The sequence below is a fragment of the Pleurodeles waltl genome, chromosome 1_2 (genome assembly GCF_031143425.1).
Source record: "Pleurodeles waltl isolate 20211129_DDA chromosome 1_2, aPleWal1.hap1.20221129, whole genome shotgun sequence".
Lineage (NCBI taxonomy): Eukaryota > Metazoa > Chordata > Amphibia > Caudata > Salamandridae > Pleurodeles > Pleurodeles waltl.
In genome coordinates, this window is record NC_090437.1 from 588,617,055 (window position 1) to 588,761,233 (window position 144,179).

Genomic DNA, 144,179 nt, shown 5'->3' on the forward strand with positions numbered 1-144,179 from the left:
TAATGGATGTGCATAGTAGGTTGTGGGAAGATATTATACCCTACTCACAATTCTTGCAAAGCCGATGGACGTAAATAGTACACTCTGACAAATATAATCTCATTAATACTGCTTCCTACAGTATCAAGTGTGTATACTACAGTCTACTCAAAGATGACCTACTCCTATCTACAATTCATGATCCTGCGAGAGTCTTGCAATGACACATGCCTGCAGCTAATCCAGATATTCATGTGAAGACTGATGTGCAGGTGTATGGCCTAGGTAGGAAAGGGTTTGCAATTACCTACAATGGTTGGTTTGTGTCAGCAAGGTAACCCAGTATAGTGTGTATGATACCATCACACACCACATAAAAAAACACCGCTTACTGACACTCACATGCCTGACCAAGAGAAAGTTATCTATTGGTATAAAATACCTAAAATGTCTAGGTCTTCAACATGCCAATCCGGTTTGGGATGTGCATGTAAGTCTAGCAATGTCCAGACATGTCACAGACTGATCCTAAATTGTATGGGTGAAGGAGACAGATATGTGGCATGTGGCAAATCAAAAATCCAGAGCTGATTTTACACACTAACAAGATACACTAATGGTGACAGTGACATAGGTTCTGGAATGCAGATGTGAGTGCATCCTCATGTACACCAAAGGATGTAGATAAACAGCTGAGGGACTCTCACAGACACTTGGAAATACTACATTGGGATGTCACTTGGACAACACACAAGTGCTGTGGCTGGTGTACTGTGATGTGTGTGTGTGGAAGTCATGTAATTTCGCAAAGCCAGGAAATGTGAGGGAAACTATCACATAGCCAGTAGTAGAAGATGTATACATCTTCAAATAACACAAGTTACACATCGCATCCTATCCATGTATGACCGGACAAGGCTGCAGTAGAAGATATGCTGTTAATGTTGGAGAAGGTACACACATAGACCAATACTGACTGCAATGCAACAATGTTCCCATGTGATCACCCGACCTATGTTCACAGAGAATGTCTAGGTCAGTACATAACCCATTCGTGTTTGCTACAACAACAAAGTTGTAGGTGCCCATTGCATCTTATTCTGACAGAAGGCAGTGACAGATGACATCATCTGTCTCCTGGGTTGTAAAACATAAACAAGTTACACTAGAGATACATGCCCTAACCAAGTTGCATATAGACAATACTAACAATGTATAACCATTTCTGTCAGACCATGCCAAATAATGAAATGTCCTACACGTACAAGCAGCCAGTCCCCAAAACATGGTAGTGCAAGCCTGACACCAAGTATCCCAAAGGAAATTGAAAATCCCAGGCCATGTGATCACATTTGTGCAGGTGTATGTATGCGGGGGACAGTGCATTGTTCTGCTGAACAGCTATCATGATGAGGGTAGATCCCCACCCAACACCCCCTAACTCCCATGCAGAGGCTACATTGACTCACGGCACAGTCAGGGGCCTGATGCATATGCACAGTGGACTGAGCTCAGTGGAGCACCATCAACCTGTGTCAGAACATGCAACCATGGGTCTATATGGGCACAAAAAGTCCCACAGAAGCAATGATAACTTGGGTGCCATCATTGCCTGACTGCAACCCTGTTACACAGTTGTATGCTATTGTATGTGACAGTCATAACAAAGATGTTATGGTTGATTTTGTGTACCTACTTTGTGCCTTACACATATATGTCTGATTTCTCAGCACACATATACCACTTCAATGCAATGGTAACGGCCTGATATTGTGTATTGGAATCTACACAAAAGTCAACTTTCCACTAATGACAATTCACTTGTATCACATGATCATTGATAGACTTAAATGCCCTTCAGATGTGTTCCCACATACGGAAACATAGGAGGCACTGATATGACTACACAGCTATTTAATAAAGTCCAACATATGTCCATGCAGGAAGATAGATTTGTGAGGTTTCATATCCCATGAACACACCGCTGTGACATTCTTTACGCATATGACACTACATATGTGTTTCAAAACACATACCAATCTTCATTGACACACATGAGTACACCATCTCCTGCATCATAGATGCATGGGGAACCATATGTTACACGTGTAGCATAGCATCATGAATCCTGAACCATACAACACACCACAGTGCAGACACACATGCACTCACATAGCCATGGGTTACTTGAAAACGACCCAGCTGTAGTCCACTGCATCCTCTGAGTACGATATGTCAAGGGTATCACATGCCTGACTATGTATTGGACATAACCCATCATATCTATTGTGTTGGTGTCAAACGTACATATAGAAATCAGCCATGACAATGTGGTAGACCCACAGATATCACATATGAACTCTTCTAGTACACATGTGGTAACATATGTGGACAAAGTCTACCAACACATGCACATATGCAAACTCTATCAGTCCGTGCATGCATCACACACACATACAAATATATGGTACCACATTCTGATGTTACGGTTACAATAAGAATGCACATGCACACACAGGTAGCCATACCATACTGACTACATACATTCATAGCCCCTGTGACATGGTATGTGAATCTGGCTGCACTGTCAGTTTTTCCAACAAAATCCACACATTCCTGTTATAAGTCAAAAATGTTGACGCAAACAGCAATATTCCATACTATGTTAGCCCAAAAAATGACACACCTGGCCCCTGTGTGTCAATCCCAAGTCCAAGGGCCTTGTTAGCCTTTATGGGAAGGAATACAATGCATGACCGTAATGTGTCAAATCTTTTGATGCAAATGGCAATACCTATACTTAGCTAATAAAAAAATGACGCCTGGCCCCTGTGTGTCAATCACATGTCGACAAGCCTTGTCAGCCTCAATGGGAATAAATTGACGCATGACTGCCATGCATCAAAAAAATGACGCATATCAGAAAATGTTACGGACACGCCCTGGAAGTGATGAAACAGGACTTCCTTGCTGCATACATGGTACAGTGATTTCACTTTCACTTATACTTTACAGTCTATTTGTCTGTGACAGTGAGAGGGTGAATGGAGCTGTTGCTGGTCGAGGAGTGGTGGTTTTGGAGAGTTTTGTGCTGTGTCCTGTTGCTGTTCTGTGCTTTTTCTCTTTTTCCTTTGTCTTGTGTAGTGTTTTTGTCCTGTTATTGTTATTGGATTGTAGGGTGTTTGTCTTGGGGTAGCGTAGTCTGTTGGGGTATGTGGGGTTAGGTGGGGTAGTTTATTATAATTTTTGGGGCTCTTTCATTTGCAGTTAAGTGATGCTGGAAAATGTCAGGAAAAGGGGGAGAAACGAAGATAAGTGGAGATGAACTGGAGGGTTCATCTGGCTGGTGAGATGTTAACTTTGGGTGGCCGGGTCATACAGGGCTACCTAACAGAGACATGGAAGCTGTGGTGGGGCAAGGTGCTCTACCACCTATGCAGTATTTTCAAAGTTATGTGCACCGACCGCAGGATTAAACACTATTGGTCAGACCTCATTGCACAGGAGCAAGATCTACTCGATCACCTTGGGATTCAGATTGGTGGACCAGTTGATTAGTACCCCATTTACATTACAACAGCCTCATTTGCATGTGCATGACAAGGGTCAGGAAAGGAAGTTTTGGGGCTGATTTAAGAGCCCTAGCGCCACCCTAGAGCCACCATTTTTTATGCTAAGGCAGAGCTAAAGTGGCAATTTCCCTGTATAATATTTACAAAGTGGTGCAATGCATGCATAGCACCACTTTGTTACCCTTTGCGCAACATTATGCCTGAGCCAGGCATGATGTATGCAAGGGGGGCATTTCCCCGTTAGGGAGGCAAAAAATGGCACAGGGAAATCTTAAAGATTTCCTTGCACCATTTTTTTCGGCATTTTTAATGCCTGCCCAGAGCAGGTGTTAAAAGAGGGCATACCATTATATATTATTGGCCCCTATGTACTCTGCAGGAGGTGCACCAACATTTTGATGCTACTCCTGCAAAGTACATCAATAGCGTCAAAAAAGAATGACGATATTGCCACCTACCCTGCGCCATGCTGCACCATATTTTAAATATGGCACACATGGGGGGGGTAGAGGGGTACTAAGGGGTGCATGGAAAGTGCCACTGCACTAAGTGCAGCACCACTTTTCTTAAATCTGCCCCTTTGTGTCTTTAGGCAACAGGATTTAAGGGAGCTTAGCTATGCACCAGGTCCAGACTACTTGCACATTCCTCTTTGTGTACATTGTGTATCATGTTCACCCCATAAAGTATCAAATATCTGACACACATGTGCTGATTTTGTACCACAGGCTTGCCCTGTATTACCAAGAGTATGGGGCAGGTCTGCATCTGTGCCAGCACCAGCACATTACTCATCAGCCTTCGTCAACGCAGGCACACTTGGACCACAGTGCAAGTGTTTCTGTGTTGAGGGGAGTTTCCATGTGCAGGTTGGTATCCCTTCCTGACATGAACATTCTACAATGGCGACAATGGCTAACCACATATTAGTAACAAGACATCTGTAATGTTATTCTGTTATGGCACAGGAAGGGACAACTCAGTGCATTTAAGGAAACACTCGTGGCATTTTAGCTCTACTGCCTCCAAATGGCACACACATATCAGAAGCAGGAAACAAGGGTGTATCAATGCATTCCTCAACACTTTGCTATGCTCGCACCACCCCTGGGCAGTTGTTAGTCTTTTGGTGCTGATAATGATTATATGTCTTCAACATCTGGGGCAGCATGAAAAGCAATGAGTGTTACAATGTGATAGCCACTGCAACAACCATTGCATGCCCCTCTGATGCAGAAGACTGTGTCATGCTGCCCCATATGTACATAGAGGTGTAACGCTACAAAAAGCTGCATAAAAAATCCATATACATATGGTGTAGTGAAATGCACCACAGGAACGTCAGGGAAAGTGATGCTTTGGTGGAGCTAGGGCCTCCATTATCTCGCCCTTTGTCATGCAGACTGATTTTTATGTTTGGCAGTTGTTCTGTCCTACCACTAAGTTGACTTGCTTACTCAGCTTAACAAGTTAAATGTGTAACTGTTGTCCATGCACTGAAAAGTTCACAAATCACTAAGCTATGTGTTCCTGTCATGTCTTGCAGATGAATCTCCACCCTATACCATTGGAGATGTGTCTCTATTTGAAAACGCCGATGCAGCCAGTAAGTGTCACCTTGTGTGTCACATGCATCATTCCTGGGTTCTGTTTGAGAGGGTATGATGTGCGCAGTGCAATGATGAAATGTAATGTGTGACTAATGAGCTGACGTTATCTGAGTTAAGATATGGACATCATGTCTGATGCTATGTTGAGGATGGAGAATGAGTTGATTTTTGCACTAGTGCCAATGTGTGCTGCTATTGAATTGTGGGTGTTACGAAAAGGAAAGCATGCCCGCATACACAGTGATGTCAGTCAAGATATGTGCCAGAGGTGCTGTTTATCTGGATAGCATGCCTGTTGCCAACATATTTGTCACAGCACTTTTTACAGCACTGTGTGCCACATGTAGCTTTCAGTTACTCAGGAAATGGTACAGATGATGTACATGTGTTGAGGTCTCTACAGGGTAGAGTACACAATGAGTACACAACGAGAATACAACTCTGCTCCAGATGGATGTGGAACATGTCCATGAATTGTAGCAAACTAGATGTGTGCAGCTCTACCAACATAATCTACCCATCATTATATTTGTGAGTGATCTTGAGAACATCACGTGTGCATAGAATGTAAATGCTGAGTGTATACCTGTTACTCAAGAGACGTTTGACATGCATGTGCAAAGGTAGTTGAATAAGTAAGAATACTGTAGCTGCACCCAGTGCAGTGCCAATCTTACTGTGCCTCTTAGGGCACCCATACAGCCACCCTGTGCGCACCGCATTACACATTTACACACCATACAACAGGGTCTGCGGCAATAGGTACAAAATCTGTAGAAAATACGGATGGCTTAGGTCAAACTGTATAGGCACTAATCCTGAACTGTACATAGGAGTCCATGTAAGCAATGGTGTGCCACCTTGTAACAAGTGCTCTAAGCAGGTGTTAACCCAAGGGCACATGAATGTTGCATTGGCAAACCTTAGAAATGCCAGTGCCAATTTTCCTGTCCCCCTACCAGATGACCCCCACCTTGCATCTATGATGCCTGGACAAGGCTTGATGTAGCACTAGGGGTGGCACAGTGGTGGATTGCATACATTGTGCTGCTTATTGACTATGGTACAGGGATTTGGGACTTGTTGGGCTACTTGATCCTAACTAGTATGATGACACAAATGTTGTGCAAGGACACAGTAGTCCACTTACCTCTGGGCCGTGATGGTCAACAATGGATAGCTGTTAACCCAGTGACATGTACATGATACCGTAGATTGGCTGGTAGAAAGTTTAGTCTTGATTTGGAGATTGACATTGCTGTGTCATCTGAGGACGCTGCGTACATTGCATGTTTGTTCTACCTCTACTCAATGCTGTATTTGATGCCATGTTCTTCCTATGTTTCTGCTGCCACTATGACCACAGCACAGAAATGTGCATTTGAAAAGGGGGCAGAATGTTACTGTCACATCATGGAGGTAAAGGCCGGGTACCAAAGGATGGCCAAGAAGTATCGGCGAGAGAAATCTGGGGCTTGGCTTGCCTTTCCACATGGGGGAACCTCTGCTACAGGCTACAACATTGCAGGCCATATCGGACACAACATCTGGGGTCAGAGGGGCCTCCACTGGTCCTACCCCCTCCACATCATCTGCACCTTTCCGCATTCAGGCACCGCAACAGCCACCTGCAGCAGCCACATCCTCAACCTTTGAGGCAGACAGGAGAAGGGGCATGGCAGCCATGTTGGCAAAGTTCGACCATATGGAGAAGGACGATGCCAGGAACTACAAGTTATTAAAGTACTGCAAGAAAAAGCTAAAGAAGATGTAGACATGTTGTTGAAGAGCCTCCTAGTTGCTTCTCTTCTCCCATTTTCTATTGCTATCTGTTTTAGTGCGCTTTAGGTGGGTAGTGATAGGTTAGTTGTAGTTTAGTGTAATCAATCGATCAATCAGGAATTTGTAAATTGCACTACTCACCCGTGAGAGTCTCAAGGTGCTGAGGAGGGGGGCGGAGAAGGGGGGAGAGGTTCTGCTACTGCTCGAACAGCCAGGTCTTGAGAAGTTTCCTGAAGGTAAGGAGGTCTTTAGTCTGGCACATCTGGGTAGGAAGAGTGTTCCACGTTTTGGCGGCGAGTTGCGAAAATGATCTACCGCTGGTTGTAGTTCTGCGGATGCGTGGGACTGTTGCAAGGCCGGGGTCCGCGGAGCAGAGATGTCAGGTCGGGGTGTAGAAGGAGAGCCGTCTGTTGAGGTATTCTGGTCCGGTGTTATGCTGTGCTTTGTGAGCATTGGTGAGGAGTTTGAATGTGATCTCTTGCTGACTGGGAGCCAGTGCAGGTTTCTCAGGTGGTCCGTGATGTGGCAGTGGTGGAGGATGTCCAGGATGAGTCTTGCAGAGGTGTTCTGGATGAATTGCAGCCTCTTCTGGAGTTTGGATGTGGTTCCTGCATAGAGGGCATTGCCTTAGTGCAGTTTGCTACTTACGAGGGCTTGGGTGACTGTTCTTCTGGTTTCAATGGGTATCCATTTGTACATCTTTTGGAGCATGCGGAGGGTGTTGAAGCAGGAGGAGGAGATGGCGTTGTATTACTGGGTCATGGATAATGAGGAGTCCAAGATGAATCCTAGGTTGCGAGCGTGGTCGGTGGGAGTCGAAGTGGCTCCGAGAGTGGCAGACCACCAGGAGTCATCCCATGCGGAGGGGGTGGAGCCGAAGATGAGGACTTCCATCTTGTCGGAATTAAGTTTGGAGCAGCTGCTCTTTATCCATTCGGCGATGGCCTTTATTCCTTCATGGAGGTTGGTCTTGGTGGAGTCCTTGGTGAGGGAGAGGATCGGCTGGGTGTCGTTGGCGTATGAGAAGATGTTGAGGATGTGGGATCAGGCGAAGTTAGCGAGCTGGGCCATGTAGACGTTGAAGACGGTCGGGCTGAGGGATGAACTCTGGGGTTCAGCGAGGATGATTTTGGTGGTCTCCGAGCAGAATGGGGGGAGGCGGACTCTCTGGGTTCTGCAGGTGGGATAGGAGGTGACCCAGTCCAGGGCTCTGTTGCGGATTCCTGCATTGCTGATGTGTGAGCGTAGTTTGTGGTGGCGGACAGTGTCGAACGTGGCCAATAGGTCCAGGAGGATGAGGGCCACGGTTTCGCCATTGTCCAGTATGGTTCTGATGTCGTCGGTGACAGCGATGAGGGTAGTTTCGGTACTGTGGTTGCTGCAGAATCCAGATTGGGAAGGGTCCAGGGTGCAGTTCTTCTCGAGGAAGCGGGTTAGTTGTATGTTGACAGCCTTCTCAATGACTTCTGCCAAGAAGGGGAGCAGGGAGAAGGGCCAGAACTTCTTGAGGTCCGTGGGTCTCCCTTGGGTTTTTTGAGGAGGGCATTGATCTTGGCATGCTTCCAGCTCTCTGGGAAGGTGGTGGACTCAAAGGAGCTGTTGATGATCTTCCGTAGTTGGGGTGCGATGACGGAGCTTGCTTTGTTGAGGATGTGGTGAGGGCAGGGGTCAGATGGAGAGCCGGAGTGGATGGTGTTCATGATTTCGATGGTGTTGTTGTTGTTGACCGGGGTCCAGGAGGGCAGGAGGTTGGTCGGAGGTGAATCTGTGGTGTTGGTGGTTGCTGGGGGAGTCTGGGTGCTGAAGCTCTTGTGGATGTCTGCAATCTTGCTGTGGAAGTAGTAGGCTAGTGAGTCACAGAGATCTTGGGATGGCAGGATGTCATTGGAGCTGGGATTGGAGAGTTCCTTCATGACATTGAAGAGCTCCTTGTGGCTTTGTGCTTTGCTGTTGGTCGGTCTTTGAAGGTGGTTCTCTTGGTGGCTCGGATGAGTTGATATTGTCTGCGGATGGTGTTTTTGAAGACTGTGTGGTTGTACAGAGTCTGATCTTGGTGCCACTTTCTTTTGAGTCTTCGGCAGGTTTGCTTAGATTTGTGGAGGTTGGTGGTAAACCAGAAGGCCTTTCTGTTGGTGCGTCTGTTGGAGGGATTCTTGATTGGGGTGAGAGTGTTGGCACAGGTGTCGACCCATTCCTGAAGTTGCAGGCAGCTGCATCAGTGTGAATGGTGTTGATGGGTGGGTTCCTGGAGACGGTCGCAATAAGTTGGTCTTCGGTGACCATGTTGCAACTGTGGGGGGGATCCGTTGTGGGTGGTGTGTGTTGTGGGTTTCTAGAAGGAGAAGTGGATGCAGCGGTGGTCTGTCCAGTGGAGTTCGGTGGTGTGGCTGGAGGTGACGTGATTGCTGGCAAAAAAAATAGGGTTAAGTATGTGTCCTGCGGAGTGGGTCGGTGTCGTGATGAGCTGTTTGAGGCTGAGGTTGGAGAGGTTGTCGAGTAGGGTGGTGGTGTTGTTGTCGTTGGTGTTCTCGAGGTGGAAGTTTAAGTCCCCCAGGAGTATGTAGTCAGTGGATGCGAGAGCGTGCGTGCTGATGACGTCGGTGATGGAGTTGCTGAACTGCTGTTGGGGGCAGGGGGGCCAGTAGATGAGGGTCCCTTGGAGGGTGGTGTTTGGGTCAGTGTTGATCTGGAAGTGCAGGTGTTCAGTGGTGCTGAGGGTGTCTTCGCACTGGTCGTGATCCTGAGGGTGTTCCTGGGGACGATGGTGATGCCTCCTCCTGGTCTGTTGGAGCAGTCCCAGCGGGTGATCTTTTATCCGTCCGGGATGGCTATGGTGATGTCAGGCATTGAGAAGGGGTTCATTCAGGTCTCGGTCAGGAAGGCGACATCTGGGGAGGCTGAGTCGAGTAGATTTCATAGCTCTACTGCATGCTTGTGGACGGAGCGGGTGTTGAGGAGGATTCATCTGAGATGGTTGCGTCCTGCCTTAGTGGAAGAAGAGCAGAAAGCAAAGGAGGGAAAGGAGGAGAAAAGGAGGAGAGAGGCAGCAGGTAGCCTAGTAGGAAAGCACTAGACACCAGGGATGAGGCACAGGCAGAAGCCTGCAGGTTGAGGAGGGCCTCGAACTCCTGATAGGGGTCAGGAGTTCAGAGGAGCCAGGGAAAGGGCTCTACTTATCAGGTGGAGCCACGGGAGGCAGAGTAGTACACTGACCAGGTCAGTGGTATGGATCAGCCTACCATGCAGCGGCCGCCATTAAGTAGGAAGGTGGGGGGAGGACAGGACAGCTGGGAGGCAGGAGCAGGGGTGAAAAACAGTACGGAAAATGGGACGGGCTGCAAAAGGGTGGCGGGTCGCGGGGGCAGCAGCAGTAGGGGAGGGAGAGAGGAGGAAGAGTGAAAGTGAGAGAGAGCAGAGTGAGAGAAAAACAAAGAAGAGAGTAGGGAAGCAAAAGGAGCAAAAAGGGACCGAAGAGCAGAGAGCAAAGCAGAGAAAAGAGGAGAAAAGGAGGAGATAGGCAGAAGGTAGCCTAATAGGAAAGCTGAGCTCTCCCACTAGACACAAGAGATGAGGCACAGGTAGAAGCCTGCGGGTAGAGGAGGGCCTCAAACTCCTGAGAGGGTGAGGAGTTCCGAGGAGCCAGGGAAAGGTCTCTACTTACCAGGTGGAGCCATGGGATGCAGAAAAGTGCAATGACCTGGTCCAGGTGTAAGTATAGTTGGGGGATGGCGTTTTGTTTTTGGTGGGTTGGGTGGGGGTTATGTATGGGTTTCTATGTTTATAAAAAATACATAAGTAAATTAAAAATTAAAAAATTTATTATAAATATATATTTAGATATACATTTGTATAGGATATAGCTTAGGTTAGTATATGTGTAGCCTTAGTTTATGTTGTCTTACTTGTATCTTGTCTCTTAAGGTAGGGGTGGACAATGTTTAGTGTGTGGTCATTAAATGTTTAAGATAAGTTTAGATTAGGATAAATAGCTGTAGGGGTAAGTTAAGACAAGTTAGTAGATCTTAATAAGATGTTCTTTAATGTTTAAATAAATCCAGTAAGTTTTAGACAATTATGTCTCCATGTTGATTGAATGTCTGGGTGTTCTCATATGTGTACTGGCCAAGTTAGAGGAATGCCTTAGGGTATCATTTATGTATTGATTTACATGTATGACAATGTGTATCACCTGTGACCAAGGAGCTATCAAATTGGCTACAATATTCAAGCTACTCAAAACATTTGTCATCCCCCGTTCTAGACATTCACAGTGTATATAAAAATTGAATCTTTGACAGGTAAGAATGGAACTTCAACTGTCATCACAGAGGACTGTCAGAAATAATGTTGGAAAATGTGGCACATATTACATCAACTAATTTAGGCTATGTATCCTGGCACACTGACAGCTGCCCATCACTGATGAAATGTACCTCTACTGTTCCACACATAATAGTCGTACTGGTGCTCTCATCTGGGAAAATTCCTCACTGTTGGTTTTGACCCATAGATGCCATATGTCAACTTGCATGAATATATGTTCAATACATGGTTTAAAGGCTCTGTAAGTTGGTAGTAGCCAACAACACCATCAGTCACCTTTCTCATGATTCTGTCCGACAGTAAGCCACACATGTAAATAGGTTCTGTTCTCATTGACATAGCTTCACACAATGCATACATTTAGATTAGTTAATGGATCACAGTAAAATTGACATGATACGTTTGATTATAGTGATTTATTTACTTGTGCAAGTGTTTATTCCTATGCAATTCAATGTCCAGTTCACAGACCCCATGAGAGACCCTGAACCATTTGTTGTACATTGAGAGTTAAAGGGTGAGGGATATGCCATGAGACATGGGTAGGAGAAGTGTGCATTAGTATGGAGGTGTCCAAATTGTAAATAGGTACGAATTGAGACAATGACAGTCCAAAGCAGAGAAGTCAACAGTGGTTGAGTGAATAGGGTGCCTTGCCAGCTGTCACAACACTGGCATGATCGTAACTTAAGCACAGAACTAAGGAGATACTGTCCATGTGGCACAGACTGGTACTACCAGGTGTTTTTTCATATGAATGTTGTTCTTTCCACATCTTCATCCTCTGATTTGTGTGGTGCCTCCTATGTCATGGGTGGTGCTGTTGTTGAGGTTGAGGAGGCCACACACACTTCAGGGGATAGAGATGTGGAGTCAAAGGCCCCGGAAGCTGTCATTTGTGGGAACACTCAAGGCATCACACCAGCAAAGAGGAACTGCTGATTTCTCAACACCGCAGCAGCATCACTTGGTCGACAGCCATGTTTTCCCTGAGGGAGTCCACTTCCCGCTGTATGGACTCCATCTGTAAAATCCAGGACAGGCAGGTCGGTAGAAGGTAAGGCATCATCCTCTGAAATTAGATAGTGAAATGTCAATCTTTGACTGTAGCGGCTGTTGACATGGCTCATCATTTACTTGCTATTGGAAGCTCAGTGACACGTTAAAGACCCCAGGTTATAGTTGTAAATTATGTGTTGCATTGTGCATCACACATAGGGCAACCTTTCAAGGTATTTCCACACCACCAGCTTCCTTGCAGGCTCCTTGCCCCTGCCACTAACACCATGGTGGCATTCCACTTACCTTCCTATTCACCATGGTGGACATTTCCACAGTAGTGTAATCTGTGCTGTAACACTTGTGGTGCTATAATGTATTGGCACCATGAATGATGGCACTAGTGCAGCAAAGCACAGGAAGGTCTGTTACTTACAATGCTTTTGTTACTTTGTCATCTGCCTTTATCAGGTCCCACACATGCACTAATTGGATGGGACAGTGCAAGCATTATGGATTGTCTGCCCCATTAGTTTGTCCCTCTCTATATTTGGGGCATGTCCTTGCATACAGCACATCTGCCACAGGCATATGTTGGTGCAAGGATGTAAATGTAGAATGTGGATCAATGCATGCATTTTGAGACTTTGTTGATGTGGCAAAAGGGAAATGTGTAGCTTGGATCCACACAGGCAACTATTTGTATGATGGTACAGTTGCATTTTGGGCTAGTGATATTGTGCCGGTAGTGCAACTTTGATGCCACTTGTGCCAGTTCTTACGCTTGTAGATGTTGCATTATGTAGAACACCAACCATTCACACAACGCAGACAACCTTGTTACATCGTGCAATTGAAGCTACTTGTACAGCAACACAAATGATGGTCACAGACATGCCACATGTGTTGTATGAGTTCACTTTTGTGGCCATTCCCAAATGGCACATGCAGGTGTGTGAGAGTTGTTGTTTGGCCACCCTGTGTGGTTTGCGTTCCACAGATTGCACACTTAGCCCCTGATATTTACTCAAGTAGCACAGCTCTGTGCAGCTGCAATATTAGTAGCAGAGAGCTGCACCACTTTTGAAATGCAGGGATGAGCCATGTTTACTGGAATATGGCACACCCCTGATTTCCCCTAGCACCTGCGCAGATTTGTTCTCCCTGCTCCGACACAGGCATCCTTGCACCATAGTGAAGAGGTGTATGCATTCTCTTCTTCTGCATTAAAGCTACAACACACTTCTGCCTCCCTTACCAGACAAGTTCAGCCATGTACCAAAGACAAATATTCTGAGAAGAATGCAGATGCACCACTCAATTCAGAAGTTTTAGACAGTATCATGTTTTGTTTCTTAACAATCATCATTTTTTAGAACTATGTTAGTCCACTTATCCCTAATCTGAATTTTTCAAACCTAGGTGACAGAACAATTAGATAATAACTTAGGTCTCTGGGACTGGAGAAGTGTTTACAATGCATTTATTAACTGAACTGTGCCATTCCTTCATTTCTTCTGACAACTGATTTGATGATGATGTGCTTTTTATCTATCAGATGAATACTATTGTTGCATTTGCCTTTGTCCCTCATTTCCTCAACTTCCCATTCCCATCCATTCATCAAACCTTCAACCCTCTTTTCCCAGTTTGTGTGATATAGTGACATGTGACTTACGAATTTACACCATAAATGGATCACACACTTGGTTGGGCGGATGTTACTTTTTGTAAACTTACACTGCAAGATTAAACTAACACCCAAAGTATAACATACCTTACCTTTCTGAGTTACACTTTGTGCTGCTTAAAATGATTAACCTTCTTATGAGTCCTGACTCCTGATTCGAAGATTTCATAAGTTTAGCTTTAATTGTTTAAATAAATTAAATAGGTCCTCATTGCTTAAAAGTTACTATTGCTCGTTTTTACAATATGAGTTTTTTGTCATGGTGTTGGTCTGATTTCAGTCTTTCATAAATTCTGATTATAAGCTACTAACTCTATGTTTCTTTCAGTCTAGATGCCTGTGATTGATAATCCTTCTAAATGGTCCTACAGTTGGAGTTGTGATTGATATTCCTCCTAAATAGTCCTACAGTTGGAGTTCACTAGGAGTGTGCAATAATATCTGCTCTTACTGTGGAATTGGAGGTGGGTTGGACACTACATGTTACACATGTAACATAGCGTTCTAGCCAAATTCTGCCAAATGCCTCATGTGTCAAGATTGGCATTCTCTAGTGTGATTTTCAGGCTCTAGAAAGACACTGGGCAAGATGTCCCCAAAGTGGACAGTCACAACCATTTGCGGTTAGAAAGCTGCTGCTCTAGTAGAAAATCTACTTGAGTGACAGCAAAATCAACTCGAAAAGCAGTGCCCTTTGGTTCACGACATGCTGCTGTTTGAGATGAATTTTCAGTGTGGAAGAAGCTCCAGGCACTAATAATCAGCGCAAGCAGTGCAGCAAGCCTAATTTCGCACATTTGCGGACTTCTGCACAATATTGAGTCTATTTCATTTAACTTCATGGAATTACACAGACTTAAACTCTGCAAGTTGACCCATTCAGAATAGGTGGGAGTGGGACCTCGCTTGTGATTTCTTCCCTGTTAGCGCTAACCCACTACTAATATCACCATTAAGAAGACCCTTTGGTAAACTCTGCAATAAGGTTTTGGAAGATTGGGAGGGGAGCAGCCATCACTTCATCTATTCATGTAAATAAGCAGAGATAGATAAGTATAATTACGTTTTTGTGTATGTTGTAGGCATAAGCAGAGCCACCTTGTAGTCAGTAGTTACACGGGTATTCATGTTAACTAATTTGTGTACACTTTGATGAGTGACTGGGTGCTGCAAAAGTGGCAAAACTCTGATATTGTGTATACTGGACTGCAGGAAGAGGACGTAATAAAGTAATCCAGCACAGAAGACAGTTTTTTGTCAGTAAAACTCCCCATAATGTTGTGCTAAAAAGCAGTGCAAAGACAAATGACAGATTTCAAATTATATGCATTTTTTTTCCCAAAGGAAACCCACACCCCTACCTACAACAGGCCCACCCCTCCCCCCCAAGCAAATACTCCAGATGTCCCGTAATATCCAACACTTTCACCAATTTTCCTTCCCAATTACTACCCTCTCCACCTACAACAACATAGTCCCTCCTACCAAATCTACTAATTTTAAAAAAGGTGCTCAGAGGACATTGATGTGGGTATGTCGGCAGGTCGCTACCTGAGCTAGGTCTGCTTGCCATGCTGGACCCGCACCAGCTCGTGGAGGGCACAGCAGGAGGGGTGGTCTGTCATTGATGTTGATGATGAGGAGGGGTGGCACTGGGGTTTGTGTGGCTGGGATAGTGGTGGGCCAGGATGGTCAGAGGAACTGAAGCCACATACTTCCTCCTCCTCAAAGGCCATCAGCCAGCAGTATTTAGACATGATAGCCTCCATCCTCTGGTGCCACAGCCTCCTGACTATCTCCTGCCTGGATGGGTGACCTCCAGGAGCAGGAGTAGCTGTATCATGCTCAGTGCAAACTCTTGTTTATATTTGCAAAGTAGCATAATGATGCTGGTACCCTAGGGCCATTGGAATTTTTGATGTGATTAGTTACAGGGTCAGGTTTTTCACACACGTGCATAACAATAGCACTGACAGCAATGAATTAAGCTAAAATATTACCATTATAAAAAAGTGTTTTTTTCATTTAAAGAACTTCATAGTGACACTAAACAGACACTGAGCATGGTATATATGCTGCACAATTAATAGTATACTTGGTAGTATATATGCAACATTAACGAAGACATACTACTGGGTCTGCTATTCTGCAGCATGTTTTTGGGGTAACTGTAATTGATAATTTATTAACTTATTATAATGAATTCCAATGGCCCTGCTCATCTCTGACGGCTTTTTATGGTCAAGCTTGCGCATATGTCTCGCTTGCGAGACGCTGTAGTAGTTAGAAAAGGGCTCAGAGCCCCGTCCATGTCATGTCAGTGTCTTTCATTGGTTTGTGAGCTTCCCTTTTAAAATCTGCTTGCTTCCATTAGTGGAATGCATGCATACGTCATGCCTTTTCCGCTGGTTAGCCCTCCTCGAGCGTATCGACCAAGTACTGAAAACATGCAAGGCTTGCTGTTTTCCGTCCGGTTTATGGACTACTTTTTCTCTTTTTTCACAGCACGATCTCGCTTTGCAGAAGTCGAGCGCTTTGCATGACATTGACCCTGTTACACAGTTAATTGCACTTTTGCCGGTTACGTAGATAATTGCACTTTTGCTGATAGGTTTTACTACAAGTGAACTGTAGCAGCATGATCGTGCTCATTTTTTCCATTTAATGAGGCAAGAAAAGTCTGGTTGGAAGTTTACAACTGCTAATAGCTCTAACTCAGAGAAATGTGAGACCCTTTGCATTGCAAATGCTTGTTTAGTTTTACCCTGACTCTAAACTTAGAAGAGGCAGATCGAATACTCTGCCATACATGTGATGTAAAGTGGATATCCTGTCCACCGTAAGTAGAAAGTGCACACATTGTAAATGATACATTACATTACAGGGAAGGTAACAGTATGCATTTTATTTTATTTGGCTAGTTTGTTACAGAGTATCCAGTTTGCCAAACTCTAAATCAAGTACTTTCACCCATATTACACCCTGCCCTCTCCTCTCACCACAAATTATTTTAAACAAAGAACTTCACTTGGCAGTAGGGAAAGTTACTCTCCTAAAAGGTAAGTTGGATAGATTAAGCTGGTACAGGTTAAGTTATAGGATTGTTGGGTGTTACTGATTCTGTGCTACACTTTTGATTAGTCAGTCACTTTGGTTAATGAATGCCAAAGAGAAATAAATTGAAAAAGCATAAATCCATCATGGAAGCCTTGAAATATATCACTTGGGCAGAAAAAATGTGGCACATGCCGAGAATGAAATTTACATTTTTTGGGTAGGCTGGGACAGAAGGCGAGAATGATGAAATGAAGTACTAGTAGTAGGTGACTAAGTGGGCACTAGGAAAAACACTTGGGGGCATATTTATACTCTGTTTGCGCCGGAATTGCGTTGTTTTTTTTTACGCAATTCCGACACAAAACTAACTCCATATTTATACTTTGGCGTTAGACGCGTCTAGCGCCAAAGTCCATGGAGTTTGCGTCATTTTTTAGCGTGGACACCTACTTTGCATTAATGATATGCAAGGTAAGCGTTTCCGTCTAAAAAATTGACTCTGAGGCATGTGCGCCGTATTTACACTCCCGGGCAAAATTCACGCCCGGGAGTGGGCGGGTCAAAAAAAATGACGTACGGCCGCTTTTGCGCCGTTTTTTAGCGCATGGTCAGGGCAGGCGTTAAGGGACCTGTGGGCTCGGAAGGAGCCCAGAGGTGCCCTCCCATGCCCCCAGGGACCCCCCCTGTCACCGTTGCCCACCCCAGGAGGACGCCTAAGGATGGAGGGACCCATCCCAGGGACATTAAGGTAAGGTCAGGTAAGTGTTTTAAAAAAAAAAAAATTGTGGCATAGGGGGGCCTGATTTGTGCCCCCCTACATGCCACTATGCCACTATGACAGAAGTCCCCTGGGCATGGCCATTGGGCAAGGGGGCATAACTCCTGTCTTTGCTAAGACAGGAGTCATTTCTATGGTGGTTGGGAGTCGGAAAAAATGGCGCAAATCGGGTTGAGGCGAAAATTTTGCCTCAGCCTGACTTGCCCCATTTTTTGGCGCCCAAGCTCCAAATCCCCCTACGCCGGCGCTGCCTGGTGTACGTCGTTTTTTTTCACGCACACCAGGCAGCGCCGGCAGCTAACGCCGGCTAACGTCACTGAATAAATACGGCGCCCGCATGGCGCTTCAGAATGGCGTTAGCCGGCGCTAATTTTTTTTACGCAAAACTGCGTTAGCGCAGTTTTGCGTCAAAAAGTATAAATAGGGCCCTTGGTCTTCAGTTCATAATGTATTGCAAACTTCACAATGAAGCACTGTTAACTGAAGCAGACACACATTGCACAGTCTACACTGTAGCACTGAATTGAACCATGCTGCAGTTAGGTCACAAGTGGTAAAATACTGTGGGCAGTGAAGTGATGATGGGTGGGATAGCTGCCTCGCTTAACAAATACAGTATTGTCTATAAGAAAGCAAGGTGACTTACCACTTATCCGCGCCACCTCTTGCACTGTTTCCCTTCCACCCACCTGCGACTCCTCCATCCCACTCCCTGCCTGGCTGCAGGTACTGACTGCTACACTGGTGGTCTCTGTGGCTAAAAACCCCCCCATAAATTACCCATTTTAAATACCTGATTCACCACCTAAATAGTTACTTTAAAAAGTACATCATCAATACTTCACTACAGTTGGTTAGCACTAGCAGTATCTTTTATTGAAACTAGTTCTTTAAGAGGTTTGTTGGTTGGCAACATGTTAAGAATCAAGTCAACCAGAAACTTTTTTCTCCTACTGGAGGGACAAGGCTACAAAACGATTGGAGTGAAGCACAATGAAGGGGTGGAAGGGAATGGCTAATGAAGGACATATGATATTAGTTAGTAATGGGATCTCATTCATTTTCTGCCATGCTGCACTGACATGGAAACTGCTAGTATACTGTGTAAGAAGGACAACACTGGGGGTCCATGGCCACTCTATCTTTTTTTGATTGCTTTTTCAAGAAAGCCTTCTCAGCCAACATGTTTGGTGAATAATAGTTTATTTAAGCCTGCAATCTACTTCAAGATACCAAGATCTCTTAGTCTTACAGTACCACACAGTGCCACAAGACATAGAAAAGAGTGGCAAATGAAAGCTTACTAAAATGAAGAGCAGAAGAAAGCTACACACAGGAGAAAGGCAGCTTCAGAAACCGGAAAAATAGAATAACAGAATAATGCAGAGATAATAAACATTAGATAGGGGGTTGAAAAACGTTGATACTACCGTTGTAGTGTGAAAACAGGAATGCAACATACATTAATAAATATATTGCTTTTCTGTCCTATCCCTTCAATGCAGTGCATGAAGTTGTCTTACTACCCTCCGCTGTATGAAATACATTTCAATTACTCTGTGTCCTGAAGCACTCAGCAAAGTGTATAGATGATGAACCCTGGCATATTACTAAATCACTTGATGACTTGTTTCAGAAGAAAGACAAAGGACACACACATTGCCACCATTTTCTGATGATAATTGCATTTATTTAGGTGAGTGGCACACACTAACATTAGACAAACATTTGCAAGTATTCTCAGCATGGTAGCATGCTTATGAATAGAATGTCCTCTTGCACTGGGGGGCACATTTGCTCACAATAATTATTGCAAAGCTATATCTCTTCTATATATTTATAAATCTGTGATGTAATTTGTGATGTCTTCAGTGATGTCACTGAGCATGTCATGAGTGATATAACATGTGAAGTCATAAGTAGTGCATTGGAGGAGCATAAGTTATAGTGAACTCAGGCAGCTATAACTACTGAATGTATATGGTTTTGTGTGTGTAAAATCTGAACCTAACTATAACATCTCTGTTACCCTTGGCTTTTTCAGTGAAATTCTAAGGTTTTTTGTAGTTTTATTTCCTAACTACAGAGTTCCTGTAACCATTGTTTTTTTGTTTAGTTAATTTTATCTTTTTAATATAAATTATACTGCAATTTGGCCCATAAGTTTAATTCACTAATATATATATATATATATATATACATATATATATATATATATATATATATATATATATATATATATATATGATTCACCAGAAAGACCCGAATTTCCGAGGCTCAAAAAAAAGTGGCGGTCCGACAATGGCTTCGAGAAACACCATAAAAATACACAACAAATTCTTGTAATAACAAGAAAGGTCAGGACACTTCCAGTGTGATTAAAGCTTTTACTCTTCACAGATTATTCCTCCCAACGCGTTTCAGCCGTAGCCTTGAACAAGGCGGGATATAATCAGATAAAAAATATGTCATCCTGCAATTAGGAATGCATGTATGAAGGCCTATTGGGCCTTGCAATCCCCCATCTCTGCATTTACAATCATTCCGTAGAATTCACAAAATAGTTGCGCCTCTTTAGTCTTACTGAAGCAGGATTCCACAAATTCTAATGAATGGCCATTTCGAAGTACTATAATTTTGTATTTATGTTGCAGTGCAAAATCAAGTTGAGACCATGATGCATTTTGTCTGCAAAACCCTCTCACTGCTAAAGAATGCCATTTTGCTTCATCAGACCCATGGTTTGCTCAGTCCTTGTAAAAAATACAAGATATACAGATTTTTTCACTTTGAAATTATGCCTAAGGAATGGGCTCTGTGTTGAAGGGTTACATTTTTTAAGGATAGACATGGTATTGTATTTACACGAGTCTCCACAAACAGTGAATTAGATGTGCAAAGTATGGAGTTAATTTCTATACCTCTTCAAAAAAATTTGGAAAGCTTTGAAACCTCAAAAGGTTTTTGCTTGCCACATTCCTGTGAAAACTGTGATTTATGTGATAATTTATGCCTTTTATATTCTTATGAAAGACTAAAAATATTACCCTACACAAAATATACTGCACCGACAGTTGTGTTCTTCCCTGTGCATTGTAATTGAGCATAGAAAAACACTGCAAAAATTAAACATTCTACACAAATGTTAAGAATAAACAGTGGCAATTGTCTTGCTCCAGAGAACAAAGGTTTGTAAGAGCGAAGGAGAAGGTAAAAATAAACTATACAAGCTTCTTGAAGGAGCATTGTGAACTTTCATAACTTAGGGCCTGATTATGAACTTGGTGGATGAGATACTCCATCACAAACATGACAGATATCCTGCACACAGTTTTACAAGTTACATAGGGTATAATGGAATATGTGATATGGCGGATGGGATATCCGTCCTGTTTGTGGCAGAGTATCCCATCTGCCAAGGTCGTAATCAGGGCCTTAGCTGTTGAACACATTCTTTGCTTTTACCTTGCTTAATTAATTTTATTGCAGACAATAAGTTGGAAACTTTAGATAGCTGTAAGGGCCTTTATTAGAAATAAGATGCTATACAGTTGTTTTCATTAGAAAGAGCACCATTGGTATATCAGATGCAGTGATACAAGTCAGTTATTTAGAGAATAATAGCATCTCAGTGAGACAGGAGACTGGTATTAATATCAAACACAAAATAAAAAGTGCATATTTCAATGGCCTTTTTTGCAAAACTAGTGGCCATATTTAAAGATAAAAATATTTCTCCTTGCTGTGCCTCTCCTGGGGAGGCTTACAGTTTGGCACATTCCCAGGTTTACAGATCCTTGGAAATCTGAGAATGCATCAAATCCCCTGGGTGTTGTGTGGGAACACCCACCACAGTGCCGATGGAATGCCTCCCTGAGGCACTGTAAGGCCAAGGTAAGTTGATAAAGAGTTAGGAACAATAAATCTATACTTCTCTATATTCACTTACCTTTTGATATGTTGTGCTTTGATATTCTATCCTTGAGCTTTGTGTACCACAATATTCTGGGGATCCCACTTCACTAGTACAGCCATTGCAACCATTGTATTTCAGGAAAGTAAAGGTGAGTAAAATGATTGTATTAAAAATACAAATAATACAAAGTAAAAACCAAAGGCGCTACTGTCATCTTCTCAGCTGGGATATGACCTCAAACATTGTCATATCACTGATACTGAAGATACAAGATTTCTAAACAAAAGTGAACCCCAAGGCTGACATTGCATGAGGCGGTGATTGTGGCAGTGTTCAGGTGCTCTCTGCATTCCTTCAGGTCTCATCAGTTTTTTTCTAATGTTTATAAACAACTCAGTTCATTGAAAACACTGTGGCACATTGGCCTTCCCTATCATGACATAGAAATCTTTCTTTCAAACTTTGAACTTTCTGAAGCTGACAAAGCTGCCTTATTAGCAAAGATCACTCCACTCTTTGCATCAGTATACAAGAAAATCAGCAGGCTATGCAGGTTATGTCCACAAGTGAACTTTTTAATGTCATGCTCACCTTGTTTGGACTCTCACAGAGCATTCTTTATATTGGGTTGGCCACAATCTTTTATCATCAATCAATAACCAAAGGTTTGAGTATGTTGAGTCCCTTTCCAGATCCTTATTCAGCTGCAACTTCAAGCTGCCCGTTCACTTGGAAACCTTCATCATGACCATATCCAGTGATTTTGTTTCATTACTCTTCAACTTGTTTATAGTAAAGTACTGCTTCCTGCTTAGCAAAAGCTTTGGTAGGACTGAAGGTGTCTGTCTAGAACTCAATATGGAATATCTACTATAACTGCTAACAAATCAGTATACACCCCTGCTTCACTCATCTGTTGTTTCTAATATCCTATTATTTTGGCACTATCATTCCTCTGTGACTAAAATGGATGTACGAGAGTATAGGTTTATGACCATGGTCCTCAATAATGGCACTCAGTAGTGGCTCCCTATTCATTTATTCCAGTTTTCTCCATAGTACAGTACTATCTACAGGGTGTGTGGCTTCCTTGTTGTACAAGATGGCAGTGGTCTCGCTAGCTTGGGTAAAAAAAGCTGTTTAATACTGGCTGAAGGCATGCCAGTGGATATCATTTAATCCCTACAACAGAGACATATTTTTCTGAGTGGTGCTGAGGCGGTGATCTGTGGTAATACACAAGCGGCTAGGATTACCTCAGCGCACCGCTCACATCCCACTCTGATGCAAATGTTTAAAAACTTCTGCACAAATGCCTCCCTTTGTTGCTTAGGTGCTCTGGAGATAGCACCATTAAACACACATATGGTAATTTTGGCAATTTGGCTCAGTAAGATTACATTGCACCTGTCATTTTATTTTACCCCACCGGATACCTCTCTTGGATGGCCTGGAGCTCTGGGAATCTCAGGCCCATATTTCTACTTCTTTTTTGCTCCGCATTTGCTTTACTTTTTGATGCAAAAACAGCGCAAACTTACAAAATACAACTGTATTTTGTAAGTTTGTTCCGATTTTGCGTCAAAAAACGACACAAATGTGGTGCTAAAAAAGTATAAATATGAGCCTCAGTCTTCCACTATTCTGTCACCTCATTTACATTAAAGTTGTGAATCTCCTTTACATGTATTAAATATGTTTCAATATGAAATATGAATATGAAATTCAATTTTGGTTGCCATTCTTTGTGGCAATTTCACTAAATATTTAGCTTTCACACTCTGCCTGAGTCTTTTTTTTTGTATGTGCAGCATAAAATCTTTTCAGAAGATTCATCATCACACTGCTCAGGACATAAAGATGGCCGGTGACGTTCTTGTTGGTGCTTAAGCCACTTCTAGTATGAAATCTAAGAGGGTGAAAAATGACACTCTATTGCCCATCATGTTATTTTAACAAGACAATTGGAAGCTTAAACACCACACATAAGGTTTAGAAAACAGGAATCAACCTAATAATCTCAGCCTAAATGGTCTTTCGGAAGCAATTGAGGATCCTAATCTCCTTGACTTTCTGAAGAAGTTTCTTTCAAAGCTTCTCAACCTTCCTACTACTCCCCACCTCAATTTACAGCATGCTCCTTGCTTTGACTGACTTAATCCTCATTCTTCAAAACGTAGAGGAATAATGATAATTTTTCTTGAATTTACAGATTTTCACGGCCTGAAAGTTGTTAAGGATAAATGTTGTCTTTTTGGGGTCTTTTTTGGTCTGGTCATAATATATTCCTATCTCAAGGTATTTCCAATCTGACAAATGTGAGACAGAAGGAGTTTGTTGCTTTAAGAACTCAAGTGAGGCAGTAGAACATCCATCATGGTATTCTCCACCCCTGCTTATACAAGATAACTTATTAAGTAACTTCTAAATCCTTTGAAGATCCTGTTAAATTGAAAATGTTTCTCCATAATATTACATCTCATGTTATGGATGCTGCTGTTCAGAACTCTTGAGAGACTAGCATACAATTGGTTTTATCTGTTTGTCTTTCTTTTCTACTTTGCTCAATGATAGCTGTTTAGCCATACTTTATTTTACCTATATTTAGATATCCTGTATCTCTTCTCAGTAACCCTCTTTTCAGATCTGGATACTTATCCTTGATCTGTTTCTTCTGCTTTTTTATTAATTCTATTTCTTCCTTTTCCTTTTTTCTTCCTATTTATGAGTGCTTATGCAATATTCTATTTCTTCATTCTGACCTGCTATTATCCCATGTTGTTTTCCATAAATGGTGTTAATTTGTCTCCCTTCCCTTTTTTTAAGTGTGTCACCCATGTCCCTGAATTATTTTTATAAACACGTTTATATTGAGTTTCGTAAGGAAAGGAAACACAAGGAAAGACACACCATTTCTCCAGAATGAGACTCACGACATACAGGTAACCATATAATTCTAGGTGCAACACTCACATAAATGATAGTCCATTATTGTTGACACCAAGTACTCTACATCTCTGGTCGTTGATGGTAGGAGACGCAACCATTTCCCTCATACCTTTGTATATTGCAAGGGCACCCTCTAGCCTCATAGACTGTTTTTTCCTGTTTTGCGCACAATCGACCCCGCACCTCCACTTCAGAAGGGACGGCGTGTTGGAGGAATTCCGATTAATCACAATGTCACGTATTGCCACCATCAGGGCAGTTCCCATGAAGGTTCATTCTGCTCGCGAACCCTTTGCTCCTTCCATTACTCCCAGCAAGACCATCGCTGGGGACAATTGTTGCCCCCTTCCCATCACTACATGAAGCTCTTGAAATATCTTCTTCCAGCTTTGAACAATCCAGGGACATCCCCATACCATGTGAAAGAAGTCTGCAAATTCCTTAGAGCACCTAAGAGAGTAGGAGTTGGACCAGAGTCTTGTTCTATGCAGCCTTGCAGGAGAGAGGTATGGCCCACACAGAAAGCACAATTGTATTAATTGCAATCTGGACGATATAGTTATTAGCCTTGACGCCATCAGTGCACCTTGCCAGTCCGTTTCTTCCAGAGGACCCAGTCATCCCTCCCATCGCTCTCTGAGATGATCTAGGGCATCCATAGCAATGTTAATGAACATTCTATATGTTTGAGATGCCCCCCCCCTCCCTAGAGCCCCCATCAGCAACTTGGCCTCCACTGGACTATGCTCTGGCAACGTGTCAATGTGTGACAGGTGTACATGAAGGGCGTGACGAAGCTGAAGGTATTTATAAAATTGTGTATGGGAGAGTTGATGTGTAGCCTGGAGATTCTGAAAGGACCTCATGGACTCCCCTTGTCATACATCTCCCAGCCGAGATATTCCCAACAAGTCCCATTTCCTGAACCCACGTAAGGCCAATGACTCTTTCAGCCAATTATCCTGCCATAAGGGGGTCTGCTGGGTGATAATGTTCTCTCAATGTGTATGACATAGGGCCGCTCACCAAGTGAGGAAAACCACTCTGGTCACTGGTTCCAGGTCACGGGGGAGTGGAGAGCCATAGAGGAGATCTAATATTTGTGGGAAGCTCAAAGAGGTCAGTTCAAGTTGGTATGCCGTGTCGGCCCAACCCCCATTAAATCAGTCACGAATGACCAAAAGTTGTGTCGCCAAGTAGTACAGGTGTGGGTTGGCCATGCCCATTCCCTCATCGTAGGTTCCCCTCGGGCAGTGTTGCAATGCAATTCGGTGTATAGTTCCACATCAAAGAAATGAAGCTGCCACTCAATCTAGTGCCCAAAACCAGGAGAATGGGATTGGGAGTGGAAAGTTCTGAAAAACATATAAAAATTGGGGCAGTATCATCTTTCTTTACAATGCCACACAATGCAAAACATTTAGTGGCAGCGATTGCCATCGCACCATGTCCGCATTGGCCCAAGACATCAGCGGGGAAAGATTCACGGACCACGTCAGCTCGGGGAGGAGAGCCACCCAGATCCCAGGTATTTAAAACTCAATTGACAGATATGTACCCTATCCTGACAGGCATAGCAGTCACGCAATGGTGCCAATGGCACCAGCACTGATTTAGCTTGCTCCACTGCCTTGCTCACCTCCCAGAGGGTACCCATCGATGAGACTGAGTTCTTGTTAAGGGAAAACTATTCCTGAATAACTTTCTGCAATTGTTGGGCAAAGGGTTTATGCTGTAGATACCATGCATTTAACAGCCACATCGGGCATGATACCGAATGTGCAGATCCCCACACAAGCCAAAGTGGTGCATGATCTGATATACCCCCTCGAAGAATCTCAATGTGTGCGAGGTGGCTGCAGTCCATAGCCGGTAATAAAATGAGGTCTATTCTGGACTGCATATGGTGCGCTGCCGATGTATGAGTAAACCACCGGTGCCATCACACAGCCCTAGGGACGCCAGCCAATTCCTGTTGATCACACTGTACCTTAGTGACCACCATGGGGAAGCATTATAGCTGCCCCTCTCGATCCACGGACCAACCCTTCATGATAGAACCTGTCAAAGCCTCTGCGGGGCAGGAAGGGAAATCGGTCCCCAGAAAGGTTGGTCTCTTGAAGCAGGAGCAAATCGGGTTGGTGGTGATGGGCGTATGCAAGGACAGGTGTACGTTTGATCTTATCCAGGAGTCCATTAACATTCCATGAAATAACCTGTATTGGACCCACCACTTATGTGTATGTAACACAAAGTAACATTTCGATAAGGGTCAGGACTGTCACCCTTGTGTCGGCAATATTGCCCAGGCAAGTGAGGTGTGTCTAGATCCCTATGTACCTGATACCGGAAAAAAAAAACAATATCCCCCAACAGCAATAGGTGCTGCTCAACATGGCGTGTACCACAATATCCCCCAACTCCCGTCCCACACCATACTTCCCCCCAGAAGCATCTGTTGCCCTTATACAACATTTACATCTTTAAGTTCTTAAAACCAACCTAGTCAGCAGTGGTGGACCCCTCCATAAAGCAGGATTTAGAAAACCAAAATTCGATAAACAGTTACATAGCAAGAAATGAGTAGATATTAGGATTAACGCATCCTTCCCCAGACTTTCTCATAGAAGAAATGTCACAGTGCTGGACTTCGGGACAGGTCAGAGTCACTGGGGGGGTCTCCTTGGTCAGGCGTCGAACCCCTTGCCGGTGGCCCCATCACAACCCTTTGTCTATCGTTTATTACAGTTTCTTCCGGTAGAGCCAATCATGTGGTCCCATCCAGCAGGTGTACTAAGGGAGAACCCGATCTGGACCTTCGCAGCATTTTACGTCTCCTAGAACGAGTGCGTTGTCGCTGGCTCTCTGGTCATGATAGCTGATTGTCCAGATTTGGTACCGTACGGCCCCACAGGAAGCCGCATCCAGAGGAAGTCAGCGGGTTCTCCTCCATTAGCCATGCCGCTGTGGGAGTCCCAAAAAAATAGGTTTCATTGGCATGTAACACTCTGCGTCGAGCCGGGAAAAGAAGACGGTAAGGCACTTCCATTGCCCTCAACTTCTGCTAACATCTGCGTAGGATCGAGGTTGCTGCTGGACTTCTCTGGTGTAATCTGGGAACACAAGGACCTTTGCTCTTTGCAGTGCAACTCGCTCTGAGACCGGGCTGCCTGCAGCACCGCATCCCTGTCTTTATAGTTGAAGAATCAAAGTATCACTGGCCTTGGCGGTGACCCCAGAGGAGGCCTGACCTATAGGGCCCTCTGGGCCTGCTCTATTGCAAACCAAGGTGTGAGGCAGTTTGGGGGTACCAGGGAAGAAGCTTCTGTATTTTCAGAATGTCTAATATTCGGATGTTATTGCGTTGTGAGTGATTTTCAGCGTCTTCTGCTCTGCGATGCAGCTCAGACGTCCGCACTAGAAGCTGAGAAACTTGAGATGTAAGGGCACTCACTTCATCTTCCACATTGGATAGTCTGGATTCAGCCTCCATAATTCTTGCTGTTGCATTGCGGAGGATCTGACGCACCAGCACAACATCAACTATGACATCCCTAATTTTTGTCTACACTGCTGGTTGAGATGAGTGTATTGCCTCGAGAATGGTAGATAAATCTCCTGCGGGCAGGGAATCGGCCCCACCTCCCCAGTAGAGGTCGAGCCTGCACCCGTGGTGAATTGGCCCATTCATGTTTGCGCTGAGGTTGACTTGGCAGGTTTATCCTTGCCCATTGTGACCCCCCCATTGTTTAGCAGCTTGTGGCAGTGGGCAGAAGCTCTCTGGGCTCCAACGTCTCTGTGCTCCGTCTGCCACTCCAGGACCCAGCTGAAGTCTGTGTGTCTGGATGTTCAAGACATGTAGCTTAAGAGTTACGGCTTTGCACCCCAGGCTGACAGGCACTCCACCCGAGTCTCCTGGGTTGTACCATCCTTCCACCGGGTCTCAACAGACCCGGACTACGTGCATAATGGCCAAGGCAGTCTCTCCCACCTTATTGTATCCATGTCACTGCTTTCCCCCTAAAGCCACCCTGCGGGTGTCTCCGATTCCATATGTCTCCCCCAGTCTATCAGATGGCCACAGTCTATAGTACAGATCACCAAATAGGTGGGGCAGGCATCGGACTCCTCTTGTGGCCCCCGCGGCTCTGGTAAGTTCCCACAGAGAGGGGGGACACCATACTTCATCAAGAAGGGACGGAGACCCTGCAGTCAAGTCTCGCCACCTCTCACACAGCCTCGCTCCCCCTCTTTACCACCACCGCAGGTCCATTCGCTCCAGCTTCAGGCACCACTCCGTGGGGGCGGCCGCACCCCTCCTACAGGACTGCCCCGTGGCAGCACCTCAGTCCGGCCCATATACAGACCGCACCAGCGCCCGGTCTGTGGGGCGCACCAGGCCCTCAAAGCCACCCCGGCAGGCAGTGCTCCGTTCGATGCTCCTCTGGCCAGTCCACGTGGTGGTTTGACAGGGCCCACGCTGCTCACACTGGGTTACTTCGGTGCCTCAGACCAAGCGGTTTGCTTTGCGCTCGATGGCGGCTGCCATTTTGAGAGACTCAGGCAGCACCGGCTCCCAGGGACCGCCAGGCCCTCAAAACCAATTTGGAAGGCGATATTTTGTTCACTGCTTCTCTGGCCAGTCTATGTGGCAGCTGGTCAGGTCTTTAGCTGCTGACACTGGGTTACTTCGTGCCTCAGACTGAGCGGTTTGCGTCGTGCTAGGTGGCAGCTGCCACTTTGAGGGATGGCCCGTTCCCCTGGAAATCTGCTTCTTTTGGAGCTTCACCTTTTCATTTGCAATAAGTCGATCAGTGCTCTGGATCACCTCAGAGTGCACAAGGTGCTTTAGGCACCGAAATACGGGGTTAAAAAGGCATTAACGAGGACAGATGACGGGGGTCTGGGGCACTTCTAAAGTGCAGCTGCCATTTTGACACCTCGGCCACCCCCCCCAGTCCCTGATTTAATTCCTTATGTATCCAATATATATAACGTTGTCTCCTGGAATATTCTAGGGCTTTGGCAAGCATTAAAGCAACTAAATGTACTTTCTAATTAATCTGGGCTTGATTCCCAAATCACCTTTCCACAGGAACTATGGATCTTATTGTAATGCTGTAGAGTCAGTTAAACTGAAATGTCAATGGGTTTGTTAGGTTTTTTTCCTCCCTGCTATTAATCATAAGGATGGTGTTTCTATTCTTTGCCATAAGACTCTGAGAATACAGGCTATGTTCACTGACTGTGATACTGATAGTCACTGGGTACTGGTCAATACTATTACTCATATCCAGCATGTTTCTTTTTTTTTAATGTTTATGACCCAGTTAAATCTAACCCTGAGTTTTGGCATACTATTAACCCCTTCAGTGCATGTGGCCGTCACACGTACAATATCTCTGGTGCAGTTCATGACCTATGGAGGGTTTTAAAAACTCCTCCAGTCCAAAGCACGGGAGGATTTTTTTTTTAAACAAACCCTCATGCGATGTGGAATAGCTTCTGTGTTTCCCTTCAAACCTATCCCACCCATCTGTGATGTCACAAACCCCCACCAGACTTGTCATCGAGAGGTTAGGTGTTCTCCCACATCGTGTGGGATTTTGGGGGAGTTTTAGATGCCCCCATGTTTGTGGACGGCATCGCTTGAAAGGTGAATGTCTCCCCTTTCTAGTGATGGCTCCCACAAACAGATTCCTGATCATGGATCACAGCGTGCTGCGATCCATGATCAGGAATACCGCTAGGACCCACAAGGCCACCAGGGATATGCAATGGGGGTGGGCCACATGGTAACGGGCCGGCCCCAACCCAGGGGCATTTTTGTTCAAAAATATCTTTTTTTTTTTTTCCCCTTTGGGGGGTGGTGATCGCAACCTCCAGGGTAGAATAAATGAAAAAAGAAACAGGTCGCCAGCATGCCCTGGGGGGGGTTGGTCCACGTGGTAATGGGTCGACTCCCAGCCGAGGGCATATTTATTCAAGTGTATTTGTCTTTTTTCCCCTTGGGGCTCAATAGCGCCCCAGGGGAATAATGAAATTATTAATAACATTTAAATGTGAAATTGTAAGAGTGATGGCCTTCCGATACACGGGCAGACCCTCTGTGGGGGCTAGTTTTTTTTCACATGTTTGCTTTCTTTAGGGGGTCCAATCGGAATGAGACATTGTGGCCCCCAGGGAAAGCACACATATATAAGAAAAAGTGGTATGTATATATGTGGCCGTTGTAGTTAGGACCTAGTTTCTATGGAAAGAAAGTTTTTTGTTTTGCATATAACTTTGCCGCCGCTTGACAAATCTTCATTTAATTTTCAAAACGTATCCTTTCCTACATTCAGCATTTGTCTTGAAAGTTTCAGGGTAATCTGTCAGGTGGAAAAAAAGGGGGGTCTCAAAACAAGTTTTCCCCATTTATTTTTCCATATGACCTTTAGAAACACCTACAGCCGGGGCCACTGAAAGAAATTAAACCAAATTTGGCAGGAAAGTAGATTCTGTTCTGCAGATTACGCTTTTTATGATTTGGTATGATTCTGTTCAGTAGTTTTGGAAAAATGTAAGGCCAAAAATATAGATATGTAGGGATGCTGATCCTCAGCAGATCCACCTGTCCCCGTGCTTATATCTGATTGGCTCAGAACGCTTCAGCAAGGAAGTGTTGGTAGCCATCCTAAGACTCAGCTTCATCTGTATCCCACAAAAAATGACAGGGTAGAGTCACCCTGACCCCTTAGCCCTGGTGCTGGTGTCCCTGAGGGACCCTGCCAGGGCTAAAAAGCATTTTTTTTTTAAAAGCATCAACAGATTTTTTCTGATGTTTAAAAAATAAAAAAAAACGTTTCCAGAGCTTTGTTTAATTGCCTCTGCGTATGACAGGTCCCGGGAGCAGCATAGAGGTGGGGGTACCTGGGGCCCCCCTCTTTGAGCTTTAATAAGCCCTGGGGACCGCCACCTCCCGGGGACAAATGTCCAAAATAAAAGCAGGTTGGCCACGGCTCCCCTGCACCCTGGGGACCATCACTGCTGGGACAAAAGTGCTTTTAAGTAAGTGGGAGAGGCCTCCCCACCAGCCCCGGGGACCACCACCTCCCTGGGACAAAAAAGCAGTTTATTTGTGGGTGTGTGCGCTACCCCCACTGCCCTTGGGAACCATCACCCCCCATGGCAAATTATTAAAAAAGAAAAGGGCTCCCTTTGGGACCCCCAAGCCCCAGGGACCACCACCCCTGGGCCAATACTCATTGTAGTGGAGCCACATGTCCCCCTCTGAGAGCCACAGATGGCCCTGGGTCTGCCACGCCCCCAGGCCTGGCTCAGCCCCCAGGACATAGCTGTTTGTTGAGGCTTGGATACACGCTGCAGCTGTAGCCAAGTCACAGCAAACACTCTGCTTTTTGACAGCGGGACCTTTAAAGCAGGTACAACTGTCAAACAGAAGAGCTTCCATCTCTGTTGCCTACATGTGTGCAGAGGATAGAGATGAAATGCTTCAGCAAGCACGGACTGCTGTCAAAGCAGCTCCATGCTTGCTGAAACAATGGCACTGCAGTGGACACTTTAAGACTTCCCCTGCAGTGTCAGGTAGCTGTAAAGGGCATTTTATTATGAAAAAAAATAAAAAATATACATATATGTAGGGACTGCGGAGAATCCATGAGGGCTCCCTCTCGGTCCCAGAAAGCCCCCCAAAAAAACCTGTAGCTCAGTGTGAAGGTCATAGTCGTAGTACAGATCAAAAATGATATATACTTTAAAAAACTATACATTTCCTATTTTAAATTGGATAGAAATGTCTCATTCAAAGTATATCAGGCATCAAAGCCTAAAAAACTCTCTCTCATCCTCTCACTTTCTTTCTCTGTCTCTGTTTCAATCAATTCTCCCACTCAGACACTTACAGACCCTCTCACAGACCCTCTCAGGCACTCACACACCCACTCACAGACCCACTCAGACACTCACACACCCCCTCACAGACCCACTCAGACCCTCATGCACTCACTCAGAGCTCCAGTCAGACCCTCACCTACCCACAAAGACCAAGTCAGATAGTTACCACCTCTCACATACCCACTCAGACTGTCACACACCAACTCATAAACCCACTGACACCCTGATTCACCCACTCTCAGACCCACGTACACACTGACGCACCCACTAAAACACTGATGTACGCACTCTCACACCCAGACAGGCAATCTGACAACCACTCTCACCCCCAGATATGCCCTCTCATACCTATTCTCACACCCAGCGAGTCCCTGGACAACTCACAACACACACGGCTAAAGGGCAATGCGCAGCATGAGGTTGGGTGGTTGGGAAGGTTAGCCACAGGGTCTGACTGCATGTCATGTCTTGCGGGCAGCCTCTGCTGCACATTGGTGAAGGCTGTGCATGGTGTAAGGTTAGGTGGTTATAGGGGGTTGGCCACAGGACCTGGCTGTGGACATACGCAGCAGTGGTTGGATTAAAGTACAATAATGAAAATTACCAAATGTTACAAAAACACATAGCAATTCACTGAAAAAAAAACAAAGGTTACAGGGACATTGTAGTTAGGAAATATAATTTTTTTAAACATAGAAATTCACTGAAAAAAACAAAGGTAACAGGGACTTTATAGTTAGGCTCGCATTTTAAACATACAAAACCTTAGAAATTTGCCAGTTATACTTAGAAAATATAAAATAAATAAAGTTGTAAGATGTAAGAGAGGGGCAATGGAGAGATCAGGGACCTTTTTGCTAGATTGTAGTAAGGGAATACAAGAGGAGGTGATGGGGCGGGAGCACCAATAATGATTGTCTCACTAGGCACTACCAGTGCTAAAGGCTGTGATGATAGATATGTGTGTTTTTTTTGTTTTTCTTAGTGTCTTTAGAGAACCTGATGATTGAGGGAAGAAGCCAGGGTAAGGTTAATGTCATTTACTGTTGCACACATCACACCTACACCCACCAGCAATTTTGTGACCATGTCCACATAGGCTACTGTTTTGGAGGAACTGTTTAGCCAGTAGCAGAGATGGTGCCTTGTTGGATAACTGCTGCTCAAGCCCTAATTCAGGTTATAGAGGACACCTCTGAGGCAGGAACAGAGACAGCAGCTATTGAGTCAGCATCCGAGAGAGAGGACAATGGAGAAAAATCTGTGAGTGATTTTTCAGGTGGCAGAGTCCCATCCCATGACTCCTTTGGATTCTGAAGGAGACAATGAAGACAGTCATTCTGTCCCTTCGCAAGCACATTCTGTGCAGTGGGAAACAGCAAGTTAGCCCAACCCAGAGAAGAGGCGCGTGTGGCAGCAAGCACAGACAGAGTGCTCTCCTGGCAGCCTCCCAATGTAGTTCAGCCCCAAATTCCACCTTTTACTGGTGACACTGGATGTAAAATTCCACCTTTTACTGGTGACACTGGATGTAAAGTTGATATGGCCAACTTTTTGCCAATTGACTACGTCCATCTGTTTTTGGATGTTGACTTCCTTCAGAAAATTGTGCAGCAACAAATAAATTTGTGTGCCAAACAATTTCTGAGGGAGCATGGAGGCACTCTAGGGCCCTGTTCTAGGGCACACCAGTGGACTCTCACTTTGCTAGTGGAGTTGAAGATATTTCTGGGCCTTTACACTTAAAATGGGGTTACTCCAGAAACCCACCTTGCAGCCCTACAGGGCGACTCGCATGCTTTGGGTAACCACCATCTTCGCACCATACATGAGCAGAGATTGTTTTTTGCTATTGCAGTGCATGCTGCATTTCAATGACTATCCAGACCATGGCAGGTTGTTCAAAAGCTGGCCTGGTGTGTAACATTTGTCTGCCAGGTTTCCACAGATCTACACTCTTGGAAAGAATATAGCAGTTGATGAGTCCTTGATCCTGTACAAAAGGGGAGACTGCTTTTCAGGCAGTACATTGCGAGCAAAAAGCTCACTATGTTATCAAGCTGTACATGCTGTGTGAGAGCTCTACTGGCTATATGTACAGCTTGAGAGTGTATACAGGGAAGGAGTTAAACCCTGTAGGTTTGCATTCCCATGCTAGGGGTCACAGGAAAGCTTAGATAGGAGCTTGTCCAGCCTCTCCTTCACATAGGTTATAACCTTTATGTGGACAATTTCTTTAAAGGAGTAGAGCTGAGTAGAGCTATTCAGTGAGTTCGACAAAGCTTGCACTGTGGCCTATGGGCCAGTTCATTGTCACTGCAAAGGATTACAGCAGGAGCGTATCTGCAAGAAGCTCCAGAAGTACCAGAGTTCTGTGTTTTGTTCCACTGAACTGCTCGCAGTCAAGTTCTCAGATAGGCTTGATGTGTATGTGCTTACTACAATTCATGATGAGAACACTTCCCCCATCATGGTTTGGGGTCAGATGGTTGAAGTCCACAAGCCCACCTGTATACTTGATTACAATAAGTACATGGGCAGAGTGGACAAGAATGACCCCAGGTTCTTCAACCATACAATGCACGTCATAAAACTCACACTGTAGTGTGGTTAGTTTTACGTATTAATTGCGCTTTAGCTTCAGGCTTTAGGCCTTTGTGCACTTATCCCTGAATATATTTTATTCATTTGCTGACAGCTTAGAGCCTCTGTGCACTTTGCTCTACATGCTTTTTATTAGGCTTCGTACTGTTATTTTTCAAATAGCCAGTTCTACGGTGTTGTTTTTTATTCATATCACACTGTTTTGCCTACTTCAGCACTGGAGTTCTCCATAACATATTTACTCTGTGCTTCAGTCAAGGATACAGTCTGGTACATTGCCGATAGACGTGGTAGGAGTTTAGACTTGGCATTCCTGCGTAGGGACATTTTGTGATCACGATGACATGTTAGTTATAAAATCACTTCCTTGTCCCAATACACGCAAGAGGGAGATTCCGACCAGGGAACCACAACTAGACGCTGACTGCCTCGTTGCAGATGCTGAACCAAGATCACAGGTCTTTGCTCAGGTATGAGGGCTGATGTCTCCACAGTGATTCTAATAGGCAAGCTAGAAGCTTAACATGCTGTGCTCTAAATAGAACAAGCAGAGGGAGAGTAGAAACTGTTAGACAATAGGATAGCTTTGTTCTTATGTTTTACTCTCCTGGTGACTATTTCAATCCTACTGTGTTGTATCGTTCTGGTTATTGCGGCTCACGCCTTAATATCTAAAATACAGTCGTTTTATTAAAACATTATATAAAACTTATACTGTCTTTGTCATTTGTATATGAGATCATATTGGAAATAAGAGAGTTGGTTTGGATCTGAGTAACCACGACTTCCCTGAGAAGTTCCAAAGATGTCATGCGCTCAGCTGCCAAATCATTCCTTCCACATGGGAGAAATGAGGCACTGCTAGTTAGCCGGAGCAAAAACCGGATTTAGGGTGACAGAGTTCTTTACACGTGGGTCAGACTTAGTCCCCCACACCGTTATAGATCCTGCTACCTAGAAATCCAGTAGTCTCATTTAGAATAATGAGAGCCCACGCGACATGGCGCCGCCAACGTTTGGACTGGCTCTAATGTTTAGGTCCGACTGACTCTCTTGGTCTCATATATATTTTGACTCCTCGGTTCCGTATACGGAGACGTCCGTGGGGCTGAGGGTTTCCGCCGCCACGGGATAGGTGCTTCCTATTGCTTAGTGGTTGGTTGTTCAAGCTTGAACTTTGAAAGGAAAAACCCCGATATTGGTGTGCCTTCTCTGACCTGAAGCTATTTTTTATAAAATGGCGAATCCTAATGTAGTGAATATAGCAATTAATATGCGTCACCCGCTCACGGGACATCTATTGACACATGGACTGACTGTCCAGGGGGGTCCAGTCACTTTTGTGGTGGACGCCCATGCAGCCTATAGAACGGAACTTTTTTATTCTTGGGTCGGATTTCCAGCAGTGGATGGGGGAACAAATACTTTTCACGAATACACTGTTGCGAATGTCCCTGGACAATACAGGGCTTACGCTTATTTAGAAATACCTCTAGCTTATCAAGAACACCATAATTGGCTTGATGGCGCCCTCCCACACACAGTAGCACAAGTTAGGTTAGGTCCACTGAGTAATGATGGTCCTACCTGGCCTTTACTGGCTACATATACACCACATCCTGCGGTTGCTCAATTGGCAGTGGTTGAAGTTCGTCGTTTATATACAGAATTAACGCCTACATATAGACGATTAGTTCAGTTTGTAATGCAGACACTAAATAAGAATGCAGCGTGTGCTGCTCCAGCGCACCCACAGGCAGTGGTTCCGGGTATTAATCCGGCCACTGTACACTCAGTTATGGGTAAGGTACCGGCTAAACGAGAGGAGACTCCATTTTGGCTGGCGCAAAAAATTAATACGCTGGAAGCAGTATTTCCCCATACGGGACCTCAGGATAAACATAGGATTTTGACGATGTGTTTGCCGTATGGGATGGTTCCTCTGGTGGACCTTTGTAATACCTGGGGCACGGTGTTTGCTGCGCTCTACACTACGGCACACGGTACACCGACATTAGCTAATTTACCGGACGTGCTTAAACAGATTCAGGATGAATATGGAGCTGCCCCTGCCTTAAATTTGGGCATGCAGTTGCTGGGCAATTTTGCCACAGTTTCTTCTATTATTTTGAGTAATCTCAAAGGAGAGGCAGTAGCACTAGCAGTGCGAATGCGTCTTCGGGATGTTCCGCTGCTTAATCAGGAGCGGGAGCTTCCGAGAATAATAGCGGAAACATATTCTAATATTGGTCGTGATAGCCTAGGGGCTAGACCGCAAAAACCCCAGTTACAGGGTAAATATAATAAAGATAATGCTAAACAGCAACAACCTGAGGGTTCGAAAAAGCGCTGGGATAAGAAACAGCAAACACCTAAGAAAGATGGTGGGCAGTCTCCGCAACCGGAGACCCCACAGAATAAGTATAATCTCAGGAATAGGGATACTTTGAAGACGCCTGATAGATATCAATATACTGATACACGCCAATCTCGTTCCTTTCAGGACTCCTCGGAAAAGAGAAGTGAGAGAGGTGGGCGGTCAGAGCGGAGGACGGAGTACGTGAAACCGAGACAGGATTCACAACGCTCAGCGGAGGTTTCTATTAAACAGGAAGAGAAACCGCTGCAACAAAAACAGCAATTTAAAAAGAAGAAAGTGGCAGCAGTCTCAGTCAGACATGCCGCTCAAGAAGAGAGTTCTCTTGACGAACAAGACATGGGCGTTAGCACTGTTAGACAGCGCGGCAGAGGTCACAATAGTTCGCCGGAGTCTTCTAGAGCATCTGGAGGTGAAAGCAACTGATGACTTCATACAAGTCGAGACGGCGGATATGCGAGTCTCTGATCCTGATAGAGTATATGAAGTGACTCTGCGATTGGAAGGGGACATTGACCGTATTATAAAAGCCATTTTTTGGGACCATGTGGTGAAATCATATGATGTTCTGCTGGCCGAACAAGATTGGCCACCTGACTTTGTTTGCGACTGTCCGGTTGGGGAGGAGGTAATTACACCTTCCTTCTCACCACTTGTTCCGAGAGAACTAGCGGAGTCCTATAGTAAATCATGGGCTCTAGCACAGGCTCCCGCCTTGTATAGAAGTAACGTGGGGTGGGACAGACAATCACCTTATCATGTAATTCCGATAAAGGGCGACCCTCAGCCACAACCGCAGTATCCTATCAAATTTGAAGCTAGGGCATCGGTTAGGAAAATACTTACACAATTGGAGTACCAGGGTGTCATTGAGCCCTGCGTCTCGCCGATGAATAATCCCTTGTTTCCGGTTGCTAAACCGGACCATTCATATAGGATAGTGGTGGATTACCGACATTTGAATAGTCATACACGCACATATGCAATACAGAATTCACATAGCGCAGCGCTTATGAATAATATAGTGCGTAAAAAATACAAGACAACATTAGATATCTCGAATGGATTTTTCTGCCAGAATATAGCGCCCGAGAGTCGAGACTATACCTGTTTCAGTGCGTTTGGCTCTCAGAATTTTTTTGGTAGTTTGCCTCAGGGGTATAAGAATAGCCCAGGACTGTTTTCGGCTCGTGTGACTGAAATGCTGCATGAGTTCGACCCTGAAGCATTATCATATGTTGATGACATATATCTGACAGATGATGAGATTCTGCAACATCTAAGGCGTGTATCGCGCATTGTTGTGGGGTTTGCTGATATTGGCTATAAGTTTATTTTTAAGAAATCAAAGATTGCCTTCCTCAGCGTCATTTTCCTGGGATATGAGTTGTCGAGTGAGGGCAAGAGCCTAGCGCCACATTTTTTGGAGAAATGTGCTTTGTTGCAGCCTCCTAATACGGTTCGGAAGCTCCAGTCATTGTTGGGGTTTCTGAATTTTGGCAGAACTTACATTCCTGAATATGCGACGCGTATAAAACCCTTATACGAGTTGATTCGCCCAAATTTTTCGAGTAGATTTTGGACCATTAAACATACACACATACTGCGAGAGTTACAGAGTGATCTCTTAGCTGTTAAACACTTACACACACGGGACAATAAGACACATTTAGTCATCAGGGTGATACCTGGGGCTGTTGGGTTTACTTATGTCACCTTTAATGAAGGGGAGACAGTCCCGATTGCATACAAGTCTCACTTGTATTCAGCTGCAGAGCAACGTTTTGCACAAACTCAGAAAATTCTCACTGCAGTACAGATGGCTGTTATTAAAGAAAGACCGCTGGCCCAGGGTCAACACATCGTTGTCGTTTCCCCGATTCCGGCCTTAGAGGCAGTTACAAAAGCGAGTGTTCCAAATTCGAAAGCTTTACACCCGCGATGGATACAATGGGCTACGTCTTTGACAGCCACTGATGTAGATTATGTATTTGACCCTAAACTGCAGACTCAAGAATTTCTTCAATATGAGATGGAATACCCTGTTCCTGCTGGTACGTTGCCTATTGACCAATATCAAGTGGTCATGTATACCAATGGCTCTGCGCAACCAGCGGTTGGGACTAAACAACAGTATTCTGCTGCATGTGCGGTGGTGAGCGGCACTATGGAGGGGGAAGTGTTCTGCCCCCGACATACTTATACTAAAACCTTGGGAGATTGCACGGCACAGCTGGCTGAGCTCAAAGCTCTATTGTTAGCGTTGGAGCACGCGGATCCAGCGACTTTAACCTTGCTGGTCTGTGACTCCTACTACTGTGTTCAGTCTTTCAATGAATATCAACACTATTGGAAGATGAATGGGTTCAGAGATTCTAAAGGCAACACCATTAAACATAAAATGTTGTGGGATAAGGTTGCGGATCTGAAGGAAACGCTTCCTAACGTCCATGTTGTGCATACACTTGGACACCAGCGCGTTGGAATACACGTTGCTGGGAATACTTTGGCTGATGAAGCCGCGAAATCGGCAGTGGCTGTCGCCACTGTGGCCGCAGTGACTCGTTCGAGTTCCAAACCAGACACAGAAATTTCGGCTGCCATAAAGGCTACGGCTGCTGGCACGCCCTTTCCTAAAGGATTTCCTTCAAAATATAGTTACTGCTTGAATGGTGCGCTGAATGCTACTGTTACAATTCCAGGCATTGGTGTACGTGAAATTCCCAATAAAATTGAAAGACCTCGATTGATTTCTGCAGCACATGAGGGGGTGGCTTCTGCACATGCTGGGGTGGCTGCCACGATTTCACTTTTACAGACTCGTTACTGGTGGCCTGGTCTCTATAAAGAGACGAAGCAATATGTCCTTTGTTGTGACGTTTGTCAACAAATTAAAGCATCGTCGGCTAGACGCCCGCAGCAGACGCCCCTTCTGATTTCAAATAAACTATTACAGTGTGTGTACTTGGATCATTGTGGTCCGCTGACACCAGATAGTGCATACAAATATATTTTGGTTGCTGTAGATTTGTGCTCCAGATTTGTATGGGTATGGCCACAACGCTCGGCTGACGCTCGAACTGTTATTAAAGATTTGCGCATCTTTGTCGATATATTTGCAGTTGCGGCTTTTCATTCGGACCAGGGCCCTGCTTTTGCCTCTAAGGCATTCAGGGACACCATGGCTTCGTTGGGGGTCCAACTCCAATTCTCGTCTCCATTTCATCCCGAGGGAAATTCTGTCGTGGAGCTTTTAAATCGTGATTTAAAGCAGTCCTTAACGGCCAGAGTTATAGGTACGTGTCGTGGTTGGCTAGCCCACCTATATGGAGTACAGAGAGCATTTAATAACTTGCCTAGAAGGTCACTGGGGGGTCGTACTTCATATGAGTTCCTGTTTGGAACACAAATGTATGTTCCTGATCTAGATGGTCCTGGTGTGGAGGCGGCAGATACGCCCTTTGACATAAATGATCGTGTCACTGTTTTGCAGGATTTACAACAATTCCGTGAAGATAACTCTTCTGCCAGTGCTGCCTCCTCAGGAATTAAGGATGAGCCAGTAACACCTACTGGTTGGATACCCAGGATTGGGGATCTAGTGCGTGAAAAGGTCGCAGTTAAAAAAGAATTTGGTCCTTCTTATCGAGAACCTGTCCCTGTGTTGGGGGTGAGCGGCACGAGAACTGTGATTTTACCGCCGCTGCGAGGGGCCAAAGGAAATCGCTTTGTTTCCATTGATAATGTCAAGTTACAACATGTGGCCGATTCTGCACAGCAGACCAAGAGGGACACCCAGTAGTTCCGGAATCCCTCTCACTACTAGGGAAGAAGTCCCGCTGCAGGTGATTTTCACCGACAATGTTTCCTCTCCGAGCTTGGGGAGGGTGGATGATGATCTTGCGATTGTTCCACCGACGGCGATTAATATGGAATCTTGTGATCAAATTGCTGTACGTTCTACTGACGTTTCTGAACATGTGGTTTATAGCGTGCCACGGCGAGAGCCTCCATCTGCTTCTTTGTTCACAGTTGCACCTTTTGCTAGAACTGCTTCTGGCTGCTTCAACGACGCTGATAATGATGTGTCCGGCTCCTCGTCCTCGATGTCTTCTGTCCACGGTCCACTACGGCTGCTGGGATGGCTTAAACAAACATATTTTGTTTTTCCTTGGAACTATTTTTGGCTGTTTTTGGCCGTGGTGACTATTTTAGTATGGTTGGGATTTGTGGTTACTTTTTTTCTGATAATACATGGTCATTTTCTTCCTGATCAATCTGACATTGAGCACGTAGAGACTGTGTTAAAACCGCATTTTTCGTCTCATATGGTTCGAAGAGACTTGTCCACAGTGAACATTTCTGCTATACCAGTTCCGGATGGAATTGTGTGGGATAAAGTAATGTTTGATATATATGGTCCCACTGAATTGATTCAAATACCGTATGTCCTCAAATTATCAATGAATGATATTGTTATACCTGGCATTGTTTCTGATGATTGGGATGTGAAGACAGTAGATTCTATGCTAACGGATTTGCAATACTATACTGTCTATGACGATGAAGATGCTTACCAGTTTAGAGATAATCATGGTGACATGTTTTGTTATAACTATTATGGACACCACTTTATTCATAAAGCTAGTAGCCCTAAGCCCATGTTTAATTATGTGCAATGGGAACATTGCTCGACTCCTCCACAAGGTAGTTCGAAAACGTATTATGATAAATTTGCATATTTTTCTGGGCATGATCAACGTAATGCTAAGTCCTACTATTTTAAAGTTGCACCGTATTCTAATAAGCAAATGTTATTGACCGATACTAAATTACTGTATTCCAATTTGTTTGTATCTAAACTTTCGGTCGAGGGATATGAACACTGGTTTAAAACTGTTGACTTAAAAAGTGTTTGGGGTTCGAAAAATTGGCATATGCGGGGCAGGGACACGTTATTTAGAGCATGTATTATCCCGGTCCAAATGATTTTCCTCAATGACACAGTACAACAGACTAGCTGTTTGGGCTTAGCGACAATTAAGGAGTTGACTTTGCCTAGTATACCTGTCCCTTCTAAATTAACAAATTGGCAGCACTATGTAAATGCTACTTTTAGTGACTTTACACATTGGGTCCAAAATGGTACGCTTAACACTTCATCGTTACATCCAGGCGGGTGGTTATTATGGCCTGTAGACACTAATGTGTGTCATCAACGTTTTGTCACCTCTTCAGGGGGGTTCAGGACTAGTAGGGCAGACCCTCGTTATGTATCACCAGAACATGCTGATATTATAACTACATACAGTGTGGGGAAGCTTTGTCAGCAATGGTTGAAGTCATCCACGCTGGATGCAGTTAAGTCACATCTCACGTTACTGTCTAATGATACTGACTTACAAGATTTTTTGTCAGGTCCCAAAGTACCACGGAAGAAAAGGTTCTTATACGAGGTTTATAATGAGATTTGGAAGCTTTCACAACAAGAGGCTGCAGCCCGGTTGAGGCAGATTGATCAGGAAAATCTGATGCAGACTTTGTCTGTTGTTGATAATGGCATGCATACCCTTTCTGACCGTGTTTACACGATTGACAGCATTGTTTCCTCTGCCATTGACATTATTAAATCGGACATGTCTTCTTTATATCATGGGCAGAGTCAGACGCGGTCCATCATGCAGCTGGGTTGGACTCTTCAGACCTTGAAGGCGGGTCGCGTTCCATGGCAGCACGTTCGTGCCAGAGAGATCTTTATCTCTTTTAATTTGACTCGTCAACAACAACTGGCCATTACGTGCTGCGGGAATGTGTTGTTTCCCCCCACTCAATTTAGGGAGGTAGCGGACATCTGGCCTCATATTGCTACTTCCAAGGTTGATTTCGACAAGTTGAGTTGGCTAAAAGCTTTATTGTTTCAAAAGCATGTGGCCCTTACATCTGCTAGCGAGACCTACGCACTTCAGGTGGCAAGGTCATCGGCGGAGATACAGTCCCTTTTGAATACTAACTTTCCGAATCACTTCGGTGAACTTGTGGGACGTATATTTAATGCATCCAGCACTGCTGGTATTGCACATTTTTTCAAAGTCGTTGGTGTTGGTTTTGCTCATACCTTCTCTTCCATATTCGGTTTGATACCTTCGGCTATACATTCTATTTTCGGAAGCATTTTTGGGGGTTTCCCGATTACTTTGGCTTTATTGGCTGGAGTCTTGTTGTTGTTGCTATTTTTTCGCAATGGCTGTCCCATCACGACGAGATCCTGTATTGCTGCTCCCGTCAGCGCAGCTGTGTCGTGAACGCATGATGCAGCATTTTGGAGCGACACTCCTGGGACATTTGGAGTGCGACTGGTCTCTGTCATTCAGACCGGTTTTGGATTGTGTGCAACCCGTGTTTCGATGCCTTTGGTGCTCGTTTGAACATGCACTGGCTCTCTGTCTCTCATTGCAGCGCCCTCCAATGGTCGATACTGATCTGTTGATGTTCCCGATTAGGGCTCATTCCCAGACTTGTGTACTACGGATGCGCTTGCTTCGTGAGGCAGATTATGAGATTCCCTTCCTGGAGGAAGATGGTATTGTCTCTTTCATAGGCCCTGCACGGGGTGCCGCCCTGAATGGTTTTGGGGCTCTGGATCACACCTGCTCCATGGTACTTTGTGGCGTGGATCTTCCGATATTGACATATATCGAAGTGGAGGAACTACTGCGTTCTATTGCTTCTATCTGACGATTGGATTTTTACGGAATTGACACTATATTGAATTTGGCTTTATGGTCACATGTTACCTAAATTTATGACTTTGTTGTCTTCTCACCTTGTCGAAATAATTGTTTTAGGTATTGTTTATATTTGGGGCATCCTTTTATATTATTGGAACCACTTGCTACCGACAAGGGGAGGGTGTAGTGTGGTTAGTTTTACGTATTCATTGCGCTTTAGCTTCAGGCTTTAGACCTTTGTGCACTTTGCCCTGAATATATTTTATTCATTTGCTGACAGCTTAGAGCCTCTGTGCACTTTGCTCTACATGCTTTTTATTAGGCTTCGTACTGTTATTTTTCAAATAGCCAGTTCTACGGTGTTGTTTTTTATTCATATCACACTGTTTTGCCTACTTCAGCACTGGAGTTCTCCATAACATATTTACTCTGTGCTTCAGTCAAGGATACAGTCTGGTACATTGCCGATAGACGTGGTAGGAGTTTAGACTTGGCATTCCTGCGTAGGGACATTTTGTGATCACGATGACATGTTAGTTATAAAATCACTTCCTTGTCCCAATACACGCAAGAGGGAGATTCCGACCAGGGAACCACAACTAGACGCTGACTGCCTCGTTGCAGATGCTGAACCAAGATCACAGGTCTTTGCTCAGGTATGAGGGCTGATGTCTCCACAGTGATTCTAATAGGCAAGCTAGAAGCTTAACATGCTGTACTCTAAATAGAACAAGCAGAGGGAGAGTAGAAACTGTTAGACAATATGATAGCTTTGTTCTTATGTTTTACTCTCCTGGTGACTATTTCAATCCTACTGTGTTGTATCGTTCTGGTTATTGCGGCTCACGCCTTAATATCTAAAATACAGTCGTTTTATTAAAACATTATATAAAACTTATACTGTCTTTGTCATTTGTATATGAGATCATATTGGAAATAAGAGAGTTGGTTTGGATCTGAGTAACCACGACTTCCCTGAGAAGTTCCAAAGATGTCATGCGCTCGGCTGCCAAATCATTCCTTCCACATGGGAGAAATGAGGCACTGCTAGTTAGCCGGAGCAAAAACCGGATTTAGGGTGACAGAGTTCTTTACACGTGGGTCAGACTCAGTCCCCCACACCGTTATAGGTCCTGCTACCTAGAAATTCAGTAGTCTCATTTAGAATAATGAGAGCCCACGCGACAACACTTGGTACAAGAAACTGTTTACCCACCTAATCTAGATGGCGACATACAATGCGTATGTTGTTTATTGATAGACAACCACAGGAAGACTCATGTTTTTCCTGGACATTCAGTTGTCTGAGATTGAGATCCTCACTGCTGCTACTGAAGCAGCAGCCTCCACTTCATATGTTCCGGAGGATTTGGCAAAGCTGCAGGAGCAACACTTTGCTGATCACATTCCTAAAACTCCCAAAAAGGATCGACCATGTTGTCGATGTATAGTGTGCATGAAACAGGGAAAGAGGCAGGAGAGTCATGTTTACTGTCCCCAGTGCCCATCTCAGCCAGGCCTGTGTTTTCTTACTTGCTTTATGTTGTATCGTACTAAAGCAAACTTCTGGGAAATTACTGAGGTGGAGCCGCCGTTAGGTAAACTTTTCAAAGGCTATGCATGGATACCTAACATGCATGGGCCACTACTTTGTTAGGCAAGCAGCCACAACATTTTTATTCATCTACTTCAGGAAATCATGGATTTCCTTATAGTCTGATTGACACATTAATTCACTCTCAGAATGTGGTAGGTGTTCTGTTCGTCGATTAACATGTATTATAGTCCCCACACTGCACATACTAGTGGACAGAATATATGCAACTTTGTCACGTAGTACCCTGTGTGGCAAAATGTTCAAGACATAACTCAATTTCAAAGAACTTGTTAGGGAATGTATGCATGTTACACAAGGATAACTATGATTGCCATTGAGAACCAGAGTAAGTTTGATAAGTCAAACAAATGTCTTGTGGGACATATTCACCAACTTTTCTACTTGCTTTGTAAGTGTGCACACTCTATATATAGCTTCACTTTCAAAGCAAAAGTAGAAGTGTTGGTGAATGAGTCCCACAGGATATTTGTTTGGCTTTTTACTTTAGAGACCTTAGGCAGTTTTCACCATCATGTCTGCCTTAGTTTCAACTGTAGATATGCTTGCTCAGTTGAGGAATAGGCTTCACAAGGCACACTTGGAAATACCCAATTTCCATCCACTAACTGGAAGGAGTTGGATTTAGCACAGTAAGGGCCAGATGTAGCACGCCGTTTGCATGGCGCAAACTGCAAAAAACGCAGTTTGCGCCTTGCAAACGGCCTCACGCGATGCTCATTCCCAAATTGCGAGTCGGTACCGACTCACAATTTGGGAATGCGACTCGCAAATAGGAAGGGCTGTTCCCTTCCTATTTGCGACTCGCATCGCAATTCAGAGTTGCTTTGTGACCGCGAATGCGGTCGCAAACCAACTCGCACTTACCACCAGTGTCACACTGGTGGTAACACATTCGCAAAAGGGAAGGGGTCCCCATGGGACCCCTTCCCCTTTGTGAATATCGACATAAATATTTTTTCAGAGCAGGCAGTGGTCCTATGGACCACTGCCTACTCTGAAAAAAACGAAACCAAATGGTTTCGGATTTTTTTTCATTTTGCAACTCTTTTAAGGAAAACGGGCTGCAAAATGAAAAAAAACCTGCTTTATTTAAAAAGCAGTCACAGACATGGAGGTCTGCTGACTACAGCAGGCCACCATCCCTGTGAGTGCAGGGACTCGCTATGGGGTCGCAAAATGCGACCAACCTCATGAATATTGATGAGGGGGTCTTTGCGACCCCATAGTGAGTCGCAGAAGGTGTCTGAGACACCATTCTGCATCCGTTTTTGCGACTTGCAAATTGCGAGTCACTCAGACTCGCAATTTGCAAGTTGCAAAAACGGATTTTGTTACATCTGGCCCTAAGTGTGTTAATAGTGCTTGACAGATATGTTTTCTTGAGTTTCAAGTTGCTAGGATTGCAAGGCATCAGTGTAGGTTCACATGGCAATTATACAGGATTAGTCAGGACTTTGATGAGGACAGAGACATGAACGGGTAAGAAAAGCTTCTGGTAGGTGTGCTTTCCCAGGAATATTGAACAGGCGGAAGGCAGATAGTAAAGGTAATACAGATACACCTATGGATTCAAACCCATTGGAGCAGCGCTCACCCTGAATTACTATGGCATGTAAGGGAGTTGGATTTGGCACAGTGAGTGTACTAAAGGCACATGAAAGACATGTCTTCCTGAGCCTCATGTGGTTGTCGTGGGAGTCATTAGTAAAGGTCTCTTACGCATGAGTTTGGTAATGTTGAGGAAGAAGGAGGTGATTACTTGACAGGTGGTAAAATTTAGTCAAGCTTATTCCGTCCAGTGGCGTATGAATGTGATGGTGCATTGGCTGGTGGCGGTAAGTGTTGTGAGTGGAATAATTGGTTGGATTGGGCCTGAGGTTAGTGATATGAAAGTGTTGTGTGTTGTGTGTGAATGGTGTGTGCATGGACCATAAAGCAGTTGGTGCCGTGAAGGATCTTTATGGCTCACCTTCAGAAGGCTTGGTTTCAATATTCAGATACTTTGATAAGTATTCATGTTTTGAAACCATGATTTCTGTAGGTGCTAAAACCAACTAGTGTGAGTGGTGGGGCAACTTAAACATACTAGTACCTGGGGAGTCTAAGGGTGAAGGACTTGTGTGGCTCTCACCAGTTGTTCTTCACCCAGAATCCCCAGCAGACTACAAACTTTGCTAAAAAAAAAAAAACACAATTTCCTTGCATTTCCATGAAGGAAAGTCCTATAATCTGCAGTCAGCCACAAATTTCCTACCACTCAACGTTCCCCTAAGTCTGCAGAGAAAAATGTTGCCTCACTTGTTTTCTTGGGCAAGTAGCTGCGACAGGGAAGGAGCCAAAATGTAAATATATTAAATTTATCTATCACAAAACAACCTGATTTTGAAGGTGGGCCCCTGCATTTTTGGTCCTGGGCTCAGAAGCCATACGGGGAAACCTACCAAACCCAGATATTTTTGAAAATTAGACACCCAGGAGAGTCCATAGAGGTGTGGCTAGTGTGGCTTCCGCAAACTTTTCTTACCCAGAATAACCTGCAAATGTGAAATGTTAAATAAAAACACTATTTGTCCTTGCATTTCTGTTACACAACCTATAGGAATGTGCAGGGATCCACAAAATTCCTATGACCTAGAGTTTCCCCATCTGTCCTGTTAAAAACGTTGCCCCACTTGTGTGCCTGTGCCTAGCGCTCACGTCAGGAATGCATCACCCCAGAGTGAAAAGAAGCCCTCCTGTAAGGAATACCATTGACCCTTGTGTGATCTATTCCTGTCATGGGTTCTAGCCCCAAGCACAACAGTTGGGTAGCATTTTTATTGGGATAAGTTGAGGAATACTGGGTGGCAAGCAATTTGTGGATCCGTGCATATTCCTGCAGTTTATGTCACAGAAATGCATGGAAATATTGTGTTTTTATTCAAAATGTCACTGTGCAGAGTATTCTGGGTAAAAAAAAAACTTCTGGGAATTCACACAAGCAATATCTCTCTAGACTTCCCTGATGTCTACTTTTCAGAAATGTCTGGGTCTGATAGGTTTCTTAAATGGTTCCCATTCCCAGGACTATTTATTACACTCACCTTAGTTATCATTATTGCCACAATACGTTTTGGGTCCTTTCCTACTATGGGCACTTGGCCTACCTACACAAATGAGGCACTATTTTTATAGGGCGACTCAGTGGAATACCGGGTGGAAGGATGTTTGTGGCTCCCCTCAGATTCCAGGACTTTGATTCACTGAAATGCGAGGAAAATGTTTTGTTTTTTTTTACAAATTTTGAGGTCTGGGTAGAAAAATGTGGTAGGAACCACACATGTCACCCCATCCTGGATTCCTCTAGATGTCTAGTTTTCAAAAATGTACAGGATTTCTCTAGATACTGGCTGAACTAGAAAATCCACAGCTAGGCATGTTACAAATAGGAGTTCAGTTTTCAGTGGAAAAATGTGATCTGTCCACGTTGTGTTTTGGGGCATTTCTTGCTGTGGGCACTAGGCCTACCCACACAAGTGAGGTGCCATTTTTATTGGGACACTTGGAGGAATGCTGGATGGAAGGAAGTTTGTGGTTCCCCTGAGATTGCAGAACTTTGCATCAGGGAAACGTGAGGAAAATGTGTTTTTTTAGACAACATTTGAGATTTGCAAAAGATTCTGGGTAACAGAACGTAGTGAGAAATCCTGGATTTCCCTAGGCATTTAGTTATCAAAAGTGTACAGGTTTGATAGTTTTCCCTAGGTGCCAGCTGAGCTGAAACCCAAAATCCACAGTTAGGAATTGTGGAAAACGCATCGTTTTTCAGAAGTAAAATTAGATGTGTCCATGTTGCATTTGGGGCATTTCCTGTTGCAGGCACTAGGCCTACCCACACAAGTAAGGTACCATTTTTATCTGGAGATTCGGGGGAACACAGGACAATAGCAGAACAACTGTTATTACCTATTGTCTTTCACTGCATTTGTGCCTTCTAAATGTAAAACAGAGTGTAAGAAAGAAGTCATTTTGAGAAATGCCCTGTAATTCACATGCTTTTATGGGGACCCCCAAATTCAGAGATGTGCAAATAACCACTGATTCTAAACTCCATATCTTGTACCCATTTTGGAAATGCATAGGTTACCTTGATACCTATTTTTCATTCTTTATACTTTACCAAATGAATTGCTGTACACACAGAACACAATGAAAACCCATTGCAAGGTGAAGCTCATTTATTGGCACTAGGTACCTTGGGTTTCTGGTGAACCTACAAGGCCTATATATCCCCACAACCAAAAGGATTGAACCGACATAATGATATATTGCTTTTGAAAATCTTCTATGGCTGGGAAAAGTTACAGATGAAAACATAGACAGAAATGACTATTTTTTCAACTCAATGTCAGTATTTTTGTATTTCAACTGAAACTGAAAACCTTGAAGGATCTACCCAGATGACTCCTTACTTTTGTCTACTTTTTCAAAATGTATAGCTTTCCAGAATCCACTATTGGTTTTACACCCATTTTTTCACTAACTGTAAGGAGGTTGAAAGCACAAAAAATAGGAAAAATGGGGTATGTCCCATTTAAATGCCAAAACTTTGTTGAAAATGTTGGTTTTCTGATCCTAGTCTGCCTGTTCCTGAAAGCTGGAAAGATGGCAATTTTAGCACCACAAACCCTTCATTGATGCCATTCTCAGGGAAAAAACTGATACTTTCTTCTGTTCTCATTCCCCCCCAAAAAAAACATATTTTAGATGTATATTGGCTAATTTCTCGGTCCCCACCAGGGTGATCCACAAACACTGGGTTCCCTTAGGATCCCCAGGATGTTGGAAAAGAAGGACGCAAAATTGGCATTGATAGCTCATGTGTAAAAAGGGTTATGGAACCCTAAGCATGAACTGTTCCAAATAGACAAAAAAGCAAAAATGGGCTCAGCACGGGGGGAGAGCGAATCCCAACAGCTAAGGGGCTAAGGGGGGTTAAGGTGACGTTTTCCAATATTTGTAATTCCAATATTAATATGGCAAGTGATTTTAACCATTGATTGAACCCATTTACAGATAGAAAGTCTAAACATAAATTTAAACCAGGCAAATCTTAAAAGGCATTTCAATCAGCTATAACATCTCGCCCTTTATTTGATGTTTGGAAAACTTGTAATCATGATAAATTTTTATCTTCTTTTTTTTCAAATGTACATCACACTATGTCCAGAATTGATTATATTGTAGTCACTAAATCGATGCTCCTATCAATACAATCCTCTGAAATAGGCAAAATTTTCATATCCAATCACACCCTAATATTATCCTCCTTTGGTTTTGCCAAAATTGACTCCAGATATGGTAGATGGAGATTTAAAAACCTTTTTTGTCTGACAAAAAGTTTGTAACTGAAGCTAATAGCTTTATACAAGACTTTTTTTCAAATTAATGCCTCTAATAACACATCTATTGTCAACAAGTGTCTTCCTTTCGAGCTTTCACTATAGCTGATTCTGCCAGAATGAAACAAAGTGTAAAGACCCAGTATCTTTTTGTTTGATATTGGGTCTCTATTTGGCAGAGGTATGCACCCTGTACAAGTAGGGACCACAATCCTAGTCAGGGTAAGTCAGATTCACAGCCTAAATTAACCGGTGCCCATCTCTGGTAGCTTGGCACAGAGCAGTCAGACTCAACTTAAGTGGCAATGTGTAAAGTATTTGTGCAACACTTAAGGGCATATTTATAAGCCCCTTACTCCTCCTTGGGCCACCGTAGCATCATTTATTTTTGGTGCTAAGGTGGCATTAAGGAGGCATTTCTCCCGCTCCAGATTTACAATGCATGCATTGTGCCACTTTGTAACCCCTTGCGTCACATTATGCCTGCATCAGGCCTAATGTATGCAATGGGGGCATTGCCCTGTTGGGAGGCCCAAAACAATGGCGCAGTGAAATTTACGACATTTGACTGTGCCATTTTTTCTATCACTTTGAACCCCTGCTCAAAGCATGCATTAAAATTACACACCCATTATAATCAAAGGGCCTCCTTCTGCTTTGCTGTACTAGCGTCAATTGTTTTTGAGGCTAGTCCATCAAAGCACCACAATAGCGTCAAAAGTGTGGACACTATTGTGCTAACGGCTGCCATGTTGCATTGTATTGTAAATACGGTGCAACCATGGTATCCTTAGGTGGCAGTAGAGGTACGCAAGAAAAGTAGCGCATCAGGACTGATGCACCACTTTCTTGTAAATATGTCCCTTAAATTACCAGAACACAGTGAAAAAAAACACAAAAAGACTCCATAGCAGTTTATAATAGATAATGACAGCCTTATGCTGGCCTTACCTCAACTCTTTGCCTGCCTCCCTGCCTCCATTTTTCTGATCTAATTTTTGCCAGTTTTATGACTGCTGACCAGTGCTAAAGTGCTTGTGCTCTCTCACCTAAACATGGTAACTTTGGCTCATACCCAATTGGCATATTTAATGTACCTATATGTCACGAGTAAAGTGCAATAGATGTGCTCAGGCCCTGTATATTAAATGCTACTAGTGGGCCTGCTGCACTAATTACGCCACCCACATAAGTAGCCCCTTAACCATGTCTCGGATCTGCCATTGCCAGGCCTGTGTGTGCAGTTTCACTGCCACTTCGACTTGGCATTTAAAAGTACTTGCCAAGTCTTAAATTCTCCTTTTCCTACACATGTTACCCCTAAGGTAGGCCCTAGGTAATCCAGAGGGCAGGGAGCTATGTAAGTAAAAGACAGGACATGTAATTCTAAGTTTTACATTTCCTAGTAGTAAAAAAACATCTAGAGTTGTTTTCCCTACCTCTCATTATTACAGCATTAGAGATTCCCTTATTTGCTTCTAAGTGGTAATTTCTGATCTGGGAGGAAAAGACTGGTCATATTTGGTATGTTTGGATTGGTACTGAGAACTCCTACTTACTGGTGAAGTAGCCATTTCCCTGCACTTACTGCCATCAGTCCCGTACAATGTGTCTACAATCCACATCTGGTCTGTGCTGGTAAAGGGATCCCCTTGTGTATTCCACCCAGACAGCCAGAAACACAGCTGCACCTGCATTCAACTGAATTCAAATGGGCTTCCCCGGGCTGGAATGGTGGAGGGACTCTCATTTACATTTCAAAGGCTAGTGGCCTGCCCCACACAAAGGCCTGTAACCCCCCACTGTGCTCCTGGCTGACAGGGCTGGGTTGAAAGAAGTATTTGTGCACTTCAAAACCACTCTTTGAAGATTCCTCCATTTCAAAGGCACTTTTGGGTATATATACTCGGTCTGTGACCCCATCAAATCAGACACTTCTGGACCTACAACTGGACTCTGTCAGAGGGACTTCCTGGCTGCCCAAATGACTCATCTGGATTGATTTAATGGAAGGACTGCTGTCCTGCTTGTTGCCCTGCTGCATGCGTCCACTGACTCTGCAGGAAGGACTCTGCCTTCCTCCTCAAGTGTTCTCCAAGGGTTTGGATTGAGCTTGCCTCCTGTTTTGAGGTCTAAGGGATATCTAAGGTCTAAGGGATATCAAAAACTTAATCAAAGAGAAGAAAATCCAGTGTGTCGGAAAAAATGACACCTGCAAAATTCAACGCGTCTGCCAGATCGATGCAGCACCTTATCTGTGGCTGAATAATCAATGCATCATCTGCCGGATCTATGCAACACCTGTTGCCTCTGCTCAACGCATTCTGGGTTTTCCATGCATTGTCCATGGGTTTCAAAATATCCCTGCATCGCAGTGCGGAACCAAGGCTGTGCTCCTTTAAACAGATGCATCACCTTGCAGCATGATAAGAAACGACCTAACGCCTTTGCCTCACCAGAAATATCAATGCATCACTTTACTTTTTGATGCATCTCCTCCTCTGCGGCCCATCTGTGTTGCTATTTTTGGCACATCCCAGGCACAACAGCTGACTCATAAGGATTTAAGGATTGAGACTCATTTAAACTTTTTAAAAGTAACATATTGATTTGTGGATAGCAGATTGTTGTGATTTCGATCTTATTTTATTCAGATAAATATTATCTATTTTCCCAAACTGGAGTGGGGTACTTTTTGTGGTGTTTTCACTGTGTTACTCTATGAGTTATTGCACAAATACTTTATACATTACCTTCAAAGTTAAGCCTGCTTGCTCTGTGTCAAGCTACCGGAGGGTGAGCACAGGATAATTTAAGTTGTGTTGTGACTCACCTTGATTAGGATTGTGGTCCCAACTTAGACAGGGTGCATACCTCTACCAGCTAGAGACCCAATTTCGAATAGAGAATATTTGTCTGAATAAAACAAGACCAAAATGACAAAAATCCAATAAGTAGAACTCAAGATATGAATATTTAAAGAAAAAAAGCAATATAGTTGCAATGCAGTCACAATTAAATACTGCAACTCTTGTATCTGAAGCAAGCTTGTGTGCTTTCTAGAAAGGTGTAACATTGTAGTGGTGGAAAAAATTGGCTTTAGACTGACCCGCGGGACGGAAGCAGCTCTTATTCTGGCCCTGGTCACCTTACCACTCAAATTTTAAAGGAATTGAGAATGGTGTCCTGCAGGGGTCGGCTTTGAGCCCTATTCTATTTAACATCTATTTATGTCCCTTTCTTCTGCTGATAAGATCTTTTGGGCTCAAACTTGTAAATTATGCTGATGCTACCCAGCTAATTTGAGCTGTGGACACAGAAAGTCTTGCCTCGGTAGAAGGGATACCTAGCTGTCTCATGGAAATGGCAAAATGGCTGAAATTGAATTCTTTAGACTTCAGTTCAATGAATGCAAAACTGAATTTTTATGCTGTTTCCTTCCCAAGGTGCCCCACTGCCTCCTGCAGGATTTGTGGTCTTGGAAGAGCACTGAGAATTTGAAGGTAGCCCAAGTTGTGTATAATTTGGGGGATATATGTGGACAACAAGCTCACCATGGAAGCAAACATCAGCAAAGCTGCAATTACCTGTTTTGGTCTTCTCCGGAGCCTCAGGAAGATTGTACCGCTATTACCACAACCTGCAAGGAAAATAGTGGTTCAATGTGCAATTCTAAGTAGGATGGACTACTGTAGCTCTCTTCTCCTTGGAGCTCTAGAATATCTAATCAAAGGGCTATTTTGGTTACCAATGATTGCGGCCAAACTGGCTTTGAATAAATGCTGGTATGATTTACCCTCAAGAGCCTTGAAAGAGCTTCATTGGCTCCCAGTTACAGAGAGAATCATGTTCAAATCTATGGTGATAGTCTATAAGGCCGTCAGGAGGACAGGCTCTTTGGTGTTGCAAAACCATTTTGAACGCAATAGACCTCGGAGACATTTAAAATCTGCCTTCGCAAACTTGATCTGCATTCCAAATTTTTAAAAAGTAAGATCTGGAGGGAGAGCTTTTTGAATAAAGACAGCACAACTAAGGAATTCACTTCCAGCTTTTCTCAGAGCAAGTTCGAGCCTGTTGGGTTTTCGGAGAAGCCTGAAAACTTGGCTTTTTCCGAAATAGATGGTAGGAGTACTTTTCTTGTTCATCTCCTGCTGCAGGGAGCTGTAAAAGTGGAAACGGCATGGCTGTAATGGGTGAATGGCTTATAGCACCAAGATACCTGTTCAGGTGAACATTTGCGCTTCAACAAGTGTCTGTTACTTACTTACATACTTGCAGTGCTTAGAAATCAATAGCGCAAAAAAGATACTTGAAGTTGCGTTAGACTAGGATAAATCCCTAATTTAGGCTGACCACTATGGAGGGCAGGCAGGCTACAGGACCCACACAGGGCTAGCTGAAAATTAGCCTGGATGGAGGGGTGCATCGACGTAGCGGAGACGATGTGAAGATGATGTGTTGGTTCCAAATTGCTGGGGGATGCATCGCCGTCAAGCGATGCAGTGTGGCGTCGGACCCTCAGTGAGTCAGTTGATGCTACAAAGCAAAGGGGGTATGCTGGAACTGGTGGAGATGCTTGGATCCTGAGTTGCGCAGTCCACAACCTCAGCATAATAAATTGGCATTAAGGGAGGATTCAGCAGTTCGAATCAGTGCAATGGCGTCAATGTGTTGGTTTTTTAAACAAAAAAGCTGCAGAGTCCCTTTCAAGGCTCAGAACTGGGTTGGCACCTCTTCGCAGGACAGAACTCACAGTTCACGAACTCCAGCAGCTGCAGCAGAGTTGGGTCAAGTCTTTGATGGCCCTGAGATTTCAGAACAGGAGGCAAGCCAGCAGGATCTTGGAGCCACTTGGTTCTTGTGAGGATGAAGAGAGTTATCCGGTACTTCTCACTCCCATACAAGAGGCAACAGGCCAACACAGCAAAGCAGTTCAGCAGATTGGCAGTCCCTTCTGGCAGCACAGCAGCCCTTCGTCCTGGCAAAATGTCCTCAGATCCAGACGTGTACTGATCTGGCGGGTTTTGGGACCCAGTACTAATACACAGTTTAGGCTTTGAAGTGGGGGAGATTTCAAAGAGACTTTAGAAGTGCACAAGGTCCATGCCCTTCCTGCCCTGGCATCAAGCACTCCACAAGGGTGCTATGCAGCTCTTTGTGTGAGGACAGGCACAGGCCTATTCAGGTATAAGTGTCGGCTCCTGCCTCTCATCTAGCCCAGAAAAGGCCCATTAGCCTGGTGATGAACCATCAGGATGTAAATACCACACCCCATTTCCCTTTGTGTGTGGAAGTCTAGAGGGAATGCACAAAGCCCAACTGTCACCCACCCCTGACGTGTATTCAGAAACAGGTAGAGCACAGAATGGTTAAAATAAGAAAATGCCAAAGTTAGACTTGGCATCCTTGGTGTGGTCTCCCCTAACTTTTTGCCTCTGCTTCCCAAGTTGTTAATGGGTGCTGGACTGTTTTTGTGCTGTTTTTGAAACTCCAGGCACTTTACCATGGCTAATCAGTGCTAGAGTGCAAATGCTCCTATTTAAAATGTATATGTAATTGACTTATCCATGATTGATGTTAGAAATGGGGTCTTTGGTTGGCAGTCAGGTTACCCCCTGTCCATACACTGCACCCTGTTCATGGGGCTACCTAGGGCCTACTCTAGGGGTGCCTTACATGTACAAAAAGGGAAGGTTTAGGCCTGGCAAGTGGGTACACTTGCCAAGTCAAATTGGCAGTTTAAAACTGCACACACAGAAACTGCAGTGGCAGGTCTTACCAACATATGTATTTCTAAATTCTGAGTTTAGAGACCCTAAACTCCAATTTGTATTTGCTCCCAAAGAGAATCTGCACTTTAGTAATATTTAAAGGCAGCCCCCATATGAGACAGATAGGCCTTGCACAGTGAAAACCGAATTTGGCAGTATTTCACTGTTAGGACATATAAAGCACATTAGTATATGTCCTGCCTTAAACATACACTGCACTCTACCCTTTGGACTACCTAGGGCCTACAATCGGGGTGCCTTACATGTATGAAAAGGGGAAGGTTAGGCCTGGCAAGTGGGTACACTTGCCAAGTCGAATTGGCAGTTTACAATTGCATACACAGACACTGCAGTGGCAGGTCTGAGCCATGTTTACAGGGCTACTCATGTGGGTAGCACAATTAGTGCTGCAGGCTCACTAGTAGCATTTGATTTACAGGCCTTGGGCACCTCTAGTGCACTGTAATAGAAACTTACCAGTAAATAAATATGCCAATCATGGAAAGCCAGTTACACATACATTTTGCATAGGAGCACTTGCTCCTTAGCACTTGCCAGCAGTAGTTAAGTGCCCAGAGCATTAAAAACAGCAAAAAAGGGTCCAGCACACATCAACAACCTGGTAAACAGAGGCAAAAAGTTAAGGGAGACTACACCAAGGATGAAAAGTCTAACACGTGTCCTCCCAGCTGAAAGTGGGGAGAAACTACCCAACCTCATGGGAGTTTTCATCACTAAGGCAGAAGAATCTGGAAAGACCATCAGCATTGCCGTGTTCTGTGCCAGGGCGGTGTTCCACCATAAAGTCCACCCCCTGTAGGGAAATGGACCACCTCAACAATTTTGGATTCTCACCCCTCATCTGCATTAACCATCTGAGGGGCCTGTGGTCAGTCTGACCCTGGAAGTGAATCCCAAACAAGTAGGGTCTTAACATCTTTAGTGCCCAGACCACAGCAAAAGCTTCACGCTCTATTGCACTTCACCTACATTCCCTGGGAAGTAACCTCCTGCTAATGAAGGCTACAGGGAGATCTAGGCCCTCTTCATTAATTTGTGAGAGTACTGCTCCCATACCATGCTCTGAGGCATCTGTTTGGGCACCAAACTCCTTGGAGTGGTCAGGTGCCTTCAGCGCAGCTGCTGTGCACATGTCAGCCATCAGGGCATCAAAAGCGGTCTGGTAAGCCTCTGTCCAGATCACCTTCCTTAGTTGCTTCTTGGAAGTCAACTCATTCAAGGGGGCAACAATGGTGTCATATCCCTTGACAAACCTCCTGTAATAGCCAGTGAGACCTAAAAAGGCCCTCACCTCAGTCTGGGTCTTGGGAGGCTCCCTAGTCAGAATTATGTCTATTTTGGTTGTAGGGGTGCCACCTGGTCCCTCCCTACCTGGTGTCCCAAATACACCACAGAACCCTGCCCTATTTGGCACTTACTGACCTTAATAGAGAGGCCCACCTTTTTCAGGGCCTCCAGCTCTCTGTAGAGGTGCTGCAAGTGTTCCTCCCAAGTGAACATTGCAATGCCATCCAGGTAGGATGTGCTGAAGTCATCCAGCCCAGTCAACACCTGGTTGACCAACCTCCGAAATGTGGCAGGGGCATTTTCCATCCCGAATGGCATCACTTTAAACTGGAAGTGTCCATCTGGGGTAGAAAATGCTGACCTCAGTTAGGGCAATCTGCAATACAAGTGTGTGACCCCTGGGATCAAGGAGAACAAGGAGGCAAACTGACCCAGTACCTGGTGACAGTACGTCTGTTGTTCTGAGGTTAGGGAGGGGGAGAGGTTCAATCCATCCAAAGGCCCATCTTTCTCTCCAGCCGACAGGAGGTCAGGAAAAGGCTTACTCTCTTCCTCAACCCCATCATCTGTTGCAAGGAGCATGGACAATTCAGTCCACTCAAAGTGTGGATTGAGACGGTTCACATGCAGGACCCTTAAAGGAGTTCCTGGGAGTCTGCAAGTCCACCAGGTAGGTGACTTTGCTCTTGCACTGCACCACCTCAAATGAACCAGTCCACTTGTCCTGAAGCACCCTAGGCTCCACTGGTGCCATCACCCATACTTTTTGTCCAGGTTGAAACTCAACCAGAGTGCCATTCTGGCCATACCACCATTTCAGGTCTTCTAGGTTCTCTTGTGAGAGAGCCCTGAAGTGGACAGCCTGGTTCCTAAGAGCCAGCATGTAACTGAATACATCCTGAGGAGGTTTACTGGGGGCTTTCTTTAGGCCCTCCTTCACCAGACTCAAGGGTCCCCTAACAGGGTGGCCATACAGTAACTCAAAAGGACTAAATTCAAGCCTTTTTTGAGGCACCTCCCTGTAAATAAACAGAAGGCGTAGTAATAGGATGTCCCACTTCTCAAGAGTTCTGACAGGCTCATGACCATGCCTTTTAAGGTGCGGTTGAATCTTTCAACCACACCATTGCTTTGGGGGTGGTAAGGAGTGGTGAACTTATATGTTACCCCACACTCCTGCCACAGAGACTTCATATAAGTAGATATGAAGTTGGTACCCCTATCAGATACCACTTCCTTTGGAAACCCCATGTGGGTAAAAAAAAACAATCAACGCACGACCCACCACAGGGGAAGTGATTGACCTCAGAGGAATGGCTTCTGGGTACCGGGTGGCATGGTCCACTAAGACCAGGATGAGCCTGTTGCCCATGGCTGTCTTGGGATCCAGAGGCCCTACAATTTCAATACCCACCCTTTCAAAGGGGGTTCTAATCACTGGAAAAGGTTAGAGGGGAGCCATGCACTTCCTCCCACTCTTCCCACTTGCGTGACAAGTCTGGCAAGACCTGCAATGAGCATCTGAGTGCGTGCACATCTGTGGCCAGTACAAAGTGGGTGACAAGCCTGTCAAAGATCTTGTCTTGCCCCAGATGTCCCGCTAAAGGCACATCATGAGCCAGACCCAGTAGGAAGGCTCTGAAGCATTGGGGTACCACCAGCACACTGGCTGACTCAGGTTCAGCAGCCTTAGGCTCACTATACAGGAGGCTGTCCTCACAATACATCAGGTGAGATCCTGGCTCCTTGCCAGCCACCTGGTCTGCAGCCTGCTGCCGCAAACCCTCAAGAGTAGAGCATACCTTCTGTGCCTCCATGTTGGGTCTTCCTTCCCGCTGCCACTATGACAGCTCAGGGACCTCCCCCAGCTCAGCCACCTGTTCCCCCAGCAGCACCACCTTACTGCCATCCGCCAGCATGACCACAGGCAGATTTCCGCCATCCTTCTGGCGGAAATCCGGCTGTGGTCATAATCCGGCAGCCAGCTGGTAGCCGTGGCGACTGTCTTTTGGCAGCCGTTGCCGCCGAGGTGAGCAGTTTTTACCGCCATGGTCCTAATGAGGGCCTATATACTGAGGATACTATTCCCTCGGCACTTAACATATAACTTTTCGATTGCCTTCCTAAACCTCCATCCTTTTCTTACACATTTGATGAGTTAGAGGCAGACATCGCCCTTCAAGAGGTTTTGAAAACAATGAAATCCTTTAAATAAGCTAATGCACAAGGTCCTGGCATGTTCCATATTGAATTTATGTCTTCTCTATCCTACTTTTTTGCTCTCAAGCTATTACAATTTTGTAACTCCTTCCTTTCTGATTCAAAGGTTAGTGGATCCTTTATGGAAGCCTTGAAAGTCCTGATCCCCAAACCAAATAAAGCCCCAAGATTTTGCAGAAATGATAGACCTATTTCCCTGATCAACTATGATTGTAAGATTTTGGCAATATTTTATCATCCCCCTAGAAGCTGTTGTACCTTTTCTTGTTCAACCTGACCAATCTGGCTTTATTGAGGGCAGATTGTAGAGGACAATGCCAGAATGTTTTCTAACCTTATGAATCTGGCTGAGAAGTTTACTAATCCTCTAGTAGCATTATCTCTGGATGCTGAGAAAACATTTGACCACATTAATTAGAAATTTTTGTTTACTACCCTGTACTGATTTGGTTTTGGGCCAAAATTCATCTCATTTATAAAATTATTGTATTCTGATCTTTGTGATATTGTTTGTGTTAACGTTTGCTTTTCTCCTTCCTTTCCTTTACATGGAAACACTAAGCCAGGTTGCTTCCTTCCCCCCTTGTTATTTGTTCTTTACTTAGAACCCTTTTTAGAATACATTAGATGCAATTAATTTATCTCTGGCTTTAGGCTGTGCTGCCTGAAAGTTAAACTATCTGCCAATGTGTACGATATTCTAATTTATGTGTCTAGCCCTTTGACCTCTGTAATCCTTTTATATAAGAATTTTCATTGTACTCTAATGTTTCTGTTCATAAACTTAATTTTACTAAAACTGAAATTCCACTATTGAATTCTCTTTGCCACAATATATGTTTGCTGATACCAATTTTGCATGGTGTCCCTCAAAAATAAAATATCTTGTCATTTGGTTTTCTCCCACCATCGAACAAGCTAAATCACAACTTCAGCATGTCAAATCCAGATTAGAATCACTACTTTAAACTTGGTCTCTGTTACATGTATCATGGTGGAGGCGACTCAACACCATTAAAATGATGATTGTGCATTACATCCTTTATACCATCTCTGTGTTAGCTTTTAAAATCCATAACTGCTATTTCAAACAAATTGACCCTATCTGGGTACAAAATTCCTGTGAAATAACAAACATCCAAGTATTACTTTCTAAAATTAAGGGGGTTATTACAACTTTGGAGGAGGTGTTAATACGTCCCAAAAGTGACGGTAAAGTGACGGATATACCACCAGCCGTATTACGAGTCGATTATATCCTATTGAACTCGTAATACGGCTGGTGGTATATCCGTCACTTTACCGTCACTTTTGGGACAGATTAACACCTCCTCCAAAGTTGTAATAACCCCCTAAATGTTCAAACTGTGAACGAGATGTACAATTCCCAGATTTTAAACTTAACTGTTCTGCTTTTTTGATCTAACAATTTTTAGCTTTGAATAATGGTTGTCAAGATCAACCCATTCAAAGAAGAATTACCTTTGATCCCTCTTTACTGAACAAGTTTTCCTCAAATATGTTATTTATATGTCAAATAAAATTGTGTAAAAGATCTTTTTTTATCTTAAACACTGGAAGGAGATGTGTATTATACTTGTCCATCATTTTTATGAAAATATTTCTTTTGTATCTTTTGAACATTTACAGTTACAATTTTACTTACTTCTTGAAGGAATATAAGGTGATTTTATTTTCTCTCCATAGCTTCTGACCCAAAAAACAGATGAATCCTGAATCACTGGCACCTCTTCTTGTTGCTCCCTCAGATTTGGTTTTGCATGACACTATTTTCAAAGCTGCCCTCAAATACAAGACACTAATATCCTCTATCTCAATCAGAATTAAAGGCCCTCTGGAATTTTTGTGGAAAGCTGATATATCTCGGTTTTTTTCCACCCAATTCTGGGACAAAATTTTGCTTAAACTATTCAGTAGCTCTAAAGCTGCTTATATTACACAGTCACTCTTTTTTATTCATAATAAATCTGTCATAACTCCAGAATCTGTCACTAAATTTGACTCCTCTGCCTCCCCTTTATGCTGCTCATGTTCTAAATATAATGGTTCTTTTATTCATATGTTATATACATGTTCTCATGTTAAAACTTTCTGGAATTTAATGTAGTCTAACTGTGTAAAGATATTTCAATGTAAAGTACCACTTACTCCGCAGAATGTTATCTTAGAATCTTTATCACTTAATATCGATTATTTATGCCCTAAAGCCCTATTGCTATTGCAATTGATTTTTAAATCATACTTTCCTGTTGGAAAGACTTTTCTAAGCTATATGTATTCATGTGGTGGCTTTTTATATGAGATGAACATAGAATTCATACTGTTTTCTCTTTAACTTTACATCACAAGATTAATTCTAATCTATATTGGATACCCTTTTCTTCTTTTCTTTTCTTGCACTCATCATCCTCCTAACTCACTCCTTTTTCTCTTCTCTTCTTCTCCTTCTCCTTCTCCTCCTTTTCTATTCTCTTCATTCATTTTCTTTCTTGTCCCTCCTTCTTATCATCTTTTCGTATATAAAATTACAAAATTATCTCCTTCAATATGTTTTTATCTCACGTATGCAATACTTTAAATTTATAGCTATTCATAACAATGTTGTTTTTTTTGTTATTGTTATCTGTATTCTCATTAAAATTTATTTAACAAAAGAAAGAGTTCTACTTTCAGTATTTAAGGCCCAATTATAATCAACATAAGGATATTTGGGTCTCAGGAGATGCTGAGAAATATTAACATTTTAAACTTTGAGAATTATTGCCACTTGGATATGCGAGGCTGGTCACATTCCATGCATTGCGATTACAGAAGTGATCAGAATGCATGTGTGCCTATAATTTTCTAGTCACAAATGGAGGGAGTAAGTTTAGTACACAAACTTTCCTTTTTAACTCACTCATAATGGATTGCAATTTTTACATTGTGATTCACAATGGTAAATATGCATAGTAAATCACTTTTGTGCATTGTAAATTGGGTCTTGCCAGTGGTAAAGTTAGTTGCATTGTTTTCAGACGGGTGGTTAATAATCTGAATAACTTGGACACAGTGTACTTCTACCAAACAATCTTTACTCAACACCTGGTAGCAGTGGTACAAGCAGCAGGTAATTCCCCAGAAAAATGTGTATTAGGTTCAATGAGTAAGAATGGTTTTAAAGCCTAGAACATACCAAAATATCGTTTTCAGACCAGTATTTAAAAATATGGAACTTGTAATAATAAAACAATAGGAGGGGAAGGAGGACTTTTATCAAGTTACTTTTGCACTAAAGGTATCAGCAATCTAATTTCCCCAGTGAATTAGGGTTTTAAATCAATGTCGAAAGTCCTTTTTATGGACAGTGGTAGTACTTCTGACACTCCTAGATAGGAAAAAGTTTATTTTATTCATAACTGTGTTGCATTAATGGAGAATGTAGTTTTATCTTCACAGTGAACCTGATTAGTCAAAAGTGTTGAATGTGAGGGCATTCTTTCCCAAGTTTATAGTATGCTTGATTTTCACATATGCACCCATCCCTGTAAGCTAACAAGGTACAGGTTACACTTTAGGTGTGACTTCGCCAATATAAACAAAAAGGTTTTTTTTACATAGCAAAAACAATTTATCTTTCCATATGTCACTGCAGTACTTTTAGCCGGCAGTCTAACCAGAACACAATGGTGACTATACTGTAAAGGTATACAGTTTCTCATATCTGTGGTTGGCCCAAATATACACCGTAGTGCACATATGACTTTGCACTTCTATGACTCAAGTGCATTTCTTTTACCATCTACTGTGAATGATGAAATTAACATTAATAAATATTACATGTATTCCTGTATTTGATTTAACATGTAAGGTGTAACAGCATAGAAAAATAAAGTGTGAGTTATAATGTGCCTATCTGATTGGCCAACATCGTGTATGGGGTTATTCAATAATAATGTACTAATATGTATTAGGAGTTTTTATATGCTTGGAAGTGCATTACTCTGTCATTCTTGCAGCTAAATATTATGAACTTTACTAGTGCTAACTAAAAGGCCTCAAGTTTAACAAGGCCATGAATAAACTGAATGTCTGCCAAAACACTGAAAGTTGTAACATTAGTAGAATGATCTCATGTCCGCTGTATAACAAAATTCTTTTGTCTAAATCTCAAACTTGCTCGGTGCTTTTATTAATAAAATGTATTTATTTCGAGGAAATGGTGTGTAACTCAAGAATGTTTCTACATCACTGTAACTGTTGATTCGAAGTGTATTGGAAATGAGATGAACAATGAACCCACTGATAATGAATCGAAGATTTCCTCAAGTTGATTCTTATTGTATCAACTGGATGTGCACAAATGGAGAAGAACCAATCATTGATGTGTGGATTTGTGTCTAGCATAGTTTTCTGATATGTAGTAAATCTGTAGTGGGGCAATCTTCATCGCAAGATGTTTCTGACCAAGGGAAAACATGAGACAACTTTAACTTAACCACACTGCACTTGGAGTTCTGGAGTGGCCACTTCTTTTTGCTGAATCGGTCGCTTTGACTCTTGTCAGCCTGTCTACTGACATTCTGGTATTTTATTATTTTTGAGTTATCTCTCATGCTCCATGCAATGATGCTGGTGTTTACTTTAGCTCTTACTGCTTAAAACTTATAGCGCTTTTCCTGATTTGCCTTAGACATCAACTTGATGGTTCAGAGATCTTAGTGCTCCAATTATGTACTATGCCCTCCCTTTCCCTCTCCTGTCTTGATGCTGATTTCCCCCTGATGAAGACAACACCACTTGCTGATCCTTAAGGACAGGTATTAACCTTGAAATGTTTATTGTTAATGTGTCTTTGTTTTGTAGGTACCATCTGTTCCTTTTGATAGAGCCATATCTAGGTGTTTTCTAAAACTGGGCTACTAAAACGTTTGCATGAAGCCCAACATGCTAATGCCAATCTGGAGTTAGTGAGGTGTTTCCTCTATCCATATGCTTTTGACAATGAACTGACAACATTAAATTGCTGATCAAATGTATGTTATTACCCTTGCTCAATTACTATTACTATTGATTTGAACTGTTGCGATTGAAGGCATAGTTATTGTAGCTCTCATAAAACTAAGATTCTTTAGGCGTTTTGGACAGCCTGTGTTGTTTTTGCATTTTTATCATATGGTTTTGAGACTAATTTACGTGATCTTAGCATTGTTGATTTAGGGAATTAAACATTTGTTTACTAATACTAAAGGGGTGGTTATTTGTGGCCAAATTGGTCATGGTGTGTACAATTACTAACTCTAACAATTCGAATTGTTTACTTATGGTGATATTTATGTGATATTTAGGATATAATCATCTTAAACTAGTCAAAAGGTTTATCGACCTAAGAATGTGTCTGCTTATTAATTATTATAACAAAACAGATAAGCCTGGATGCGCTCACACTACCAATGCCTTACTTGAAAGTTAAATAAGCCAATTAGGTGAAACCATTGAACAGTACATGTGTTAGGGGAAAAGCAATGGTAATCTGCCATGCTGGCATAGCCCCCAGAGTTCTTAAGTCAGCAAAAGAAGACAGTGAAACAGAGGGAAATCACAACAAAAAAAACTGTTGGGGTTGTCCCTGAGTCCCCACTTGTTCGAAATCTGTATGTGCAATAGGCGTATGCCTATTCTTGCCAAGACTTCTGACTAAAGTCTTCCTTTTTTTCAAAAGGTTTCTTAGTGCCTCTGTTTTTAAGACACAATATGAACACTCAAAACAAGTACTGGACCATGTAAAATGATGAAATATAATAAGCATACCTTCTTCACAACTGAAGCCGACGCCTGCTCCCCTATTACCCACAGAGACACAGCCACTAGGTATGAAAACAGAATTAAATTGTATATTGCAGAAGCAGAACGACCTCTGATCAATTGGTGATTTTTTTTTACTGCAGTTTTGGCTCATATCCCAAGGCCGGTCTTTAACTCTGAGAAAAACAGCAACACTCATCTAGCTTTTTGCTAGATTAACTCTATTGTCCTACACCATTTGCGCTACCCTTGTCAGGTCCCAGTTGATTACCCCTCGCACTAAATCCTCCCACTGCAGATGGAATTTTTAAATGACCTTTCTTTACCAGCAACTTAGAGTAATTCCTTCATGAATCAGGCAGCTGAAGAATAATTGACAGCATAAAGTTTCTGCAAATGGGTGTTTCGCGTACTTGTGACTGGCGAACGAAAATTGAGAAAACCCTTACAGTAAGCCAGAGACTCCTGGAGAAGGCCTAGATTTCTTTGCGGCAGGTGTAAAATTCGACATGTCTTCAACTCCTCTGAAAAAATACTGTTTTTGAAAAGGCAGCAATAGAAACAATTATAAGAGCTAAACTGTTATGAATTTTGCTATTTACCTGCAAACACTGAGCATAAATTGTGATCACTGTCAAAAACAGGGCCTGAAGATGAGGAAATTGCCTTATTTGCCTGTAAATACACTCCATCTACTGCACTGTTCAGAACCAGGTGTTGTACAAAATGAGGGTCTGTGCTATTTTCTGGATGTTTCCTATCAAAGCACCGCCTTACTTAGTATTGCTGGTAAAAGTGGTCTTCAGAAACTATTTACGGCCATCAGACGATGAGTAAATGACAGGTGCTCCTTAAATAGTTTTGAACTCTCTAATGACTATTATATTCAATATTTCTTTTTATTGTAATTGTGTCTTGAAATTTATAGGTACAACATTAATTAAAAATATACATGATTCGTTGATGTTCAGAGAATCTTTATGGCGTGAATTGATAGCACACGCTCTGTGTTTATTGGTTTGAAGACCTTTAAACCGTGTAAAAGCATCTAGCACATAATTAATTAAATATATCTTTCGCTCGTTTACGGTTGAATATAGAGACGTTTTATAGTTATTGATTTACCGTTTTCCGCAGAGACGCAATAAAACTGCAGATTGCTAGTAAAATGTTTGAAGTGCACACATATTTATGAAGTAAGCACTTACGTAATTTCTTATTCACATAAGAAGTCATATTTTATTTAGATTTTTATCTTCAATTACACATCGGAATTAACCACTTGAAACTTAATGTCACAGACACTAACACATTTACTTGGAACAATCCTTTGTGGGCCAGTTGCTCTGAAACTGATAGGCACAATGACACTTCTATGACAGCAAGAGATTATTGTTCCAGTAGAAACTTGCAAGTAGTTAAGTGCAGCTTCTTATCACCCATATTTGCTGTACACACACGCACACTCTGAACATTTTTTCCTATTGCATCATTACCATTTACACCATCATTTGCAGAACGCTCAGGGTGACACATTGTCTTGCTTATCTCGTTGACAGGCCTGGAGGTAGTAAAGTTCTGCTCTATAGAACAGCAGTCGTAACTGAAGTTGCAGCTGGCCTCTAATTGTATAAAGTGGGTGCTGCGGTGTTTAAATCTGTAAGGTGACAATTTAATCAAGTCTTTTATTAGCAGGCAGATTACCTCAGTCACATATATTCATGCTTGTCAGGCTCATCTCTGACCAGGACAGAACGAGAATAAACTAAAACACGTCCACTACACTAGAGCACGCAATCTAATGCATGCTAGTCGCAGTTTGATGTACGATTTCGTGACAATACTTTGGGGCATCTTTACTTACATTTCAAGCAATGCGGGGCAGCAAGCAAAGTAACTGTGTTGCATTGCGTGAAAAGGAGGCAATCAAAATGCTCAGTCACTACTAAGATTCAGCTGTCTTCTAGTGCTGGCACACTGTGTGCTGCCTAGCGCCAACACAGGCACCCGTGCACCATGGTGCAAGGGTGCCTGCATTACAGGCAGGATTGTTGTTTCTGTAGGAAAGGACATCTGCCTGCACAAAAACATTCATTAAAGGTATTTTCGTCTTTCTATGTGTGCTGCAAAATACGCACACATAGAAAGAGGAAGTAACAGGGAGAAATCAAGATATTTCTCCTTGTTAATCCTAGTTGAGGGAGATGTAACATTTGGGAGTAAGTGAACCTAGGATTGTATCAAAATCCATGGGTGGGTGCATGGGAACGCCTGTGTTCCATCCATGGAATGCCTCCCTGATACAAATCAACACAAGATAGAGCTGTGTGCTATCTTGCATTACCTTGTATTTACTACAACAAATATACAAACCCATGATAAGTGGCTTTGCTTGCCTTAGAAAATCTCTAAAAAGATATTAGATCAAGGCTTTGCCACAAAAGTGATGCAATCTTGACACAAAATCTTAGTTAATCTGCCCTTTAGTGTTTCGCTTGCCCTTAGTAGCTTTGAGCTCTGCAGACAATCGCCAACACTTTAGAACCATTTCCCAGTTAGTTAGGTAAGCCCATTTCCCACCCAATAGGAGTCCATGTACAGTGTGAAGGACAAACATTCTGGGGTAAGAAACAACACGACCAGATTATAATTAGCCTGGTTTCCCTGGATCCTATTTCCTGGGTGAGGTAACACCAGGTCAGATTTTACTTCCCAGAATATCCAGCTAGTAAAAATCAAAGGAGACTCTGGTATGCAACATTAATATCAACTGCAGAATATTGTGCTACCAGAATAATTTGGCGAAAATATTCTGGGACACATTGTGGTGGAAGTTTGATTACTTTACTTAACTCCACATATGTGTACCTTGAAAATACATCTTCAAGGTAAGGTAAGTAGTTGTGAAGTTAGGAATAGAAAATGTCTAATTACCTATATGCACTTACATTTGTGATATTTTGCTCCTCATTGTTTTTTTGCTGTGATATTTTGCAATGTATTTGTTGATATTTCAACAGACAACCGGGACTAAGGCAACAGTCTTGCTTAGGTAGTCCTTGCACATAAAGCTGAGTGTCATCAGTATGCTGATGCACATACATGGCCTGTTTTAGAGTTTTGTGGAGGGGAATTACTCAATCACAATTTTGAAGGATATTCTGTTCGCCGTATTTAAATTCCATATTAGTCTACGGAGATATTAGTAACCCGTAATCCAAACTCTAAATTAGGCCATTAGACCTAGAGCTCTCACTTCCACATAATAGATAATACATCCGACTGGAAAGGGGAGGTAGGGATGGTTCCTGATCTTAACTGTATTGGACCTCAAGATTTCTGTTTGTCTGAATATTGTTATTATATTTATTTCCTAGGTGTTTTATAAGGATTATTGTGGACCCTTTCAGTTTTCATAAAAAAACTGCAAATTGATAACACGTCTCATTAGAGTGAATTGAGGTAGTTTAGTTATTTTGTTCATGGTGGAAAAGAGTTTCTGGTGGACTCAGTTCATTACAAAAGAACGATATGTTGTCCTTGATGATATTGATATATGTCAGCACTTTAGAATCACTGCTAGGAATAATGTTTTGAGCTCATTTGTGGATCTTCCATGAGGAGAAGCTTCATTAATTACATTAACGACCTAAGCAACGAAGATTGCAGGCTCTCATCATCTACTTGACACTTGTTAAGTAACTCAAGTTTTCTCAAGGCTGACCAATGATCTGGTTTATGGCATTTCTTAATGTCTGTTTCAAAGGATGATCTGCTCCCTTCCTTCCGACTGTCTTAACTAACTATTAACTATTCATTGTGAACTTTTATAACATTCCATTAAAAAACCTTCCTTCCATGAGATGTCATGACCAACTTCTAGAAATTCATGGGTTAATCAGGAGTAGGACACAACTACTCACAGATAGAAGGTTAATTAGGTTTAATGAGCAATGCGAAACCACTCATTCCAAGCAAGAGTTTTTAGCACACAAATCACCCTACTCACAAATCAACCTACATCCACAGGCATCTCATATCTAAACGTCCACACAAACATATTAGTGCGTAAGTAAGTTTAAACCTGGCAAGCACAGCGAATGAATTACCCGCATTTTACAGGTGTACGTTTACTGTGATAAATAACTGAGAAGGTTTAGTTTGCTATAGGTAACAGGGAAAATGAAAAAAACGCAAGTGACTGCTTTTTAACAATACAATCTATTTCTATTACTATTCTACGATTGTTTAATTTATATAATGCTTCTAAAAATTAGTCATAATTCTTCATTTATAATTTCAAGATAACGTTTAATGCAAATCGAAGCGTTTAGGATTATTGGGGAACGGTTAGATGAAAAATGCGTGGTGCCTCATCTAAAGCAGCACAATTAAGACAATTTATATACTGCTTTGCCCAGCTATGAGAAATTGAAATAATCTTTGCCTTTCCCAAATCTGTTCATAATAAGAAAAATTCTAGAAAGCGTCCTTCATTCTTTGAATGTTCTTATTGGAAAGAAATACATAATTTTGGTTCTGCCAGGCTCTCACTCTGACCCAGATACACAACCACTTTTCCCACAGTGTATCATTATCATCACTGGGTGTGAATGATCTGTTGTTTACAGGCGGTATTGACCTCACAATCAATTTCTGATAACAGAACGAAACTGTCAACCCTGGAGAAATTCCAGGAAAAAATCGTACTTCATGTCTTTGACTTAAAAGTGCAAAGCAATTTTTGCTCGTCAGGTATTATACTCTACGCAAGGGGTATTGCTATATTTCGTGTGTGACTAATATCTTTTAGTGGGCTGATGACGCTAATCACGCTGCATTGTGACCCGGAAAGTGGAAAGTGAACTCTATAACTGAGCGTCCCAGTTAAATACGAAGAATTCGAAAAATTTGCAAATAGTCACCAAGGTGGGAACGTTTTGTAGTTCCACTGATATAGAATTCTGAAACTTAATATCAATGTGCAAACAACAGAGCAATAAAAGTGAGTACCTAGTGGGCTGGGTAGGCCAGCCTGTACCAATATTCCATGATGTTTATAGGAACGTATATCCCCTAAGAACAGTAAACATAAAGCCCAAATGGACAAAAATTGTCAATATGCAAACAACGTGGCAGCAAAAATAAAGCTCAGATGGGCTAAGAATATTAATATGCAAATAATGTGGCAGTGGGCCTGCTGTACTATATTCACCAATTCATAAATAGTCCCCCTAAATGAAAAAAGGAAATAAAGGATACGCTTTACCCATGTGCCTTCTGTGAGTGCCAGAAGAAAAGGGTGGGGTGCCCCATCCAGGGCCTCCTCTCACACCCAGCATGCCAGGTGAGAGTCCCTTCCTCTACTTCCTGAAATAAAACAGATGAAACCAGTTACACGCTTCTACAAACAGAGCATTGAGTCCTGCATAAACTTGAACTATACAATTGCATACACTTTAAGACTTGTTAAGGTCTCCAAGTGGTACACCTAATCCAAATGTATATGCAACTCCTCATCTGAGTTCATACCTCCTCATACATTAGTGTGAAGTAATATAATAAGTCTTCATTTTGAGTTTCTCATTGCTAAAATCCTGTCTTCACCTCTAGGATCCACCGCAAGATGGTCAATACCAGTGTATCTCATAAGATTCCTGTCACTAAAATGATGTGCTCTAAAATGCCGAGCAACTTGGTAATGATCATCCTTATTACTGATGCCTCTTTCATGTTTCAGAATTATTTTTCTTACAGGGTGTATACTACTGCCTACGTCCCCCAAACCACATGGACATTCTAGAATATACACCACAAAAACTGTATTGCAAGTGATGAACTTAGTGATGGGTCTCATTGTCTTCTTACCAGGGATGCTGATCTCCTTAGCGTTGGATGAATGTGTCCATGCTTTACATTTACCACAAATGTAAAAATCCGGCAAGGATCTGTCTAAAGTGTTTATATTGATGTCCTGACTCCCATTGTTGTTTTTGACAAGAAGATCCCTAAGAGATCTTGCTTTACAATACATAATTTTGGGCCTACTCCCGCAATGTCCCCAATCACTGGATTACACTGTAGAAGACCCCAATTACTATCGGGGTACTGTAACCGACTCAGTATGGTGACCTTCTCTTGCTCAAATATAACATCATCACTACAATTTCTCTGAGCCCGAACTAACTCCCCATATGGGGTGCTTCATTTCAGGTGATTAGGGTGGCTGCTCTGCGCATGTAATAAACTATTACCAGCAGTAGGTTTGCGATGTAGTCTTGATGTAATTATTCCATTAGTCACCATTATTTCCATGTCCAGGAATACTAAGCGTTCCCTATGTACATTGGCTGTGAATTGTAGATTCAGATCATTGTGACTCAATTTTTCAGCAAAACTCATTGCATCATTCTCATTCTCCCATCAAATCAGAAACAAGTCATTGGACAACCCGTTCAATGTCCTTGGCCAAATAGAATGCAGTGGAAACTTGCTCCTCTGTAAGGTTTGCATAGCTGGGAGCAATGCAGGTGCCGATCACTGTCTACTGTAACTGCTTGTAAAGTGTGCCCTGGAAGAGAAAGATGGTATTATCAAGCAAAATCCTATCATTTCAAAAGGCACGCAAGTGTGTAAAAAGAAGCTCAAGGGTCTAGCCCTCAAAATTAGTTCACAGGCCTTGGTTACATCCTTGTGTCTTATACTCGTGTAGAGTGCTTGGACATCTAAAGTAATCCACAGATAATCAGGTTCCCAATGTATTCCGTCTATTCTTCTTACAAAATCCCTGGTATCTGCTATATGTGATGGCAGAGAGTAAACAAACTGTATCAAAAATTATCTATATATTTAGAAGTGCCAATAAACTGCCAATGGAGGAGACAGTTGGTCTTCTGGGTGGGTTAGAGGAGGATTCATGAATTTTGGGTAACAGGTATACTACAGGTTTTCTGGAGTGGAGATTTTTCAGATATTGGTATTATTCTGCCTCTATCTATCCAACTGTTCAATTTATCCCAATATACTCTGATGACTCCCTTGTGTGCCTGCTCCATGATAATGGCATAACAATTGCGATTGTTTACCTGTCTAACCAAATATATGGTGTTTGGAGATAAAAAGCAAAAGATGAGGAAACCCTTTCGCCTAGAGGGTGTCATACTGGAAAGAGTGGGTGCTTTTGATTATTTAGGACTAAAACTGGAAGATTCACACAAATGGTATGCTCATCTCCAGAAATCAGCAATGTACTTGAAACAAAGGTCGGGCGGCATTGTATGATTTGGAGCCAGATCCCCCAGATTTGCTATGACTCCCCTCTAGAAATATATAAATCTCAAGCTGGGGGGGGGGCTATATGGGGCTGAGCTGTGGGGCCACTGCAAACTGGAGGCATTGGCAAGGGTGGAAAACTCTTTCTTAAAGATGCTGCTAAGAGTTCCTTCTAGTACCCCATCCCTGCCTATACGAATGGATCTAAATCTTTTCTCAATTAGCCAGATTGCCGCCATAAGGCCATTGTTGTTTTGGATCCGACTTTGGTCATCAGATTCCCTCATCCCATATAGACTTGGGCTGATCAATCTTCTGAGTACCAACTCTACTTCAAAAATTAAATGGTGCACTTATGTAGATCTGACCTTTTTCTCTGTTGGTTTGGGGAACTACTGGAAGGACCCTTCTTCTATTCCAAAAAATGCTACACAGATACTGAAGGATGCATTTTGGCCTAATGTCAAAACTCCGCAATTGGTAGAAGCCTCGTCCTCTACCATGACTGGTAGTTTTTTACAAATTAAATGCCATTACGAGTTTGAGCACTTTATGGACACAATACTTTCTCCACTTGCACGTGCTCTGTATATCGGATTCAGAATAGGGTCCCTTCCTTTGTGTACCCTAACCTATAAATGGTCCAATACAACCAATAGGTCCAAGTTATCTCCAATGGGCTGCGAGAACGAAGAATCTATGATCCATGTCCTCTTCCAATGCCCTGCATATCGCAACCAGAGGGCCCTTTGGATCATCCCTTTATGCAAAAGAATGGGTTTTAGGAATTGTTTACCGGCTTTGAGAATATTCAAATCTGATCCATCTGTGCTATTGGCGGGTTCCTTGGTAAAATGTTTTGAATCTATCTGGCATTTTAGACTTGGAATTTTAAAAGACAAAACTTAATTATAGATATTAGTAGCAGACATCACAGTCTATAGTTAAAAAACACTGTGTATGGCTAGTAACATATCTTAGACAATGCATAACCATTATTGTGTGCCCTCACCATATCTGTATATTTCTGTACATTTTTAGGTACTGTATTTTGCTGTTTTAAGTTTTATGATTTTAGGATATTATCTCAAATCTTAATGTTTTTATCTCTTATTTCTATTTTTTTAAATGTCTTGTACTGCGCTTTTATGGTATATTTTTATCGAAATAAAGTGATGATGATGATGAGAAATGTCTAACCACTTCCTTGATGTGCATGTCTGTGGGCATCACCATAATATTCCCACCTTTGTCAGCATGTCTGATAGTTATTCTGGTGTATATATCACTTAAAAAGCCAAAGGTTAAAGGGATGTTACAGTTAGGTTGTGAATTTACTTGAACCAAACCAGAAACATTTAGCAATTATAGTTAGAGGTATTACAAGTAACTATAACTCGCGCCCTAAGGTAACTATAACTCGCGTCCATGTCATGATGATGTCATACAACATTGCTGGAAGTTAAAAAGGTTACACAACAAAAATAGCTGCTGACAATACCTTACCTCCTTGATGCTGCTGTTCGGCCTTCAACTACCCATCAAACTCCGGGTTGGCCACCACAAGGATGTGAGCCATTATGGGCATCAGGGTGCGGCGTACTGTCCTGGATCATTGGGAGGACTGCCAGAGCTGGCTTACGTAGACTTATCCGAGGTCGTTTCACCTCTTCTGACAATGCAGGCTGTGCTGCTTATGTACCACCAGAATACAACCTTCTTCGTGATGGCCTTCCGAATTTCCAGCTTTTGATGGACATTGACCTGTATGGATGATAGAAAAGGACACGAGAGAAGTTTTGAGTGTTTTGATTTGTTTGTAGTGCTGTGAGACAATTGTGTTGCATTGCTCTCATGCATTCACTAAACAATACCTTAATTTTTTCCTAAAACATTTAGAGGTTCCTAGGAAATCTGATTTGCAATGATCATTTGGGCACCCTCAGCACTCTCTATCTCCTCATGTAACCTATCACTAACATTTTGATGTTGACTGTATGTTGTCACTCATACTATTGGTACACTGTCTACTAGTCACTGGTAGTAATGGGCCTGCGGTTTGTGAGATGAAACTGGAATTGTGAGTTGCATGGACAGATATTACAGCTTCTCATTTCAAGTGACTTTACATTTCCATGCACAGGCATTTCTAACAATGGTAAACAACATTCTGTCCCCAGCTAAATAATTCAGATAACTTCTCTCCAATCACAAAACTTTACCTATGAACAAAAAGGGACAAATTAGGCTGTGGACAAAACATGACATGTGCCTGTTCCTCTGGGGTCCCCTTAGAGCTGGCTGTAAAGGGACAGGGCCTTCATGGCAAGGAGCTCCACCTCCCCTCAGCAGAAGGCAGGGGCCCTTTCACCTACTTTGCCCAGCATCCTGGCTCCCCGAGGTCTGTAGGAGCAGCACAAAATGAGGAAGTGTCATTGGCTGCAGTGTTATGAGGCAAGTGAGCTTTGTTCAATATGCTGCAAAGTACACAAAGGACGCAATCCGTGATGGAGACAGACACAGTCATTGGCTTTCGTGTGTAACCATCACACCCTTTAGCCCATGGCAGGGTCTGTCATGGAGGGTTTCACCTACTGCTACTACACCAACTTTTGCCGACGCCTGTCACCTTGACAATGTCCTGATGGCAAGGTCAGGCATCTGCTGTTTTAGGGTGTGAAGCTATGCATTTTTTATTTTTTAGTTTGCCGCCAGCAGTCCAATTGGAAGCTACTATATTTACAAATGTTAGACACTGTAGACAAGTGGGTTTTGCCCCAGATTCCCCAGGAGGTGGTTCCTGCTTATGTAGAAGGGGAAGTGACATAGACAAGTGGTAGGAGGCCTTTGAGAGGGCACTCCAAATGAGAAGGGTTAGGCCTCAACACTGGGGTTCACTTTTATGGGAGTTGGTTTCCCAACTCAGGGAGGGATAGGCTTCTGACCTTAAGTGGGGAGGAGGCAGATTCATACCCTAGCATGAAGAGGTGCTTAACCAAGAAGTTTGGTCTGACCCCAGAGCAGTATGGGATGAAGATCAGGGACACCCAGAAGGTCAATACCCAGTCTTGGGTTGACTTTGTAGACACCTCACTTAAGGCACTAGAGGGCTGGATTCATGGTAACAAAGTAAATACTTATGAGGGGTTATACAATCTGATCATGAGAGAGCACATCTTGACCAATTGTATCCAATAAAGGTTACGCCAGTATCTAGTGGACTCTAAGCTGACCAACCCTAGAGAGCTGGGGGAGGCAACTGATGAGTGGTTGAGAACCAGGGTGGTTGTCAAGTCCCAGGGGGGAGACTCCAAGAAGGGGGGGTCAGGTCCCCAAAAACCTAAGGAGGGAGGTGGGAAGCCTACCACAGAGACTCCCTCTGTACCCCAGAACCCCAAGAAGGAGGGGAGTAAATCCCACTCCCACTCTGTGTGGGCTGGGGGGGGGCTTGTGTGAGAGAACAGGGCTGATTGCAGAGGCCCACTAACTTTTTGCCCCCATTTTCCACTTTTTTCTGGCGTTTTCCTGACTCTTATGGTGCCCTGGGTACTACTAACCAGTCCCAGGGCCTGTGCTCTGTGTAAAATCAGGATGCAAATTAGGCTAATTATAATTGGCTAAGTCAACCTACCTGTAAGTCCCTAGTACATGGTAGGGCATGCAGGTTTAGGGACCCCAGCATAGGTAATGCCCCCATAGGTGCACTGCTAAGGTGCCCACTGTCCTTTTGAAGGCAGGCCTGCCTTGCTGGCTGCTTTTAAATTAAAGTTATATGCAAATTCGACTTTGGAATTAAAAGTAGCTCCAAAGTCCTAAACTACCTTATTTGTACATATAAGTCACCCCTAAGGTGTGCCCTATGTGCCCCTAGGGCTGGGTGCCAAATAACTATAACCAGGGACCTTATAAAAATAGTTTTATAAGTCCTGGTGAGGTAAAAACAGCCAAATTTGTTTTTCCCTCATTGTCGTGAATGGCCTTTATAGGGTAGAATGGAGAGACTTTATTTTAATTTTAAAAGTCCCCTTAAGTGACGAATACAGAGAGTTTGGTATCAAATTAATTGGTAAAATAAATCCCACAACTTCCAGTTGTTGGATTTAATATAATTTGTTCAGGTAAAGAGTTTTAAACTTTACCTGAACAGTTGCCAACTTCAGCCCTGCATTGTTTTTGCTGCTGTGCTCTGATTGGCCAGCCTCTGGCAGCCTGGCCAGGCTGCCTTGATGAGGTGTGAAGTCGCCTGGCTTCACACAAAGACATGTGCCTGTGGGAGGAGATCTCTCCTCAGCAGATGGTGAGGCAGAAAGGGGGAGGCCTGCCAAACTGGTCTTCAAAGACAGAGAAGGACATTTGGAGCAACCCAGCAACACCCCCACATCCTGCAACCCCAGACAACTAGGTGCCCCCTTGATTAGATTAGAAGAGGGCTGGAGAGGTGTGTGTTTATGATTTTTAGCCACACCTGTGGGTGGGCTCAGCCAGATGTAACCTCCAAAAATCACTTTTAGCCATGATGGATTTTTGAGGAATGTTGCTCCCTGGGATTGATTTTTGCCACACTTCCCAGGAAGTGGTCATCACAGGGGGAAGGATCCTGCCCCTGATTGGAAAACCAGGACCCCCCTGTTTTTTACCCAGGAGCAGGGATAAAACTGGCAGACCTGCACCCAAACCTCAGTTCCCTAGCAGATCCCCATCAGATTCCAACAAGGAAGAACCACAGAAGAAGAAGGACTGCTCTGCTGGACCCCTGGCCTGCACCTGGACCCTGCACTCTGAAGGACTGCACCAGCTGCACACTGGGGCTTCACCACAAGAAGGACTTTGCCTGGCTTCAACTGGTTCAAGGAGGGACTCCCTGTTTGCTACAGGGGAAAAATTGCTAACCACAGTCCCCTGCACCAACTCCTGAAGAAATCAACCAGCTGACCACTGTCCAGTGGCCAAAAAGGAGTTCGCGCCAGGTGCCTTCTAGGAGTTGTAGTCCACACCCCCAAGGATAATCTCAGAGATTCTGGAACCTTGTGGTGAGCTGTGGACCCCAAAAGAACCTTAAAGGAACATCTGGAAGAAGATCCAGAAGTTTGGAGAACTTTTGAAAAAAAGCTCCATAGAGGGACCGACCCGCCGCGGTAACTCTAGCCGGCTTGCCTCAACCGCGACCCGGCCTGATTTGCAGGTTTTTCCCGGTGAAGAAAATCTCCAAAAAAGAGACTAAGTCAGAACGTAGAAAGTTGACCGGGACCTCCCAGCCAGCGTATCCAAGGAGGGCTCCAAGGACGTCGGATCAGGATCCAAGTTTACCCCGGTCGAAGGATTTTCACCTCGAAAAAACTACTAAGTCCGAAGGTAAAAATCTCCACTGAGGGCTCCCGCAAACGCATATCCGGAGAAGAGTTACAGGAGGTCGGATTGGACTGGCAGGTTCGTCCCGCTGAAGAAAATCTTCAGAAAATGACTAAGTGCGAAGGTAAACTTTTGACTGAGGCCTCCCGCGGGCTGTAGCCGAGCCAGGCTCCATTGTGGTCGGCCTTAAACTTTGACTTTGCCCCGGTCGAGGTGCAACCAGAAGACCAGATTGGCGCTTTTTGCTTCTAGGCGCTAGAAAACAATAATTCTTTAAAAATTCAGATCTCTGGTTCCCCTTATCCGATTTTATTCGTTTTTGTGTCATTTTAAAGATAAAAATATAATCTATTTTTATAAATTGGTTTTGGATTTTTAAACTGTTTCCTGTGTTTTATTTAATTACTGTTTTGTGATATGTGAATGCTTTACACTCTGTCTCCTAAGTTAAGCCTTGTCGCTCGTTGCCAAGCTACCAAGGGTTGAGCTGGGTTTAATTTACTGAGACCTAACTGGACCCAAGTGGAGGTTAGTGGCCTATTGCTAAGTCTAGGTACCTACCTGCCCTTACCAATAACCCATTTTCCAACAGTCTCTCCCTTTGCCAGAGAAGGATAACCAAAGGATAGCAGCCCACTGTACATGAGGGACCCTCTGAACTTTAGAGGCCCTCTCAAGTGCAGCAAACCACTTGTTGATGTCATCACAATCCTTGTTAGGAGGGGCAACTTTGTGCAGATTCCTATAATCAAATGAAGGTTCCCTAACATTTGTATTCCTAAAACTGCTGCTGCCACCATGGAGAACTAACTCCAAACCATGCCTCTCTTTCTCCACAGCCAGGGATTCCCTCTAAGGCCAACTGTTGCTGCATTAGTCTGGCATCCTCTAACCTCAGCTTTCTGAGTTCCCTATCTAGGGCCTGGTCCTCAGGGTTAGAATTATGTGAAGCCTCTGAAACAGAGGTAAGATGAGAGTGTGCAGAGACAGACCTGTGTCTAAGAGGGGCCACTCTAGTGACCTGGCCTCTAGGGGTGAAGGGAGCCCTACTTGTGTGTGAACCCTTACCACTACAGATATACAAGGGGGCTTGTTGACAGATAGGTCTGTGGAATGACCCCCCCCCCCATGATTGTCATCTTGCTCCTCTGAGGTTTCCTGGTTGAAGTTATCCTCTACCTCTTCCTCAGTGCTGATTCCCTGGTCATCCTGAAGGAGGAGATTTAAGAGGTACTCCTTATTGGGGTCCTTCCCAATCCCTAAATTTATTTCAATGCAGAGCCTCTTCAAACTTTCATAGTTTAACTTGTCATAGGTAGTCTTGTGGCTTCTACAGAAGACATATTGAAAGAAAAAAGATTAGGAAAGTGAGGAAAAAGTTAGTCGAATAACAGAGCTAACTTTTTAGAGAATATGATGTAACCCTAATCCCTACAAAGGAAGGGGACCAAGTCCAGAAGTCGAAAGAAGTTCCAGGAAGGATAGAAGCCCCTGCCAACCCAGAAGAGGGTGCAAAAGAATAGTCCCTGGTTAGTCGAAGACTGCAGGAATGCACCTTAGGAAGATGCAGTGGGTTCCTGCATGATACAAAAGATGTCCCACTGCGTGAAGATCTTTGCAGATGAGATTTCATGTTGGAAGTCGCCAACAAGCCTTGGCTATGAAAAAAGTGCATTTTTGTCAAAATGGCACTGGATGGACCCAGGAGGGACCAGGGGGCCTCAACTCTATGTGAGGAGGAAGAGGGAGGCACTCAGCACTATAGAGATCCCTTAGGATGCCAGCCAGTACCACCAGGAGTCACAGGATCTCAGTTCAAAGGAGGTGCAAAATGCGGTTGATGCAGCACAACAAAAGAAGGTCCCACGCCGCCGGAGAACAACTCAGCAAGTTAAGCATCACAGGATGGAGTGCTGGGGACCTGGGCCAGGCTGTGCATGAAGGAATTTTACAAAGAGTGCACAGAGGCCTTATGAGGTGAAGAAGACACAGTACACAGGGATACTGTTGTTCTCGGGGAAAGCAACGTCTTACCTCCTCCAAGTTGCATCAGCAGGACCTCAGGACAGTCTATGTCAATGATGTTCACCCTCTGTGTCCTTAGGAGCATGCTCCTCATTGTGAGAGGAGTCACAGGATACCAGTCGTCATCTTGGAAGGTGCCTGCTTGGAGCAGGGGAGTGACTCCGTCACTCCACAGGAGATTTCTTCGGTTCTTCTGGTGCAGGATGAAGACCTGGAGTTCCCAGAGTGTGCAGTTGCTGACAAGGAGCTGAGGTTGCTGAAGAAAAGTGTCTCTTGTAGACACTTTGTTGCAGTTACAGCATTTCTTAGAGAAGGCTGCAGTTCTTCCTGGGGTCAGAAGAGTCTGAAGTTGTTCCAAAGGATTCCTGAAACTTGCAAGCAGAATCTGAAAAGAACCCACAGGAGAGACCCTAAATAGCCGTGAGAGGGGGAGTGGCTACCTTATCAGGTATGGACCTATCAGGAGGGATCTCTGACGTCACCTCCTGGCACTGGCCACTCAGAGCCCTACAGAGTGCCCCCACACCTTGTAAAGCAAGATGGCTGAAGTCTGGGACACACTGGAGGAGCTCTGGGCACCACCCCTGGGGTGGTGATTGACCGGGGAGTGCTCACTCCCCTTTCCTTTGTCCAGCTTCCCGCCAGAGCAGGGGAGAAGCGGTCCCTGAACGGGTGTAGACTGGGTTATGCAAGGATGGCACCATCTTTGCCCTTCAAAGCATTCCCAGAGCCTGGGGGAGGCTACCCCTCCCCAGCCTGTAACACCTATTTCCAAAGGGAGAGGGTGTAACACCCTGCGCTCAATGGAAATGTTTTGTTCTGCCTTCCTGGGATGTAGACTACTGGTGTTATTGATGTAGGGTTGCTATTGTGAGGGCATAATGTATGACTCCAGCAGAAGTGAAGCATCAATAATAGTTTGCCCATTTAATTTGATTCCAAGCAATATTCCCTTTCTTCCCTTTTGTGAAAGTTGTTGTCTGTCCTCCTCTAAATGGCACAGACTATTGGAGTTATGCATGGTTTGTGAAACCCAGCTCTCATTTCTTCAAGGACTACTTACCGACATATGTATGTTACCAATACATTAGGAATCTGTTTTGTGAAATGAGAAACACATTCCCTCTTTGCATTTCTAATTTTCCTTTGCAAATACATGTTCAAAAGATTGGAAGATATGATGTGACAGACGGGCATAATGAATGAAATGCCACAATAAATCCAACAAGAGTTTTGTAGTTTGTGTCCATATCATTTATTTGCATGTCACAAAAGAGAAGAAAGGTGAATCAAAAAATGAGAAAATGACTAAAACCTGTTTTATCTTGCTTGATGAAAGTATAGTAGTAGAGCCAAAAACGTTTCAAAGATTTAGAAGATACAACTGTCCTCAGGAAAGGTAAATGTGCCCCAGAAATAGGCCACAGAGTGAATAGTAGACACATACTGGAGAAAATTAGGAACTGCATCTCGTAGAGGTGGTGGTGGAGGTCTTACAATACACTTCTAGCAGTCCGGGTAACCATCCTCTCCGGGAACGAGGGGGGCACAGGTGCAGGAGCTGGGGTGGGAGGAGAAGGCTCCTCATTGGCATGGCCTCCCTGTCTTTTTCAGGTAGTGGTGTTCTTTGGCCAGATGGAGAAAGTACACAGACAGGGGCCGATGGAATGGGAAAACACTGCTCATGTGGTGGTAGATGTTGTAAAAGCACCCCAGTCAGGGAGCTCATATTGTCAGTGTGTTTACGTATTTCCAAAATGAGTTCCATTTTCACCTCCTTGATCTCTCAGAAATCAGTTACAACCTGCCCATCACAACTTGGGACTGTTGTACTGCTACCACGATTTGATCAATGGTGATCTGGTTGACAAAGACCCCAGTGGCCTCACATGGCTGGCCCACAGATTCCCTCCCACAACCCCTACCCCCGCTACCCTGTGCCCTTGAAGCACTGTGCTGCATCCCACTGGGTCCTGGCATGTCTGCAGGCAGTGTTGATATTGGCTCAACAATTGCCAGGGCTGGAGGACCCAAGGTTGGTTTGTAGCTCCTAGGTACACAGTTGAGGTGTCCACATGCCAAGATGGTGTTTCTGCTAGGCTGGGAGTGATTCACTGGAGCTGTTTGGCCAGATAGACTAGATGGAACAGCTGGCTCTCAATCATCTGGACTTGCAGGAGTATAGTCCTCACTGACGGCTTGCTCCTGGTCTGGAGTAGGGATGTTTTGGGTGGCAGATGGTGGTCCAGTGGCCCGGGGAGATGGACCTGAGAAGAATGCAGAGAATATGTAATCAATATCTAGTTTGAGCATCATATGTGTCTTTATCTACAAATGAGGCAACCTATAAAAGTAAAAACAGACTGATTAGGCCTTTGTGTGATTTTCATTGTTTTACAAATGCGGGCTGATTTACACAGATGCCAAATCCAGTGATGAAATTGCCGAGCCAATCTAAAATACAAAAGTGTTATTTCTGAGTTGTACATTACATGTAGTAGACATTCAACCTAACACAGTGGTGGGAAGATTAAAATATTGAACCATTCCAAGGCCTAGCAGGCTACAAAACATTAGAAAAACTGTGGTTTAACTCAATGTTGAAACTGTCATATGAGCAGTGCAAAGTAAATTGTGTGTGGCTACTACTTCTATTCAGCATACTACATCACATTGTAGGAAATATTGGATTCAAAAGATTATGAATTATGTAAGTATTTACATCACTTCTTTGTAGCTATGAGAAGGTCTCAACATAACTGAGATACACTAGTGACATTTCAATCCACAGCATGACATTGTGACTGTCATTTGCATAGATTTGTTAGATCCGTGCACATATGGAAGTAATGAAAGGTGGAGCAACACTACATTGTACTGTTGTTTTCCAGATACAAAACAGGGCATCATGCTCGTTCTTGTAATTTATTGACACTATAGACAATACTTATTTTAAAAAGTGAGTTACAGATATCTATTTCAATGACTAAAGTGGAGATGAACACACATTTACAACATATACACACATATGGGTATGATGTGAATTGGTGAAAATACCACTTACAAACACTATACCTTCATGTGCAAATGGTTAGAAGGGAGTTTTAGACCTGTTTTGGGAAAACAACAACAAACATTGATAGAAAACAAGGGACTGAGCAACTGCAAGGGGTGATCCATGGGGAACAACACACAATCTGACTAAACATATTGCACATGGTTAAAATGAGAGAAACAAGCATGATACTAGTAATTGGCATTGTGTTTTTTTAAACAAATGCCCAAATAATTAAGGTTACTCAGAGAAAGTCAAATTAACAAAATACACAGAGGGAGAGGAACACAGAAATAAAATAGTCTCCTGTGTTGAGAATTCGGCTGGCTGTTTCATCTTCTGCAGTGTGATGACAAAGGATCATGGTCTGAAATGGAGTCTGTGTTATTGGGTGTTTGGCAGGTGTTTGCAATTTGTTCAATATGCAACAGGTATGGGCTGCTACCATCCACCCAATGACCACATCCGTAGTACTATACTGAATGGGTCCTATAATGGACTCCTGCCATCATAGGCCCACTGCTGATCCAAAGAGGCTCTGAGGGATTCCGCCAACAAGACAGTGAGGGAGGACCTACCCATCAGCATTGGAGCCTGCCACATAGGCTTTGGGATGCAGCTTGTGCCAAAGAGTGCACTCTGTTGTGGCCATCTTCAGCTCAGCTGCAGTACATCTAAATATGACAGGTTGAACACCGCCAACTTGACGGTCTTTTTGGGCCCACCACCGGTGTGGCTAGGCAGTAACACAATCTAGATCAAAGTCAGGCCCCTGTTTTCATAGATGAAGCTTTTTTTGTTTTGCCAACAACTTTGGCGCCGTTAGATACATTTTCACAACATTTTCAAAACTAGTATGCATCTCACTTCAACTGCTGTGTGGAAAGTTTCAGGATGATTCGCCAAGCAGGGGAAAAGAAAAAGGGGCGGTCGCAAACACACTTTCCCCACACAACTACAACTAGACCGCTGAAAGAAATTGAACCAAAATAGGTAGAAAGCTAGATCTAGGTCCAGAAAGAGTACTTTTTTTTCCAATTCGGTGCAAATTCTTTCAGCAGTTTTAAATAAAAAATAAAGATAGATAACTAGGGACACAGATGGTCTGCAGATCCGAAGATCTCAAAATAAGATGCGTGTTGGCAGCCATCTTGGGACTGGGCCCAAGTCCCAAAACAATTGCAAAAAAAGGGTTCAGGTTAGGAATACCCTAACCCCCTAGCCGTGGTAGTGGGGGCCAACAGGGACCCTGCTGGAGACCATAATTAAAAAAAAAAACTTTTACTGCAGATTCATGAAGGGTCAGAGAATCTTCAGTAATTTAAAAGAAAAAACAAGTGCAGGCTTCCGTGCTCGATTTGTATATGCCCTACAGCAGGCCAAGGTCCTGGGGGATGGATTAATAGTTATAATAAGGGGAGGTGGCAGGTGTGGTGCCCCCCTCAAGGCTGATTTTGGCCCCAGGGACCTCCACTTCCCCAGGGCCTGGCTGTTAACTAATAAGGAGGGTGGCCAAGTGGACCCCCTTCTGGCAAAATCCAGCCCTGTGAACCACCACTCCCTGGGTCAGCCATATAAAATAGGGGGAAGGGGGCCACATGGCCCACTCCCATGACTGTTTTAGGACCCAGGGGTCCCAACCCCCGGGGCTTGGCTGTGTCATCAAAGTGGAGGGGAGGCACACGCCCCTCTCCCTCTTGGGTCCAATAATGTCCCTGTGGACTCACCCCCAGGGCTGGGATCCTGCTATGTCCTGGGGTGCCCCCAACCCCCCCGGGACATAGCTGTTTCCCTGCCTGCACTAGTGCAGGTAGGAAAATGTCTGTTTGCTCTTACTTGGCAGGAGAGCAGTCTAAAGCTCATGCCAAGCAGGAGCAAACAGAATGTCTGTTCGCAGCAGGTAGGACATGAAAAATACTCATGCCTTCTGGGAGTGTAGTTTTCATCTGTTTCCTTTCCCACTGTGAAGCGGACAAGGGAACAGATGAAAAAATTGCTCTTGCCTGCAGGGAGCAGCATTTTTGGATGCTCCCCGTGAGCAGGAGCAATGCTGGCTCAGGCTGGAGGTGGGGAGCCAACTGGAGGCCCCTGGCATTTGGTTCCACCTGTGGCCCCAACATAAAGGCAGTGGGCATCCTGGGTGGGCTTCAGGGCACCCACCACATAGTGGATAGGCTCCAGGGGATAGGATTCTGTGGGCAATGTTAGCCAGGTGAAGGGGGTGCCTACCCCTGTAGGAAAGTCCCTCCTTTTTTCCCTGGTCACCCCCAATCATTTGGGACAGATACTGGTGGTTACCAACACTTGAATGTGTCCTGGGTACTGCCAACCAGTCCCAGAGCCAGTGCTCTGAGTAAAATGTACTATGCAAATTATGCTACTTATAGTTGGCTCTATCAACCTCCCTAAAAGCCCCTAGTATATGGTAGGGCATTCAGGTTTAGGGATCCCATCATAGGTAGTGTATCCCATAGGTGCACTGCTGTGGTGCCCAGTGCCATTATAAAGGCAAGCCTGTCTTGCTGGCTGCTTTAAAGTTAAAGTGAACCCCAAATGTGACTTTGGAATTAAATGTACTACTGAAGTCTTAAGCTACCTAATTTTTATATGGAAGGCACTCCTAAGGTGTGTCCTAGTTGCCCCCAGGGTTGGGTGTAGTGCAACTATAAGCAGGGACTTTATAAAATATGTTTTATAAGGCCTGGTGAGTGAAAACAAGCTAAATTAGTTTTCCCCATTGTAAGGAAAGGGCTCTATAGGCTAACAGTAGACTTTATTTTAAAATAATAAAGTCTTATTTTCCATAGAAAGAAGCAAAATATGCCATGTGTTGTACCACATTAAAAGTTATAACAAATACAATAACTTGCCACTGTTGAATTTAATATAACTTGCACCTAGAAAGAGTTTCCAGTTTCAGCTCTGTAGTGCCCTTCTCTGATTGGCCAGCCTCTGGCAACCTGGACAGGCTGCCTTGATGAGGTGTAAAGTAGCCTGACACAAAGGAAGCATCAGGTAGGAGGAGATATGTGTGGTCAACTTCTTGGTCTATACTACCCTCCTTGACCTCAACTATCAGAGTCTGTGTCTTTGACCTCTGCCTCCCATTAGTATTCTAGTGAACAACTAGATTGCTAACATTCTTTACTTGTTACAAAAGTGTAGGACGACTGACTGCGATATATAAAAGTGAAAAAAGTATTTTGCACACTTATGTCACTGGGATATACTTGGGCTACAACTGGGTGGTATTTGTTCTGCATTTGGACTCTTTTTGCTCTGGTGGTCATCTTAGGAGACGTATTTGTAATGAAGCCTAAGATACCACTGACACCCCTACCACCCAGCCAGCCTCATCAGCTCTGGCCAAACTACCCCACACCAGTGTCTCCCGGCCACGGACTGATGGCCCACATCTACAGAGGCCAGAGTCTCCACCCACCAACAGGCAGGATGATGAAGGGCCAACTGCAAGTGGGACTGCAAGACTGGTGCAGGAGACACAGGCACAGGGGGCTAGGGCCAGTGGGAGGGCATCAGTGGCCCAGGAGGGTAGCCAAAGGATGGATGCTGCAGCGCAGGAGGTGATATCTGACACATCCGGTCCTGGGTATGTTGGTATGCTCCCAGGACCGGATGGGTCAGATCCTGGCCACCCTGGAACAGAAACAGAGGCTGCAGATAGCACACCACCAGGAGGCCATGGAGCAATGGAAACAGCTCAATGCCAGCATGGCCTTCATTGTACGGGTGCTGCGGCACCAGTACCACAGCCAGCCTGAGTCCTCCACCTACCTGCAAGCCCCGACCACCAGCTAGGACAATGACCTGCCTCCTACATCAGCAACTACTGGACTGGTGGTACTGCCAGAGGACACACAGGAAACCAGCACCCCTAACACTGTAGTCCAGCTGCACCTTTGCAATGATGCCCTCAGGCCAGTTATGCCACTGAAACACCAGCCAAGACCAAGACCAGCGCCAGGAAGTGACTTTGCCCTGAACTGTCTCCCTTGTGTGCCACTGAGCTACCTTATTAACATGCCACTGCCATCACACCATCTTCCAGTGGCCACATGGACCAAAACCCAGTGCTACCAACAGCTGAGCATATGGACCTGAGTATGTATTTTCACCATGTGCCCACGCCCTTTCACTGTCCCAAAACTTATGTTTATTTTGCCATTTAATAAATACACCTATGCACTCAAATCGTATGTCCCTCGTCAATATGAGATATGAATTGTGATTTGTATGCATTAGCCAGTTACTGTCATAATCACACCTATATTTGCAAAAGGGGATCAAACAGACTGTAGTATCTGAAGTATGTCACACTGTACCTAATATTGGGTTCCCAGGCACAAGCCACTTCAGTCATCATTTAGCATTGTCACTGACAAAAGACACCATTGTACTTATTACATGAGTCAGACTTTAAGTATGCAGTGAAGATATCAGCATCATTGAACAGTACCTTAGCAGGGTCCTGGAGTTGAGATCTTTCCCCTCTTCTTCATCACCATCACTCTCATCCACTCTCTGAGGTTGCAGGGCTGGTTGGACAGCACCCTCCTCTTCCAGAAGTGAAATAGCTTTCCTCACAGCCAGGTTGTGCAGCATGCAGCGGGCCACCACTGTCTTACACACCTGGTCAGAGACACAGCACAGGGATCTCCCAGAGAGATGGAGGCAACAAAATCTAGCCTTCAGGAGACCCATAGTGCGTGCAATCACCTTCCTAGTACGTCAATGGGCCTCATTATAATTCCTCTCTGCCTCTGTCTTGGGATTCCTCACAGGTGTCAGGAGCCAGTTCAAGTTGGGGTAGCCAGAATCACCTGCAAAAGTGGGCAAAAGAGGACTTTAACAAACTGCCTTTACTTGCATACAGCCTGGCTGTCAGCTGTGTACTGATCAAGTGTCATACACACTCACCTATGAGCTAACCTCTGTCACCTTGTAGTTGTTCCATCATGTGTGGCACACTGCTGTTTCTCAGGACAAATAAATAACGGACTGAGACAGGGAACATGGCATTGACATCTGATATGTACTGATCAACAGTACACACCAATTGAACATTCATGGAGTGATAGTTCTTATGATTCCTATACACCTGTTCATTCACTCTTAGGGGTATGAGAGCTATGTGGGTTCCATCGATGGCACCTATCACATGGGGGATATTAGCAAAGGCATATAATTCAGATTTGATGGCGGTATGTTCAGACCTTTGGGGAAACTGGACATATGTTTGCATGTTTTGAACGTAGGCATCCAGGAATTTGGACAGGATGTGGCTGAACATTGGCTGTGAGACCCCTTCACCCATGCCTACTGTCACCTGAAATGAGCCTGAAGCAAAAAATGGAGCACAGATAGCACTTACACAGTTATGGGAATGGCATGCTGATTTTGATTTGCCGGTTTCAGAACAGGATCCATTGATCCACAGGGGTCATGGATTGTAATTCTATTAAGTCCATAGGTGATAATGATGTGACGTTCCTCCATAGTTTCCAGATCTACCAGGGATCTGTATACAGATGGGGCCCTCCCTCGCCACATGGGTCTCTACCTATGGGAGAGGAAAGAACACATTCTGAGTGTCAACATACACTTGCATCCCATTATGTCACTGTATTTTTCAAAATGCGACACGTAGGTAATGTACACAAACGGAAAGAATGAGGTACATCGTCAGGCAAATGTTTGCTGAGTTAACTCTGTCATAATGGCATCACAGTGTGGACACACTTCCAAAGATGGGCACATGTGAGGATTATAGAATGATGTCAGCAAGCGACGAAGGGGAGAGAATTTGGGGCCCTGGATGAGGCCCATGGCCAGCCCATGTTGACATGGTGGTAGCAAAATGGCAGCCTCCTGCCATCCAGGTATGATAGAGTGGAAGTGACTTCATTTCGCTGGCGTAAGTTGTCATGGTGGAAGGCGATGTTCACCGCTGTGCACCTGATCATTGGATTACATGGTTGTCAATGGGGAACCTTGGACAATCATAATCACCGCCGGCGGGGACGGAGCACACCGCCACGGTATCGACGCCATCTTAGCAAACCCTTGACACTTGACTCCTTATTCACGTGAAGGGTAGTACTCCACTGCATGTGCTGCTGAGTCCTGACTATGGTCCCTGAGATGGCGCATGTTACAGGGTAATGGGCCCCAGCCTTCACCACTGAGGATCTGGAAAAGCTGGTTGATGGGGTCCTACCCCTGTATGCAAAGTTGTATGGGCGACCAGAGGAGCAGATGAGTTGGCATCTGTCATCCTTAGATGTGTGTGATTGTGGCAGATGCCTGTATGCAGGTGTGTTTGATGTTTGAATGCCAGCCTTAATTTGTCTAGCATGTTCTGCTTGTAAGTTGAAAAAATGCTTGTCAACAATGGCTGTTTTATATGGAACAACATGGCATTTGTATTCGGTGCACACATACTGACATCTGATGCTTTGCTCTGTGTGTCCCATGCAGGTCAGCGCCCATCAAAAGAAAGGCCTGTGGCAAGCCATCACCAAGGAAGTGCAGACCCTTGGGGTCTACAACCAGCAGAGCACCCACTGCAGGAAGCGGTGGGAGAACCTGTGGCGCTGTGCCAGGAAGATCGGTGAGGCCCAGCTGGGGAAGGCCTCCCAACGAGGAAGGGGTGCCCGCCGGACCCTAACCCCCCCCAATGGCCTGCATACTGGCGGTGGCCTACCTGGATCTAGATGGGCACTTTAAGGCAGCACAGCAGCCACAAGGGGGTGAGTAGCACCACGCTTGTGATACCACTTTGATTGATGTATTTGGGTGCTGTGGGATGTCTGCATTGTAGTGCCAGGCAATTAGACAGGTGTGTCCCTGCAGTCCTGCCCCCTCCAAGTCTTTGGGATGGTGTAATGGCTGGTTTTGGCAGCCTTTAATGGCCTATGAGGGGTCCTCTTTTTGTCATCTGGTAGTTATTGTGGCCTTATGGACTTGTAAGTGCATTGGCTGGGCATGGTCTCTCATGGGTGTACTTCACACAGTGTATCAGGTTCATGTTTCATGAGGGTTATTTGGTGTATTCTGGGGTAATGCCCACTAGTCAAGGGCACATTCATTACATATGTTGTGTGTGCTGAGGGTACGTGCGTGACCTGGGTGGGAGTGTGTGTGAGCCAAAATGTACATTTATTCAGGATTTGACATAGTTCTCCCTTGTTTGTTTCCCCACCCCTGTGCTCTTGTGTGCTTTGTGTACATTAGCATCATCTGGCAAGGGAGCTGTGGCACCAGCGAGTGGGGATGCAGCAGCCCACGGTTGCAAGGAGACAGAGTTGACTGACACCAATGGAACCAGTGGGTTGGAGGGCAAGGGGAGTACCAGGGGGGAGGCAAGTACCACTGGAGGTAGTGACTCTGATACCTCCTCCGATGGCAGCTCCCTGGTGGTGGCCGATCCCACTTGGCCTGCCCACTCTTTGCCATCTTCTGACACCCCCATACCATCACCGCCCTCCCAGTTGCTCCACACCAAGTTGTCCGTGTCCGCTCACCCAGGAGGGTGGACGTCTCCTTAGCCCCAGGCATCTCATCCCCTACCCCAGTCTGCCCTGCTGCCCTCACGGAAGAGGTTATTGACCTCCTGAGAACCATCTTTGTAGGGCAGGCAACCATTGTGAATGCCATCCAGAGGTTAGCATCCCAGATGCAGCAATCCAATGCATATCTGGAAGGCATTCATGGTGCCATGTCTGGCCTACAGATATTTTTTCAGTCTCTGGCCTCCAGTGTCCCTGGTTTTTCCGTCCCCCCTCCCACCACCTCTACCCCTTCCAGCACCCCACACCCTTCACCCATCCCAAGCACACATACAGACAGCCATGCACACAGATCAACACACAAGAAGCACACTGAAAACCACAAGCACCTCACTTCCCACCACAGGCATGGACACACCCAACACACAAAAGCACACACAACAACATCCACTTCCCGCAGTGTATCAACCTCCCTCGCCACACTGTCTGTCACCTCACCATGCAAACCCACATGCACTGCACCCTCAGTTACTGCTGCTGCCCCCATTCATGCAGTCACCACAACATCTGGCACCCAGACATGCACCCCTGACACCACACCTGCACAGACCATGACTACATTTACAGACACTTGCAGCACACTCAGCAGACCTGCAGACACCCAGACAACATCCATGTACACTGGCAGCCTGTCTTCTCCTACTGTGTTCACCCCCTCCTCCCAAAACACTCAAACATTTGCACACTTTCACACCACACACATCCACCAGACATAAGCATACTTTACGGGCACCTGCATCCACGTCTGGCACGCCTACCCCTGAAACGAGCACTCCCTCAACCTCGACTCCCAGACCTGTATCCAAATCCCATCCAACTGCACCTAAGAAGCTTTCCTATTCCGTGTTGCCCTGTTTGAACCTATTGGCCCACCCTGTCTTGTCCCTAAATGTGCCCATGTCCTTGCCCAGCCCACTCCTTCCCATTCCTATGCCCCTTCCACAGGAAGGAAGAGGCCCCATGTTGCCCCAGGTCCCTCTGCCACCCCCGGTCCAAGCCCGTTCCCCATCCTTCCAAGGGAAAGCCCAAACTCCCTGCACCTCCCAAAACTAAGCCTAAGCCCCCCCCCTTCCAGACCTAAGTCCCCACACCTGCCTCCCCTTGCCCTGCTCCCTGAGGTACCTGGCTGCCCCTCTGATGCCCCTTTCAAGTGGCGTACCCTTTGCACACGTGGGAGTCAAGGGTCAGATGTAGCAAAGTTTTGTGAGTCGCAAATGGCCTGAATCGCTATTTGCGACATCGCAAAATCCGAAATGGGATGCAAAAATCCCATTTCCGAAATGCAAATAGCGATGAGACACAGCACGACTCGCAAAAATTGCGACCTGATTTTGCGACCCGCAAATAGGAAGTCGCGAATTGTGAGTCGCAAACCATATACAAAAACCAGTCGCAAATTGCGACTAGTCTCAAAAAGCCAGTTTTGTACATCCAGATTACCACTGATTCAGAGCAGGTGGTAACCAGAACCAGAGTATAAAAGGAGACCCAGAAGGCATCTGGGTGACTCAAAATGGCTGAACTGTACGTGATAGCATGGAGGAGGAGAGTCCAGGCCGCCCAGCAGAGGAGGAGGAGGCAGAGACAGGAGAGGATATACTGAACCAGGCAGACACTATTTCAACAAACTGAGGAGGAGATATTTGACAAATATAGACTGAGCAGTACTGTAATCTTAGAATTAATTGAACTACTGAATCCTCAGCTTGAACGACAGACAATGCGCAGCAGCGCCATGCCTACACATGTGCAAGTGCTATGCTCACTGCACCTCTTGGCCTCGGGTAGCTATCAGGGGGTGATTGCTGTGGCAGATGGGGTATCCCAAAGTGCACTCTCACGATTCTTCAGATGTTTCCTAGATGCCATACTCACACACATGTCCAGATATATATACCTACCCAGAAATTAGGCAGAAATTAACAGCATTAAGTAGGACTTCTACAGATTTGCCAACTTCCCCCATGTAGTAGGGTGTGTGGACGGGACACATATACAAATTTGCCCTCCTGCAAATCTGGAATATGTGTTCCGCAATAGGAAATGTACCCACTCACTAAACATCCAGGTGGTATGTGACACCCATAATGTCATAACTGACATTGTAGCTAAATATCCAGGGAGTACACCTGACTCATACATATTCAGGCACAGTGGGAAACACCAATGCCTAGAACGTGGGGAGTTTGGAGACAGATATCTATTAGGTATTGCTGACTACACCCTGAAGCCATACATACAGGTCACTGTGTAACCCATTGATGCCCTGCTAAATTTGCCTTTTTTGTCAAACAGGTGACAGTGCATATGCCCTGAGACCATGGATACTCACCCCGTACCTAACACCTGGCAATCAGAACGAGAGGCGATATAACAGTGCACATCGGCAGACCAGAACTGTAGTGGAGAGGACCTTTGGCTTGTTAAAGGCAAGATTCAGATGCCCCCACAAAAGTGGAGGTGCACTCCAGTATGCCCCAGAAACAGCATGCAAGATAGTTGCCGCCTGTGCCATCCTGCACAACATGGCCACCAGACGTGGGCTACATCTCACCCCTGAAGACACAGACACGGAGGATGAGGAGCAAGAGCTACCACACCGACAGCCTGAGGATAGAAGCTTCGCAAATGAGGGCAGACAGAGACGGAACCACATTGCAACCCAATACTTAGGCAGGTGTGTGGCAACCGTGACCACACTCACTAATGTCAGACACACATAGCCCCGTTGTGTAGTCACACAAACAAAACCTTTTTATTTCTAAACTATGAAAAAATTAGAATAGTGCTGTATGCCGCAGTCTTGAATTGTCAAAGGTCATATAAGACACATTAATTGCATGTGCCTTATTAAGAGTGTATTTTGGTGGCTCACACCCTCCTCCTACTTCGGCCACCATGGCTCATTCCTGGTGGGTCCCCTGACCCCTGCCGTGCACTGCTACTCCGCAGCACACAGGAATCGGTGGCAGACACACTGCTGATGGTCGAGCCCTCCTCGCTGTCCTGCGGGGTATCCCCTGTGCCCCTTGCAGCCTGCCAGGTCTCCATTAGGTCTACCGCATGGCTGATGCAGCCAAGTCCCCGTGCCACATCCCCTGCGAAATGACCTAGTTCAACCTGCAGGCTAACAGTACGCCTTGACAGGCATGTGGTGTTAGTAGCAAGGCGCCCAATGGATGCTGCCAGTCTGTCAAACCGGGCGGCAGTGTTGCGCTCCCTGCGCCTTGCCTGTGCCCTGTCTGCCACAAGTTCAGTGACCAAATGTTCAATGGCCTGTGTCAAGTTCCCCAGATGTTGGTTCATGTGTTGGAACTGACTGTCCACATTTGTCATCCGATGGGTCATAGCGGTCTGCAGTCCATTGAGATTCCTATTTATTGACCGCAACGGTCTGTTTTGCAGGCGCTGACCCTGAACCAGTGATGCCTCCAGTCCTGCAAACTCTACGTCTGCGACATCATCCCGGGGCACAGACTGCACTCTGTGCCTGTGTCTGCGCACTGCTCCAGCTGCTGGCTCTGTGCGCCTCCCTGTAGGGCTGGCCCTTGCTGCTACCCGTGCTGCCTCCATGTCCTGCGTAGGATCTTCTATGGACTCTGGTGGTGTTCTGCTGGGCCCTGCTGTGTCACTGGCAGCCTCCTGCTGTGGGTCTGGCCCATGTTCCTCTTCCTGCATGTGTTCGCTTCTGGGGGTGCCTTGTGGGAGACCTGTGGGACATAGGGGATACACTGTCAATCTCGCATATCTGTTTCATGCCTTGTAATAAACATTTGCCTATATTTGAACCACTGGACTACATTGCCCATAATGCACTATTCTAGAGGTTGCTAGACTGGAATGGAGCTAGTATGGTGGTGCCTGATGTTGTGTACTGGGATAGTGTGCATAAAGCATATCTCATGGTACTCACTTTTTGATGTCCCAGGTGCTGAACTGTCCACTTCTCCCATGCCCAGTACGGCCTCTGGTTCCAGTGTCATTTCCACCATGGTTTCCAGGGCAGTGGGTGGTGGTACGGTGGATGGGCCTCCTCCGGTGCCCCTCCTCTCCCTCATGGGCTCCGCAACCCTCTCCTTGGTCCTGCAGCGCAGGTCATACCACCTTTTCCAGATTTCCTCTAGGGTGCGGTGGCTTACCCCAATGGCATTGATTTTTTCTTGCATTTGTTGCCATTTTCTTTTCTTCTGAGTGTCAGGGACACTCATTGCTGCCTTGCCGAAGAGTTCGTCATGGTGCAGGCAGCACTCTTCTGTAAGGACCTCCAACTCCTTGTCTGAGAATTTCAGTTTTCTCCTCCTGCCAGCACTGCCTGTCTCCTCCATGGTTGCTGCAGCTCCTCTCCCCTGGGTTTGGCTCAGCAGTTTGGGATGGGTGTGGTCCCCCCTCCTCCCAGTTCTATTTGGTGACTTCCTGGTTCTGATGTCATCACCAAGAGCCAGGAAGTGGGTTTCCCAACTGTTATGTTGCACCTGCAGGCAATTTGCAAGGCAGTCGCAACTTGCGACATCGGACCACACCCTTCGCGCAAATTGCGAGCTCGCTAAAAACGAAGGTCGCAAAATGCAGTGCGACACCTCTGCGACCCGCAATTTGGTATCGCAAGTCTTTCTTGCATTTGGTTTTAAGAGTCGGAAATAGCGATTCGCATGGAGCCGCTATTTCCGATTTGCAAAATTTTACCTACCTACATCTGACCCCAAGTACGGCCTATATGAGCCCTTCAGGGACTTTCAAATGGCCTGGCCAGTGGCCTTATTAGAACAATACTGTTTTTTTGTTCGAATAAAATTTCAGTGCCCAGTAGTGCTGTTGGCACAATATAGTGACGTTGTTCAACGTTTCACTGTGGGGGTGTGGTGTGCACATGTGTGTACTTTTGTTAAGGTCTTTTTTGCCTTGTGTCTGGTAAGTACATCTTGTTTTGGTATGTATGGCTTGGGATGTGGGAGGGATTGGGAGTGCATTGCAGGGTGTGTAACTGTGCCCTGTCTTAACATGTGTACTAGGCTGCGGTATTTACCGTTGTCGTCTTGTCGTCGGTCATGGTCCTGGAGGAATATGGCAAGGAGCAGCACTGCATTATTTCCAACTCTCACTCCATGTCCGTGTCGTGAGTGTTTCCTTTTATATTGTTCGTTTCCGCAACACTTTGCATGGCGGTGGTTCCTGGTCTGGAACTGCTGGCGGTCTGGTGTTTCATTATTTGGTGGGTAGGTCCTTTCCGTCAGCCTGCGGGCGTCCTCCTCCCTCCTCATGGGGACTACAAAGATGGCGGTGTGTGGATGGACCTCTACTTGTTTTTCATGTGCTTCATTATTTGGGGGTCCGGACCGCCAGCCTGTTGGCGGTAGTTGCCGCTGGCGGTGCATTGTTTACCACAATGTTAATAATGACCACCTATAACTTACGCCCCTGCAATAGACTACTTATGACCTCACATATTACATCACTCATGGTTCACTGGCATTATGTTACTGTGTGGCTGTGGCGATTTTCACATAATTGTTGATTTGCCGCATTAGCCACTTAATCCATCATCTGCTGCATAATCTGCAGATTTTAACAAAGATATTTTTGTTTCTAGCTCAAATGGATCAAACGTTACTCAACACGCAGTGACATGTGCCATCGCTATGAGAAAATGCCTATTTTGTCAAATTTAGCCTCCACTTTTTGCCTGGTATTTGATGTAATCTCAAAGTTGTTAGTGCCAGGGCCCCCCCAACCAGTTTCCCTGGGCCAGATTTCTTTCTTTAAAACTGTAGTGATGCATAGGCACAATTGGCAACACCTTTAGCTGCCACTATAAGTCCCTACTAAATGGTATTTAGGTACCCTTGGCATGGGATACTAAGGGTAGGCCTCTGAGGGCAGCAGCATAGATTGTGTCACTCTCTATGGCCATGAATCCAGATGCACCCAGCACAGCCATTGCAGGTTGAGTGTTCTGATGCAATCCTATAATGCAAACTCGACATGGCACATAGGCCCTCATTACAACCCTGGCGGTCGGTGTTAAAGCAGCGGTAATGCCGTAAACAGGCCGGCGGAAAAAAAATGGAATCATGACCATGGCGGAAACCGCCAACATAGACAGCCACTTTAACACTCCGACAACCACGGCAGTAGAAACAAACACCGTGGCAGTAACCACCAACAGACAAGCCGAAGACAATGTACCTCCCACTCTATCACAAGATGCCTATCCGCCACCTTTTCTGGGGTGGAACCAACGTGAACAAAACCACGGCGGAAACAGTACACAGAAGGGAAAACACTCACCTCTCCACACCACACGAGGAACCAGGACGCCAAGGAGCCCGAATTGTAGATACTGCCGATGCTGGTCTTCCTTCTCTTCTATCAGGAGCACCAAAGACGGCGGCGATGACCACGGTACCTACAACACAGGGGAGGGGGGGAGGGAAAAGAGAGTGACACACACACGCAACACCCCTACCCTCACCCTCACCCACAACACCGTACACACAAATACATGCAGCAACAGTACACATACACCCTCCCACCCCCTGGAAGAACGCAAGGAGAAAAGGAAATAATTTGAACAAATTTAATCATGTGAAATCTCATTATCAAAGTTCAAAATCAAGTAAATACAATTATGTACACTAACTACACAAGTCCGGCTAGTGTACCAATCATGGTCCGTGGACCACTGGGCCCAAAATGCAAGGGCGAAGCCCACACTAGATACCTGACTGGAAATGGAGAGAACACTCGAGGGGCATCAGATCGAAATGAAACAGGCATGTCAGGGGGAGTGGGAGGGGGGGCACCTCAGCCAGATGAACGCACAACGCCACTGCTGCAGCAGGGGGCTCCATGCCCATTGCTGTATCCTGGGCAGTGCAAAGCCACAGTCTCTCAAGTCTCTCAAGTGGGTAGTTTGCCCACTGCTTTATCCTGGGGAGTGCAACGCCACAGTCTCTCAAGTCTCTCCAGTGGGTGCTTTGCCGTCTCTCCAGTGGGTGCTTTGCCCACTGCTTTATTCTGGGGAGTGCAAAGCCACAGTCTCTCAAGTCTCTCCAGTCTCTCGAGTGGGTGGTTTGCCCACTGCTGTATCCTGGGGAGTGCAAAGCCACAGCCTCTCAAGTCTCTCACGTGGGTGGTTTGCCCACTGCTTTATCCTGGGAAGTGCAAAGCCACAGTCTCTCAAGTCTCTCACGTGGGTGGTTTGCCCACTGCTTCATCCTGGGAAGTGCAAAGCCACAGTCTCTCAAGTCTCTCAAGTGGGTGGCTTGCCCACTGCTTTATTCAGGGGAGTGCAAAGCCACAGTCTCTCAAGTTTCTCAAGTGGGTGGTTTGCCCACTGCTTTATCCTGGAGAGTGCAAAGCCACAGTCTCTCAAGTCTCTCCAGTGGGTGGTTTGCCCACTGCTTTATCCTGGGGAGTGCAAAGCCACATTCTCTCAAGTGGATGTCATTCTCCACTGGTTCTGGAGGGGGTCTGGTGCCCAGAGTGCTTCATCCTGCCAAGGACTAAGGTAGTGGATGTCAATCTACACTGGTTCTGGAGGGGACCTGGTGCCCAGAGTGCTTCATCCTGCAAAGGGCTGAGGTAGTGGATGTCATTCTCCACTGGTTCTGGAGGGGGCATGGTGCCCAGAGTGCTTCATCCTGCCAAGGACTGAGGTAGTGGATGTATCTCTCCACTGGTTCTGGAGGGGGCCTGGTGCCCAGAGTGCTCCACGTGCAGTGTGGCTGGTACAATACACTCACCTGGGTGTGCGTGGCACGACATTGGTGAGGTACAGGTAGCATGATACACCATGGAGGCAGCAACATACCCCACACTGCTGCGACTTCGCATTCCACCTGCAGGTGCCAACAGTGATGACAGTAATGCTTCATGGAAGCTGCCCAGGGTCCTGGAACTCACCACCAGCCTCGGACGACTGACCACTGGGGATGGTGGGCATGTCAGTGGTGGTGCCACTGTCCGAGGACGTTGCGGGGCCTCTGGCGGTGCTGAGCGGCGGGGTCTGTGGTGGCGGTGCTGGCGGCGGGGTCTGTGGTGGCAGTGCTGGTGGCGGGGTCTGTTGTGGTGGTGCTGGCGGCGGGGTCTGTGGCGGCGGTCATGTGTCAGCACCTGCTGAGGGAGAAAGCAGGATGTCTCCTGCAGCCTCGGACAGCTGCCCTCCGAGGAAGAGGCTGGGGACTGTCGCAGCAGCTGTAGACGTGCCGGAGGCGGTGCAGATGGCGGTGCAGGTGGCGGTGCAGGTGGCAGTGTTCGCCGCCATACAGGTTGGCGTGGACGTGGACAGAAGGTGTGACACTGGTCCCTCAGTCTGTGCCACCATGCCCTCTCCTGATCTGCACTTCTGTTTTTGGCCCTTCCCCACCTTTGATGGTGGCGCAGTTGTCTTGCGACTATCCACTTTCGTTTTCGCTGACCCCTTGGTGGCTGGTGGTTTCGGCTTCTCCCTCTGGGATGTGGGCACCTTTTTCACCTAGGCAGGTGGCGGAATGTCCTTGCCCTCGCTACGTGGCACACTGGCACCCCTGAAGGTTGCCGCACTCCATGACCCCGCAGTTGCTGGCACCACTGTGCCTGGGGATGTGGTGGCTGAGGTGCTGGGCTGGGACCTGGAAAGCCTGGCCCAAGGGGAAGGACGGGGTAAGAGGTGTAGGGAAGAGGTCAATGTTAGCCAGGAAAAGATTTTTAGACACACTGGGACGGGTAGATGGAGGGGGTTTGGGAGTGGAGGAAGAGGTAGTGGTTGTAGGAGGTGTACGTCTGCTGAATTTGGGTGAAGGTGCATGGGCTGGATGCTGTTGTGAGATGGATGGCTGTTGGGTGGGTGTGTGCCTGCGTTTGTGTACTTTGGGAGGAGGGCTCACAGACACACTGGAAGAGGACACTGGGGAAGTGTGAATGGTAGTGGGGTGGTGATTGCACGTGAGCGGTGTGTAGTGATGGGCGTGCTGGTGATGGAGGTAGTGGCTGAGGATGTAGTGCATGCATGTGTGAGTGGAGACGACACTGGGAGGGAGGAGGGAGACGTGGAGGAGGGGGACACAGTGGAGGAAGTGGATGTTGGTATGTCTGCATGGGTATGTTGCTTGTGTGAGTGCAGATGGGATGTGTGGGGCTTATGTTTGCCTGAGCCACTCTTGTGTGTTGATGTGTGTGCATGCTGGTCTGATGGTGTGCTTGGGATAGGCTGAGGTACAGGGGATTGGGTCTGGGTGGAGGAGGTTGGAGGGGGGAGGCTGGACACCGGGACAATGGCTGCCATCAGTGTTGAGGCCAGAGCCTGAAATGCTCTCTGTTGGTCTGCCTGGATCCGGAACATCAGGGGGGTCATGGTGCGACGGGCAACCCTCCCATGTTGGGAGGCCATCCCTAGCTGGGCCTCCGCTGTCTTCTTGCTCCAGCGGCACAGGTCCTCCCATCTTTCACGGCAGTGGGTGCTCCGTCTGTGGTAGACCCCAAGGGTCATGACGTCCTTGGCAATGGCACGCCAAATAGCCTTCTTCTGGTGGGCGCTGACCTAGAGGAATGGTACAGGGGAAAGGACATTACTCACCCGCCTGGACCATCATACTCATTGCCCACCAGTTCCCACCCATACCATGACCACATACACTCACCATCTGCACATGTAGGCCTCAGCCCCCCTATGTATCTTCCAGCCACACCACTCAAAGGAGAACCGTACAGTTGCGTGTATTGGGGGAGGATCCCATCCACTAGTTTCTCCAACTCCTCCGAAGTGAAGTCGGAGGTCCTTTTCCCAGACACATGAGCCATCGTCGCTTCCAGACACAGGTCACAGCAGCACTAGCAGTGTAGTTCCTCTCCTGTTGAAGGTCAGGTATCAAGTGAGTGAACAGACAGAAAATGGCAGTCACGTCCGGGGCGGTGCGTACCGTCACCTCCGGCGTACATCGTCATTGGCTCCTCAGACCCATAGGGACCAATGTAAACCAATGCTGAATTGCGCTGCGGTCTTCGACTGGCCACCGTGACGGTGTACAACGCCAGCACAGTTACCTCATATCCCCTTGCCCCACCTTACAGGTCAGGCAGCCGCCATTTCAGGGGGCCACATGGCATTAATAATAACTGCGTCACACCTATCTAGGCCTGGAATACACACAGTTACAGGCACATTGCGGATTAATAAATTTCTGCAAATGACATTTTGTGATACCTCAGTGTTGGCTGACTCTCTGCTCGCTGTTCTCTTCCATGGGGCACGTCTGCTGGGGCAGGTGATGAGATGGCGGCATTCTCCGGTGTACAGACCCCTGATGGACCTGTCAACAATGGAAGAGAGACACATCATAGTCACATACAGACTTGATCTTGCAACAATCCAGGAACTGTGTGCCCAGTTGGAGCCAGACCTGATGTCAGCTATCCGCCATCCCACAGGGATACCCCCTCTAGTACAGGTCCTGTCAGTACTCCATTTCCTGGCAAGTGGTTTCTTTCAAACAACAGTGGCCATTGCATCAGGGATGTCCCAGCCAATGTTCTCTAACGTGTTGTCCAGAGTGTTGTCTGCCCTGCTGAAACACATGCGCAGCTACATCGTGTTCCCTCAGGTGGAGGATTTGCCCACAGTGAAAGGTGACTTCCATGCCCTGGGACATATCCCCAACATCATTGGTGCCATTGATTGGACACATGTGGCATTAGTACCCCCACGCAGGAGTGAACAGGTGTACAAAAACCAGAAGAGCTACCATTCGATGGATGTGCAGATGGTGTGTTTGGCAAACCAGTACATCTCCCATGTGAATGCCAAGTTTCCTGGCTCAGTGCATGACGCTTACATTTTCAGGAATAGCAGCATCCCTTATGTGATGGGGTAACTCCAGAGGCACCGTGTGTGGCTAATAGGTGAGGCCAAGGACCCAATACAGTGTGAATAGGTGTCTGGGTATGGGGTTGTCCCTCAGGGTTAGTGTGTGTCTAACAGTTGTCCCTCGATATTTCCAGGTGACTCTGGTTACCCCAACCTGTCATGGCTACTGACCCCAGTGAGGAATCTCGGGACAAGGGCAGAGGAACGCTACAATGAGGCACATGGGCGAGCTAGGAGGGTGATCGAACGCACCTTCGGCCTCCTGAAGGCCAGATTCCGGTGCCTCCATATGACAGGTAGTTCTCTCTACTACTCACCAAAGAAGGTGTGCCAGATCATCGTGGCCTGCTGTATGCTGCACAACCTGGCTTTGCGACGGCAGGTACCTTTTCTGCAGGAGGATGGGCAAGATGGTGGTCTTCTGGCAGCTGTGGAGCCGGTGGACAGTGAAGAAGAGGAGGCAGAAGAAGAGGATATCGACAACCGAAACAACATCATCATGCAATACTTCCAGTGAGACACAGGTAAGAATATGTCACTGCCTCCCACATCTCATACAATTGTTGGAGCTAGCATAAGTCTGTCATTTTCACTCAGTGTATGGACCCTGACTTGTCACTTTGCCTTTCCATTTCACAGATGTGGGTCCCACTTTGTGCCCTCTGCTATATTTCCTCCTCGCCTACAGCTGTGTTACATCGGTATGTGCACAAGTAAATTGACATTGCTAAATTCCATGGTTATTGCAATTACACATTTGTGAAAGCACTGACTGACTCCAGATTGTTTTGTGATTGAAGTGTGTTTATTTCTGTGCTAATAAGTGGAGGGGGTTGTAAAATGGGCTGAAGGGATGGTGGAGGAATGTCCATGGCAGAGTCTAGTCTATTTGTTTCACAGGTGCATTGTCCAAAGGGGCATAGGAAGTGGAGCAATGGCAGTTTAAGGAAGGTTAGGGTGACAAAGTGGGACAGAAGGGTGACATTTAGGGGGGTCTCATTTCCTGGCGGGGTCTTGGCAAAGTTCTCTGTCTTGTTCCTAGATCTCAGGGACCGTTTGCGGGGTGGTTCTCCATCTGCAGGGGGTGGGGTGCTGGTGTTGTGTTCCTGTGGCGGTGCCTCCTGTCCACTAGCGCAGGCGGAGGTGGAGGGCTGTTCATTGTCCAGGCAAGTGTCAGGGGCCCCTTGTTGTGCCACTGTGTCCCTCCTGGTGTTGACAAGGTCTTGCAGCACCCCTGCAATGGTGACCAGGGTGTTGTCAATGGACTTCAAGTCCTCCCTGATCCCAAGGTAGTGTTCCTCCTGCAGCCGCTGGGTCTCCTGAAACTTGGCCAGTACCGTTGCCATTGTCATGATGGCAAGCTCCCATGATGTTGGAGAGTGCCTCTTGGAGAGTGGGTTCCATGGGCTTGTCCTCCCCCTGTGGCACAGCAGTCCTCCCAGCTTCCCTGTTGTCCTGTGCCTCTGTCCCCTGAACTGTGTGCCCACTGCCACTGCCCCCAGGTCCCTGATCGTCCTGTGTTAGTGGGGTTGCCTGGGATCCCTGTAGTGGTGGACACACTGCTGATTGACGTGTTCTGGGGACAGAGGGATGGGCCCGCTGGGTGGGTGCTGTGCTGGTGTTTCCTGAGGGGGGAGGCTATGTGGTGGCTTGTGACTGTGTCAGGGGAACCAACTGTCCCGAGGTCCCTGATGGGCGGGGCTGGTCATCTTGATCCAGTTGCGCAGAGATGCTGTCATCACTGTGGGTCTCTTCTGTGGGGGGACTGGATATGTCTGGCACCTCTTGTCCGGTGACATTGAGTAGGGGTCCTGTTGGGGTGTAAAAGCATGATTATTGCATCTGGGTGTGCCATCGTGTGCAATGGGTGAGTGACCCTCTACTCCACTGCTTGCATTCTTGGCTTGGTCCTTGTGTGATAGTTGGTTTGGGGTCTGTGTGGGCATCTGTACTGGACATGCTTTGGTGATGGGTGTCCATGCATTGGTGTTACATGCAGGGCTTGTTTTTGGGTTGTGTGGCTTGTGTTGGTGGGGTATCTGTGGATTGTTGGGGTGATGGGTGTGAGGGTAAGGGTGGGGTATGTGATGGCATGCAGGTAGGGTGGCGGATAAAGTAGTAAAGATTTGTCCAGTCCTCCTGCTACTCCTGCGAGGCCCTCTGGATGCAGTATTGCCAAGACTTGCTCATTCCATGTTGTTAGTTGTGGGGGAGGAGGTGAGGGTCCACCGCCAGTCCTCTGTACTGCAATCTGGTGTCTGGAGACCACGGAATGCACCTTCCCCCATAGGTCGTTCCACCTCTTCCGGATGTCATCCCTAGTTCTTGGATGCTGTCCCACTGCGTTGACCCTGTCGACAATTCTGCACTATAGCTCCATCTTCCTTGTAATGGATGTCTGCTGCACCTGTGATCTGAATAGCTGTGGCTCTACCCGGACGATTTCCTCCACCATGACCCTGAGCTCCTCCTCAGAGAACCTGGGGTGTCGTCGTGGTGCAATGATGTGGTGTGGGTAATGTGTGAGATGGTGTGTGTTGTGATGTGTTAGGGGATGTGTTGTTGTGTGTTGTTTGAGGTGCGTGGATGTTGAGTAAGTGATGGTGTTGTGCGTCTGTGGATGCTGGTGTTGTTTAAGATAGTGTATCTCTCTGGCCTGCTTTCAAATTTCTGGTAGTGAGGGTTTGTGGGTAATGTGGGTGTGTGTTTTATATTGGATTGGGTGTGTGGGTGTGGTGTGTGTATGTGTATCAGGTGTGTGTATTTCGAATTGTCCAATGTGGTTGTGTTTTGTATATGTGTGTGTATTTTGAGCGCGGTGGTGTGTACTGCCAATGGTTTACCGCGGTTAAAAGACCACCGCATTGATTTGTGGGTCGTGATAGTGTGGGCATATTCTTGTTGGCGTGACGGTGTCTGTTTTGTTATCGCCAGTTTATCACTAACCTTTGGTGTGGTGGACTTGTGTGGGTGTCTGTATTGTGGCGAATTCCGAGCTGTGGGTCGTAATACCTGTAATTCCGCGGCCGCAGCGGTATGTTGGCGGTCTTCTGCACGGCACTAAGCAGGATTTACTGCCAGGGTTGTTATGAGGGCCCTAGTCTGTGTGCCCTGTCTACTATACACTGCATGCCATATAGATAAGTCACCTCTGTGGCAGGCCTTCTAGTCCTAAGGTAGGGAGCACTATATTGTATGTGTGAACATAGTAAGTGATCAGAGCAGCCATTTTAAATGCATGTGCTGGACAATGGTCAGTACAAGTTTCACAGCTACATGATGGCTACTATGAACCCTGTGTTGTTTGGTATCAAACAACTCAGAATAAAACATCGAAACTGGCACAGGAACGCCTACCTTGCATCTCATTAAGGCAAGGTAGGTCTCCACTTTCAAAAAATGACTTTAACTCCACAAATTTGGCGCTAGAGGGGTCTAGCACCAAAGTTTAAATATGGAGCTAGTTTTGCACCGAATTAGAGTAAAAAAAAATGACACTAATTTGGTGCAAACAGAGTATAAATATGACCCTGGGAGTGGCCGCAACCTCTCTGGGCATGAGAATAAGTATGAAAAGGTGTATCTGGGGGTGAGAGTAGCTGTGAGAGTGTCTTTCTGGGTGTGAGAGTGTGGACATCAGTGTTTTAGTGGGTGCATCAGAGTGTCCGTGGGTCTGTAAGTGGGTGTGTGAGAGTCTGACTGGGTATGTGAGTGGATGCATGAGAGTCTGACTCGGGCAGTGAGTGGGTGCACAAGGTTCTGAGTGTGTCTGTGAGTGGGTGCATGAGTGTCTGAGTGGGTATGTGAGTGTGTGAGTGTCTGCGTAGGTGTGTGAGTGTGAGAAAGAGATTGAAAGAGAGAGAGAGAGAGAGAGAGAAAGAGTGAGAGGGAGAGATATAGAGAACTTTTTAGGTTTTGTTGCATGATCTACTTAGAATGAGATATTTCTTCACAATTTGAAAAGAAAAATGTATTTGTCATTTAAAAAGAGTAAGATCACCTTTCAGTATGAGCCTTAAACATTTTAACTTAAAAAAAAATAATAAAGGAGGGAATTGATCAGGAATACACCCGGTCTCAAACTCTCAACACTCAGATGGTCATTAGGAACTTGAGGGTCCTGGGACCACCACGGTGGCGATGGTGCTCGCACCGCCGGTGGCCTGGCCCGGCCAAGAAGGCCACCATATTATGAGCATGGCGGTGTTCCCAACAGAACAAAGCCAATACAGTGCCAGTACCGCAAGAGCAGACGGACCATTGCGGCCAGCAGTAGGCATTCCCAGGCCGGGGGAGACCATGTTTCCGCCAACCATATTACAAGGTTGTACACGGCCAGGATTTCCGGGGCGGTCTTACCACCACAATAAGCCTGGCGGAAACCAACAACATAAAAGGAGACACTCACCTTCAGGAACGGAGACACGCCCACAGCTGCCATGGAAGCTGAACTTGAAGTCTTCCCACTGCTCCTGCTGGCCATACAACTCCAGAACCAGTGACACCAATGACGAAGAAGACAACCCCCGTAAGTACACCCACCGAGCACACACTGGAGGGCAGGTGATTAATACACACCCACACGCAACACACGACCCAGGCACGACTAGCCACGGCCACACAAACAGACACCCGTACCAACACACAGACACTTCTACATACATACACTCACATTGCACACACACTCCACCACCACTGTCAGACACATCCATGCACAACACCACTGAGTCACACAACAAAAACACCATTATAACCACACAAATGCATTGGCAGAGAAGCACACCACACACCTCCACAGGAAAACACATACTGGCAGCAACATGTAACAACAGAACAAAAAAAATACAAACAATAACACTGCCAAACTGTTGGAAAATGGGTTATTGGTAAGGGCAGGTAGGTATCTACACTTAGCAATAGGCCACTAACCTCCACTTAGGTCCAGTTAGGTCTTAGTAAATTAAACCTAGCTCAACCCATGGTAGCTTGGCAACGAGCGACAAGGCTTAACTTAGGAGACAAAGCGTAAAGCATTCAACTATCAAAAAACAGTAATTAAATAAAACACAGGAAACAGTTTAAAAATCCAAAATCAATCTATATAAATAGATTATATTTTTATCTTTAAAATGACACCAAAACGAATAAAATCAGATAAGGGGAACCAGAGGGCTGTCTGTCTCTGGCATCCTATGCAGGGTGGCAATGGCTGGGGTGCCTGTGGATGGAGAGGGAGAGAGTTACATTGTGGAGGTGTACTTGTTAGTTTCATTGTCTGATGCATACAGTGGCTTGACTTGCTTCCCAGTGATGGCAATAACAGATGCACCACTGTAAACATTGTTTGTGGGAGATGGATTGTGACATTGTTTCCATTTTCCATTGAGGATAGTGGATATCATTATTGTCATTGCCATTTAGTAGTACGCAATTGAAACATCCAGTATGTGTAGCATGTGCAATGGTTTTACATGCAGGTGTTGCACTGTGAGGTGCGAACGGCATCTTTTCATGGGAGGTAGTAATGCATTGTGGGAGTTGTGGTGCGTGCCTTTCTTTTGTGCTACCCTTGCACTAGGGAGGGATTGTGTTGGGATAGTGGGAGTCGGATGGTGTGGCATGCAGGGGAGGGCCATCAGGTGGTTGGGGGTGGGGGCAGAAGTGTGAGATGGGGTAAATTGGTGAGTGATAGGGTGGTGGGGACGCATGTTATTCAGGAGTCGTTGGTGCCAGGGGAGAGTTGTTGACTTACCACAGTCAAATTGTCCGGTCATTCAAGTCAGGCCCTCTGGGTGCATGACTTCCAAGACCTCCTCCTCCCATGATGTGAACTCTGGGGAAGGAGGTAGGGCTCCACCGCCAGTCTTGTTGATGGCAACCTGATGTCATGAAGGCATGGAACGCACCTTCCCCCATAGGTCATTCCATCTCTTCCTCATGTCCTCCCTTCTGCGTGGATGGGTGCCCACTGAGTTTACCATGTTAACTATCCTCCACCATAACTCCATTTTCCTGGCAATGGATGTTTGCTGCACGTCTGCTCCCAACAGTTGTGGCTCTACCCTGAAGATTTCATCGACCATGACCCTCAACTCTTTGTCTTTGAATAGTGAGTGCTTTTGAGGAGACATGGTGGTAGTGAATTGGTTTTGGGGTAGTGAGCAAGGGTGGGATGTTTGCGGCTTGATGTGGTGTGGGGGTGCTTGGTTTGGTGTGCTGGTGTGTTGTGGTGTTTGTGTGCATTGTGTTGATGTTTCAGTTGTGTGGTGTGTGCAGCGTGTGAAGTGTAGATGTGCCTATGGTGTATCAATGGTAAGTGATGGGTTTGTGGGTCTTCACTGTCTGGCTGTGGTTGTAGTTGCAAAGGTTTGTGGGTTGTGTGGGGTATGTTTTATAGTGGTAGGTGTGTGTAGTGTGGGTATGTGTGTCATTTTAGGGGTATTCCTACTGTCCAATATGGGCTTGGGTTCTGGTGGAGGTGATATTTTGACTGTGACAGTTCACACCATCAATGGTTTACTGCCATGCAATGACCGCTGTTCTGATTTTTGGGTCGTAATATGGAGGGTGGGATATTTTCTGCGTGGCGGGGCTGGTAGTGGTAACGCCTCTCCCCCGCCTTCAGTTGGCCTGTCGTTGCCGGATTTGTGGCTGTTTTTGGCCTGTCTTCAGTATGTGACTCGTAATACAGCGGTCGGGATACTGCCATCACTGGCGGTATTTTGGCAGCCACCACCACGGTGGTCTTCCGAAAAGACCTCCAAACTTGTAATGAGGGCCTCAGTGTTAAGGTCTATGACCTTCACACTTGAGCTATTCAATTTTAATTTTTACCTTTTTGCACCAGTGATAGGGTAGTCTCCGGGGGTGGGGGTGTGCAGCCCCCCTACACATACTTTAAGCATCACCCCAGGGAGTTGACCGTCCCTGGGGCTTTACGGGGGCAGATGACACCCTGTTACAAATACACTTTGCCCCTAGGGGCTTGATAAAATGAAGTGTGGCAGCCCAGGCTTAATTTGTTTTTTTTTAAAAACTAGGTCTCCGCAAATTGCGGCAAAAATTAAACAAAAAAGGATTTTTAGCCCTAAGGGGGTCCTTTTGGGATCCCAGCACCAGAGCTAAGGGGCCCCTTCTATATTTTTTATTTTATTTTTAAGCCGAGTCCCAACATGGCTGCCAACACTTCCTTGTTGAAGCCAATCAGATCTCAGCACGAGAACAGGAGGGGTCTTGAATCCTTCGTGTCCCTATATATACACATTTGGATTTCCTTAAATGTTTCAAAAACTACTAGACATATTTACACTAAATAACAAAAAGGGCTCTTTCTGGACCAAGAGCTACCTTTCTGCCAAATTTGGTACAGTGGTTTCTGCGCTATTGCTGTTCAATCAATCAATCAATCAATCAGCATTTATAAAGCACAACTTATCACCCAGGGGTCTAAAGGCACTAGCAGGGGGACGAGGGTCAGTCAAAGAGCCAGGTCTTTAGGTCCTTCCTGAAATAAGCCAGCGAGGGGGGATGCCTGTGTTGTAGCAGATTTGTGTTTCAGGCCTGCACTGTAAAGTAGGATAAGGATCTTCCTCTGGCCATGTTCTTCTGGATCCTTGGGATGGTGGCGAGGGGCATTTGAGCAGGACAGAGTTGCATGGAGGATGTGTAGAAGGAGAGGCAGTGGTTGAGGTAGGCAGGTCTGATGTTTTGAAAGGCCATGTATGTGTGACTCAGGAGTTTGAAAGTGATGCATTTGTTGATGGGAAGCCAATGTAGGTCTCTCAGGTAGGCAGAGACGTGGATGTGGTGGGGGAGGTCCAGAATCAGTCGGGCCATGGGGTTCTGTATTCTCTGAAGTCTAGCTTTGATTTCCTTGTTGATTCCGGCATGGAGTATGTTGCCGTAGTCGAGTTTACTGCTAACGAGTGCGTGAGTGACTTTCCTTCTTCCATCAATTGGTATCCACCTAAAGATCTTCTGATGTAGGCGGAGAGTGGGGAAGCATGCAGAAGAGACAGTGTTGACTTGGCGGGTCATGAAAAGTAAGAAATTGAGGACAATGCCGAAGTTGCATGCTTAGTCAGTAGGAGAAGAGGTAGTTCCATGCAGTAGTGGTGGGGCCTAGGATAAGGATCTCCATCTTGTCCATGTTGAGCTTGAGGCATCTGTCTCTCATCCAGTCAGTAACTGCCTTAATTCTGCTGTGAAAATTCTCTTTGGCTGTTGATGTTTCATCTGTAAGGGAGAGGATTAGCTGTGTGTCATCGGCGTATGAGACGATGTTGAACCCGAGGTGTCTGACAATCTTCGCTAGCCGGGTCATGTAGAGGTTGAAAAGTGTAGGGCTCAGGGAGGATCGCTGGGGACTCCACATCTGGTTTCTGTCTGCCTTGAGGTGAAGGGTTTGAGACTGACTCTCTGGGTTCGGCTGGTGAGCAAGGAGCGGATCCACACCAGGGCTTTGCCACAGATGTTGGCATTGTGTAGTCTGGTACAGAAGGAGGTGTGGGAGAGGATGTCGAAGGTGGCAGAGAGGTTGAGGAGGATAAGGGCTGCTGTTTTATCACAGTCCAGTAGAGAGCGGATGTCATCCGTGGCTGCTAGAAGTGCAGTTTCAGTGCTATGGATCCAGATTGGGAGGGGTCAAGGATGTGGTTGGTCTTGATGAGGTCGGTGAGCTGTGCATTGCTCGCTTTTTCATTTACCTTGGCTGGCTGGAAATTTTGTTGTTATCTCTTGGTGAAGAAGGCTGCATTTTTTCATTTGGGGTTTTAAATGGCAAAAGGTGGAGCTCCTGGTAGGTCTGTAAGCATGGACGAAGAGGATAAACATCTGCATGGGGGTCATAGAAAGGAAAGCGATGTGTGAAGATGGTTCACTATCACCACTTCCGCGAAAAAGGCTTGTGCAAGGTATGTGGAATGAACTCAATGTGAAAAAAACCTTTCTAGAGGCATTTAGAAAAAGTGCAGTTATGGTACTTTATCAAAGTGAAAACATTTGAAAAACTACATTGAAATACATACCTCTGTAAGATCAGGGAGAGAGCTAGTGATTCTTCTGCATCAGGACCATCTCCTTCTTCTGGAGCTCCAGTTGTGCAAAAAGTATCTATTCCACCAGTGTGCAACAAGCTCCAGGAGATGATCATGCAATGCGGCAAGTGCCAGGAAGTTGTTGTTAAAAAGATTCAGACATAATCACCATGCTTGAAAAAGTTAAGAGCCACCACCGTTAATTTGTTTTACTTTTTTTTCAGTTACCAAAACAAGTTTTTTGAATATGCACCCATTTTGCATACAGTTTTCTAGTTTACAAAAGAAAGCTTTTTAATCTATTTCTACAAAAAATAAATTGCTCCAAAAAATGTAAAAAGTTTTTTTTAGTTAAAACTTTAAAAAGGTTCATATAAGAACCAATTTATTTCCTACAAAGAGCTGTGTATGTGTTTTTATTTTTGTAGTTTATGGATGAGGGTTTACCTGGGTATGTCAGTGAATACATCAGTGAGTCCCTAGGTGTGTCAGTGTCTGCATCAGTGTGTGGCTGGGTGTGTCAGTGTATGTGTCAGTATTTGTCTGGGTGTTAGTGTATGCATCAGTGTGTGCATGGATATGTTAGTGTATACATCAGTGTGTCTGGTTGTGTCAGTGTATGTGTCAGTGTGTGCCTGGCTGTGTTAGTGAATGCATCAGTGTGTACATGGGTGTGTAGGTGTATGCATCAGTGTGTTCCTGGATATGTTAGTGTATGCATCAGAGTGTGCCTGGCTGTGCTACTGTATGCATCAGTGTGTGCTTGGATGTGTTAGTGTATGCATCAGTGTGTGCCTGGATCTGTCAGTGTCTGCATCAGTGTGTAACTGGGCATGTCAGTGAATGCATTAGTCTCCCCCTAGGTCCATTAGCAAATGCATCTGTGTGTGCCTGGATGTGTCAGTGTATAAATCAGTGTGTGCATGGATTTGTTAGTATGTGCAGCAGTGTGTGCCTGGGTGCGTCCGTGTATGCATCAGTGTGTGCCTGGGTGTGTCAGTCTATGCATCAATGTGTGCATGGATGTGTTAGTGTATGGAATGGTGTGTCTGGCTGTGTCAGTGTATGCATCAGGCTATGTAAGTGTATGCATCAGTGTGTGCCTGGGTGTGATAATGTTTGCATTAGTGTGTGCCTGGATATATTAGTGTATGCATCAGTGTATCCCTGGGTGTGTCAGTGTATGCATCATTGTGCACCTGGCTGTGTCAGTGTATGCATTAGTGTGTGCCTTCAATATGTTAGTGTATGTATCAGTGTTTGCCTGGATATGTTACTTTATGCACCAGTGTGTCCCTGAGTGTATGTATCAGTGTTTGCCTGAATATGATACTTTATGCATCAGTGTGTGCCTGAATGTGGCAGTGAATGCATCGATGTGTGCTTGGATGTGTTAGTGTATGCAACAGTGTGTGCCTGGGTGTGTTAGTGCATACATCAGTGTGTGTCTCAGTGTGTTAGTGTATGCATCAGTGTGTACATGGGTATGTCAGTGTATGCATCAGTGTGTCCCTGTCTGTGTCAGCATATGCATCCGTGTGTGCCTTGATGTCTTAGTGTATGTTTCAGTGTGTGCCTGCTTGACTGTGTCAGTACATGCATTGGTGTGTGCCTAGGTGTGTTAGTGAATGTGTCACAGTGTGCCTAGGTGTGTTAGCATATGCATCAGTGTCAGTCTGGGTATGTCAGTGTATGTATCAGTGTGTACCTGGGTGTGTTAGTGTATGCATCAGTGTGTATATGGGTGTTTCAGTGTATGTATCAGTGTGTGCCTGGCTATGCCAGTGTATGCATCAGTATGTGCATGCATATGTTAGTGTGTGCATGATAGTGTGCTTGGATGTGTTACTACATGCATCAGTGTGTGCCTGGATGTGTTAGTGTATGCATCACTGTGTACTTAAGTGTGTCAGTGTATGTGTCAGTGGGTGCCTGGGTGTGTCAGTGTATGCATCCGTGTGTGCCTGGCTGTGCCAGTGAATGGATAAGTGTGTGCCTGGGTATGTTAGTGTATGTGCCAGTGTGTGCCTCGATGTGTTAGTGCATGCATCAGTGTGTGCCTAGATGTGTTAATGTATGCGTCAGGGTGTACATGGGTGTGTCAGAATATGTGTCAGTGTGTGCCTAGATGTGTCAGTGTATGCATCATTGTGTGTCTGAGTGTGTCAGTGTATGCATCAGTGTGTGCCTGGATCTGTTAGTGTATGCATCAGTGTGTAACTGGGCATGTCAGTGAATGCATTAGTCTCCCCCTAGGTCCATTAGCAAATGCATCTATGTGTGCCTGGATGTGTCAGTGTATAAATCAGTGTGTGCATGGATTTGTTAGTATATGCAGCAGTGTGTGCCTGGGTGCGTCCGTGTATGCATCAGTGTGTGCCTGGGTGTGTCAGTCTATGCATCAATGTGTGCATGGATGTGTTAGTGTATGGATCGGTGTGTCTGGCTGTGTCAGTGTATGCATCAGGCTATGTAAGTGTATGCATCAGTGTGTGCTTGGGTGTCATAGTGTTTGCATTAGTGTGTACCTGGATATATTAGTGTATGCATCAGTGTATCCTGCGGGTGTGTCAGTGTATTCATCATTGTGCACCTGGCTGTGTCAGTGTATGCATTAGTATGCGCCTTCAATATGTTAGTGTATGTATCAGTGTTTGCCTGGATATGTTACTTTATGCACCAGTGTGTCCCTGAGTGTATGTATCAGTGTTTGCCTGGATATGATACTTTATGCATCAGTGTGTGCCTGAATGTGGCAGTGTATGCATCGATGTGTGCTTGGATGTGTTAGTGTATGCAACATTGTGTGCCTGGGTGTGTTAGTGCATACATCAGTGTGTGTCTCAGTGTGTTAGTGTATGCATCAGTGTGTACATGGGTGTGTCAGTGTATGCATCAGTGTGTCCCTGTCTGTGTCAGCATATGCATCAGTGTGTGACTTGATGTCTTAGTGTATGTATCAGTGTGTGCCTGCTTGACTGTGTCAGTACATGCATTGGTGTGTGCCTAGGTGTGTTAGTGAATGTGTCACAGTGTGCCTAGGTGTGTTAGCATATGCATCAGTGTCAGTCTGGATATGTAAGTGTATATATCAGTGTGTACCTGGGTGTGTTAGTGTATGCATCCGTGTGTGCCTGGATGTGCCAGGGCTTGGATAAGTGTGTGCCTGGGCATGTTAGTGTATGTGCCAGTGTGTACATGGGTGTGTCAGTATATGTGTCAATGTGTGCCTAGATGTGTCAGTGTATGCATCAGTGTGTACCTGGATGTGTTAGTGTATGCATCACTGTGTACCTAAGTGTGTCAGTGTATGTGTCAGTGTGTGCCTGGGTGTGTCAGTGTAAGCATCCATGTGTGCCTAGCTGTGCCAGTGCTTGGATAAGTGTGTACCTGGGTATGTTAGTGTATGTGCCAGTGTGTGCCTCGATGTGTTAGTGCATGCATCAGTGTGTGCCTGAATGTGTTAATGTATGCGTCAGGGTGTACATTGGTGTGTTAGTATATGTGTCAGTGTGTGCCTAGATGTGTCAGTGTATGCATCATTGTGTGCCTGAGTGTGTCAGTGTATGCATGAGTGTGTACCTGGATGTGTTAGTGTATGCATCAGTGTGTTCCTTGTTGTGTCAGTGTATGCATCAGTGTGTGCCTAGGTGTGTCACTGTATGTGTCAGTGTGTGCCTGGGTGTGTTAGCAGATGCATCATAGTGTACATGGTTGTGTCAGTGTACACATGAGTGAATTTCTAAGGTTTTTTTTACAATTCTATTTCCTAACTTTAACATCTCTGTAACCTTTGTGTTTTTCAATGAGCTTCTAAGTTTTTTTTTTCAATTTAATTGTCCTAACTATAAAGTCCCTGCAACCTTTGAGAGTGGGTGTGTGAGTGGTTGCATAAGTTGGTGAGTGGGTGTTTGAGTAGCTGTTTGGCGGTATGAGAGGCTGTGTAAGTGGTGCTATACATTTTAGCTATTTCCATAGTCAGGGAATTCTAAAGGGAGAATCATTGGCTTTGCTCCATCCAGGAGACAAAGAAAAAATAAATCACATGTAATAGTCACCCCAGGTCACACTGCGCTCTAGGAGATCAATGATGCAGTTGCGTCCAATACATATGTTACATAATTTTTTAACAGGAAATATGAGACAAAACAAACAATTTTCTTTTGTCTTCCACAAGAAGTTCTGATTGTTTGGGGTTTAGTGAACTGGAGTTCTCAATGTTGCACGTGCTATGCTTATTATATTTGTAGCACAGCTGCCAATGTTTCAGTGTTCCTTGGTCTATGAGTGGGTGGGTGACATTCTGAGGAAGTCTGTGAGTGGGTGTGTAAGTGTCTGAGTGGATCTGTGAATGGGTGTGTGAGTCACTGAGTGGGTCTGTGAGTGACTGTGTTAGAGTCTGTGTGGTCTGTGAGTGGGTGTATGAGAGTCTGAGTGGGTCTGTGATTGGAGTTACTAGAGTCTGAATGGGTTTATGAGTAGGAGTGTAAGAGTCTGAGTGGGTCTCTGAGTAGGTGAGTGAGTGAGTGGGTTTGTGAGTGGGTGCATGCGTCACTGAATGGGTCTGTGAGTGGGTGTGTGAGTGTCTGAGTGAGCCTGTGAATGGGTGCATTAGTGCCTGAGTGGGTCTGTGAGTGGGTGCATGAGTGTCTGAGTGGCTCTGTGAGTGGGTGTGTAAGTGTCTGTGTGGGTCTGTGAGTGGGTGTGTGAGAGTTTGAGTGGGTCAGTGAGTGGGTGTCTGAGAGTCTGAGTGAGTCCTTGAGTGGGTGCATGAGTGTCTGAGTGGGTCTGTGAGTGGGTGCATGAGTTGCTGAGTGGGTCTATGAGTGGGTCTGTAAGTGCCAGTGTGGATCTGTGAGAGGGTGTGTGAGTGTCTGAGCAGATCTGTGAGTGGGTGTCTGAGAGTCTGAGTGAGTCTATGAGTTGGTGCATTAGTGTGTGAGTGAGTGTGTGTATTTTTTGATTTTTTGTCTACAATGTTCACAGCTCTGTCACAACATTACACGGGCTATGCTGAGCGTCACAACAGATTCTTAACCACACACCTGGAAAAAAAACGATTTCACCCATTTTAAAACTCACAAGAGGTCCCTCAGATACCCCTGAAATGCCTCTGTGGAGTCAGAGTACCCCTACACGTACCTCTCTGTTCTTTCTAAGCTTTATTTTGTTTTCATTTATTAACTAGAAAACCACTGAATCGTTTTACACCAAATCACAAAAAGGGTATTTTCTGTACAAAGAGCCAGCTTTGTGACAAATTTGGTGTAAATTATCCAGCAGTTCGGACTGTAGTCATGTTCAAAATCCGTAAGGAGATTCACATTGCCAAAACATGTTTTAGGACTCCCCTTTTTCTCAGCACCGCTCGACGGAGCACTCTGAAAGTGAATGTCGAATTTTTGTGGAAAATTTTGTAAAGATTCAGCAACTGGCACAAAAGATATAGGCAAGTCAAAAAATGCTTTCCAGCTGCTCCCTAAAAAGTTTCAGGTAATCTGTCTAGGGGGCCCGAGAAAAAGCGGGGTCCCAAAACAGGTTTTTCCAAATCATTTTTCCATAGGGATTTTGAACAGGGATAGCGCAAAAGCTCTGGGCAGAATTACACCAAATAAGGCAGAAAGGTAGGTCCTGGTCCAGAAAGTGACCTTTTTTTGTTTTAGTGTAATTCTGTTCAGTAGTTTTAGAGAAATTAAAGAAAATCCAAATTTGTATATATAGGGATGAGAAGGATTCACAGCCCCTCCCAATTTCGTGTAGGGATCTGATTGGCTATTAACACTTCAACAACAAAAGTCGTTGAAGTGTTGTTAGCCATCTTGGAACTTGGCTGAAACTGAGTTCCAAAAAAATAAAAAGAACAAGAGAAAAGGGTCTAGACTATGAACACCCTGACCTCTTAACTGTGGTGGTGGGGTCCCAAAGTTACCCCCCAAAGCTAAAAGGCATTTTTTATTTATTTTACAGACGCAATGTCACAATGATCCACAAAAAAATGAAGTGAGGTTTCCTGTGCTTTTTTACTATAAAGTCCCCTGGTTGGCCAAGTCCTGGGGCAGGGTCTCCTGGCCCCCACCTTCTGCCCCAGGGAACGCCACGTCCCTGGTGTTTATAACTGATATGCGGGGTACACATGTCTCCTGCTGCCTTGGGGACCACCACTTTCCTGGAGCTGTTTTCTAATATGTGGCAGCAGCCAAGCCATAACAAACACTTCGGGTTTTGACAGCGAGACCTTTAAAGCTAATAAATATATATATATATATATTTTTTTTCACTGAAAAAAACCAAAGGTTACATAGACGTTATAGTTAGGTTCTGAATTTACTCATACAAAACCATAGGAAATCAGCAGTTATAGTTAGAGTTCTTTCAAGTAACTAAAACATGTGCTTTAAGGTAACTATTACTGACGCCTTTGCAATGCATACTTGCCTCATCAGCAATTGCTCTGTGTCTCTGCCCACGGAGATGTGGGTAGGGAAGTAGAGGAAACAATTACTCTCACCAACAGGGAACTGCATGTTTAGCAGCTTCCTGTGTGTGACAACAATGTTGGCTTCTGCTTGAGGCAGCCAGTCAGCGTGGACCATGGGGGCCTTGAGGCATCTCCCACAGTCCCATTGCCACTGGTTGCTCTGAGGGGCACCCAGGAGAGATAGCTGGGTCCTGGGGGAGAGGGTCAGTGGGCCGAGATCAGCCCATAGAAGGAATTGCACAGCCACCTCCCAAAACAAAATATATATTAAGGCCGGGACCCAGGGGATGGGGCCCCCAGGGCTGAAATGGGCCAGGGGATGGAAGCCATGTAACCACCTCCCCAAAAGAAAAAGTTGTAAGGCCAGGCCCCAGTGGATGGGGTCCCAGGGCAGAAATTGGCCCAGGGAGGGGGGCTGGGCATGCAAGAGATATAAAATTCCTAGCAAAGAGAACCTAATCTCTACTCTAACGAGAGCAAGGTCAGTACCCGCTCCATGAGAAGTGCTCCCAACCTTTGTTGCCTTGGAATGAGATCTCTAGGTCAGACTCCGTGGTAACACAGAAGCTGAGTTCAGCAGCAAGATGACATGCAGTATAGATGGCATCTGGAAGGAACCCCTCTAATGTCCTTGTCCATGTGAGATGTAGTTCTACAGATCATGTAGGATTCCTGACAAAGGTCTATTCCTAAACAACTGATAAGGAGCCAGACTTGTGGTGACAATTATACAAACAATCCCCAACATTATGTTCCCATCATACCTAAGTGAAGAAGGAACATAATAGCAATGCCTATGTACATCACTGATCATGACGCTGATAATGACACCTTCTCAGAGTGGGACTGGTAATGCAAATCAAATTTTTTAAATAAAAAATAAACACTGGCAGCTGTCTTAGACAACCTCAACAACCTCGCCACCCTCGGCCTCAGACAGCTGATCTCCATACTCACACATGGCAGGACACACACTGGACCCCATCTTCACCTCAAGTAACCAGATTACCATTGAAACCATCTCAACCCAGACTGAACCAACCACCACTGCATACACTTCACAATCACCGCACCCAGCAGCTGCACCCGCACCGCACCTTTATCCGTACCTCCAGGACCCCCCACAGGAAATGGAACAAAATCACCAAGGAGCAATTCACCTCATTGCTTGCTAAATACCTCCCTCCGACAACACCAACACAGCGGCGAGCAATCTGAATGCATGGGTCACTAAATGCGCCGTCACTCTAGCCAACTCCGTCTGACACCAGCCAAATGCGTACCTAAGAAAGCCAGCTGGTTCACCACCGCACTCCAAGAATCAAAGCGTACCTGCAGACATTTAGAGAAAAAAGGAGGAACAGCCAAACCAGCGAAGACCTTGCTTCATTCAGAGCTGCAACCGCCACCCACTGAGAAAATTCAAGAACGCTTGGAAGGACACACTCTGGGAGCGCATCCACTCCTCCGCACACAACTCTAAGGAACTCTTCTCAGTCATCAACGAGTTCACAGATCCCCCCTCCGAAGCCATCAGCATCCCCCCAAGGCACAGGACCTCTGCAACAAACTTGTCTCCTTTTTCTACCACAAGATCCAAGACATCTACAAAAGCTTCCTCGCAGAAAATCCTGGCACCGGAACCTGTGACCGACCCCCCCACCCCCGAACCCACCCAGCCCATCTACAGCTGGTCCACGCTCACCACATAGGAAGCAGTCAACATCATGAACAGCGCCCACTCTGGAGCCCCCTCTGAGCCCTGCCCGCACCACATATACATCAGAGCCAGCGCATCCATCGCCCCGAGCTCCGGAACACAATCAACTGCTCCATCAACTCGGGCACCTTACCCCAGGACTGGAAACACGGCAAAATATGCCAGATCCTAAAGGAACTTTTGGCCGACACATCAAAACTAAATAGTTTCTGCCCCATCACGCTACTACCGCACCCCGCCAAAGTACTGGAGAAAGCAATCAACGCACAACTACGGAATTTCATCGAGGCCAACAACTCCCTCACCTTCCAGTCCAGCTTCTGCAGCAAGCACTGCATGGAGAGAGCCCTCCTAGCAGCCACTGATGACATCAGATTACTTCTAGACCGCGACCACACCGCACCACTCATACTCCACAACCTCTCAGCAGCATTCGACACGGACTCCCACAGCACTTTGCTCATCAGACTCCACGACATAGGAATCAGCAGAAGAGCCCTGGAATGGATTCATCCGTTCCTCTCCGGGTGGACGCAGAGGGTCAGACTCCCGCCTTACACTCCCAGACCCACAGGAGTCAACTGAGGAGTCCCCCAAGGATCCTCACTGAGTCACACACTGTTCAACGTACACATGGCCCCTCTCGCTGCCATTGTCAGAAGCCACAGTATGAACATCGTGCCATATGCCGATGACACACTTACCGTCATTTACCTCACCGAAGACCTGGACACAGCCAAAATGAACTTCCACTCAGGAATGAAGGCGGCGCCACCTGGATGAGAGGAAGTTACCTTAAGTTCAACTACGACAAGATTGATCTCATCATCTTCGGAAACACCACCTCAACTTGGAATGACTCCTGGTGGCCTACATCCCTCAGTGCTCTCCTGCTCCAACTGAGCAAGCCCGCAGCTTAGGATTTATCCTCAACTCCTCCCTATCCATGACCCACCAAGTAAACTGTGTTGCCTCCTCCTGCTGGCACACACTCCGCAAACTTTCAAAGATCTTCAGATGGATCCCAGCAGACTGTCGCAGGACAGTCACCCACGTCTTAGTCACCAGCATGCACGACTCTGGCAATGCCCTCTTCGCCGGCACCTCAGCCAGGAACATCAACAAACTATGGCTCATATTGAAACTTTTTTAGCACCACATTAGCGCCGCTTTTTGACGCAAAAATGGCGCAAACTTACAAAATACAAATATATTTTGTAAATTTGCATCGTTTTTGCGTCAAAAAGTGGCGCAAATGTGGCGCAAAAAAAGTATAAATATGGGCCTATAACTCTTCCAGAACACAGCCACCAGACTCATTCTGGACCTCCCTCGCCGAGAACACACCTGAGGACCCTCCACTGGCTACCGGTCAAGAAGCGAATCACCTTAAAGCTTCTCACCCACACTTACAAGGCCATACACAATGGAGGACCAGTCTACCTGAACCACTGCATCTCCTTCCACACCCAAGCCAGATCCCTCCGCTTCACCCAAATGGCCCTGGTCACCATCCCTTGCATCCTCAAATCCACCACCGGAGGACGATCCTTCACCTACACTGCAGCAAAGAGCTGTAACAACCTCCTCCTGCACCTCAGATAAAGCCCGTCGCTCACCATCTTCAGGAGGAACCCTCAAGACGTGGCTCTTCGGATGATGCCCCTCCCCTCAGTGCCTTGAGACCCTCACGGGTGAGTAGCCATGCTTTGCAAATACTAATTGATTGATTAGAAGAAATAATAAAATAAATGAAATAAAACAGAGCAAGCTAAGTAGGTTAAAAGTTACTAGGTTACTGGGGCACAAGCCTGCAAGCCAAAAGACTAAGCTAAACTCCTGAGTCCCAAAAAGAATTAAAATGGATTCACCACACCTTCCCCGATGCCAAAACAAGGATGCTAACCTGCTAGTGAGGGTGAATGAGTCCAAAACTAAAATACTCAGAGTTGAAATATCTAAAGTCTAATTAAAAAACAAGCTAAAACAAACAAAGAGATAACATGTCAACCATGACAAGTACAGCAGGCCAATGCAATCCAAACTAATTAGACAATCTGGTGTTAACCTTTTTACATTTTGAATAAGGCCAATGGTTGAACCATTCAACAATGATCATGGTCTTTAAGAATGTCTCCAAAGTCATCAAATGGGAGTGCCTCCAGGAAGGACTCCACATCATCAGATGTTGAATCGATCACAGGATTGGCAGACAGATCCACAGAGCAGAAGTGTGCAGATGCCATAGATGAAGGATCACCCATGTAGGCAGCATCATCCATAGTGCCAGATGTTGTCAGAGCCAAATAGTTCACAAGCAGTGGCTCATGAGTGACCTGGTGAATCAACTTCAGCCTCATGGGGCATGGCCGTGAATTAACCCTAAACAGAAGCATCAGCAATTCCTTGTCCACAGGAGGCACTAGCTGAATAGTGGGGTACTGGGTGTATTAATTTCCTTTATTTTTGCTAACCCTAAGCAGGATGTTTGTTGAACTGTGTCATTTCAAAATATAATTTATACTGGAATCAGGCATGCTCTAAACTAAGCTTCCCTACCCTGAATTTGCCAAACCTTTGTTCCCAATACACTTTGCACATCAACAGTATTCTTCCAATATTCATAACCTAAAAGCATGTCAGGAAACAAAGGAATCTGAATAGATTAATTTGGTGTCAGTTAGCAAAATCGTCCGCACTTTACAAGTTTTTAATTGGAAATAATATGATTCTGCATTTGTAGTGTCTTGCCCAAAGAAGTATACAAATTTGTTTACATATGCTTTCGGACTTCCCACAGGTGGAGTTGATCAATGTTCCCATTTGTGTAATTAAATACTGTTCAATGTCTAGTTGCTCGGTGCAGAAAGTAATTTCCCCATAATTTATTATGTTCATATAAACATCTTCACTTTCAAATACAATCTTATCCTGCAATCCAGCAAGCATAGAATCAGCTGTTTTAACATCCCAGTCATCAGCAACAACACCAGGTGTAATTACATCAGCCACTGAAATTCTGAATACATAAGGAATTTGTGTAGCCCCGGTAGGTCCATACATATCAAAAAGAGCTTTATTCCATACAATCCCATCAGGTGTTGGTACTGCTGGAATGTTCACAAGGGACAAATGTTTTTGGACCTTATGAGAGGAAAGGTATAGTGTTAAAGCTTCATTCACTGGCTCGGCAGAAGAGCGTTTAGGAAGATAATGACCATTTTTCAAGAGAAAGAAAACAGTCACAAAAACGGTTCATGACGGAAAGGCAAGCAATATCAATAATATCTACAGATAATTCAATGGTTAAACCATATAGTTATTTTTACGCCACATGAACAACTTACGTGTCTTTGAAACAGTTTCAGTTGCAGATGTAGATGAAGTTGTAGAAAAGTCATTAAGACCGATGAAGTAACCAGGAGCAGTCTCTGCGAATACAGGAGCCGGTGCATTGCTGGTGGATGGATCCACTTCACATAGAGGTTCACAGTACACAATGTCATCTCTTTGTGTCACATTGGAGTAATAGACAACCACATCTTGGACAGTCTTGTCAGTGAAGTGGTAACAGGAAACAGCAGAAGGTCATTCTCCACCCTCCCCATGCTCAAGGAGGCACTTGTAGCATTTTTGTACATGCTGGTATATTGAGAAGTGTTGTTATTTTTTCTTTGAAGTGGTATGCCCTGTTGGGTAGTGAGAGGGGACCAGGAACTACCCAAGGGACCTCGGGGTCTATTGTGCAGGATCAGCCACATGGTGCAACTTTACATTGTCAATGGAGACAAATCGGTTTCCTTTGGAACCTGGCAGCGGTGGTAGAATGACAGTTCTGGTGCCTTGTATTCCCAGGATTGGAATCAGTACTCCATAAGATGAGCCAAATTCCTTCTTCACAGAAATCTTCTCATGAACCAGATCCCCAACTTTAGGAGTCCAGCCTATAGAAGTTGTTGGTAAATCCCTTGTTTCTAAGGTTGAAGCACTGGCGGATGAATAATCATCACAAAATTGTTGAAGTTACTGTAAGACAGTGAGACGTTCATTCATGTCAAAAGGTGTGTCTGCCACCACCATTCCAGGGCCATCTATATCTGAACATACGTAGGTATCCCAAAGAGGACCTCATAAGGAGTGTGTCCCTCAAGGACCGTCTTTGCAGATTATTCACTGCTCTCTGCACCCCATATAGATGATGAAGCCAGCTCCGGTCTTAAAGTAATGCTCTAGCTGTTAAGGACTGCTTTAGGTCACAATTCCTCCTCTCTACAACAGAATTACCCTCAGGATGATATGGGCAGGAGCAATGGAATTCAACACCTATCATCCGCATTGTGTCCCTGAATGCCCTAGAGGCAAAAGCAAGGCCCTGGTCCAAGTGGAATGCTGCAACCGCATATGTACCGATAAAGACCAGTAAGTCTTTTATAACAGTTCGAGCATCAGCTGACCATTGTGGCCATAACAACAGGAACCTAGAACAAGAATCAACAGCAACTAAGATGTATTTGAATGCACCATTAGGTTGTAAGGGACCACAGTGGTTCAGGTACACACATTGTAGTGGCATATTCGACTCTAAAAGGGATGTCTGCGGTGGGCAGTTGATGTTGGAGCCCTTTATTTGCCGGCAAGTGTCACACCAAAGGACATATTGCTTGGCCTGTTTATAGAGACCCAGCCACCAGAAGCATTTCTGTAAGAGTGGCATTGTAGCCGTGATACCAGCATGAGCTGATGCAACATCCTCATACGCTGCTTTGCTGAGATCTAAACTCTGATCTTGGTTTGGGAACACTGGATCTCTCACCCCAGGAATTGTCGCAAAGGCAAAATTCTATACACTGATATGGTAGGAAAATCTTGTAGGGTATGCTTCTGGGAGAGGCTTGCCTTCAGCCGAAGCTTTCACAGCAGCCTGCATCTCATTAACCAATCTCATGTGAGAACAAGCCACTGTAGCAACAGAAGTCGTAGCTACTTCAGATTTGGCTACTACATCAGCCAAAGTGTTTCCAACAACGTGTACTCCTATACATTAATGATTCAATGTATGAACTACATGAACATCTGGTAGCTTAACTTTTAGATCAGCCACCATCTCCCACAGAGTACTGTTTTTTATGGCGTTCCCCTTTGAAGTCTCTGAACCCGTTCACCCACCAATGATTGAGATAATCATTGCAGAACTGGACACAGCTATTCTGAATCTGTATTTTCCAGTGCCAAGGTAAGAGCTTCAAGCTCAGCCAACTGAGCAGTGCAGTCCCCCATGGTCTGCGTGTAGGTATGTTAAGGGTGGAATATGCCATCACTCCACTCAACAGCTGTGCAAGCAGATGGGTATTGATGTTTTGTAGCTACAGCTGGTTGTGCTGAACCACCAGTGTAGATGACAGTTTGGTGTCTGTTAATGTTAATAGGTGCGGGGTACTCCTGTTTGTATTTGAGAAATTCTTGTGTTTGAAGTTTTGGGTCAAAAATGTAATTAACATACGTGGCAGTTAGGGAGGTTGCCCATTGAATCCCATGTGGATGTAATGCTTTAGTGTTATGAAGGCTTGCTTTGGTGACAGCCTCTAGGGCCGGCACCGGGGTAATGACAATGATGTGTTTCCCTTGGCCAAGCGGCCTATCCTTGATGATAACCATCTGTACAGCAGTCAGGGAAAAGAGCTGCTCTTTGGCAAGTAATGGCCATCCACATCTGTTGCCTCTTGTGGATGATGGAGTCACAAGATTACCACTACTGTGCGTAAGATGATGAACATGTAAGTGATTTTCCCTGCAGGTTTATTTCCTCAAAGAGAACCACAATATATAAGAAAAACTATGCACTTCTTTGTGGAAGAAAAAGAGGACCTAAAGAATCAGTCAGGGAAAACACAACTCATACAATCATACCACAGCATTACAGCATAAAGCCATTAGAGTATAGATCCAAATAATGTTCCATGAAAGGCATTCAAGGGAGCAAAAGCATCAAGAATAAGATGTACTGTAGATTGGTCCCAATTGCCTCATTCTGAGAAGAAAGACACAAAGAAATCTCTGTATAACAATGCAGCTGCCCACTTACTGACTAGGAATACCATTGTTATGAACAGGAGAGATGCCAGAAATTAAAAGAAGGAGTCCGAAGATGACAGAACCATTCGACACTTGAAGGCAGAGCCAAATGGAGCCAGAAAAGGTCCAGCTGGTGGCTTTTTAAAAGAAGACAAACTCCACGTGATGAGGGATCTTATGGGTTTGCCGCAATCTTGCTCGACACAGAAGCTACACCCCTAAAGAGCATCTTTTTAACTGTGAAACTGCTTCAGTAGCTGCCATGGTCTCCAAATTTAGAGTTCCTTTGCAATAGGTGACCTTTTCATCATTCATGGGGTATTGCATATTGCAACATGCCCATTGTCTAACAAACTCCTTTTCGTTGATTTTGCTAACTCATTGGGATCAATTACATCATCTCCAAACCTTACATCCTTAGACACTTCCGAAGGACTTATAAAGTGTAATAACTTATATTACAATTTGACCATGCCTTATCCACCCCCTTTTTTGGATCTTTTCAAGACACAATGAAAAACAGTATTATATTTGTATCTTTAGCTGGGTTGGCTGTAATGTTACTATTTAAGGCAGGCCTTAGGAACTCAGAACACATCCCAGGGCTATTTTATTAATCTAAAGTTGAACATAATCTATTCAACACATAATCAGATAACAACCACAAAGTAAATCTGGGGTGATAAATGGAAGTGAGTTCAAACCCAATTACACGATTTGTATCTTTAATAATAGGATTTTAAATCATACGTACGCTGTACATGTGTTGTCACAACATTTTTCCTCAATTTTCTCGCCACTGCATAATATTTCTGAAATATATACTGGGGAAAAATCAGCTTACTCCATTCTGAACACCGCAAACCCCTGCTATCTTTACTCCGAGGATGCTTCTTATACTGCCAAGTGCTATCAGATGGGATGTGTCAGTTTAGCAGTTTCATATAGTCTAGAAGAGGCTGAATAAAACTCCTACATTAAAATAATCACTGGAAGTGTGAGGCATATTAAAAGGCAGTGTAATACGACAATCTAAGCAAGGGGAGATTGCATTTTTTTAAGATGTAGAGGAATGGATAAGGGTGAGATCTAAAAAAATGCATCTGTCTGAGGAAGTAATTTCAATTAAACATGATACTTGATGAGGACAACCTACTATGGCAAGTCTATTTGGCAGACCTTGATTGCTTTACAAATCTGAAGGTTTTCAGAATGACTTTATGTAGGGCCATTTTTGGGTCTGGATTGGCAGCACAGCTGTCACCAGATTTTATGTGATTACTAAGAAAAGAGCTTTGGCAAGCAGTTCTGAGTGAGAGGCTTATGTTGGTCATCCTATGTACAACCTTTTGATTGAGTAAAATGTTAGCATGTGACAAAGAATGCTTGTATTAGAGCTCTTGCCTTGTGGGAAAGCAAATACTTAATACCGTAGGCTTGAAATAGTCATGGTAGCAAGCTGATGCTCAGGGCTAATCTGTTTATTATAAAACTTTATGACAAAGATAGTAGGTCTGAATAATTCATTGTTAAAATTGGTGATTAAGGGCAAGAGACCTTGAACAGTGAGGTGATATTATGCTGTCTATATAGTGTATTCAGGTGTTTCATTTTGTGGAATCTCACAGATTATTGTGTTAGGCAATAATGTTGGATGCTGGTTTCAACTTTGCCAAACTCTGGAAGGGGTAGAGGATTCTAAGGCCCATATTTATACTTTTTTAGCGCCGCATCTGTGTCATTTTTTGACGCAAAAGCGGCGCAAACTTACAAAATATAATGGGATTTTGAAGTTTGCGCCACTTTTGTGTCCAAAAATGAGGCAAATGTTGCGCTAAAAAATTATAAATATGGGCCTTACTGTGTACATATTTGTAATTTTGTAACTGTAGACCAGATGGCTGCCGTGTGGGAACTTTTATGCTCAATGCAGTAGACCTGAGTTGGTTCTCATCTCAAGCTAACATAAGGCTACAGTCCTAATTGGTTCGATGTGAAACTCTGTGACAGACATAATAGATCTGATCAGTTCATTATAAAACATAATGGCAAAGTCAGTAGGCATGACTTATTTATAGTGAGAAGCATATGGTAAAGCCAGCTTCCCTATATAGGTGTTTTTTTTACATTTTTTGTAATTTATGACTACAGGCCTGATGACTGCCTCGTGGGAATGTTTATGGTTAGTACAATAGTACTGAGTAGACTATGGTGAAATACCAATGACAAAGGATATATGCTAGATCGGTTTATTTGGAAATGTTATAAAAAAAATTATTAAATATCAATAGGATTTTAGGGATAGAATATTATTACTTCACTATGTTACATGGTATAGACAGCTATTTCTTTACTTGGAATTTCAAGGATTACTGTGGAAGGCAAATGTGGTGGTATTGGTCACAACCTCTGACAAACCCAGGAGGCAGAGTTTTCTCACTTAAAAACCCCCTTTAAGCCTTCTTCTGTTGGCTTGCTGACTGCCATGGTGGTGATATGTTCTTGTGCCATATGTAATTTTGTATGTAATTGTAATTTCATGACTGTTGGCTTAGTGGTTGCCATGTGGGAGATTTTATCATCAATATCATAAATGTCAGTTGGTAATAGTGACAAGCAAGTGTTAAAGGCTATAAATGTCATTGATTTATTGGAAAAGCCAAGGGCCTGAATTAGATCTTGACTGTTTTTCTGTCCAAACTACAGTGGTGGTGAGCTCAAGTACTCCATCAAGTGGACGGCAGCCTGCCTGTCCTATTTAAATCTATGCAAGCTCAGCCGCAGGCGGCATAGATGGAGTGGACTCGGTCGCGCTAGCTGCATCTCTCAGCTGACGTGGCGGACTCCAATGTTGCAGATTATCACTCTTTAACCGATCTGACGGTGGGATCCTACCAGCCCTATTTAGATAAACCAGCAGTGCTGGTGGTGTTTCAGCTGAGATCCCACGGTGGTGGGAGTCCGTTGTGGAACACGTTAAGTATTGTACTATGACTATGGGCATTGGTTGGATGCTAGAAGCCCACACCTGATGTCAACTGGACAATTGTGAACATCTGCAAAACACACTATAAAAAACACTCCATTTCAGACCCTGATCATTTGCTATTCCACTGCTGACCACCATTCTGAGGATGACACTGAACAGGCAGGTTGTTTTTTGTTTTCCAATTCTTCCTCTGTTATTCCAATTTTTACTTTTTTTTCAATCAATTATAAATCAATTAGGTGTTATTTGTATAGTGTGGCTTGTCACCCAAATGGGTAATCAGGCACTTGCAGCAGAGTTCATTTGAAAAGTCAGGTTTTCAGTCCCTTTCTGAAGGGGGTTATTGAGGGAGCTGTGCAGAGGTGGAGGGTGTTCCAGGCTTTGGTGGCAAGATGGGAAAAGGAGTGTACTCCAGTGTTGCAGTGGCATGTGCGTGGTATCTTTGTGAGGGCAATGTGTGCTGAGTGGAGGTTCCTGATCGGTTGGTGGAGGTAAAGGCAGTGATTCAGGTAGGCGAGTCCTTGGTTATGAAGGGCTTTGTAGGCATGGGTCAGGAGCTTGAAGAGGCAGCTTTTCTGGATCATGAGTAATGGAGGTCCTTCAGGTGCTGGGTGATGTGGGTTCTCTTGGTCAGGCTGAGAATCAGTCTGGTAGCTGTGTTCTGGATTGTCTGCTGTCTTTGCCTGGCTTTGGTGGTGATGCCTGTGTAGTCTGCTTTACCATACGGCTGTCTTCCTCATGCTGATTGGAACCCCTTAAAATTTTGCACAACATGCAGAGGGTGTAGAAGCAGGCTGAGGAAATAGCGTTGACCTAGTGTTTCATGGAGAGTTTGCTGTCAAGAATGATGCTGAGGTTGCATGTGTGATCTTTTGGTGCGAGGGTGGATCCAAGCTCTGCTGGCCACCAGGAGTCCCTCCAAAGGGTGGTATGTCTGCCAAAGATCAGAGCCTCTGTTTTTTTCGCGTTGAGATTCAGGCAGTTGTGCTTCATCTAGAAGGATACATTCTTCATACATTTGTGGTAGTCGGTCTTCATCTTAGTGAGTTGAGAGTGAGAGGTTGAACTGCATGTCATCAGCATAGGGGATATGTTGATGTTGTGCGATCTCACAATATCTGAGAGTGTTGACATGTAGATGTTGAAGGGTGTTGGGCTCAGGGAGGAGTCTTGGGGGATGCCGCAGAGGGCGTGCTTGACCAGTGAGGTGAAGGAGGAAGGCTATATTTCTGGGTGCGTCCCATGAGGAAGGATGCTATCCATCTGTGTGCATCGTCTCTGATCCAAATCTAGTGTAGTCGGTTGATCCGTGTGTGGTAGGAGACAGTGTCTGCAGTAGCTGATTCTGTTGCTGGATGTGAAGATGGGATCCAGCATGTGTCCTGCTTTGTGTGTGGGGCCCATGACCAGCTTCTGGAGGCCGATGTTGTCCAGTCTTCCCAGTAGGTCGGTGGAGTTGGTGTCGGTGGAGTCATCCAGATAGTAGTCGAGGTCTCTCAGGGAAATGTAGTGCTTGGATTCAATGGCGAGTGGGGTGATGAATTCAGTGATGGCGTCACTGAGGCTGATTCTTGGTCTTGGTGGTCTGTATGCAAGAGTGGCTTTGATGGTGGTGTTCTCTTCAGTGTGGAGCTTGAGCTTTATGTGTTCCTGTGATGGGTCTGGTTTTGTCATTGGTGATGGTGTAGGTGATTGATTCCTCCTGTATGATGGTGATGCCACCTCCGTATCTGTTGGTGAGGTCAAGGTGTTTCATTTTGTAGCTGGGGGTGGTGCCATGGTGCTGTAAGGGGCCGAGAAGAGGGTGGCAGGACATAAGACTCTTGTCTGTAGTGGCAGCGGGCTCAGGAAAGCCTGCCAAAACAGTACTCAATAACTTGGTGTGCACCCTTAACGGGTGCCACCTGGATATCTACTTTTTTAATCCTAAACATGTTTATCATGTTCAGGTTTAGAAAGCACAGTGTTTGATACTAAACATGACGGGATTCGGCTGGGTCATTGCAGAGCTGGTCATCTGAGCAGTGGTGAGATGCCAGCCCGTTATCCAATGGACCGCCTGTTACTTGGGCCAGCATTGCGTTTTAGACACTGGCATGGGGTATATGTGCTCCTGCACATATGTCCTCACTCATGGGACAGTATGAGTCACCTGGGCTACAGGAGACTTGCCTTAGCGGTGACTGACCTGTCCATGGGCAGTAACAGGGACTCTGTTTGCACCTGGTGTGGCCAGAGTCTTACTTGAGCAGCAGGCTGGTCTCCTTTACTCGAATTACTCAGGGTGGCACAATCATTGCTGCAGCCCTTGTAACCCTCTTCATCCCCTTTGCCCTGGGAACCTTGGGTTCTATTTACTGGAGATTTACAGGGGTGGTAAGGTCCTTGCCAGTTGGCCTAAGCAATTTGACATACTATTTAAGGGGAAGAGCATTGGTACTGGGGCTTGGTTAGCAGGCCTCAGTACACTGACCAGTCAAAAATAACAGCACCTGACAGCAAAAAAGTGAGAGGTGACAATCCAAACAAGCATTTTCAATGCAAAGGGTCTCGCATTTGTTCGAGTTAGAGCTATTAGCGTTGTAAAGGGAAAAAAACACAGTGTGATCGCGCTATGTAAAATGCAGCGCGACCGCGCTGCGTGGAAAATAAACAGATAAAGTAGTCGGGACTCCAGGCTGAAAACATTGAGCCTCGTATGTTTTTGGTACTTTACCGGTGCTGTGTAGGTGGGCTAAACACCGGAAAAGGCGTATGCATGCCTTTCACAAATGAAAGCAAGCGGATTTTAAAAGGCTAGCCCACGAACCGATGTAAGTGACGTGTCATGGGCGTGGTTTCAAGCTCAAAGAGAGATTACAGAATGGACAGAGCACTTTGTGCTCGCTCATAAAAGGGGTACTTTACAACATGATAGGTGTATATGATTTGCAATAAAACAGAATAAAGTAATTTTTGACTTATCACTTTAAATCATGAACTGAACTCTCTCTCAGGCATAGGAGCAGCTCCTCCATACACAGCCATCTACATATTCTGCAATACTACTTAATGACAATGCATAGAACACTTAAAAATTCAAACTTTAACATTAAACTGAGTTGCCATTTGAGTGGCATGGCCAGTCTTGTCAGTGCTGTCTAAACATGCTGCAAGTTGGCTTTACTGACCTATAGTCTATTTTTCACAAATTGTAATGTTAAGTACATATGAATATGGCCTGCATTGTATAATATCTTTCAAAAACACTTTACGCATAGACTGAACTGTGTAACGATCGGACCTGCTTGAGCTGTTCGTTTTACTGTCAATCTTGTTCTTTCTGATTTACAAAAGTCTTGCTATAGATTGCTATTTTAGTGATAAAAGTATGGTTTTACCTTACTGTAATGAATAAACTCAGTCTGTTGAAGTATACATATCGCATTTAGTTGAAAATAGATGGAACTCTCCACAACACTTTGTGAAACATACTTTTCCAAAAATGAAATTCTGTGGTGGTACATCTTGTGATAATTGGTTTAATTGCATACATTTCTTCACTCTAGCATCAAAAGAGAAATTGCTATGAATCCTTATGATTTTAACACATAGACCAACATCTCCATTTCCAAACATTGTTCCAACGCCACCAAGGTTAGTCTGTGTTCAGCTCATTGCACACAGGTACTAACTTGGAAATTCTCAGAGTAAATGCACGCCTTCTGGCCATCGAAGTTTGGCAACAAATTTCAGCAACCACCAATTCTAGTTTACAATCTGTTCTATATGCAGCGCATGTAATAACCAATGCTGTTACTGAATTCGGAGCCTGTTCTAGGGTTTGTGGGGCTACGAGTAGAACAGGAAGCTGTAAGGATCCTTTTAGATCTGACATCACAGGGGGTACATCAACTGAACATTAATGTTAGGCCATCATTGAAGCAGCTTTCCAAGAAACTACTTAACTAGTGTAGATACCACTAAAATGGCTATAAATATAAATAATACTCCTAATAAAATAACTATTTGTATTTTAAAGCTCTATCACATTGACATTATATTACATTTATCAGATCAAACTGGCTACAGAAGCTAGACCTAGATCTCTCTAATACAAATATCATTACATAAATACATAATAAATATTCCGACAGGACATGTGCAATAAAGGGTTGCAGTGGGATTGAGATTGAACGGAAAGGTCAAGAGGACTAATAGAGTACACAGCAGGCACATTTAGGGTGGTTCAACATCATACCTCTTTGCGAAGATTGACACATCTAAAAAATAAAACACTCTTTTTACATTTTTTACATTGAAAAAAAAGAGATTGAAAATTGCACACTTCAGCAGAAGGCTCAAAGGACTGAGCAGCTCAAACTGGCTAAACTACATTTTTACATCCTTCCCAGCCTCTTACATTTTTGTTGATTCTGCCCACTTACATCAACCTCCCCCTTTAATACTCTACATTTTACCTACACTTGTTGGTTCAGCCCCTTGTTATATCCACTTCTTCCCTGCATTTTCTCATCACCTCTCATCTCTCCCCAAGAATCTTACCTTAGATCTTAGATTTTGTCACTCTTTCATCCATGTTGTTATGTTATGTGTATTTGTAAAGCCCACTATTACCTGCGCAGCTATCCTGACAATGAGCCTCTGTGTGTGCCTAGCCGTGATTATTAAAGGTTGGTTAATTGAAAAGCTAGGTCTTCAGATTCTTGTAGAATTCAAGAAGAGAGGAGGAGAATCTGATTTGGAGTGGGAGGCCGTTCCCCGCTTTAGGAGCGATGTAGGAGAACACCCTTCCTCCTGATCTTTTCTCTGTGCATTGCTGGGATATGAGTGAGAAGGAGTCATGAGTGAGAAGGGTTCTCTGGGTGGTTGTTGGAAGGAGGTGCAACTGTTCAGGTAGGTAGGGCCTCAGTTGTATAGCACCTTGAATGTATGTGTGGGGAGTGTGTAAGGAGGGCATTTTTTTATCTGGAGCCAGTAGAGTTCCCATGAGGTGTATTGTGATGTGGGTTTTGTGTATGGGGTTGACGATGAGTCTGGCAGCTGATCTCAGAATGGTTTGTAGTCTTCTAGTAAGTTGCTTTGCGATCCTGCCATAGAAGGTGTTCCCACAGACCAATTTGTTGATGAGTGGCAGTTTTCTTACTGTTGCATGTAAGCCGCAGCCTCTTCAGGGTATGGAAGCAGGAGGCAATGATAGTGTTGACTTGTGCAGTAATTTCCAGTTCTTGGTTGAGGATTATTCTAAGGTTCCTGGTGTGGGTTCTGAGTGTGAGTCAGAGTTTGGCCTGCCACCAGTGGGAGTCCTATGGTGAGGTGTTCTTGTCATATTTCTCTTCGATGCCCAACTCCTTTCCTCTCGTCTTCCGACCCAGCCTCATCACCTTCTCTTGCATCAATTCTCTTTTCTGGTTCTGCCCCTTTTACATCAACTTCTCTCTTTTTCCTCTCTGCAATCTGGTAAGCTCAAGGTCCACTTGGAGCCTCAAGCCTCAAATGAGCAGAGCTTTCACAAGATGCAATGTGGCGTAGTGGTTACAGATGTCCACTATTCATCATGGGCAGCCAGGATTGAATCCTGGCCTCAGATCAGCACTTTGTGAATCCAGGATAATATCTGTGCTGGAATAAAATGAAAGTAGCCTGTGTCTGTTGTGAAGCACTCTTATGTCCATGGCCAAGGTTTCTGCTGTGTAAAACTGCCAAAAATACAATGTAGACCCTTCCAGTCACCTAGACTTTAGTCTCATACTCCAAGAATTAAAGATGAAACATTAAGCTTTGATGTCATCAAGAGATATCCATGTAGTGGCTGACTCCACAGTGTGAAGTGGGAAAATATGGGATAAATCCTAGCTTCCCTGCATGACCAAATTGTGTGATCCTAAGCAAATGCTTTATTTCACTTAGATATATATATAATTATATATATGTTACTCATTATTACACATCAGACCACATTCAAATACCTGCATTCAGGGTTTGCACTGTACAGACACCTCTTGTGGTTGCCTTAAGAGACTATAATTTTACTCCATGGTGAATAAGACTCTAAGCCATATCTTGGGTACACATGAACCCTGATATGCCTCGTGGTCAAGGCCAATGGAATTATGTGATTTTGATGTTGCTGCATTTTCCCCACAATAAGGGATTTGCTGCATTTGCTGCATAAACCATCTTCTGCATAATCTTCGCTCTGAACAAAAAAAAAATTTGTAGATCAAACTGATCAAATGCTACTAAAAACACAGCAACAACTGTTGCTGCACGATGGAAAGCCGTCCGCCACGGTTGATTAGTCATCTTTCTATTGCTTATTGCTGTATATGGGTGTTACTAATGGGATGAAATATTTGCCCAGATTGAACTAATGTTTAAAATTGACAAAATAATGAGGTAATACTACCACAAAATATGCTGCACTACACCACATAATTTGCCTTTTCTTGCTGCAGAAGTTAGTAACCCTGCCATCCTATTTTGTTCTTTCCAGCCACATAATGTCAGTGGCGCTGCTTTTAATTGACTAATACATTACCATGAGGGAGGGAGCAAGAAAGCTTCTCAATTCATGTTTAGAAACTCTCACTTTTCTTGAAATACATTTCAATAGAGTGCTATAATCCAATGTACTAAGGTAAAACATTTTGGTGAGTTAAAGAAATATGCTTTTTTAAAACATTTTGATTACATGTCTCCCTTTGCTCCATCCTGGGTGAGTAATGCCCATTGGTGATTCTTTCTTTTGTTGTAAGCCTTGCAGGCATCCTGCTTTCTATTCACATGCAAGCACAGGGCTCACTTTGCACCTAAGGGCACTTCAAGAACACATCTAAATGCTGTTATCATCTGGATGCAGTGATTAGATTTCTGAAGCCTATTCAGTCAGTGACTGCAAGGCCCGGGGGGGAGGGCCCTCCTGCCTCCCCTGGGCCTTGCAGTGCTGCATCTCTGCTACTCCCAGGTCCTTATACCACTGGAGTTTTTATAAGGATGGTGCTCTGGTGGGGCCCTGTGGTTGTGAGCAGGAGTAGGGCCCTGGGCAGCTGCCCACACTGCCCATGTCTATCTCCGGCCCTGACTGAATTAGATCCTCAGTATGAGTGACATGTTAAGGGACCAGAATACAAGCCCTCAGCAGTAATTAATTTGAGCTGGATGTTCCCGATGGTGCCCTTCAGCATTTGTTTTTGGGAACTGGCTTTTATTTTCTGCATCAGACATTTACCGAGAGGGGAAAAACAGACAAAATGGAAACACTGAAGAAGAGAAAGGAGGAAAAACTGTCACAAATGGAGAAAGCAGGAACTCGCAAGAGTAAGATAAAGAGAATTAAGGATACATAATTATGACCCCTTGTGCTCCCATTGTGTTACTCTTTGTGGTGCAATGGCGGCGCATTCTTTGCAACCATCTCTATGATGCCACCCAAAGCCACATTGTGTGACTTTGAATGACCTCATAGATATTGAATAAGGCAAGGCAGTGCAAGAGATGCCTTAGTCTGTGCAAGGTAGGCATTCCATGGATGTTGCAGTGGGTGTTCCTAAGCAAAACCCATGGATTTTGACACATCCCCATATTTACCAACCCGGTAAACCTGAGGATGCGCCAAAACCTTACACCTCCCCAGGTGAGGTGCAATGAGGAGAAAGATCTTTATTTCTCTTCATTTTTTCACATTTCTATGTGTGGTGCATTCTGCAGCACACAGAGAATGGGGAAAAAGCCTTTCAGGATTGTTTTTATGAAGGGAGGTACCCCTTCCTACACTAAAACAGTCTTGCATGCAGTGCAGACACCCTCGCACCATGGTGCAAGGGTGCCTGTATTGGCACTAGGCAGCTCACTGTGCACCAGCGCAGGAGGAAAGAAGAGGACTGCAATGTATTCCTTAAATACTGTGCATTCCTGCTCTTTCCAAGTGGTGCAGTGCAGCAAATCCCTTGTTTGTATATCTGACTCTGAGGGGCATATTTAGAAACTCCCCAGTGCCGCCATTGCATCACTGTTTGTGACACAACGGTGGCACAAACCTTGAAATCATATTTTTGAGGCAGCACAAAGCCACTGGCTTTGAATGGCTACATAGATATGGATTAAGGTAAGGCACTGCAAATCGCTGCGTTGTCTTACATTGCACAAGGGAGGCATTCCATGGGCGTTGTGGTGGGTGCTCCCATACGGCACCCATGGATTTTGACACATCCTCAGATGTACATGAATTTGTAAACCTGGGGATGCACCAAAACCTTACGCCTCCCCAGGGAGGCGTAACAAGAAGATATAGCTTTATTTCTCCCTGTCTTTTCGTCTTGATATATATGCTCCTCCTTCTGCAGCACACATAGAAAGAGGAAAAAGACTCCCAGGAATGTCTTTGCACAGGAAGGTGCCCTAGGCTGCCAAAACGGCACGAGCGCAGTGGGAAAGGACAGGAATGCATCATATGCCATAGATATGGCACCTTTCTGCCCTTTCCCTTTGAGCAAGGGCAAAGAGACTTGCTGCGATGTGCATAAATATGGGCTTGAGTGTCTAAGGGTGCCATTTACCACAATTGATTCCCTTAGTAGATGCTTATTTTAGGCTACAATTTCACATGGAGATTTTGGTTGCTTTGAGGAGCTGGAGCAGAGGGTGCATATAACTCCTAATCCAATGAGCTAGGTAACTCTCATTATCAATATATCAGAGGTCACGAGGAACTCATAATGGTGCCTTTAGTACATGTGCTGTAGACAGCATGGTTTCATTGACACCCTCAATAGGCATTCTGAATATATTTCTGAATAAATATGACGCAATGCTTCTTGAATGCTGCAATGGATTAAGTTCATTTTGAAGGACGAGACGGATTAATCCTCACATCTTTGTAGAACCGTATTTTTAGCTTGAAATAACGGTGGAACTCCTCAAGTCATGCTTTATTACTTTTCATTTGTTGCTTATTGATTAGCTGTCACTGATAAGATCCTGAATGAGACAAGTGGCTGGTGCTCATTGCTTTTTTCGCAGCTTTTATGTCAGACATGGTTTGTCAAAGAAAAACTGGAGTACAGCCCTGCAGAAATATAAATAATTTACTCACATAAAAGGAGGTACAATCCGTTAATTACATGTACTAAAGCATCAGAGAAAAATTGTTTTGCTTATTATGATTGACAATATGTAAACTACGTTTTACTGACTTGTGCATTTACACATTTTAAGACACATAAATTTAAGTGTACACGGCACATTAGATTCAAATCCTATGTTCATACACATTTGTATAATGGATAAATTATGGGAGCAGGTGGTCATCAATTATGTAGATGCGGGTTGTGCCGCAAGAGGTAAGGGTCCTGTACCCTCGGCAATGGGGAAGGTTTAAAGCACTTGGATGAGCAGGTGCAGTCTTTTACTACACACAAAAAAACAAGATTAAAATGGGCAACAGAATTTCAGATTCACACCCGCACATACGCAGACACGTGCACGCGCACAGACTCATGGTCGCGTGAGCACACACACACCAAAAGCCATCAGCAGTCTATGTTTCTTTCACACAGAGCAGATAGAGCCCGATAAATACAAGCCATTTATGCCGATTGAAAAGTGGCGAAGCAGCGAGTGGTCACTCTTCTCCTGTGAGATTCATATATCGCATTTGCAGAGGCACCCAGTGGTGATAAAGGCCCAAGGTAGCGATCATCCTGGTACGAGGCATATAGGTTGGCTTGATCCCGTTAACATCCCGTCACACGACGAGACCTAGTCCATGGGTGCATTAGAACAGATAGATGTAACGAGTTTGAAGATGAAATGCCTGTGAGCTCTGTGGTCATTCACAGATTATTTGTTGCATAATACATAATAATACATGCCGTAAATTTGGTAAAAAAAACTGTGGGCTGTATTGTGCTTGATGGTGCTCAGGTTTAAGATATGAAAGTCTGGCTACAGAATGGTACCAGTCATATGCGTAGTGGCATTGCGTCTCCAGATAATACAGCTGAAAGTCAGAGATGTCAAACCTACCGTGCTCATATGGAAGGGTAAGAATCTCCCATTAGATGCTGGGACAGCGTCTACCCCACACTAGTTGTAACAGAAGGCTAAAAAAGGTTTAGTCATTGCGATGGGGGTATTGATGAAGAGGTCTAAGAAGTGTTGGAGGACGATCATCTTGAGTATCGCTATTCTCCTTGAGTGGTAAGTTTGTCAATGGTGGGGCCTTAGTTTCAGCAGATTACCTCAGCCTGCTGTCTATTGATCACAGCTCCCAAAAAATGGGTAGAGTCTGGCCTCCATCGTAAAAGGTCATCAAGCATACAGGGAATCGTGGCATCTGCCAAAGGGAACAATTCAGATTTAGCAAAGTTGATGAAGAGACCAGACAAGAGTCCAAATCTTGTGATTTTGTCAAGGAGGGTGTAGGAGGCTGGCCTGGTTTGTAGTGGGTACCAAAGGTGCACCTTATACCAGGTCCAGTTATCCTTTATTAGTGAAATGTAGTAAAATGTAGTCAGTGTCTAGAAGCCAACTGTCTAGGGGTAGCTGTAGCTGAGAAGCCAAGGCTTATTTAGGAGACATGCAAACCTCATGCAATATCACTGTAGTCACAGAGTACACACACACATGAAAGAAAAAACTCAGTGTTTCAAAAATAGAGGCACTTTATTTTGGTGACACAAACGTCAAAATACCTTAGATACTATACTCCCTTAGGAGGTAAGTAATATACACAGTACACACACTAGAATGCAGAAATAGCTGTAAAAACATTTAGAAAACAGTGCAAATAGTGAAAATCACAATAGATAGCAATGGGCCTAGGGGGAACACAAACCATATTCTAAAATAGTGGAATGCAAAAGTTGGTTTCCCACCTAGATAAGTGTAGTGTGTAGAGGGGTGCTGTGAGTGTAAAAAAACACCAAAGGTAAGTAATAGAACCCACCCCAGAGTCCAGGAAAGCAGAAGTAAACCACAGTAAGTTTCCTTGAACACACAAGAACGTGTGATAGAAGATAATGCAAGAACCAGAAGAGACTGCAAGACACCAATGATGGATTTGTGGACCTGAAGACCTGTGGAAAAAGGGGACCAAATCCAAGAAGCACTGAAGAGTCCAGGGAGAACAGGAGCCCCTGCTAACCCAGATGAAGGTGAAGAAGAACAGTCACTACTTCACCCAAGAAGATGGATATGGGTTCCTGGTTGGTGCAGATGATGTTCCATGTTGGATGGATGATTGCAGTCTGGTTTACGTCGCTGGATTCTACCAACAAGCCTTGGCACACGCAAAGCATGCGGTTGGAGGAAAATGGCTCTGCCCAGGACCAGAAGGAACCTGGTGGACTCTACCCAGGAGGAAGTCAGAGGAGGCTCTCAGCAACTCAGAAGACCAGGCAGCACCCACAGGAGCCCCATAGGATGGTGACAAAGAAGGTGCGAAAGGAGACCCATGCAGCACTACCCCAAGGACTCCTACGCTGCCGGAGAACCACACAGGAAGCTGTGCATTGCAGGAAGGAGTGCTGGGGGCTGGAGCTGCATGGTGCACAAAGAACTTTGTTGAAGATGCAAACAAGCCTTGGCAACTGCAAAACACACAGTGCACGGGGGTACTGTCTTGCCTGGGAAGGCAAGCTCTTAACTCTACCAAAGTTAGACAGCTGGACCTTAGGACCATCAGGATCACTTCAGCCCACCACCCGTGTTGCAGGATCCACGCACTTCATCAGGAGAGGGGACCCACGCCATCGGTCATCGTTGCAGAGGGGTACCTGCTGAAGCAAGGAAGTGACTCCTTCACTTCAAGGGAGATTTATTTGCTTCTTCTGGTGCAGGCTGAAGACAGGTAGTCCTCGGAGGATGCACAACCTGGAAACAGTTGCAGTTGCTGGCAGGAGCTGAAGATACAATGTTGCAGAAATTGTCTTTGCTTCTTTGTTGCAGTTTTTATAGTTCCTGGAGGGTCCAGATGCAGTTTCGTTGGTAGAAGATGAAGCAAAGGATGCAGAGGATTCCTGCTGGAGTTCTGCAATCTGAGTCTGAGGAAAAACCCAGGAGAGAGACCCTAAATAGCCCTGAAAGGGGGATTGGTTAGCTACAAAGGTAAGCACCTATCAGGAGGGGGGGCTCTGACGTCACATGCTGGCACAGGCCACTCAGATGCTCCCACAGTGCCCAACCACCTTGGAGTCCAAGATGGCAAAACCCAGAGACACTCTGGAGGAGCTCTGGGTACCACCCCTGGGGTAGTGTTGGACAGGGGAGTGGTCCCTCCCCTTTCCTTTGTCTAGATTCACACCAGAGCAGGGACTTGGGGTCCCTGAACTGGTATAGACTGGATTATGCATGGAGGGCACTATCTGTGCCCTTCAAAGCATTTCCAAAGGCCCTGGGAGACTACCCCTCCCATGCCTGTAACACCTATTTCCAAAAGGAGAGGGTGTAACACCCCTCTCCCAAAGCAAATGCTTTGTTCTGCCTTCCTGGGATCAATCTGCTTGAGCAGCAGGAGGGCAGCAACCTGTCTGTGAGGTGGCAGCAGCTGGGGCTGCCTGGAAAACATCAGAAGGCTGTAATGGCAGTACTGGGGACAACTGTAGAGCCACCAGAGTGCATGGAATTTTACAATCAATACTATAATCCGTATACGGGTACAATTCTGAGATGCTAGACACCTCACATGGTCATATTCGGAGTTAGAATTGCGCAGCTGGACATAGGTATTGACCTATGTCCAGTGCACGCGTGAAATGGCATCCCTGCACTCACAAAATCTGGGAAAATGGCCCTGGACAATGTGGGCCACCTCTGCTGGTACAGGGGTGCCATCACACACAGGTACTTTACACCTAGCCTTCAGGGTTGGAAGGTCCGACATATAGGTGACTTATACATGACCTGGTGCAGTGAAAATGGCTGTGAAATGGTGCATGCACCATTTCACGCAGGCTGCAATGGCAGTCCTTCAGAAGCCTTTGCCGGGCTCCCTATGGGTGGCAAAAGTATTGCTGCAGCCCATAGGGATCCCCTGGAACCCTAATGCTCTGGGTACCTAAGTAACATATACTAGGGACTTTTAAGGGGTGACCAGTATGCCAATTGGGGATGAAATATTTGATTACCAGTATGTAGTGACAAATTTGAGAGGAGAAAGAGCATAAGCACTGAGGTCAATGATCCCAGTGACACAATGAAACACAGTGACATCAGGCAGAATTTGGGGGTAACATGCCAAAAGGGGGTACTTTCCTACAGAGGGGTACAAGATACGTGGGTGGGTCTCAAATTGAGACGTATAAGGAAGCCAAGAGTTGGCTCAGCAAAATCGGACGCCCCTCTGTAAATGTCAGTCCTTCAAATGCCAGACCAATTGGTCGAGGGCAATGACGAAAAGGAGGGGGCAGAAGGGACAACCCTGTCTTGTCCCTCTAGATATGTGGAAGCCCTCTGTAAGGGTGCCATTGATCTGCAAATGGGGCAAGAGGGCATCAGTATAAGAGCATGATGAGATTGCAGAAGCTGCAAGGCATGTCTAGTTTAACCAGCATTGCCTGCAAAAAATGCCATTCAAACGAGTCAAATGTCTACTCTGCATTAAGCAGGGCAACTGCTGCAGGGTGATCCGGGGACAGCTGGTTTAGCACTGTAAAGAGGATGCATAGGTTAAGCGCTGTGCATCGATGTGTGATGAAACCGGATTGCATTGGGGAGATTATCTGCTCCATTAGGAGAGCGAGGTGTGTGGCAATGACTTTCACCAATATTTTATTGTCATAGTTCAATAAAAACAAAGGCAGGTAAGATACTGAGGTTGATGGGATTGCCGGGTTTGAGTAGGAGTGTAATGACGGCCTCTCATAAAGACGGAGGGAGAATCCTTTTCTGTAGAGGCTCAGCATAGACCTTCCGCAGGTGGTGAACCAGGATATGCTTGCAGGTGTTATAGAAGTTACCCGTAAGGCCATCCGATCCAGGAGCCTTTGAGCCACTAAGTGTGTCAATAGCCTGGGCTAACCCATCACATGTGATGGGAACTGACAGAAATTGTTGGCGTGCCCCCTTGAGCCACACCATGACCACCTCTACCAGATACTCAGCAGTGGCTTCCATGAAATCAATAGCAGACGAGGAGTAGAGCCATTGACAGTAGGAGAGGAAGATGCTGGTGATGCTGGTGTTGTCACAAACCAATGTGCCATCTTCAGCTAGGAGGTCGGTCACGTATCCTGAGTGGTATCTGGATCACAGCGAGCGGGCAAGCATACAGCCAGGGTGCGTGCCTTCCCCATACCGGTGCGCTCAGGCATATTTGCCCAGGAATACTACCTCACGCTCAGCTAGTTCATAAAATTCTTGTACCAAAACAGAATGCCGGTGAAGTTGTGCATCATGGAGGTCCGTGGTCACATTGAGATCAATCGTCTTCAATTCCCTCTTTACCCTGGACAGGTCAGTGCACATACTTTACAGAATCGCAGCATGTTTAGTGATGCAGATGCCATGGATGTAGACCTTGAGGGCCTTCCAAAAGGTAGCATGGCTATCCACTGTGCCAGTATTGATCGCAGTATACTCATTAATAGCATCTCACAGGTCAGACGTGAATGTAGCATCGAAGAGAGTATTTGTGGGGAAGCGCCATTGCTGGGCAGAATAGCCAAGGAAGGGAACACACAGCATCAAATTTACACAGGCATGATCCAAAAGGGTGTGGGGTAAGTAAGCAATGTCTGTCAGCGAGAGCAGGGGAATGCAGGACAGAAAACAATGATCAATGCGTGTCAGACATTGTGTGGGACTGAATAAAAGGTGCAGTCTCTTGCAAGGGGGTGGGTAGTCCACCAGGCATCCGTCAAATGATATGTCTCGAGCAGATTAACCAAAGCTCTGTTTGTGGTTTAGAGATCATGGGCATGCCAGTGGAATCTACCTGTGGGTCACATGTTATGTTGAAATCACCCCAAGAGTAGGATGTGTGTGACCCAGGAGGACATGTAGGTTTGACAGAAATTGGGGGCATCCGTATTGTGTGCATATAGACTGACCAGTAAGAGTGTCTAACACTATGACATAGCATCTCTCTGTGTCAGTAATCTAGCTAGGACATTGAAAGGGGATGCTTTTTTGCATTAGACTCTCGCCGATGCTTCAACCCTAACGGAGGGTACCAGGTACCTGTTATTTCTCCGACTGGGAGCTTTCATCTGCACACCGTTCCTCATCGTGGGAACAGCTGCAAGCCTGCCCAGGATACATATTTAGGTGACTAAAGCATGGTCTTGGGCTGGTCATATTGACACAAATATGGACACAATTAGTTTTAACCATGATGAGGTCCTTGAATTATCCATATTGTAAAAACAACCATTCCCCAGGTCATTGTT